The 121,896-nt window shown below is 35.2% G+C and overlaps 4 protein-coding genes and 1 long non-coding RNA gene across 9 annotated transcripts; 3 read left to right on the forward strand and 2 right to left on the reverse strand.

Annotated features, from left to right (window-relative positions):
* Positions 1 to 7,727: 7,727 nt before the first annotated feature.
* LOC126972045 (apoptotic protease-activating factor 1-like) lies at positions 7,728 to 50,232 on the forward strand. Of its 2 annotated transcripts, none has more exons than XM_050818617.1 (20): positions 7,728 to 7,880; positions 19,547 to 19,704; positions 20,735 to 20,962; positions 22,574 to 22,782; positions 23,783 to 24,077; positions 25,102 to 25,334; positions 26,064 to 26,619; positions 28,071 to 28,261; positions 30,312 to 30,429; positions 31,245 to 31,428; positions 32,910 to 33,248; positions 33,866 to 34,127; positions 34,568 to 34,723; positions 35,947 to 36,226; positions 38,365 to 38,701; positions 40,190 to 40,497; positions 41,850 to 41,987; positions 43,324 to 43,568; positions 45,110 to 45,262; positions 47,392 to 50,232. In XM_050818617.1, exons 2-20 carry the CDS (start codon positions 19,567 to 19,569, stop codon positions 47,549 to 47,551), a joined length of 4,530 nt encoding a protein of 1,509 aa, XP_050674574.1. In that variant the 5' UTR covers positions 7,728 to 7,880; positions 19,547 to 19,566; the 3' UTR covers positions 47,552 to 50,232. The 2 variants fall into 2 exon arrangements, with proteins under 2 accessions (XP_050674574.1, XP_050674575.1); XM_050818618.1 differs by lacking the exon at positions 7,728 to 7,880 and adding an exon at positions 13,836 to 13,970.
* A 4,836-nt stretch (positions 50,233 to 55,068) lies between these two features.
* On the reverse strand, positions 55,069 to 58,898 carry LOC126972133 (uncharacterized). The gene is made up of 3 exons (XR_007731051.1): positions 58,657 to 58,898; positions 56,914 to 57,099; positions 55,069 to 56,031 (listed from the first exon to the last, which is right to left on the reverse strand). It is a non-coding gene; the product is annotated as an uncharacterized LOC126972133 (long non-coding RNA).
* A 669-nt stretch (positions 58,899 to 59,567) lies between these two features.
* LOC126972081 (cell division cycle protein 20 homolog) lies at positions 59,568 to 67,802 on the forward strand. The gene is made up of 10 exons (XM_050818661.1): positions 59,568 to 60,117; positions 60,478 to 60,584; positions 61,039 to 61,206; positions 61,801 to 61,894; positions 62,091 to 62,320; positions 62,661 to 62,807; positions 63,375 to 63,502; positions 64,014 to 64,161; positions 64,957 to 65,156; positions 66,603 to 67,802. Exons 1-10 carry the CDS (start codon positions 59,820 to 59,822, stop codon positions 66,700 to 66,702), a joined length of 1,620 nt encoding a protein of 539 aa, XP_050674618.1. The 5' UTR covers positions 59,568 to 59,819; the 3' UTR covers positions 66,703 to 67,802.
* Positions 67,803 to 69,017: 1,215 nt separating this feature from the next.
* Positions 69,018 to 115,505, reverse strand: LOC126972050 (sodium-dependent transporter bedraggled). Of its 2 annotated transcripts, XM_050818623.1 has the most exons (14): positions 115,194 to 115,505; positions 112,870 to 113,956; positions 112,286 to 112,416; positions 111,544 to 111,825; positions 109,152 to 109,342; positions 105,077 to 105,214; positions 100,800 to 101,034; positions 96,892 to 97,109; positions 95,902 to 96,096; positions 92,595 to 92,819; positions 91,380 to 91,447; positions 89,964 to 90,090; positions 79,463 to 79,674; positions 69,018 to 73,819 (listed from the first exon to the last, which is right to left on the reverse strand). In XM_050818623.1, the coding sequence occupies exons 2-14, from the start codon at positions 113,907 to 113,909 to the stop codon at positions 73,429 to 73,431; spliced, it is 3,453 nt and encodes a 1,150-aa protein (XP_050674580.1). In that variant the 5' UTR covers positions 113,910 to 113,956; positions 115,194 to 115,505; the 3' UTR covers positions 69,018 to 73,428. The 2 variants fall into 2 exon arrangements, with proteins under 2 accessions (XP_050674580.1, XP_050674581.1); XM_050818624.1 differs by lacking the exon at positions 92,595 to 92,819 and having other exon boundaries at positions 115,194 to 115,503.
* Positions 115,506 to 118,178: 2,673 nt separating this feature from the next.
* Positions 118,179 to 120,960, forward strand: LOC126972087 (acetyl-CoA acetyltransferase, mitochondrial-like). 3 transcript variants are annotated; one of them, XM_050818670.1, is made up of 3 exons: positions 118,179 to 118,202; positions 118,958 to 119,143; positions 119,353 to 120,960. In XM_050818670.1, the coding sequence occupies exons 2-3, from the start codon at positions 118,967 to 118,969 to the stop codon at positions 120,373 to 120,375; spliced, it is 1,200 nt and encodes a 399-aa protein (XP_050674627.1). In that variant the 5' UTR covers positions 118,179 to 118,202; positions 118,958 to 118,966; the 3' UTR covers positions 120,376 to 120,960. The 3 variants fall into 3 exon arrangements, with proteins under 3 accessions (XP_050674627.1, XP_050674625.1, XP_050674626.1); XM_050818668.1 differs by lacking the exon at positions 118,179 to 118,202 and adding an exon at positions 118,360 to 118,557; XM_050818669.1 differs by lacking the exon at positions 118,179 to 118,202 and adding an exon at positions 118,665 to 118,797.
* Positions 120,961 to 121,896: the final 936 nt, after the last annotated feature.

Here is a 121,896-nt window from a genome sequence, read left to right on the forward strand (position 1 = left end):
ATAGTGCTGAAACCAGAACAGACCGGCGCCAGTTCTGGCGCCGGTCCTTACCCGTCTTTTCCAGCTCTCCTACTCATCAGGCGTAGTCCCGAAATTATGGAAGGCGGCTTTAGTGCACCCGATCCCTAAGAAAGGTGTACGCTCAGATCCGTCCAACTACCGCCCCATTGCCATTACCTCCATTTTCTCCAAAGTAATCGATCGAGTCGATCATCAACCGCCAGCTCTTGGGATACCTAGAGGGGCACCAGCTGATCAGCGACTGCCAGTACGGTTTCCGTCAGGGTCGCTCAGCTGGTGATCTTCTTGCATACCTCACCCATAAATGGGCGCAAGGGGTTAAGTCGAAGGGAGAGGCGTTGGCGGTGAGTTTGGACATAGCGAAGGCTTTCGATCGGGTGTGGCATAAAGCGCTTATAGCGAAACTGCCATCCTATGGACTTCCCGAGAAGTTGTGCAAATGGGTCACTAGCTTTTTGGCTGATCGGAGCATCAAGGTTGTTATAAACGGTGCATGCTCCGACTTTAAACCCATAAACGCTGGTGTCCCGCAAGGCTGCGTGCTATCCCCTACGCTGTTTCTTCTGCATATCAATGATATGCTGCAAATCAGCAATATTCATTGCTATGCAGACGATAGCACAGGGTATGCTTCCTACACCGGCCGTGCCAATATGTCCCGGGATACCGTCGACGAGAACCGGAAAAAACTTGTGTCTGAAATCGAGACTATGCTTTGCAAAGTCTCGGAATGGGGCCGACATAATTTAGTCCAATTCAACCCCAAGAAGACACAAGTTTGTGCGTTCACCACTAAAATGTCTCCCTTTGTCGTATCCCCTCGATTCGAGATCACTCCTCTAACTACCACAATCTGTATTGGCATACTTGGCGTCGATATATCGAGCGACGTTCAGTTCCGTGGTCACTTGGAAGAGAAGGCCAAACTGGCCTCTAAAAAGCTTGGTGTACTCAGTAAGGCGAGACAGTAAAAGCCACCGCCTTCAACTTTATAAGGCGCAAATTCGGCCTCACATGGAGTACTGTTCTCACCTCTGGGCGGGTTCTCCCCAGTACCAGCTTCTTCCATTTGACCGCATACAACGAAGAGCGGCTCGAATCATCGACGATCAAGTCATCTCCGATCGGCTTGATTCTCTAGCATTGCGTAGAGATGTGGGTTCGTGCCAAGTACCATCCGCATCACGTAGACGTCTGGCATTCCACAACCGCGCGTTTTGTTCGAAATTTCTTGCCTCGCACAGCCACTTGTGGAATCAACTACCGGCAGCGGTCTTCCCGAACAGATACGACTTAGGGACCTTCAAGAAAAAAGCATACTCCCACCTTAAAGGCCTGCAACGCATTTCTTGACTCACCTGTTGTTGCGGATGTCCATGGGCGGTTGCCTCACCTCTCCCCATCCCGTGAGCCTCTTGCCCGTTTGCCTCCCTCATATAAAAAAGCAAAAAAAAGTCTTGTATTATTGTGACATTTGCCATAGATGCCCTATACGCAGATGAATTCTCAGCTACTCTTAAGGATAGACCATATCTTTCTTTAAAAGATTGCCACCACCACTTACTGGCTATTTCTCTTTTAGACTGTTCATGATTGAGGTAGTTCAGTCTGTCAGAAGACTTAGCTAGTTTAAAGGCAATCTCTCTTATTTGGCGAACCGTCAGTCCAAACCCTAGTTCCTGCATTTTTAATATATAATTAAATAACTTAATCTCTACTGAGGAAGTCAAAGCAAATGGCCAGCCAATTTTGGCTACCGTTTTGTCTTCTCTGGATAGGTAGTCTTTTATTGTGCTCCATGGTACTCCAGTTGCCTTAGAAGCCGCATAAATGCTGACACCGTCCTCTGCGACCATTTTTACGGCATTTTGGATGTCTGAAAGCGCACACTGTCTTCGTTTTTTAGGTTCTCGTGCCATCTGAAACAAAAAATAAAAATAATTATTTTATGAATAGGTTATATCGTGACATTAATTTTTAAGGAATACCATGAAAAAAACAAAACTTATAAAACCTTAAAAACATATAAAATAACATGTTGTAATAAGTTAACTAATAGAATGCATACATATTTTAATAATAATTTTCAAATTTACCCCTTTCAAATTCTCACTGGTTTTACAAAAAATAACCTAAGAAATGCGGGGTAGAAAATAAGGGTTATGATCATTAATATCGCAAGTCCAGCATTATAAACCATCATTATGTTTTAAAAACTATCTTATCCTTAGCTTACATAACTTAAAAGAGTACTCACCTTCTTATTTTATCAAAAAAAAACAATATCTTCCCTCCAAACAACGTTACTTAACAAAAACAAACGAAGTTTGACAGATCACTGACGAAAAGTTTTGCTTTCGGAAATCGAGCACAACTTCTTGTTATATAGCTATCTTTATCACTCACTAGACAACCTCTATGCGGCGTCTCCCTAGCGTAGGGCTATAGGTAAAGCCGAGAAGGAGTTTTAAAAAACTATCACGATATTACCTATACCACGATAAAACCTCCATTTACCCTACATATTAGTAAAAACCTGTGCCCAATATGTATTTTAAATTATGGTGAACCATTAAACATGTGCATTAAAAAATCATAAATTATAGAAAATAATTAAAAATAAAAAATCATATAGAACAATTATTGGAATAGAAAGAATGCTGATCTCTATCCCGTTTAAGTTCTTTGCCAAAGAGTGATAGAAGTAAGTAGTTAGAATTAAATAGTGAGAAGGAACTTGAAATTTCATCGGGACCTCTCTTTGCAATAACCAATATTAATATCATATCAAAAGCCGTAAAATTATACACAGGATATTTTCTTCCTGTTAAATTTTTTTCTAAATCTTAAACTGCAACTCTTTTAATGCTTGGATCTGATATATACATTTCTTGATCTCTTATTTTTGTTATCATAGATTTATTTTGACTGTTATATATTATCCTGTAATATAATCTTACCTTCGTTATCAACTCTATACATATTTGGCACATGACATGTTTCTTTGGTCAATAAAGATAAAGATTAATTAGTTTAATATTGAATGCTCTGTGTGTATTGATAACTGGCTAATTGTATACCTTGGAAATGTTCAGCTTCAGACATCCAATCTGTATAGACCCTTACATATTTGAAATGTTTAAAAAGTAGTGTCTAGTAGATTTATCTCTTAAATAATATTATGACTCTATACAAGCAAATGGTCTGCAAAGTATTAACTTTAATTTTGCAAAGTCGAATCGTAATGTATTAATAATATCTCGCTTTCTATCAACTCTTAATGTGATAATTTATTATAACTTTAAATGAAATACCACTACTTTTCATGGCAATCTTTCTGTTATGGCAAATATGCCAGAACAGATTGAATATTTTCTGTCATACTTTATTCGGGAATTTCTGAAAACATTTTATTTTAAAGGAACAGGGATCTTTCATCATCACTTCAGCTGGAAGACGTCCACTGCTGGATAAGGCTGACTATGGGCCTTATGAGCTTTCTCATAAGGCCCATAGTTAGTGACCTGCGAATGTCATCAATGGCAACACCCTGGTTAAAACATTAGTCTTGAGAGACTGTGGTATTTGGGACGAGAAGCAGTACGCAAAAGGAGGTTGCAGAAAAAAATTGTTTACGGATGACAAAATTTTTACAACTAAGCAACACTTTAACAAACAAAATGACCGTATTTATGCTCAAAGCTCTAAGGAAGCTTCCCAATTAGTCGACAGAGTGCAACATGGGCACTATCAAACTTCAGTGATGGTTTGATGAGCTAAGAAGGAGTGACTGAGCCACACTTTTGTGTAAAGGGTCTGAAAACATTGGCACAAGTGTATCAAGATACTATTCTTGAGAAAGAAGTGAAGTCCCTAAACAACACCGTGTTCAATAACCAAGAATGGTCCTTCCACCAAGACTCGGCGCCGGGTCATAAAGCTCGGTCTACACAGTCTTGGTTCTTACTGATCAGATTCTGATCGATCGGGACTATACCCGATCTCATCCCGCTGGATTATGATTTATGGTCAGTTTTAGAGATTATTGCTTGCTCTAATCGCCATGATAATTTGGAGTCCCTAACCCTAGCCAATGGAGACCACGTCCAATTAGCTTTTTACATACATACATATACATACACACTCACGCCTTGTTCCCATCGGGGTAGGCAGAGACAATAGAATTCCATTTGCTTCTATCACTAGTACTTCGTCAAGTACTTTCCCAAGTACTTCGCCAAGTACTATTTAATTTTATTTTATTCGGTAAACTTACAGTTTACACCAATATTGTTTTCACTTAGATGTATTAACAAGAGCAATTATCGTAATATACAGAAAAGAAAAATACAGTATCTAAGAAGTAAAATACAACAACAATTCTATAATACTAGCTAAATCTATACAAGGAAATACTTAATAAAAATTGAATTAAAATGTTTCTTACTCTAAATTAATAAAGAACATACATTTAGGCCATAAACATAAAATAATATTAATAGTCAGAACATTGGGTCAGAGTTATAGTTAATTCAAGCTTACATTATAATTTACTAAACCAATATTTTTATGTATACAAATGATTTGAGTTTTCTTTAGTGTTAATATTTGTCTTTAAGCAATTCGACACGTGTTTCGCCTCTACACGAGGCATCCTCAGAACGTGTTGTCTCGCCAAAATCTGGCACGAGACTGAATCAAATGAGCCGGAAGCCGCTCTTTTATACCCTCGTCCCATGAAATGACGGGCTGTGATTGCTCGGCTGTTGTGAAGTATTACCCCCGGAAGAGATACCTAACAAAGGTGAAGGGACTAAATTTGTTTGTTCATTCAACAATGTTAACATGTTAATTTTGTGTTTTATTATTTCTAATTGCTCTAACACATTCAAGCAAAATCCCATTTCACATGTATGTAAAATATTAAAATTATTATTGTTTCCGAGTGAGTGACCGGTATAAATTTAATGTTTCGCGAAATGTTTTCGAAATTTCGACCTGTTTGACTATAATACGTATATACCCCGTTACAAGTGTCACAACTTATTTTATAAACGCCGGATTTTTCGGAATTATTTAATCGATCTTTGCCATTACATATTCGATTGACATTGTGATTCGTTCGGAAGGACACATTAATATCACTTTTCCTAAATATTTTAGCTATTTTATTTGATATTGGACCAATATAATATGTCAAACTTATATTACTTTTTGGTATTTGATTGTGGTGGGACGGGATAAAGTTCTAAAAATTAATTCGATATTTTTGTTTATTTTTAATTAATTTGTTCACTAACTATTTTGTGTAACCGTTGGAAACCGCGATTTGGTATATTGTATTAAGTTCTTTCGGGAAGTTGTCACGTGACAGTGGGACTGACATTAATCTGTGAACATAGCAGCGGAAGGTTTGCTGCTTTATGTTGTACGGGGTGGCAAGATGAGGCGGGAATAGCAATATCTGTATATAACGGCTTCCTATAGATTTGGAATTCTGATTTATTACTTACTCTTGTTTATGTTAAATCCAAAACCCTGTAGCATCCACTGACGTATTTTTAATTACTTACGTAATTTACTTTTTGACGCTTTTGCGCACTTGTGAACATTTTATGACTATTTACAATGTGAATATTTATTGCTTCTTGTAAGTTTACGTAATTTTTTTTTCATTTTCATTTATTTATACATCGTTGCCATATAAAAGGAAGGTCATTTATGCCTTTGAGATAGAACTGTGGTGATCTAGATTCGACAAACTGTGTGAAAGTATTAAGAAATTTGTACTGCCTCCTCAGAAGAAAACTTTTTATCACGTAGAAAATTGTACAAATTACGAAAAAAATGGCAGTCCGTTGGAGCAAGGTCTGACGAATACGGAGGGTGACCAATGGTTTCTAATTGGCAGTTCCTGTAAAGTTAAAACCGTTTCTCGTGATGTATCAGGTCTCGCGTTATCATGGAGCAATAATGGTGAAGATCGTTTCATCTACTGATAGGGGTTGTTTCACTGCTAGTTTAGCTCTTGTTGTTCGGAGTTCGGCACAGTAAACATCTGCCGTTATTGCTTGACCAGATCGAAGAAAGCTACAGTGAATAACTAAAATTAAATTAATATGTCCATGAAAAGGCAAGGTAGTAGGTAGTAGTTGTATCACTAACCAGTTGCTACAGCAACTCGCTCATTTACTTTTTCAAAACGTATTACTCAGGTGCCAGACAGTTTTTCTCTGAAAGAAACATTTTCATATTCACGTTTATAACCACTTTAAAATCACTCTTGGCATGTTTTTTGTATTTTTATTGAAATAAAATCACAAAATAGTTACAAAGAACAACACACTCCACAATGTTTGTCATGACATATTAATGTGACAAATGATTTTTTATTTATTTTTTTGGATTTTATGTGTGACAAATGACATTCTAACGGACGCATCCAAATTATCCAACAATAGCTGGGTCGGGTCTGCAGTTTGGATCCCTGAGTTCCGTATAATTTTAAAGATCAACAAGGCTTTAATCTTGTCTGACTCATTAAGCTGCTTGTTGGACCTAACAAAAAATCCTTTCAAATGTTCAAACAACTTCACAATTAATTTAAGAACAAAGGCATCCCTGTACAGATGTCACATAATGGGAATAGAAGTTGCATTAGCTTGCATACCTAGTCATCTAGGGATAACTGGCAATGAAATTGCAGACTCGTGCGCTAAAGACGCGATTCAGTCTGCAATATTAAAATTTAATTACTGTTTTCCTCGAGATCTACGCGCTATGTCTAAACACTTTCTGGTTGATTCATGGAATGCTTTATGGCAAATCACAAAACAAACTAAAGGTAAATTCTATGGTTCTATCCAACCCTTTATCCCCTCTAAGCCCTGGTTCTTTCCTCAAAAAAAACAAAATAAACTTTTCACTTCTGTCATCATACGACTTCGCTTGGGATTTGTCTGTTCCTCAGTATTTTTGGCCAAGATCCGGGTAAGGGACCATTCTATATGTGAATGTGGCCTTGAGGAAGGTACTCTTGAACATATTTTTTTCTATTGCCCTAAATTGTCAATTCCTTTATATGACCTTCTACCGAAGGATATCCCTCGCCCCATCAACATCCCTTTTCTTCTTACTTTATGCCATTCCCCTTTCATAAAGATTCTTTACAAATTTATCTCCCGCAATAATATTAAATTGTAATTTCTATCCTCCATACTTTCTTCGCTTCTATTAGGCACATATTCCCACTTACATTCACACATTTCTCCCTTAAACTTAGATTAGATACTAGCAAGGTAGTTAATATTGTTGTGTTATGGGTGTTTATTACTAACCGTACTAACTCTTGTTGCCTATACTTCAGTTCACAAAAAAACCACAGCTATATCAACCGATCATTTCCTTTTATATCAGCTCTTTATATACTTCAATCAGCTAAATTAAAATAAAAAATCTCTCCACCTTGACGTTGGCCGAATCGTCGACATTCAGTCGACGGAGCCAGTTATTTAAAAAAAAAAAAAGACATTCTACGTACAAGATGAGGATGGTGGCGATACTCCCGATTTTGGTATTCAGGTATGATGTTTTCTGTGATGACATTTGACAAGCTAACGCGAAAATTAATTTTGGAGATGGCAATATTGCACTTGTCAAAACTACAAAGTCAAAAGCACGTCAAGTCAAAACTATTGTAGGTGCGAAATAACATGTTTGTTTGCTTTGTTTGTTGTGATTTTGGATAAAGTTATATATTTTACTTCTTTATTAATGCAATTATAAATAAGTGTTTTAAAATCACATAATTTTAACATTGGTGATCAAATGGAATTGCATTTATAACAAATCATCACGGCGTAAGTATGAAGAATATTCACAGTTTAGATACTACTAATACTTGTTTAAGCTTTAATAACAGCATTAACTTAGAATTAAGCAATTATTAAAATTTATCATTCTGATTTATTTATTCTTTGTTATGAATGAAACAACAATTTTACTTTGGAAAAAGTTTTTGTTCAAGTCTTACTACTCTAGTAATATACAGAGATTTGTACTACAAACAAATACGATGTTGACCATGTGCAATCGAATTATTACTTATGGCAAAAGTGCATTTGCAAATTATTTTATGTTATAACTTAATAATTCGTTAGTCCAAAACTAAACATCATAAAAAAACCTTTTAATAAGGAACACAAAATATAATTGAAAAAAATTATCCCAACTGTAACACGAATATTTATTTGAAAGTTAATTATTTCTTCCTATCAATATTTAAGTGCCTACCCAATTAGTCATGCATTGTTAAACACATAGTAATACTATAACTGAACTAATCAGAACATACCTATTACCTACCATAATTTTTTCATACAATAAATACCTAATCAACATGAACAATAATGAAAAAGAATTTTTTTCCTTCTTTATTGTAATAAAAGTCTAATTTCCTTAAACCCAGCCGTACAGTCACAAAAGTAATTTGTTGATATAAGGAGGAAGTAAATAATCCTCTGTAAGGATACCTATTTGGTAAAAAAATCTAACTATTTGGTAATCACTTCCTTTATTATTGCTTCTGAACTTATATGTAAGATAACTCATAGACTCATTCACTCAAATACAACATTCACAACAAAACACAATACCAACAAATATGTATTACGTCGCACCAGACACCTTGTATTACCTAGTATTAGAACCAAGTATGGTAAAAATAATATAACATTTGCAGGAGCACAGCTATACAATAAGCTACCGAAAACTGTTAGAGAAGCGACTTCGCTCAACATCTTCAAAAAAAGGCTGCTATATCATTTACAAAGCAATGAATAAAAACATCTTATCATAATAACAATAAACTATATCTTGTAACTTGGACCACCGCCTTGAAAAACCGGAAAGCAGCAATGAGCAAATTTGCCTCTCACTCACTGATTTTATGTTCTCATGTAAGTGACAACAGTCTTAATGAGAAATTAAAGTTCTTTAAATCGAACTTGCCATTATACCCATTTTCCACACGAGCAATTTCTGGCAGAAATCTTTCATTATGCACCAAGAATTTTTTTGTTCAATTAGGAACAAACTTTGCTATTTACACACTTTTGCATTCTTTGGAACTATTGTATAAAGCTGCAATCCCACAGCCTTCCTGAGGGTTGTCTTGAATGGCCTCTTCGAACTTTCATGGCCTCTTAGGGTCTTGTCTCTCATATACCTTGTAGATTATACAGAAATAAAATCATAAGGTGCAAAGTCTGGACTGTATGGTGGATGTGTCATCAGTTCTTGGGACTTAAACCCGTGACATCTCACATTCTGTGAGAGCACTCTACCAACTGAGCCAACTAAATTGCTTATGTTTGCAAGAGTGACATCTTGACATCTCACATCAATGTCCTAATACGCAAATATTGGGGTTGAGCAGGTTATCAACTGTAATGTAGATCCTGTAGACAAAGCCGCAACCTGAGGGTTGAACAAAGCATACAAGACTTTATCAACGATATATCACTTGAACGGTTGGCTCAGTTGAAAGAGAGCTTGCGTACATGCTTACATGCAAAGAATGCGAGAGGTTGCGGGTTTGAGTCTCTCATTGTTCATAAAATTTTGTTTTCAAATTTTATTTGTGTAATTAATCCCAGAAGTGAGGGTTATCACTTTTAAACATAACTAATCGTTTATTTAAACTTTTTCAAAAACTCTTAGGCTAGCCCAGGTAATATATATATTTTCATACCAATAAGCAGTAATTATTGTCTATTGGTTTTCAATTATTGTTGGTGTAGTGTAACGTTTCAATTTTCTGAAAAACAATGCAACTATATTCTTACCAATGCTTCAACTTTTCTTAACTTTGTAGGCAAACTTTTTGATTCAGGTTCAAAGCGATATACCCATGTTGGACACACATGATAATATTATGTGCAGCCGATGACTGTCCTCCCATAAATTTTTATAATTTTGCAGCACCACTCTTAACACAGTTTTTTCTGGTCATTTGAAACCATGCAGTATCAAGCCCAAGTTTTGATGTTGGCAAGTTCGTGGCTCTGGCCACTTTCATATAGGCCACAGGGATGCTATGATGTAAAAAAAATGACTAACTGATATGTAGCCTAGTCTTGGAGTGTTTCATTTTCAAATATCATAATAGTTTTTTTAATAATTGTATTCCAAATGGCCAGTCCAGAAACGTTCAGCATGGCTGACATATCAATTGTGTTAATTTGCGTATTATGCGGATTTGTTTGTCTAAAGTCTAAACTATAATATATATAAGCCCCAAAAATTCCACCCAGTACTATTTCTAGGAATGGCCAATGTAAATGATATAGTTGGTGTACGTATCAGAGTTGCAGTCAGATAATTTGTTATCACTTCACCACAAGTTGCTTCCATGTAATTGTGACAAATGTGTTGCTCCAAATAGTAAGTCATTATTGTTTAAGTGATCTTGACCTGGATGTGAAATAATGAATCTTAATGGTATAATATACTGTTATACCTACCAATACCAGTGCTGTCTTGTATCGTTTGCTATCTAAAGATTGCCTTGGCATTACTTAAACCTTTTGTTACATATCAAGTTAAAACATGATATTAATTAAGCATCACATTTACACATACATAAAATTTATTTATTATTTAGATTTCTCTATGGGTATGTTAATATAATATTCTAATTTACCTGTATGTTAAGTTTAATGATAGACTTCTTGTTCGTACAACACATTAATCTTATGATGTTGTATCGCTGGGACTTAATATACACTGGCTTTTGTACATTTTATTAAGTTTGTTATGATAGTAAAGATATTTTAATATTGAAAAAAAAGTTTAAATGAGATACTGTGTAAGTATTTATTTAAGAGCCTTTCATGCCGAAATTTATTGATAGTCTGGCTGATGTCCAAAAACAGGGCGACTGTATACTCTATCTCTAACAACCTAACTTATTAATTTGAATTATAATTTAATTCGCCACAACCATCCTGGTAGAACATCAAAGGTCTGCGCTTCTATCAGTAGACAAATAAGGTGGTCTCGAACTCTGCGAAAGCATGTCCAAGAATGGGATAGAGGAATTCTCGAACTCTACGACGTTTGATAAAATATATTCCACTCAATCAAGAATCGCTAACATTCTTGTATTGTTGAACAAGATTCAAGGAACTATACATAATATAAGAGATTTCTACCTATGTATTGTCTCATCACTATCTCTCTGGAACCAAAAGACGTAGAGACTTGAAATTTGGTAGGGATATTAAATATGAAATGCCACCCGCAAGAGTTTTTTTTTATTATTAACAGAACAATGTCTATCAGGTCAGCTACTATATACCTATATAAGAGATTTCCACCTATGTATTGACTCATCACGATATCTCTGGAACCATAAAACATAGAGACGTGAATTTTATGGGACTCCTCACAAAATATGAACTATTCATTTATTCCCATTGACTTAGTGGCAAAGAAATGGGCAGGCACTGAATGTGTTTACTTTTATAAAAATTCCTTTTTTTAAAAGATTTTTCAAGCCAATGCTATCTATGAAGTTGCATGCCTTCTTTTCGGTGTTTAATTATATATTTTATATTTGCTTCGTAATTGCTTCATAATAGTTTGTAATAACTCAAAAATAGTATCTAAGTTAATAAGTTAGGAAAAGTTTGCAAAATATGTTCCATAGTAAATAAATATTTAATATATTCTTGTAAGTAGGGGATATAGATATAGTGTATATTATAAGTATTAGTGAATTACATAAGTTATTTACAACCTTGACAATCAAAGATCGGTCAATGACACTCTTGTATATTCATCATAGTTCACTTATATCAGTTCATAGCATGAGTCAATATATATTATATATATGTTGAAATAAAATTCGAATCTGTAATATCAAAATAACAGATTTTTATTAAATTTATATGGATGTTTACACAGTGTGCTGCATATTACAAACTTAAATTTTTTGTTTGAGTATAAGCTTTATGTAGGAAGAGAATTTTTGTAATTAGACTCAACCCTCGACCTCTGGCGTTAAGTGCCAACCAACTGAGCTAACCGTTCGAGTGACGTATCGTCATAAAATCTTGTATGCTTTGTTCAACTCTCATTGTATATTATATTTCTATTCTCATTCTATATTATAATATAATAATGAAAGTTTTCATTTCAAATAGTATTTCGTGGCATTACAGAATATCAAATATAACATCGCTCATCCGATTGCCATATAAACTGACATATCAATGTTACTGATCATGAAGTATTTTTATTAACTTGCAGCAAGTTAGTGATGCAACTATGAAATCAAATATAAAAATATTGATTACAGCCTGACCGGGTTCAGTAAGTTGTAACTATAAAATAACTGTTCGTATAAAAAATATTCGATATGTTCGCTGCTGTTTTACGAGAGCAACCTCTCTGCGAAAGGGGTACAAAAGTTCACACTGGATATCATTCTCACCATTTGGATGAGTGGTCTTCCTCCATAGTTTGGTTTTCAAAGAACTTTCTGCCACATACAACCAAACTATGGAGTTGGATTGAGCATCCTTGGGAGGTGTTTCCACGACGACACTGCATCTAACATCTTCCTTTAAAATCTGTGATGATTCTTGTGTTGCAGAATAATATGGGCGGCGGTAATAATTTAACATCTGATGACCCGTAGGCTCGTTAGTGTAAAAAATATACATAAATATTAAACATTGTTCTTCACTAAGGAAAGAGCTATTCTTGACTAGGGTGCAATTTGTAGGACACTATCCCCTGACTGACACTATATGCTTTACATTACACCCACGAGAAAAATAAAAACAAATGTACTATATACAAAATAATATTTAACCGAGCTATACCTACTCTTGCCATAAATACTGAAAAAAAGACAATAAATATTCTAATAATTCAAATAACATTCATTACATTTACAGTTTAATACATAAATATAAAACAAATTAAAATATAAAAAGCTTATTCGAAGTGGTCTCTATTGGCTGCAATACAGTCCAATCAAATCAATAGAACGCAATCTATCCGTGGGAATATTCTTCACTGCCAATCGTACAGATTTTTTTAGGCACTCCAAATTATCAGGGCGCTTAGAGCAAGCCGTATTCTCTAAAACTAACCACAAATCATAATCCAGCGGATTAAGATCGGGTCTAGACGACGGCCAGGCTTCAGTTCTGATGAAATCCGAAACGTTCGTTTCCAACCAAAACTGCGTAGACCAAGCTTTATGGCCTGGCGCCTAGTCTTGTTGGAAGGACCATTCTTAGTTATTGAAACATTTGTGTCACAAATAGAAGAGGTCTCATTATACCTATTAATAGCTACCTACCTACTTAATGTAATGCTATCACAGCGATTCCGATTTCTTTATTACCTCACTTCAATTTAATATCGCAAAATATTGTACAATTTACCTATTGGCGCCAAAATGAGAAAACTCAATGAACAATCATATAAAAATGGCAAATTCCAATTTCAAATATAATATTTTATTTTTAATTGTAACAGTATTTATGGCCAGGCTAAGTATTAGTGTTGTTGAAAAGATTTAGGTTTATATTCATAAATAAGTTCTGAACCTAATAATCATAACGGCTGCCTGGGTTTTTTTCAAACTTGTCTATTAAGATAATTTAAATGTAGAAGACTGTTATTATACTGTACTGTGTGAATCTTGTGATGTAGGTAGTACCTGCAAGGTCGTCCAATATTTGGAATAACCAACTCTGTTCATGTTCCAATCAATTCATAAGTCGTTACTCATGTGAAGTCATTTGGACGAGACTGTTTTGTGTGACTTATGTGCTGTGAACTTGACCTTAAATTGTCTAAGAACATGAAATATTTGCTTCGTTTGTTTTGAAATCTTAAATCTTTTTGTTTTTTTGCTGAATACTGTCAAAGTAAGTTCTTTCATATTATTCATTGCTAAGTCGATTCTAGAGCTCGTGTATTCGCTGTTTCATGTTCGTCTATTGTATCGTGTATAAATTGAATATCGCATCATATTCACTCATTCGTTGCTAAGCTTAAGCGATAATTTACAGGTTGTGTAGTAAATTTTATAATAAAATTGACACACATACACAAATTTTCTTGCCCCAAACTAGGCATAGCCTGTACTATAAGGTACAAAGACAACGATATATTTAATACAATATACTTACTTAAACATACATAAAATACCTATAAACATCCATGACTCGAAACCAAACATCCATATTCATCATATGAATGATCGCACCTACCAGGATTCGAACCCGGGACCTCTAGCTTAGTAGTCAGGGGCACTAACCATTCGGCTATGTGGGTCTATATTCTATAGGGTCTTTATTTATATATTTTATCCATGAGTCGTAGTTATACAATATTTCCTGTTTTACAATTCATCATAGAAACGGTGTTTTTTTATACTTTTAATATATAAGAAATAATATTTTTAGCACATCTTCTCAAAAAGAACTAGGGGTTCCTTGTAAACAGGTATTACGTAATATTTACATTCTCTTTGTACACGGACTAAAATATGTTTTCCTGGATTAAATGTGACTTAAATTTTGAATGTGGATATTGTTTGTTAAGGTTTCAAACACTATAAAGATCAATCACGAACAGTGAATGAACAAGTAACAGGCTGAATGTTATGTAAACCAAGGGCGAGCCAAACTAAAAAAAAAGTTTGTTATTCATTCAGATCTCCTACTTCGTTCGCAATTATTGTTTATTCAAATTCGGATTTTACTTGGTTTTAGTTTGTATTCATCAAGTAATGTGAATGAGTGTATTAAGTATATTCTCTATTACACAAATTAAATTAAAAAACAAAATGTATGAACCATGCGGGATTCGAACCGGCAACCTCTCGCGTTCCGTGCGAGCGCTCTTCAATTGAGCCAACCCTTCGAGTGACGTATCGTTGATAAATCTTGTATGTCTTGTTGAACTCTCAGGTTGTGGCTTCATTTACAGGATCTACTTTACAGTTGATAATCTGCTCAATATTTGCGTACTAGGAAATTGACTTGAGATGTCGCTCTTTCAATTTCCCCTTCTTTCAAAACCGTCACGTCTGGGATTAATTGCACAAATAAAATTTTAAAAGAAAAAATATGTTTTGATATATTCTCATGGTGACTGGGGTTTTTCTACGGATCTCCTCATTTCTGATTCGATCTCGCAGGGAAACTCCAAGCATAGCCCTCTCCATTACCCGCTGAGCGACTATGAGCTTCCTCATAAGTTAGCGACCACGTCTGCGTTCCGTATGTCACCACTGGCAACACACATTGGTTAAAAACCTTCGTCTCCATACACTGGTATTTTGGACGAGAAGATTTTACGGAGCTTCCCGAACACTGCCCATCCGATTTGGATTCGACGAGTGACCTCTTTCCCGAAATTGGACCTGCCCAACTGGATTATTTGTCCAAGGTAGACGTACTCGCCAACAATTTCGAGAGTACAGTTCTCAACTGTTACGGGAGTAGGTGCGACATGGGCATAAGACATGATCTTCGTTTTCTCCATGTTTATTTTGAGACCTACTCCTTGGAAAGCTGTATTGGGGCGATCGAGCACTTGGCTCCATGTGTCTTCCGTGGTCTCTACCATGATTATGATATCGTCTGCGGATCGAAGGTGAGTGATGTATTCGCCGTTGATATTGATGCCCAGCCCGTTCCAGTCCAGAAGCTTAAAGACATATTCCAATGCAGCGGTGAACAGCTTCGGCGATATAACATCGCCTTGTCCGGCTACCCAGTGCAGTCGCATAGCCCTCGAGAACTGACCCTGGAGAGAGACTGACATGGTGGCGTTTCCTTACAAACACTTAAACGCTTCGATATATCGATAATCAATGTGGCACGTCTGAAGAGACTTAAGCTTTGCCCAGGTCTCGATGGAATCAAAGGCTTTCTCATCGTCCACGAACGCCAATCATAGTGGCTGGTTATATTCCTCCGTCTTCTGTATAACCTGCCGCAGCGTATGTATGTGGTCTATGGTACTAAAGCCTTTTCGAAATCCGGCTTGTTCGGGAGGCTAGAAGTCGTCGAACCTGCGCACGAGACTATTCGCGATAACCCTAGAAAACAGCTTTTATACATGGCTCAGATGCGATATGAGCCTATAGTTCTTCAAAAGCATTTTATGGTCCTTTTTGAAGAATAGCGCCACTATATCTCTGTGCCATGCTTGCGACGTTATGCTCTCAAGGAGTACGGAATGGAACAGTACAGGATAGCGCATAATATTACAATTAATATAAATTCTCTTATTATTTCTGTTTGATAAAAAATTCAGAGCGGCACTACAATTGCGCTCGTCACCTTGCGACATAAGATGTTAAGTCTCATTTGCCCAGTAATTTGACTAGCTACGACGCTTCACGACAGAAAGAGACGGTTGTGGTACCTATAATCTAGCCGGCATCCTGTGCAACAACAGCCTCCCACTGGTAAATGAATTAATGAGTTCTCTCAATTAGCAATTATATTTTAACAAATATAAAAAAAACACGTAATTTAATAACCTCCTTTTTTCAAGGCAATAAATATGAACATTCCACGAGTAAGAGTACTGAACTGGTTGCAAGTATTTTTAGAATATTTTGTCAGTTTTCCTGTTTTCAATATTAGTTAGATATCTTATTGCACTGATGAGGCGCGTCTGATAGAATTTCATTTTCCATTTGGTAGTTTTTCTACACAACACAAGATTTATTTAACAAAAAACTCGTAGAGTAATTAGTTATGAGTCCGTAACATAATTATTATATGTGAAAATTCTTGAAAAATCCTCTAAAAAACTATCGACGTAATACTTACTAACAACATAAAAATACACGTAGTATTTTTTGTAATGAAAAAAATCAAGACAGGACTAGCACAGAGAAACAAAAGAAGCCCGAGGCGTGAAGTCACGTTTGCCTTGCGATGAATAAATACAAGTGTGAATTGTATTTTTGTCAATGATTTGTTATTTTTGTGGGATTTTTTTAAATATTATTTGTTATAGGTTATATTGGTTAACATAAACTAGGTAATAATTTTTTACTCCTATTATTTATTTTAAAATTCTAATACTTTCAATTGTTATTTTCTTATATAATATATATTAGTTTAGATATTTACGTTAAAGATCTCATGAAAATTTATAAAATGTAATTTGTCTTAAATATTATATTGACAATGTTCTGATGTGCATTGCTGTAAGTGTACCCAAATAAATAAATAAATATAGGTACGTTTATCCAGCATTCAATGTATTTTCCACAGGAGGAATCATAATCACCACCCGTTCTATTGTCATCGTACCTCTTGGCTAAACGGCTTCATAATAATAATATTAACATGAATAGTGTAAACTTAATACCCCGTTTACAAAATATTTTTTGGAGATTTGGCACACTTAAAGTTTATTTTTTGGTGAAAAATGCATAAACCTTAAATTTAAAATATACGCAAACAATTATAAAATTAAGTAATTTAATTGTGTTTTGTGTTCTTACTGGCAAACTCAAAGCAGCGGTCAGGGTTAAAGGTTGCCAATGCATTTTAAAATGTGTCTCTTTCATAAAAGTGTACCCTAAAACAATTAAAATTTAATTAATTAAGGTCAAATTTCGACCTCTGATGAATCACTTATCATAATAATGATAAACAAGCATAATGGACAATTTCGAAACTTCACCTATAGGTCGGTCAAGGTGATTTACCTCAGTATATGATTCAGAGATTGCTAGCAACCGCGTGAAAACTGAATAGTGGTGGGTAGTTTATAGAAAAAATTGTCTGTGATGTTTAATGTAAGGAGGCAAAGTATTGTTTTGTAGTGATAAATTTATGCATTTCTTATTTATAAGGTAAAATATTTTTATTTAAGTTTATTTATGCGTTTGCGGTAACATACTGATAGACCAAAATCAACATAACAATAATAACATAAACAATAATACTTGTTTTTTCTATAAGAAACACTGGACTCATTTTGTTTCGCTGCTAGATAAGAAATTTTATTATTACTGTCTAAAAATTCTTCAAGCCGCCGACAAAATAGAAATCGGTTGAGGCCAGGGCTAGCGAATATGGAGGGTTTCCATATTTAGGTACTGTAGAGGTGACGACTAAAGTCGTATGAGGTCTGTTTGTATGTATGTACTTCTTTAACGCAAAAACTACTGAATGGATTTTGATGAAACGTTACAATAATATAGCTTACTCACCAGAATAACACATAGGCTATAATTTATAAAAATATTGTGTGAATTATCCAAAATATAAAAGAAGTGTGAAGTAAGTAGAAAAGAAATCTGCAATCTGCAAGCTATTATTCTCTGGATCTTCTGAAACGATTTTAATTCTTCTTACGTATAGAAAGCCACATTTTTTATGCTTATGCTGCATTATATTAACCCGAAAAATGAAAAGACTTTTTCGTGGTCGTGGTTGTCGGCTTTAAAAAGAAAGTCTGACAAAAAAGGTCGAACACTAAAAATAATATATATGGCAAAACAACGTTTGCCGGGTCAGCTAGTGGAGAAATAAAGGTGAAAATCGCTTGACTAGTTGGGACTGTCCCTTCGCGAGTTGCGCCATCACTGTTCGAAATCCAATAGAAGGCTACTGATATTATTGCTTGAGTGAAGGAAGATATAGTAAATTACATAATTATGTGAACACCTAACTGTTATCATCAATTTCCTATAAGGAAGCTTCGCTTTAGGGTATTTTTTTCGGCATTCGACCTGGAGTCAGCCATTGCGATGATCGTGTAGAATCCACTTTTCATGACACGTCACAATTTGCCCCAAAATTCTGTTCATTTCTGTGCCGGGTTGATATGATAAAGCAAGCTTTAGTGTGGTTCTCTCCGTAGTGCAGTTTGGTTTGCAAACATTGGGTCAATATGGTGAGTATGAACTGATATTGCTGTTTCTGCTGGGTTAGTTCCACGCCGGAGCATGTATTAAAAAATACAAACAAAAATACTCAATTATAGAATTTCGAGCAGAACCTCATTATTACTGTAGATACCTTTTTCTATGACATCAAGGGACGAGACGAGTAGGATGTTCGGCTGATGGTGATTCATACGCTCTGCCCATTACAATGCAGGGCCACTCAGGATTCTTGAAAAAATCCAAAAATTCTGAGCGGCACTACAATTGCTCTCGCCACCTTCAGACATAAGATGTTAAGTCTCATTGCCCAGTAATTTCACTAGCTACGGCGCGGCGCCCTTCAGACCGAAACACAATAATACTTTGACATTACTGCTTCACGACAGCAAAGGGCGCAGTGAACAATGTTCGGATTCGCATAGATTGATAAATTTTAGTAAAGTACATGAAACTGATGTGTCAGTTCTACGCTCTAATCAATTCAACGCATCATTTAACTGATCTTCCTTTTAGTTCCATGAATCGCAAACATTCCACCAGATGATTGTGTATGCATTTCTCACATCAATGTTACAGATGACTGACAAACAGACGAAATGGATATCAAGAACCGGATGCTGCTGCAACACCATCAGCAGGAGATAATCAAGGACTTGGATGTCAAGTTCATCCTCGACGAACTGTTCTCCCGGAATGCCATAAACAATGAGGACTTTGATCATATCTACACCTTGGTTAGTGCATTTTTTGCATCAAATTACCTGACAATCTAGCTAATACAGCAAGGCTCCTGTGATTCCTCCGGTGTTGCCAGATAGCACGTTAGTTTGACCTCCTAAAATTCCACTAACCTCTGCCTGGCAACGTGTTGCGGGTTCGTTCCTGTAGGAATATAGTACATATTTTTTTCCATTTCTAGGCGTATGGGTCTTTATTTGTCGATGTTCCTAGTCAAAACCTTTTTTTGTATGAAAAATAATGCATAGAAAAAGTAACTAAGTTTATTTACAATCTCAAAATAACTTGAATAATTATTTTCATCATACAGCCCCTGCATGCATCTCTATATTGATACTTATCTTTTTTGTGGCTTCGTTAGAATACTTATATTTCAATCTACATGGCAAGTAACTATCGGCAGCTCAATATGACTGGCTTTTCGAGTCACAATTCCGGGCTGATACTTATCCTATCCTAAGAAGGGTGCGATATTTAGGATGGAACGTCCAATGTGCCACACCCTACAATTCTGTGTAGGTAAATAGTTGTGGTGGCATACGGAACGCAAACATGGTCGCTAAGTATGGGCCTTATAAGGAAGCTCATGGTGGCTCAGTGGGCAATGGGGCTATGCTTGGAGTTGCCCTACGAGATTGAATCAGAAATTAGCTGAGATCCGTAGGAGAACCAAAGTCACCAACAGCTCAGTGAATGCGAAACTGAAGTGGCAGATACAGGGCACATAGCTCGAGGGACAGGTGCCCGTTGGGGAGTAAGTTCCTCGAATGGCGTCCACGCATCTTCCGGTAAGACGTTGTGTTGGTAGGCACACCACAAGATGGATCGAAGATCTCGCCAAGATCGCCGGAATAGGTTGAATGAGGGCAGTATGGATCGATCTTTGGTGGAGGACTTTGCCCAGCTGTGGACATCTTCCGGCTAAAATGATGATAATGAGTTGTGGTGGCACTACTGCATCCCGTGAACAATGTGTAACATTTAGTTGTGCAAGTACATCTGCTAAGCTGTGTCTTATTCTTTCAGAGTGATCGAGTAGAACGAGCGCGTTACCTTTTGGAGACGTTAGTTCAGAATGGCAACAACAGCGCGTACGAGGCGTTCGTAGACAGCCTGGCCAAGGACTACAACTGGCTGTGGGTGAAGCTGGCGCTGGGGAACAACAAGGCCATGATTGAGGACAGCTTCGAAGACAGTATCAGCAGGGGGGATGTTCCGAGGCTGCCCGACCATTTTGTCAGAAGAGAGGCCGTGGTAATCATCTCATGCTATACGATAATAATAGACAAAAATAGGTCTATTCTTTGCATTGTGGATGGCTCCTTTGCACCGGATGCCGGCTAGATTATGGGTACCACAACGGCGCCTATTTCTCCCGTGAATCAGTAATGTATAAGCAATACTGTGTTTCTGTCTGAAGGGCGCCGTGCTAGTGAAATTACTTCGCAAATGTGAATTAACATCATAATATGTCCCAAGGTGACGAGTGCAATTGTAGTGCCACTCAGAATTTTTGGTTTTTGCAAGAGGAGCGGCACTATATTGAAACGGGCTGGGCGTATCAATTACCATCAGCTGAACGTCCTACTCGTCTCGTCCCGTCCCGTTTTTTTATGGAATAGGAGGACAAACGAGCGTACGGGTCACCTGTTGTTAAGTAATCACCGCCGCCCACAATCTCTTGCAACACCGGAGGAATCACAGGAGCGTTGCCGGCCTTTAAGGAAGGTGTACGCGCTTTTTTTGAAGGTACCCATGTCGTATCGTCCCTGAAACACCGCACAAGGAAGCTCATTCCACAGCTTTGTAGTACGTGGAAGAAAGCTCCTTGAAAACCGCACTGTGGAGGACCGCCACACATCCAGATGGTGAGGATGATATCCTAACTTGTGGCGTGTCGTGCGAAGGTGGAATTCGGCGGCAGGAATCAGGTTAAACAGCTCTTCGGAACACTCCCCGTGATAAATGCGGTAGAAGACACACAATGAAGCGACGTCTCTACGCAACGCCAAGTGATCCAGCCGTTCACAGAGCACTGGGTCCCCGACAATTCGAGCTGCTCTGCGTTGCACGCGGTCAAATGGATCGAGCTGATACTGGGGTGCGCCAGACCAGAGATGACAGCAATACTCCATGTGTGGGCGGAGCTGCGCTTTGTAGAGCGCTAGTATGTGGGCCGGCTTGAAGTATTGCCGTGCTCTATTAATGACGCCCAGTTTCTTTGAAGCCAATTTGGCTTTTCCTTCCAGATGACCACGAAATTGGCAATCGCTCGAGATTTCGAGACCCAGTATTCCGATACTAGGCGCGGCTTTAAGAGAAGTGTTCTCGAAGAGCGGTGATACGACAAATGGGGTTTTTTTAGTGGTAAACGCGCAAACTTGAGTCTTCTGGGGGTTAAATTGGACTAGGTTCAATTAACCCCATTCCGCGACCTTCTCAAGAGAGGACTCGATAGAAGACACAAGTTTCTCCCGGCACTGGTCGACGATTTCCCGAGAGAGACCTGCTTGGCCAGTGTATACGGCATCACCAGTGCTATCGTCTGCATAGCAATGAATGTTGGAGGTGTTCAACATATCATTGATATGCAGAAGGAACAGCGTGGGAGACAGCACACAGCCTTGGGGCACTCCAGCATTCACGGGCTTCGGGTTCGAGCAATATCCGTCGACAACGACCTGTATGCTGCGCCCAGTGAGGAAGCTGGAGGTCCACTTGCACAAGCTCTCGGGAAGCCCAAATGATGGAAGTTTGGAGAGGAGCGCCTTGTGCCATACACGATCAAAGGCCTTCGCTATATCCAGGCCGCTGCCCATCTATGGGAGAAAACATGGAAAAAAAAAATATTTTTTATTTTTTCAGGAAAATAACGTAGCAAACAAACTCAAACACCTAACCCGTCACAAAATCCTCGCACTACATGGCATGTCCGGATCAGGCAAGACATGTGTTGCCATCAGCGTGTTGAGGCACAACCCCGAACTGATCACAAACAACTTCAATGGCGTCATCTTCTGGAGGAATCTAGGGAACTGCAAGACTGAAGACGATATAATCGCGCAGCAGAATAAGTAGGTCTTTTAAATTATATTCTCCAAAGTAAAGTTACTTTGCATTGCACTGATATTCATTAAGGTTGTACACACTATGCGTTTTTAACTTTATATATATCCAGTCCCCGCCACCCTCTGTCATCTCGTGGGACGGTTGCGCCCGAAGTTGTCGGAGCTGTAAACAGAAGCGAGCTCTTCACTCACGGCCGTTCCCAATATTCAGTCTATCTCTTACTTGAGATAAAAATCGTAACTATCGTTGACTTTTTTGTTTCAATAAACTTATCGACAGTAACTCACATTATCAGTACACGCTGTCTGTCAATGGGACGACGTATAGCTTACCAGCGATAGAAGTTTGTATGGAAATTGCAATTCACGCGTCCCAATATAAGGCGATAAGAATGACTTATCGGGTATATTGGGACAGCTTCAGATTATTGACAGCTAATTACTGACAGTAGAAGGTCTAAACTTAATTTATCACTATCTGTAGATAGTATATTGAGAACGGCCGTAAGTCATATCGGCTCGGGAAAACAGCAGCCGGTAATTGATTCCACAAAGTGGCTGTGCGAGGTAATAAATTTCTTGCAAAACGCGCGGTACTGAACGCCAGATGTTAATATGATGTGGATGGAGCTTTCCATTTTGACGTTATGTCCTGTGGTGGAAATCGACTGCTGGTATCAACCAAAACAACTCCTCTGTCCACTACCCGTGATACACGTGGTAGAAGATGCAAAGAAAACCCACGTCCTTACGCAACGCCAAAAAACCCTGAAAGATTTAATGAAAAAAAGTTTTAACTGTTTTTATTTTACTTTTGCATATTATTTTCTTTTCATCCAATGACACATACGCAGTGTTGGAACATTTCTAAGGATATTGAGTTTCTTTTGCTATGTGGTAATTGTGTAACTGTGATTCACACAAAAAATGTTAAATATTGCATCATCATACCATCGTTTTGACGGGCAACGAGTTTGACATTTGTACTAACGAGACTACCTTTTAGGTTATATCGCAGAGCGTCTTCAATGTGCACACACAACTCTTTCATGAACTCATCAGTTTCCATGTCAAGTATGGGATCCAACGCTGACTCTCTCTCCAGCTACGACTGGAGCTGGCAGGAGCTCAGGGACAGGCTCAAATCTGTATTCTCTGAGCAGACGCTGAAGGAATCTCTTCTGGTGCTGGATGAGGTAAATGAAAAGAAGTGCCTGGAAGCGTTCGATATTGGTTGCAAGATATTGGTGACTACAAGGGATACAGATGTTGTTGCTAATTTTCATCCGCAGATCATTAAGGTAATTACCATATTTTTTTTATATCACTTTTACACAAATTATCTTGCCCCAAACTAGGCATAGCCTGTACTCTGGGCACAAGACAACGATATATTTAATACAATATACTTACTTAAACATACATAAATACACATAAACCATCAATGACTTGGAAACAAACATTCATATTCATCATATAAATGATTGCACCTACCAGAATTCGAACCCGGAACCTCTAGCTTAGTAGTAGTATACATATATAGGTATACTAGCTGAACCAGCAAACGTTGTATTGCCATATAAGGTAATTAAAAAGATTTTGGGTTATAAGAAGTAGATGCAACCGATTCTCAGACCTACCAAATTTATCGTACTACAATTATTGAAATCGATTGCCATCTTGCAACCTTATAGCGGATTTGTGGATGGAACAGAATACTATAAAAATCGCGATACATAAATAGTTGTAGATCGTAGAAGGGCGAAAATTTGAAGTTGTATCTATGTTTACATGCTTAATCATAATAAAATAAAATTAAAAAAAAAATGTCATAAAATTAAAAAAAAATGGGATGGACTACCCTAATTGTTAATTAGGGGGATGAAAAATAGATGTTGTTCGATTCTCGGACCTACCCAATATGCACACAATATTTCATGAGAAACGGTCAAGCCGTTTCGGAGGAGTTAAACTACGAACACCGCGACACGAGAATTTTATATATACGCATATATATCTAGTTACATATTAATCTAGTACAGATTTGTTCGAAGTATTTCCCTGTAAGCTTGAATTATATGCTTTTGTAGTGAGAGATTTATATCAGCTTTGAGCATTGATTTTGTACAGAATATTTCTAAAATATACAAATTAAATTTGTAACCAAAATTTATGAACTAGGCGGGGCGCTCATACCAACTGAGTGACCGTTCGAGTTATAGATAATTAATCCCAGAAATTAAGGATATTGCTTTAAAAATAACAAATTGTTTATATTTCCAATATGTCTATGATGTACCACTTAAATAATTTCTACACTTTTAGATCGAAAACCACTTCACAGAGGCCGAGTCTCTATCCCTATTTGCCTCCTGCATCGACATCTCCGAGTCCAAGTTACCCCGCCAAGCCAAGAAACTGCACGAGATCTGCAAGGGCAGTCCCTTCCATATTGCACTGATTGGTGCCGAACTGTGCGAGAATAAGGAGCGGCTGGTACATGATACAAGACACTGGAACTATTATCTCGGAAAACTGGAGCGAAAGGATTTCTTTTTGTAAGTTTAGTTTTTACTTTATAGCTTTCAAATATTGTTTCAAATTAAGCATAATTTATAGTTAGTTAAACATCAACTTACTTTACTTTTCTTCAAATTACTTTTTTTTGTGGAGAGCGTACGGGTCACCTGATGTTAGGTGATCACCGTCGCCCACATTCTCTTGTAACGCCAGAGGAATCATAGGAGCGTCGCCGGCCTTTTAGAAAAGTGTACGCTTTTTTTTAACGTACCCATGTCATATCGTCCTGGAAACACCGCACAAGGAAACTCATTTCAATGCTTGGTTGTCCATGGAAGAAAGTTTCTTGAAAACCAATTTGTGGAGCCCCACATCCAGATTGTGGGGATGATATCATAATCTGTGGCGTGTTGTGCGAAGGTGGAATTCGGCGGCAGGAATCATGTCAATTACTGTAGTAGTTTGTTTAATAAGTTCATATTACTGTGTACTAACTGCTTTGCTTCGTCCAAGCAAGTGTGCAAGAAATAATTTGCGTTGGGTTGAAAGGGCGCCCTAGATTGTGAAATTACTTTGCCAATGGAACTTAACCTCTGTCTCAAGGTGACGAGGGTAATTCCAATACCTCTCAGAATATTCGTTTTTTCAAAAATCATCAAAGGGTAATCGTCTTGCTCGTGTTGTCACTTCTCATAAAAAAAATATTTGCCCCTGAGTGAACCTCTATTTAGTTTAATCCATATAATATGTATTTTATATAATTTCAGTTTAACACGCCAAAACGGGAATCCAATGAAAACAATAGAAATGTGCATTAACTCACTGAAATCCGACATACTACCGCTGTTCAGAATGCTGACTATATTGCCTGATGGAGCGAAAGTGTCTGCTAAAGTCCTGAGCAAACTATGGAACAAGGATGTAGGCCGGGTGGAATCGATCATGAAACATTTACGAAGCAAGTCACTCATCATTGAGTTCTATGACCAAGAGCAAAGAAACTATATTTACGAGATACACGACCTTATTATGAACTACTTAAGGAGCAGTTCTAATGAAGAGGACATCAAAAAAATACATGGAGACTTCCTGAAGAGTTACAACTATGATATGAATACTGCTCCAGTTGAAATCGAGGATGATGGTTATATAGCGTTCTATATTGGTTATCATTTGTTGAATACACAGAATTTGAACAATAGATGGGGTTTGTTCAATAAATTGTTTTTGAATCTCAAGTTTTTGGGCAATAAAGTTCGTCTGACTGGACCTGCGGATGTTATTTTGGATTTGCAAAAATATGAGAACTACATTGTCGAAGAGGTAAGTCATTTTTATGAGAGTATATTGCAAAGTCTACAGAATATACTTCGACTTATAGCTAGCTAAATAAATTGATATTATATATGTTCAAAATGCATGCGTCTTTCCAAAGATATTGATTTTAAAATATATATTGATAAGAAAAGACCAAAATGAAATAGGTTAATGCGGTAATAACCGTGATAATTGCGGTGGAAGACACACAGTGAAGTGATGACTCCACGCAATACCAAGTGATCTAGCCTTCACAGAGAACTGGATCCTCGACAATTCGAGGAGGAACAAGCAATATTGTTTTATATATCACAAGTTTGATAAACATTCTAAGTTATTTACTTTAAATTGCGGACAGCATGTTGACCGCTTCATAAAAGAGTTCGGTCAGGTATCGGTACTTGGTACTCAATTACCTACGTTTAGTAATTATAATTTGTCTCAGTTTGGTCTAGTAAACTTACATAGAAATTTTCTCAACTAAAATGAATAAAATCTGAATTAATTGTAATTAAAATTTCCGCTCAGTACTTTATCGATATTACGACGTGTATCTGTCTGTGTGTGTCTACAGGAAAACGAGGAATCTTATTTAAAACACACTATAGTATAATTTTTGTAGTTATCATGCGTTCGTCATGACCACTGAAATGGAATTGCTCGCGGTGATGTCGGATGCCACGTCGTCTCCTTCCCTCAAATATGTGCGAAGGGAACGATGGCTGGTCCATGCGTCAACTCGTGAACGGGAGCTGCTTGTGGTGCCAGGTCATCATGAGAAATAAAATATAGTGTAATAAATCATTGTATTAGTTGGTTGCGATTACTAATTCTTATGAACACTTATCATGACCATCATGTTCACGAATAAGTTCAAGCTCTAAAGGTTGATGCATACAATATACGATAATTAATACTTTGTTTATTCCTTATTACTTTTTCTGAAATTTAAATATTTATTTATATTTATTTTAACACGATTAATTTATTGGATGCAGCCATTACAAACTAATTTGTTATCTTTAGTGCTAATTCCGCCAATATTTATTTTTAAAATAATTCGACACGTGTTTCGCCCCCTCAGACCTGAGTCTCGTGCCAGATTATGGTGCGACAACACATCCTGAGGATGCCTCGTGTAGAGGCGAAACACGCGTGAATTATTTTAAAAACAAATATTGGCGGAATCAACACTAAAGAAAATTTAAATCATTTGTATAATTATGGATTTCCGCAAAGTAAAGCATAATTCAATAAATTTTCTTAAATCGGCAGCTAATTTGTTATGTATATTACAGCAATTGTAAAATACTCTATTTGATTGAAAAGAGTGGCCGTTGATTATCTTGTATGTTCTTCTCACGTGATCTACTTTTTCCGAACATATAGTATAGATTCAAGAATTACCTTAAGCCTATTTAGATAAAGTTTATATGACTTATTTAATACATTTGCAGGAGCTAGACAAGGATTTGGTGTACAGTATAAAGGGGTTTCTGAGCACGCATGGAACGGACCTCTATCGCTACCCCTGTACCGACTTGGTACAGAGTGTGTTGCAACACGAAAGTCGCGGCATCTTGTATACGCACGCTGCATCCATAGCGGCCCAGCGGACAACACTCAACGAGCTCTACTTTGACTTTCTGTAAGCTTTACAAACTATATATATAAAAATGAATTGCTGTTCGTAAGTCTCGCTAAAACTCGAGAACGGCTGGACCGATTTGGCTAATTTTGGTCTTTAATAATTTGTGGAAGTCCAGAAAAGGTTTAAAAGGTGAATAAATAGGAAAATGCTGCAAAATTAAATAAAAAAACAACTAATTTGTTTTTCCTTTGATGTGTCCATACATAATTTCCATGAGAGAATTTATTGACGCACGGTTTGACAGTTCTGCTGTGAAACAATTTCATTACGACAGCAGGGTGCATATTTTACGAAGTAATTTTTGATGTTATGATATATTATTGACAAATTCATATAAAAATATTATTTTATTTATCATATACAGAACAACGTCTGTCGGGTCAGCTAGTATCTAAATAAAGAAATAAACATTTTGACTGTTGCTTCTCAATATATTCTTGATAATTTTCTATATGTTTATAAGCACAATAAGGAATTTTCTAGGAACTGTGACATCATATCGTTATGTTAACACGAGGAGCAAACATAAACTTGTTATGCTACTACTCGGTTAAGTCGAGTTAGTAAGTCTTTTATTGGGCGATGTATATGCTTCTACAATATGATCCCAGAAAATATACATAACAAATGTGTTACGTATTTTAAACGTACGCAATTTTGGATGAACAGTTCGGTCCTGTTTCGATTGTTCGAAGTGATGCGTATTTTTTCGTTTCCATATTTACTTATTTTTTTGTTATTATTAATCCGTTAATGTGAGTATTGCTGATTTTTGATTTTAGTGTCAGTAATTGTTGATTTTAATTATGGATTCACAGCCTGGCTCTAGACAACCTTTGAAATATATCTATATATAATATATCGTTATTTTTTCAATATTCAAAGATATCGATGAAAAAGTTTTCAACCCCTGAAACTTTGCTTATATTCTTTATCTCGTCTTGTTGGCCTTACTATACGTCTGCAGTTAATTCAATTCACCGGAAGTATTGATGTTAAAGAACTCTTTTTTATATTGAAGAGTTTTGATGATATATATGTTCCTCAGTTCTTCTTTTTTTTATGAAAATAAGGGACAAGACGAGCAGGACGTTCAGCTGATGGTAATTGATACGCCCTGCCCATTACAATGCATTGCCGCTCAGGATTCTTGAAACCCCCAAAAATTCTGAGCGGCACTACAACTGCGCTCGTCACCTTGAGACAAGATGTTAAGTCTCATTTGCCCAGTAATTTCACTAGCTACGGCGCCCTTCAGACCGAAACACAGTAATGCTTACACATTACTGCTTCACGGCAGAAATAGGCGCCGTTGTGGTGCCCATAATCTAGCCGGCATCCTGTGCAAAGGAGGCTCCCACTGGTATGTTCGAAAGTGTAACGATTCTGAAATTAAATAAGTTTGAGATTTGTATGAGAAATTGTTCCATAAACGATAACCCATCATCACCAAAGAGAAACGAGTCGATAAGTGAATGCAGTTTTTTTGTTACTTCCACTATTTCTTCATAAGTCTAGAATATTTTCGTTTCAAACAGTGACCATTGGAGTTATTTTCTTTTGGAACCTTTTTTGTATTAATACACTTTGGAACCCAGGTATCGAATTGTAGTCTTAAAACTGACTGATATTTGAGTTTCGAGCTCTCGACTTTCTGATTCAAAAGCTGTCCAAAACGATGACATGCTATTTTTAACTATTGAAAATTTATAAACGACTCGCAACCCCGACATCGAAATAGTTAATGTTAATTACCTGAAATTCAAAATCAGAACGCAACGATTGAATGAATTTTTAATAATTCACAAACTTTACCCTCTTTAATACATTTCTTATTTTCTACATTTAGCACACCTAAATTGTTTAATATTAGTTTTAAAGTTGTGCCTAAATTATTATTCACAATTTCACTTTTCTCCTTTGTTCAGACTGAAATGACAAATATTTGCAAACAAATTTAAAAATATATTATCTATTTTGAGATGCTCATTTTTGTCACGTTATTTTAATGAAAAATATTTACATCTCAAAGAGATATTTTTTGCAGGCACGAACAAAATGTAGAGGAAATAAAACACTCAACGATCGATGCGAAGGATGTCATAACCACCGTATGTTTCCTGGGGAATTACGTGGTTGTCGGGACTGTTACCGGAGCTCTCAAGGTACGCTATATATTATTTTTGCAACATTTATAGTACTCCGTAGATCGAGATTATTTAGACTTCGAGTATTAGACAGATTCACAAACTAGAGAGAGTCCTTCGCTTTGCACATTATATTATTTCATATGTATGTCATTCTTATGGCTTCATATGTAATCTTCTTAAAGTGCTGAGCATATCGAATTATCAGTTTAAAAAATACGAATGAAATAGTGCTAAAGGACCATGACAGACTCTGCACCACCAATTTGCATCATTTACACAAAATGAAAATATTCAAAATTTATGTAATGAATATAATATGACCATTTAAAATTAATAGATACTTGCGGATAAAAAAAGTATCTCATCCCATCTCGCTTACTTCCTATTGCCCCGGCGGCCATTTGCATTACTTTCTACGCTTAAATGATCAATAAAACTACTGAAATTACTTGGTAGTAAGAAAAAAACAATAAATCCTCTTGAATATGTATTATGTTGTTAATTTTAGTAAATAACACATAATTATTTTAAAAATAATTTTTAAGTATGTATATTGTATGGCAAATTACACCTTGCTGGTGTCTATCTTCTTTGTTCCGCTGTGCTTTGAATCTTGTGTGGCCTTGCATTTCGTTAGAAGTCCGGACTTTTTAGTTGATCTCGTTTAGATTTCGTTTCTCGTAAAGATTGAAGACTTAATTGATATATTTAGTTTTAGTATTATATTCCATCTAATTAATAATAAAATCCGGACTAGAGTCCGTGGTGGGGCAAAGCTCTATAGATTTTCTGGCATTGTCCTATGATTTTGAACTGGTTCTCTTTTCTAGTTTTTCCACATAACAACAAATAAATTAAAAAAGGAGTTGAAGTGTAGCGACTCATCTGTTAAATGGGTGGGTGCGAGTCCAGTGAACCCCAGTCGAGTCGCCTCGCTGTCCTACGACGGCGTGATAAAGTTGTGTTACATCGACGACCTAGAACAAGAGGAGAATGAAGAAATTATTGAAGAAGGTAAGTAAGGGAGAGTTGGTATTATTTCTTATGACCAACGTGACCGACCAAGCAAAATGGTCCGAGAGTTAATGACGGAAGATTGAGTTTAAAATAAGGTCTGCCTAAGTGTAATTTGCGGAATTCTATTTCGGATGTACTGAAAAGGATCCAGATTGACACAATTTTTTTGTTTTCTTTAGTGTTAATTCTGCCAATATTTGTCTTTAAACAATTCGACACGTGTTTCGCCTCTGCACGTGCATCCTCAGGAAATGTTGACTCGAGAAAATCTGGCACCTAGAATATTGGCGGAATTAACACTTAAGAAAGCTCATTGCACAAATTGGTTGTAAGTGGTAGGAAAAGGCTTAAAAACCGCACTCTTGATGAACTTCGTACCACTGATGTGAATGAAAACCAAGTTTATGTACGTATAGTGCGATGGTAGAATTCGACGGGAGGAATCCAACACCTTTTCGTTACAATACCCTTGTTAATATTCTGGATAAAACACAATGAGGCGACATATTACTTACAACATTCTTATTACAATTAAGAGGTTATTATGAATTAGAGGGTATGGTATGTTTCCGAAATTTTACCACTTATTTGGGTACATTTAAAGTGCAGTGTTGCCCAATATTTCCAACCAGCCAAGCTCCTTCCAGTAGTTCAGAACACTCCTGGGTGCTCGCAGACTGCTCGGAGCGACCACCTATTCACCACGGTTTTGGCCCGTTGGTTGGCCACCCATTAGGAAGCTCATTGTTGCTCAGCGGGCAATGGAGAGGGCTATGCTCGGAGTTTCCCTGCGAGATCGAATCAGAAATGAGGAGATACGTAGGAGAAGCAAAGTCACTGACATAGCCAAAATGATTGCGAAACTGAAGTGGCAGAGGGCAGGGCACATAGCTCGACGGACAGATGGCTGTTGGGGCAGTATGCGTAGTGTTGGTAGACCCCCCACAAGATGGATCGACGATCTGGTCAAGATCGTCGGAATAGGTTGGATGAGGGCAGCACAGGACCGATCGTCGTGGCGATCTTTGGGGGAGGCCTTTGTCCAGCAGTGGATGTCTTCCGGCTGAAGTGATGATGATGAATAATGATTGGCCACCCGTACACATTCCAGGATTACATGAGTGACCGTTTTGTCCTCGACTAAACTGACTCTGCACTTAGTATTATCTGTTACGCCCACCATGATGTGGATATTGTATCTGTTTAGGCTGATAATTCGACGTGTCTAATGAGAGGGTTAATGATTTATTTATATATTATATACAGGGACTTTATTACATAATATTTGGTCCCTACACTAGGCGTAGCCTGTCCTGTAGGCAACCAATTTACATTCTATAGATATCAATATGAACCGAAAGGTCAAAAAGTGCACTCTGTATGGGTGTGGGTGTGAGTGTGTGTAACCATCTCTGTATTTTAAATTTGATGGACCGAGCAATTTTAATAGATTTAATATAATAACTTTAACATTACAGAACCGGAAGAATCTATTACAAACTTTGCGATAAACGTTACCATCCAACCGAAGCTAGGTCCTTTTATAAATTGCCGTTGGGCCAACAAGGACGAGATAATCATCACTCACACATCGAAGATGATAATTCTGTACACACCCAGCGGTAAAGTGCTGCAGGTCATAGACAACTTGTACAGAGAACGGGACATTATGTGCTGCGTGCCATGCAATAAAGACATGCATGTGATAGTTGCTACGGCTAACTCGACTCACAGTTTGGATATCATCGATTTGAAAACTAAGGAGAGACATAGCGTTGAGGAGACTGATACTGTTTTAGATATAGTGACTATACCAAGTATGTATTGCAATAAGTATATCTATATCTAATATATGTGTGCGTATCGGGTAGGTCTGGGAATCGGCCAAAATTTCATACCCCTAAATGATAAGGGTGAACCACCCCTAAATATAATGATTTATTAGGACTTTCGTTGTTACTCAACAACAAAGCTATGATAAGCTGCGATTAGCATTTAACGAGTTTAAGCGTGGACGTAGCAATCTCAATGATGATCCACGTGAGGGACGTCCTTTAACAGCGACTACTGAAGATAACATCGGTAGATAACCAAACTTTTCTCGACATTTTCAGAGCTGTCACAGTCTGTCTAGAAGTATTAATGATATAAGGTACAGATATAGCAGTCGAAGTTTATTATTGTGCAATTTGTGGCATGTTCCATATTTCGGATTTTTGTTTTTATACGACTATAAATAATGAAAATGGTCTTTGTTTGAGGCTCACGCCTAAACCACTGATCGTATCGACATGAAACTATCACCATTCGATGCGAAATTTTCCGTAGATGGTTCATAACTATTTTTCTATTATATAATTTATGTTCTTTTAAAATTCGTCTATTTTCTATTCTATATGTATAGTGTATACAACGTATAACAATTAATTTACAGATACCAGCAAAATAATAACTCTTAAAGAGAAGGAGATAACTGAATTCGATTGCAAACTGAGCGGCTACCTGCGACAGATATGCACGAACTGCAAACATCGCATGATACTGAGCAGTGCCAATATCAAGGACTCTGTCTGTTTCCTCTCTGTAGCTGTCAACAAGAAAGGCACACTGCTGTTTGTGTCTACGGACGACAGCAGAATAATATGTGTGGATATTAAAACAACATCATACCTGTTTGATTTGGAGAATAAGAGAGGGTAAGTCTAACTTCCAATAACAATGACAGTGAAATATTTTTGTATTCCGACGATGTTACTTACTTACTGTCATAAAAAAAATCGCTAGTAACATAACAAAGAATAATGATATTTTTTCTTTATGAAAATACGGGACGAGACGATCAGGACGTTCAGCTGATGGTAATTGATACGCCCTGCCTATTACAATGCAGTGCCGCTCAGGATTCTTGAAAAGCCCAATAATTCTGAGCGGCACTACAATTGCGCTCGTCACCTTGAAACATAAGATGCTATGTCTCATTTATTTGCTGAGTAATTTCACAAGCTACGGCGCCCTATAGTAATGTTTACGCATTACTACTTCACGGCAGAAATAGGCACCGTTGTGGTACACATAATCTAGCCGACATCCTGTGCAAAGGAGCCTCCCACTGGTAATAATCGGTTGTATTTCACAGAAACGTGGTGACAATGGCGGTGAGTGAGATACTCACGTGGGATGACTTCGAACCGGGGCCCGACGTACTGCTGTCAGGCACGGGAAACATAGAGAACTCGGTCAAGGTGTGGTTCCTGGACGCTTCCTATGTCTCACAGAATACACTTAAAAACGGGTAAGTGAATATTATTTACGAAAAGTATAATACAGATTCATTCAACTGGCATATACATTTTAAATTTGATTCCTAGTTAGTTTAAAGAAATCAAACCCCGCCACGTACCAATTCATATTTAATTTTTTTTTATTTAAAATGGGATATGATATCATTTATTTAAAGAGTACTAAAATATCGAGAATATCGTACAATAAAACGCTTATTAATAACACATTATAAGTTTATGTCTGTTCCTGGTGTTAACATTATGGTTATGACAGTTTCTAGCAAATTCACTTATGTGCCTATGAACATACATAACATTATCAAGTATATAATATTGAGAAGCAACAGTTAAGATGTTTATTGGGGGAGTTTCTTGAGCCGCTTCTTCTCTCTCAGAGCGCGATTTGTTTCCGAAGCGGTAGTAGTATCTAGTATATTAGAAATGACATCAAAAAGAATTCTAAAGGGATCAATTTTGAGAAAATAAATGCCTTTTATGCCTTTATTTCGTTTCATTTCATTTATTTGTAGTAATGGGTATAGATAAGATGTTACAAATCACAAGAAAAGTTCTCGTTGCCGGCATTCTGTGGCGTACAAATAATAATTAATGACAAGTTGTTAAAGAAATATAAATAAACACAGTGTCAGTAAATTGATTTATAAATAATTGAAATTGGTAAAAACATTAGTTAGTAAGTAATTAAATTAAGTAAAATGATATTGTCAAGTGAGTGAAGCATCTGATAAAATTTGTTCTCAATAATGCTTTAGGACTTAGTATTTTCAAGTTTTGAATTCAAAGAAAAAATTTAGAAAACATCTATTTTGAATAATGATCTTCGTTCCGGGCACATTCCATCAAATTGATTAAAATTTTTAATGAAAAGATCGGTAACACCACATTGTATAGACTGGAGACACAAGAATCGATGGTGTTTTCCATCTTTTCATGGAATGTGTACGGAGCGATTCAGAGCGGCCGAGACCCATTAAGAATAATTATAATGTGGGTATGTGTAACAGCTTACTAGCCACTCCACTACCAAGGGCCGCACGGTCGCTCGTTAAGATGTGTTAATAATGTGTTTGTATTTTATTTGGTTATATGTGGCACTTTGTCTTTTTATATATTGTGTGATGTAATTAAAGATATTTTTAAGCTACGGGGGTAAAATAGTCATCTTTGTATACACCAAAAAAAAAAGAATAAAAAAAAACCTTTTTACTTCTAGAAAAGCTCGTTTGACAACGAAATTCGACGCAAGTTTCATCCACACCGCAACCCCCAATACGCCGATATCGAACAACACTTCACATAGCACCAACAATACACCGAAACGTCATCAGTCATTCGTTAACTCTAAAGACGTCGTGAAGAAAGTTGTCAAGTCTACGATGAGCTTGGACAGACATTCGCTGAAGCCGCTCAACTTAAAGGGCATCTGTAATGGACTCATGGATAATGTGGCGCAACCTTTACTAGCAGTTGTGGATGACAAGAATAATATACAGGTACGCATGTAGTTATACAGTATCGACACCGGATAATATGCACTCTCACATTCCTGCCACCGAATTCCACCGTCCACGACACCCTGCAGTGCTTCCTCGGGGCATAAGAAGAATTGGGAAGTCCCAGGCCCAAGGGCGTCGTAAGAGGCCAATAAGGGCATTTACCATAGTAAGGCTTATTTGCACAGGATGCTGGCTAGATTATGGGTACAACAACGGCGCCTTTTTCTGCCATAAAGCAGTAATGTGTAAGCAATATTGTATTTGGGTTTGAAGGGCGCCGTAGCTAGTGTAATAACTGGGCAAATAAGACTTAACATCTTATGTCTCAAGGCGACGAACGCAATTGTAGTGCCGCTCAGAATTTTTGGGTTTTTATTAATCCTGAGCGGCACTGCATTGTAATGGGCACGGCGTATTCAATTACCATCAGCTTGAAGCAAATAAATCACACCACAAACTTAGATATCATCCCCATCCCATAGCGTCCTGCAGTACAGTTTTCCAAGAAATTTCCGCCACATACAACCAAACTGTGGAATATACTTCCTTTCGCTGAGTTTCAGCACGATGCGACATTCAGCACGTGCGCGTATCTTCAAAAAAAAGTGATTCTGTCGGTGATCACTTAACATTAGGTGGCACGTACGCTTGTTTGTCATACTCTATACCATAAAAAATCCCTGAGATTGGAACTGGGCATGCACCTTGTCAAACATATTAATAACTGTAGGACGTCAGGAGGCAATCGTTAATGTCTAATATTTAATTTATTTAAAAAAAATCTTAAGTGTTATAATTTATTTGCGAAATTTGTATAATATGTGGTTTATTTGCGAGCAGAATTGTATTATATCTTTTTTTCAGAATTTTGTTTTAAAATTAAATTTGTAACCAAAATTTATGAACGATGTGGGACTCGAACCTGAGACTTCTCAGATTCCGTCCCAGCGCCCTTTCCAACTAAGCCAATCGTTTGAGTAATTTTAATTTGTCTTTTTTTTAGTTTATATATTCATAGCATTATCCGCATTAGTGTTTTAGAGGTCCCCAGTGAGTTTCTTGTGTTCTCGTCCCACGTCATTGATTGGTTCTAACATGATAAATTCAACTTGGTTTTAGCGTATGTTAGACTTTGTACAGTGTGAGAGTTTGTTAGATGTTTTGATGATATTTTATATTATTGTAGACTGTTTATGTTACTTACACTTCGCTATAGTATTCAAACTACGTATTTATGAGAAATAGTAATCCCAACACGTAGTTAGCTTAACAAATTAATTCAATGTACTATTGATCCGTGGCTAATGCCTACTACTCGACTAAGTCGAGTTGGTAAGTCTTTTGTGGGGCGATGTATATGCTTTAACCAGGGGCGTGCATTGGTTTTCCAGCATTGTAGGCACTGGAAGCCTAACTAATCGTAGTTGCGATTAATATTTAAAAAATTTGTTCCTGTTATAAGGATAAATATATGTTCACTTACCTACCTTTTTCTGCCAGATTTGTAAAATTATTCAAGTCACCGTAACCAGTATCATTCCACACAATCTTCGTTGTAGAAAATAATCAGCAAGGAAAGCAGAACAATAAATTGGAATGGCGGTATCGAGCTATCCAAGTGTATTTTTCGTAATACTTGGTATTGAAATATGTCATAGTTTTACCTTTTTGTTGAGTTAAACTAATATTTGGCATTGGTCTATTAAGAGAAACAATTTTTATTTTATCTACGAACGAAAATGGTGCAATAGTATACGTACCTAATTTCTGTAAACAAATCGTATTTGCGCCACAATCGCAACACTGGAATTTCTCCATTATGTTTTAATTCCTTACTAGTTACCTATTTTAAACACAAAACACACAGCAACTTCTTTTTTTGTCCCCCAATACAAACACTAAATATAATTAACAATAAACAAATCAACAAAAACTTACTGAACAATATATTTTTATTTCCGGAAATATCATATTTTATATCCCACAATCATGAATCAATGTCGCGATGTCAACACTCTTAAGGCGATAAGTTTGAAACTCGGACTCATAAGACACGGAATCATAATATAATATAATCATAATGTATAATTTCTTTCGTTTATTCTTATTATCCTCTTGTAAACATTTTACTTCAGGTGATGCGTGGAAAAAAACTACTAACAGAAATCTCAACAGATGTGGACGAACAAATAACAGCTATAAAGATATCGCCGTGCAACCAACATATCGTATTCGGTCTGTACTCGGGCGTTGTGAGGAAGTACTCCATGTGCACCAAGGAAACCCTGGACATAATGGATGTGTACAGTCCAGTGCAGTACTTGAACTTTGTGAACACCAACCTGTTGATAGTGGCAGGAAAGAATAGGTGTCTGATGGCTTATAAGATGGGCGACGAGGGTTGGAAGAGTGAGATGTTACAGCGGGGCAATTGTAATCTGGGTTCGCAGGAGATACTCAATGACTTGCAAGGTAAGTTTCATTTATTATTACATGCGCAAGCTCTAAGCCTGAGATCTGTGGAGTATACTAAGACTTTGCCTAGACTTTACTTAAGTAAAACTAAGCTGCGTATGATAAAACGTGAACTTGACTTTTACATTAAGCTGTCTTAGCTTAACCTTAATTACTGGGAAAGTGAGACTTTACAAATTATGTCTCAAGGTGACGAGCGCAATTGTAGTGCCGCTCAGAATTTTTGGGTTTGTCAAGAATCCTGAGCGGCACTGCATTGGGACGACACGAGCAGGAATTCAGCTAATAGTATCTATATATATATCGCCCTTCAGACCGACACACAATAATGCTTACACATTATTGCGGTATAAAAAGGCGCCGTTAACTAGCCGCCATCATGTGCAAGGGAGCCTCCCACAGCTGTAAAATTACTATAAAAACGATATCAAAGGTTAGGCTAAGCTACACTCACCACTTAGTTGCTGTGTAAATTCTGAGCAAAGCCTTAATACGCTCTATGGACTACAGCCGTAGATTCATGATCGTCAAGTTATTAAATTAATCCAAAATATTCTTTTAGATGTCTTTGTACTACCGGTGTTTCTTTCCATAAACTAATTAATTAGGGAACTAATTATCTAAAACAGGACTTATTAACAATAATTAATTGAACGTAGGTCCTGAAAAACGTTTCAAGCCACAAACATCACATTTTAAGGAATTCGTGTTTAAAGTTTAATAAGTATTAGTGTATTCCATACAGGTGAGCTATATGAAGCTAATAAGTCATGATGTCATTTAAAAAGTGACAGTAGGCCTGCCATTTTTTGTCAGTCTGTTAATATGAATAACGTGACCAGTTTTGTGTTCTTTACTCCATTTCGATATGATTGTGGTTTGGAATGCTTTTCTGGAATTACGGCCAATCAAAACAATAATTAAACTAGTCCGAATTATTATACTCATAAAAGCCAAAGCAAGCATTTAGTAGTTCCATTATAATTGTCCTTTAAGTGGTATTTCGTTACGTATCGCTGTATTTCGCTTCCGAATTATTAATAATCACTCATCGTACACATTATATAGACGGACGTCTTAAGAATGTTCTCGAACCCTCTAGTGTATTATGCTACTACATTTCGTATTCGTTGTATAAAACATAGATGAAATAAATTTATTTAAGTTGTACTTCGATAGGCGCGTTATGATTATATAATTATGCTAAGTTAACTTCAATACAAGTCAATTTTTCATGTGCGAACGTCTAATATAATCGAAATACAACAAAACAATCATTTGCGAAAAAATTGCTCATGTAGGTACTGTTTAGTTGGTTCCATATATTAAGATCATGTATATAATTTCACGTACACCGGCTACTGCTTAACCGATACCGCTGTACCAATACGTATTTTAGAGATTGATCTGGTGCTGCCAAAGAAAATGGGCGGTGGTTACTAGTTACATTCCATAAAAATAACATTTATATGATTTTTTTTCCAGGTGTCAAAAAGAAACATCAAAGTGATCAACTGTCAAATTCGAGCAGTGAACTGAGTGTTACATCACGTTTGTTCTCCAACGGGGACACTCGGGAACGTCTGTGCAGGCCAAGCAACCTGGTTGCCTGCTACTGGGTCCAGGAGATAGGCCTAGTTGCTATAGAGACTAATGCTACTATCAAGCTGTGGGATTGCGAGTTGAAACTGTCCAGTGTGTTGAATGGTCGGCAGACAGACGTGTATATAAAGTGTTCTGCGTTCCAGAAGAATATTCTAGTCATTTGTGATGACCACAACATGGCCTTTCAGGTGAGATATCACTCTTGGCTTTCTTTATGGGAATATGTGACATAACCGAGTATCATCCTGATGTGACCAGTGTGTGTTGCCAGTGATGACTTACGCAGATGCGGTTGCTTAGTATGGGGCTATGATCGGAGTTTCCCTGCGAGATCGTCTCAGAAATGAGGAGATCCGTAGGAGAACCAAAGTTACCGATATAGTCCAAATGATTGCGAAACTGAAGTAGCAGTGGGCAGGGCACATAGTTCGACGGACAGATGGCCGTTGTGACAGTAAAGTTCTCGAATGGCGACCATGTACCGGAAGACGCAGTGTTGGTAGGCCGCCCATAAGATGGACCGATGATCTGGTCAAGATCGCTGGAATACGTTGGATGAGGACAGCGCAGGATCGATCGTCGTGGAAATCTTTGGGGGAGGTCTTTGTCCAGCAGTGGACGTCTTTGAGGTGACAATGAGAGCGCTTATAAGAAATTAGACTTTTTCCAGGTCCATTTTGAATGTTCAACGTTATTTTTCAGACTTACTGGTAGCAATACTGTGCGGATGAATACAACCATAGACTTTTTATTGATATTTTTGAATATGCTAAGCGAATACACGACTTGACAGTCCGATAATGCATGGCCAAATTTGATTTGACAATGTGTGCGTTGGCTAGTGTAGTAGTAGTATTTAAACTACTAGGGGCTAATGACAAGCGTGATGGACAGTTTACGACTATTTAAAGTGAAATTATAAAACTGTTGTATATAAACACTGATCATTACCGTTAAAAGTCCAAATTATGGGTACCACATCGGCGCCTATGTCTGCCGTGAAGTAGTAATGTGTAAACATTTCTGTGTTTCGGCCTGAAGGGCGCCGTTGCTAGTGAAATTACTGGCCAAATGAGACTTAACATCTTATGTCTCAAAGTGACGAGCGCAATTGTAATGCCGTTCAGAATTTATGGGTTTTTCATGAATCCTGAGTGGCACTGCATTGTAATGGGCAGGGCGTATCAATTACCATCAGCCGAACTTCGTGCCTAGAATGCTCTTCAAAACCGTTAATCACATAACACCATTAATCATTACTTGGTAATAATAACGTTCCTCAACCTGATATTGGCTCATTCATTGTGAGCTTTCCACAAAAGCTACAAAATAAAGAATAGAATAGACTTGTAAACAAAATTGTTTACAGTATTAATATATTTGTTTACCTTTTCTACCTTACGGCAACTCTGTTAGAGATGTTAATTTCTTGCGCACGATTTATTTATCTATGCTCTTGTATATATACAATACAAGTAAGTGTATGGGTAAAACATACAGTGAAACTGTCACTAACACGCATAAATAAATATATTTTCAGACGTTAGAATTGAAGAAACGCGGCGGAGTATCGCTTAGCACGATACAAGAGAGCAAATTGAACAACAGGATCATATCGTGCGCGCTGACCAGCGACGGAAACATACTGGCTATGGGTCTGGACTCGGGAGATGTGGCTGTGAGTTATTGACGAGCTCTTTTCTCGAGTGGTATACGGGTGTGTCTATTGCTGGGAAAATGGGATATGACCATGACTGGGTCACAGTATTGTATACGGAAAAGTAATTTATTGAATTAGGCGTTACTTTGCGGAAATCCATAATTATACAAATGATTTAAGTTTTCTTTAGTATTAATTCTGCCAATATTTGTTTTTAAAAAAACAAATATTGGCGGTCTCGTGCCAGATTTTGGCGAGACAATACGTCCTGAGGATGCTTCGTGTAGAGGCGAAACACGTGTCGAATTGTTTTAAAAACAAATATTGGCGGAATTAATACTAAAGAAAACTTAAATCATTTGTATACGCAAAAGCAGTAAAGAATCTACGCACAAATCTCCGAAACGACGCACGCACACAGACGCAGGTCTCACCAAGGCCAATAAGCGGACATTCACAGTGCTGTTAGTCGCGCGAGCCCTGCGCATGTTGAGAGATGCATGACACCTGCTTTTGTGTGCGTGCGTTATATCTAGCGTTTGTACGTAGTTTACATACTGCTTTCGCTGATATATATACTGTGACTAGATGGTATATAGTGTTTGAGTAAATTCAGTAGACTTTAACCAAGAAGTATATAATAATTTTCATTGGATCAATAAAGTAGCATTCTCAAATCTAAGAGTCTTTAGGTGCAAACATCACGTCGAGGCTACAGTATGTGAATCTCGAAATTAATATGAAATATGATGTAATTAGTTGAGTTGAACACTTACTGATTGGATAAGACGTAGGTTATTGATTGACATAAAGAATGTTTAATCCTCGTTAACGTTTAGTTAGGTATTAAAAAAGATAAGATGCTTACCACTACTACTATTTTTCCGCAGATCAACAGAATTAATAACGGAGCTAAGAGTAAGCCAATAACTTAATTGAAAATGTTTTTACGGATCATACAGAATTGCTAACAGAATATTCACAAATTTTATATTTTAGCTGATTTTTTTTATGGAAAAGGAGATCAAACGAGCGTACGGGTCATCTGGTGCTAAGTGATCACCGACGCCCACATGCTCTTGCAATACCAGAGGTATCACAGGAGCGTTGCCGGCCTTTAAGGAAGTTGTACACGCTTTTATTTGAAGGCACCCATGTCGTATCGTCCCGGTCATAACACCGCACAAGGAAGCTCATTCCACAGCTTTGATGCACGTGGAAGAAAGTTCCTTGAAAACCCGCATTGTGGAGGAACGCCACATATCCAGATGGTGGGTATGAGATGTGGAATTCGGCGGCAGGAATCAGTTGAAACAGCTTAATTCAATGTTATTGCATTTTTCATATCACTCAGGTCTGGAATGTACCGAACAAACGCCAGCTTCGTCTGCTAAAACACCACAAGAGCAAGGTCCAGTGGTGTGGGTTCTCCCCCAGCCCTGAGAAGTTGTTCAGATCCAGCGCGTCTCCCTCTCACGCAAGTCCTACCCTCGATGATGATGAACAGGCCCCATTGGTACTGGTCACTATGGCTGCGGAAATAGTGTGGTGGAACATCACATATATCATACGAATGAGACCGAACAGGAGTTATTGGAGGTAATTATTTATGGGAGATGGTGACGGAAAGACATAATTTTATGTGCCCTCACACCTAAGATCGCTTTGTGTTGTGTTACGATGTGAGCAAATTATGTTAAGACCTTAAGCGGGGTTCTCACTGTCTGGGAGTACCGAAGCCATTTTGAAAAGCATCGTAGGCGCACAGTTGACTTGCATAACTTACCACGGTGACCTCAATTTGATAACCACATAACAAAGTTTAACTTTTATAAGGGAGAGAGATAACCAGTGGGAGGCTCCTTTGCACAGGAAGCCGAAATATTACTGTGTTTCGGTCTGAAGGGCGCCGTGCAATTAGCAGTGCTAGTGAAATTACTGGGCAAATGAGACTTAACATTTTATGTCTCAATTGTAGTGCCGTTCAGACTTTTTGGGTTTTTCAAGAATCCTGAGCGACACTGCTTTTCAGTGGGGGGGGGGGGGGCGTATCAATTACCATAAGCTAAGCGCCCTGCTCGTCTCGTCCCTAATTTTCATTAAAAAAGGGGAGCTCTTGTGATTTCTCTCTCGTGTGAACGAGAGAGTATGGTGATACGGTTATGAAGCTTAACCGTATTATACTTGTTTGTCGTCCTCAATAGAAAATCCGAGCAGACTCGTACAACGGCATCATCCCATCATAGTGGAGTTTCTATTCGTACAAATTCGCTCGCATGTTATTATTAAAACAAACAATAATCATTTGAGTAAAAGGAGGTAATATCTAATAAATAGTAGAGATTCAATCCCATACTTTAATTTGTAGGTACACATTCTAATTGATAATTTACTAAGTTTGCATTATGTATGTGTGTTGCATGCGGACACACTGCACTTCTTATGTGTGCGGGTATGGTACGGAGGCCCGTTTAATTTTATGATTAATAAAGACAGTTAACATTGCGCGCCGGGTTTGAGCGGTCGTCATAATAGTTTGTTTCATTTCACAACTCATAAAGGCCTTAACCTCCAATTAAATGAAATAAAATTATTGATATAAATTTATTCGGGGTGGAATTGTAATTGCTGGTCTAAATTTTCATCTGTTTTCAGTAAAATGGTAAACATTTACGATTTTTTACTTCAATAATCTATATATATATAATGAAAATGGTCTTTGTTTGAAGATCAATCACGCCTAAACCACTGATCGTATCGACATGAAACTACTACCATTCGCTGTGAAATTTATCCTAGGTGGTTTATGGCTACCTATTTTTCAAATTCCAACGTTCCTTCCTTTTAAAATTCGCCCAGCGAATGCAACATATTCGTGTTGTAGTGCATTTTGATTCTGTAACGATGTAAATGCTTCGCGGTCGCTCCACTCAGATTTGTAAATCATAATTGTCAAGTCATTTGTTAATTTTGATCTCTAGATTTTCGCGGTTGGGTAATAGTATTCATTTTACAAAGTGACTAATGTTATAATGTAGTTTTAATTACACGCATTTACGTCCTTTTTTAGACCATTATAAGTAAGTGAATATGTGTTAATCAAATCAAAAAATATCTTCATATAATTTGCTGAGTTGCAGAACTGGATGGAACGTGGTGACTCCGATAGCCAGCCCACTGGAGCCCCGCAGCGAAATCTCCGGCGACCTAAACGTGGACAGCACCAACTTTTTCTTCAGCTCCAGCTTGCTGACGCCGCACTACCAGTGGAAGAGTAACTGGAGGAAAAAGACGTGAGGGCATTTCTCTATTTGATTCAGCTGATATCGTCGTTTGGACGAAACCTGGTCATATTAACGTGTGCGTGACGTCGGTTTGCAAACGGTACTTTTGATTGGTGGTTTTATAACTATATGCCTGGAGCTGACGTCACTAAGATGTCGGCCCGTCCCTATCTTATCGCGTGATGAGAAAAATCTATCTATAAATCAGGCCACTTATGCCACCGTAGTTCTCTCAATGTTTATTTATTTTATCCGTTAGAAATCATAAACTTAGTATTTTAAAATATTTTTTTTATCTATATTTATAATACAATCTACTTCCTAGTTTGAGACATTCATCGACAATGATTATCCAAATCATTGTTTCTATTGTCATGCGCGGAATGTTTTTTTGTCACATCCACTTCATTTAAATTATAAATTTACTGTATTATTTGCTTTTTTCTAGGTATTTAGGCCTCTTTGTAGTATTTCCGAAGCCACAATCCGATCCAAACGTTATGTGTTAATTCCGCTAAGATATGTATCTAACTAATTTGTGTCTCGCCTCTACATGAGGCATCTGCAGGAGATGTTGACAAATTAAAACGTCGTAACACTCAAGAATTTTCGTTACATTTGAATAATTATGGATTTCCGCAAAATAACGCCTAATTTAATTAATATTTCGCTATGGGAAACTAAGATATCATCAACAAAGGTACCGGTTGTAGCTGACGTTGATGTCTGTGATGAAACAACACAACGGCGCCTACTTCTGCCGTGAAGCAGTAATGTGATGTGTAAACATTACTGTGTTTCGGTCTGAAGGGCGCCGTAGCTAGTTAAATTACTATGCAAATGAGACTTAACATCTTACGTCTCAAGGTGACGAGCGCATTTGTAGTGCCGCTCAGTTTTTGGGTTTTTTAAGAATCCTGAGCGGCACTGCATTGTTATGGGCAGGGCATATCAATTACCATCAGCTGAACGTCCTGCTCGTCTCGTTCCTTATTTTCATAAAAAAAGCACTTTTTTATTTATTTATGGAATAGGAGGACAAACGAGAGTACGGGTCACACTCTCTTGCAACACCAGAGGAATCACAAGAGCGTTGCCGGCCTTTAAGGAAAGTGTACGCGCTTTTCTTGAAGGTACCCATGTCGTAGCGTCCCGGAAACACCGCACAAGGAAGCTCATTCCGCAGCTTCGTAGTACGAGGAAGAAAGCTTCTTGAAAACCGCATGTGGAGGACCGCCACACATCCAGATGGTGGGGATGATGTCGTAACTTGTGGCGTGTCGTGCGAAGGTGAAATTCGGCGGCAGGAATCAGGTTGAACAGCTCTTCGGAACACTCGTGATAAATGCGGTAGAAGACACACAGTGAAGCGACGTCCCTACGCAACGCCAAGTGATCCAGCCGTTCACAGAGCGCTAGGTCCTGACGTAGAGTACACGTAGAGTAGGTATTGGTACCAATACGCTTTTTAATTTCAAAATATATAAATGTGTGCCAAATATAACGATGTAGTTTGTGTAGTATAGTGTGGTGTGATCGGGGTTTTTGTGGTGTATCTTATGTCGTTTTGTAATCTGTTACGAGCATGGACAGCAGTGTTGCCAGTGATGACTTACGGTACACAGAAGTGGTCGCTAACTATGGGCCTTATGAGATAGCTCATGGTCGCTCAGAGGGCAATGGAGAGGGCTATGCTCGGAGTTTCCCTTCGAGATCGAATTAGAAATAAGGAGATCCGTAGGAGAACCAAAGTAACCGACATAGTCCAAACGATTGCGAAACTGAAGTGGCAGTGGGCAAGTCACATAGTTCGACGGACAGATGGCCGTTGGGGCAGTAAAGTCTCGAATGGCGACCACGTACCGGAAGACGCAGTGTTGGCAGGCACCCCACAAGATGGACCGACGATCTGGTCAAGATCGCCGGAATACGTTGGATGAGGGCAGCGCAGGACCGATCGTCGTGGAAGTTTTTGGGGGAGGCCTTTGTACAGCAGTGTACGTTTTCCGGCTGATGATGATGATGGACAGCAGTGATCACTTACCATCAGATGATGACCGGTTTGTCATCCTATTCCATAAAAAATCCTACACTGTGATAATGTTTCATTTTAAGATAAATTATCATTTTAATTCCAGTTGCAAAGAAGGCTCAAAACGTAAGGAGATACTTGCCTGTATAAAACTGTCTGGTATGTACGCTAAGAAGATCTGTCACGACGATCAGTTTTCGTGCTTTGTAACCGTCGACCATCCAGGGCACGCCCATATCATGTCGCTCATGAAAACTAACTGTTGAATTCTAAATCTAGTTTTAAATTCGGCCGAGTTCAAACATAGTCATCGTAGAGAAGACCAACGGAACTTTTAAGACTGTGCAGTATTCAAAATAGATACCACAAAAACCAGAACAGAACCTTGGACTGCTTCCGTGATTATATATTAATTTTTTCTTTAATTAGAGCCATTGACAGGAAGCGTAGTTTCAAAGGAATAGTGGCGATGATACCGCTTGACAAAGTAAGGCCCGTGCATTTTCATTGCTCCAATTCGGGCAATTTTGTCTCTGAACAAATCCAACAACAACAAACTAATATAGCGGTCATCTTGGTTAACCAAAACCACTTTACTCTGTCAAAGTTCGAGCGTCTCTTTGGAAAATGTAAAAATCCTTTAATGATATGTATTATTATTTGAAGATGGTGGCTATTTGTCTAGTCCTAATGATGCCTAGTAACACCGCGTCCAGAATTAAACTATTGTGTTCGCCACTCATACTTATAGCTCATGGTCAAGCCCTGCCGCCTTTACGAACCGCAGTATCTTCCAGAACCAATGATATAACTATACTGTTGGACTGCACGAAGTAATTTTTCTTCAAAAATACTATTCTGTTTACAGATAATATAATTTTATGATGATTGGTGCGGTGATATGTGTGAGTGGCACGTGTTATCATGAAAAACGCTCATCTAGATCCACTGTAATTAAGGCTGAGAGTGTACTTATACTTTGATCAGACTTTACTTACTTAGAACTTAGCTGAGTGTCTTAGCTCAAGCTCAGTATAACTTCAGCTGTCAAAAGACTATAAAAACGAAAGATGATTGATTTACGTAAGTAAAGTCTGAGAAAAGGCATGAAAGGCATTTATTTTCTCAAAATTGATTCCTTTATAATTCTTTTTGATGTAATTTCTAATAACGACTAGATACTACTACCGCTTCGGAAACAAATTGCTTAGTACGCTCTATAGATCTCAACCTGAGTTTATTCGGGTTATCAAGAATGACCCTTTTTTTCAGGGTTCTTGATAATTCTAATTTTCTAAAAATTCTTCTATTAAACTCTTCCAGCTTATTATTGATATTGAATGATGGCAAAAATATTGAATTATAACAAATCATTGTTTCGTTTTTTGCTATGTGTCAACTTATAGAGTTTGACAACATATTATTCACTTTTAGCACACAGTTCAGTCTGCGAATATATGGGAAAGTCTAATTGGTATCTGATTTTGTGTACCGCACAGTATTAAGATTATTTTAGTTTTTACTCTACTGTCTTGTGATAACTATGATTATCTCTGAGCTCGAAGTATAGACCAAGATTAATAGATGAATTTTACATTTTATTTTATCTAGGTACAAGTTGATCTCGACTATTCGATCAAATGGTAGCATAAACCGCCTACTAAATAGCAACTACAGTAGAATAAGTTTAAAATATTAACACTTCCGTGAGACATTGTTAACTTATATATTCATACGGCTTTACTCACGATTTATCGGTGTGGGTAGAGACTAGTTTCGTTTCCCACACCGATAAATCGTGTGTAAAGCCGTGTTAATAAATAAATAAATAAAATAAGTTTAATAAAGTTATTAAGTCCTTTTTATACGTAATCTCATCAGTTGATTCGAACATTAGTCGGTAGTATTTTATTTCATCTATACACCTCTGTTTTCAGAGGATAGTTTAAAAAATGTCTAGTATACTTTTATATTTTAGAACAATTATAATTTTTAAAAGTGATAATTAGTAACAACGAGGTAAGGTGCTCAAGGATGCGGCATTTATTTTCTCTCATAGATAATTTTATTCTATTAATATATTTTATTGTGATAAATGTCATAAATAGTTATATTGCTCACTATTGAAAAATGATTAATAAAAATGTTATAATAAGACAACTCGCACTGCTGTATTCGATTACTAGCTTTGTAGTTTCACTTAAAATTGTGACCAATATAAATATCTTAGGTAAAAATGAACTGACAGGAAACGCACAAAATAATTACATAAAAAAAAAAAAATGTAAATAATGTCGTAAAAATTTAATAAATAAGTTATAATTGAAACCCACCACAATTTAATACTTTAATAATTATGTATTAGCTTTGTAAATAAAAATATATACTTACCCGTAAGGAAATGGTTGAAATTGTAAGACTTGTCATACTCTATATGAAATACCACTGCCTGCAACCGTCCCATTAAAAAATATAATAGGCCAAATCAAACTGTGCTATTTTGGTGGATACTATTTTCTGTATCATAATATATAATATAAAAATAGCCATTGTTGAGAGTTTAGAATTGTTGGTAAAATAATGGTGCTACGAGTGATCGAAGTTGTTTAGTTTAAATGTATTTTCATAGGCTAAGCAGGGCAACATAACATATAATGCTCAATTATTGCATTTTTTCTGTTCCTACTCTTTGTGAACCAATTACTTTTGACATTTTATTTGTAAGTATATCTAAAACGTTATTATCACATAACTCATTGTAACTTTCATAAAATATAATAATATTCGGTAAAATAATAAGTATTATAATTAATTTTCTTTTGTTAGCAAATAGATAGTGTCATTTTATCAATATGCAATAATTAATAGTGTTATATTTTTGGATACTTCATTATTATGTGAACTATTTCTATACATTATTTTATAAATAAAACATTTTATTAATATACATTGAGTTTTCTATTAACATTGAACACTGACACACATGGCGGTCTTTTTGTAAAGTGCAGACTATGCAATATATTCATGTTGAGCATGTTCAATTTTGTAAGGCCTTGTTCACATAGAGAACGAAAGCTAGCTAAAGGTCTCACTCTCCTCGTCACGCATACTCTCTATCGTTCCAAAGCTTTCGCCGTCGTTCGTTATGTATGTGGACCCCGCCTTAAAGGATCTGACCGCCGCGGCCGAGGTCTTGTAGAAATCTAAAAATAACGTTAAATGAGAGGAAGAGTTGAAAAAAGTGAATAGGTATTACCGAAAAACAAACTGCCCACTTCCATCCCACAAAAAGGCAAAACAAATATCAAATCTGATTGTAACTAAATAGACTTTTTTAGATTTATAACAAAAAGTAAGTATTGTTATTTTAAGTAATTGGTCCAGTTATACGTGTTTAATGATTCAACTTCCCTTGAAAAGACGATCCGTATGATTTCACCACCTTATAACACGTGCATGCATTTTAAATCCTTGTATAATCTGTTTTTAAAATCCCTTCCGACTAGGACTATGCGCCTAACCGAACTGATCCGCGTGCCGGTATCCGGTTAGTTTTAAAGCGTCAGAAATGCTTACATGTTTTATATACGTTCACTAGGTATAACTGAAAATTTGGGTTATACTACAAAACAGGGTCTCCAGATTGCACACAACAAGAATATACACTAAAGCCATATCCATTCAAATAGACTATATCTATTTTTTGATCCAGGTAATGTGAAAACTCTTTCTACGGCTACATTTTAATGAAGCTCTTTAGTACGGGAACTATTGCACTGAATAAAATAACAGAACAAGTTAATTCTTGTCATAAACAGGTAGGTAACAACAAAATGTATTTATTCCACTATGGATTGCAAAACTTGCACCGAAGTATTAAAAACGGAAACGTCAATAAAATGCTAAAAAAAACTAATAAATAATTCAATGGAAATGTCCCTCGTGCAATCGTGGTAAGAAAAATAGTCCTGGGATTAGGCTGCATCTCAATAATAAGCAAACGCTGTTATGGACCATTTTGATTCGAAGTTTAATAAATTATCTATCGATTCTCTCAAGACCGACGTTCATGATCAGTTGATGAGACTCTGGACTACGGTAAATGCTTGTGAGACTTATAGCTTATCTTATCTATCATCGCTTCATTTAAGGCACAGATATCGGATTTAAATAAAAACAATCGTAAATAAAAGCGATGAGCTTGACAAAATTGTCGAGCTCCTGCATTAATTTATGAATTCCTATTCGAAAGTACATGCTTTCGAACAAGAATGAGATGTCTGGACAGTAACGCTCGTAATGAGCAGTGGGTTGGTCGACCAAACATTCAAAATGAATGGTTTTTCTGAGAAGAGCGAGTACTTGTTCCGCTTGGCTAGGTCTTAAGCAAACAAAAGACCACCACCTATATATATTTTGTAACTCGAGTCAGCGCGGGATTAAGCAAACGCGGCACCCGTAGTAACTTCTTCAAAAGAGCTCGCTATCTATATCGGAAATAGTCGGTTACCTAGTGTCTGTCATGGATTGTCTTTGTTTTGGAAAAGTTGTAACGTTTCACGTATTTATGACATCAAGTAAATTCACTCCACCCAAGTTTCATTCAAAAAATTACGCTCAGGCAGTGATGGTTAAATATGCGGGCCCGGTTAATCCGGCACTGACTCGAGTGGCGGTCCACTACGATCTTTATCATAAAACACCTAAGCATAATATATTATATAGCCTTATGCATTTCAGATTTAAACAACACCTTTTTTACTATGTCGAAATAAATATGTCACTGTCCCCATTTTTTAACATGGCCATAACATTGCTAATTAACGCGATATCTCAAGTTGTCTGTAGTGCCTAAACTATTTGAAAAATAGAAAGTATATGGCTCTTTATTGCCAGCAAGTAGACCGCTCATAATACCTACCTAATGAGCATGGATAACCTTTTCGGTCTACACTGATCGGTATACACTGTGTATTTTTTTGACCTCCATCCCAAGCAGTAGCTGTAAAGGGATACCTACTTTAGCAGTAGGCGCCTACTTATGTACCTGTTACATCAGATTTTCCTCAGGGCTGTTATCATAATCCACTTATTTTTTATGTATTTATTATGACGTGATGTATTGTTTCATTTAATACGTAAGTATCCATCCCTACTCTGTGATTTCAACTTTCAAAATTTATTGTATGATGGTGACACGTAAGTGGCGTAGTAATAGTAAGGCGTCGTATTGGTAGTGATATGGAGGAAACCTAAGGTCGATATTACGATATTCTGCTGCCATTTCATGAATCACATACTATTTTAGTTTCTTTTTTATTTTTAATATTTTAAACATTCTATTTTTTACATGGAATCGTCTACATTTTCTCGAAACCAATTAATAATTTCATGTTTTTATTGGCTTGCGTTGACATTTTGCCAATTTGGTGAGAGTGGTATGGCGCGTTATGAATAAAAAATATTGATAGTTCTTCCAATGATAGAAGCATGTCCTTGCACCACTCTTCATATACCTCCGAATTAATTTCTTGATAATCGCCAGATTCCTTTGATTTAAATGCCAGCACTTGCGTCTGCGCGTCTTGTACAAAATCTTTTGCTGTAACTGCGTGGCAAATGATGAAGCGTTCGCCTTTTCCAATTGTATTATTATCCGGGATACGGTGTGGTTAGCATTGAGCCATGTTGCATCCGTAAAGACAATATTTGTCCAATCTTGAAGTTTTTTTTAACTCTCTTAAAAAGTCACATCGTACCAAAGCAATGTGAGTATTTTTATCTAATTTTTTCTCAGGATTTTTTATACGAAAAGCCAATTATTCTTTTCAAAACTTTGGCCAAATAAAATTGTAGACCACGAAACAGACCACTTCTTTTCAAAGAAGTAAGTTTTCTAAAGGTTAGAATTTCTTTTTTCATATAGTAGTCATAAGCATGATGACGAATGGCATCAGTATCAAAATCGTCAACTGCTGTCACATCACGAGGCCGGCTCCAGTCCTCCTACTGTAGGCTTTGTTAGTAGTTTTAGTCACAGTTGTAAAACTGAAACCCAACGTAGCCGCATGAGCGGACCGCCATTTTGATTTTCTTTTTCAAAGTAATCATGAATTTTTAGCACCAATTGTCTCGATTGTTCTTTCGGCATTTTCAATCATGATCATTTTCGACAAGATCACTGCTCAGTACTCAGCCCAATCAAAGCACTCATAAAAGTTGCACATAGGAATAACGCATGGGCGGTTGGTTGATGTTGCCAGTATATATAATTTTTACGATTATTATTTTTTACAAAAAAAAACAAAGCGCTAATATACCTAGATTATTACGTCCTTTAGGGCATCGCTTTAACTTGTCAGTTGTCAAGCTATCGAAAAACTATTAATAAAATTGGACTAGGTTTTAGCAAATACTATAGAAATAATAATAGACACTGAATGTAAAACGCAATCTGTTTTACTCGGAACTATTATGTAGCCTTTCATTTATCTTGCCTAAGACAATTTGCATATACTTTTTTTGTACATTGTGAAACGGCCCACACATATTAAACAACAATTAAAAAAAAAGTATCCACAAATTGGTAAATATTGTGAATAGCAAGTTGGTAACTTAACTCTATTCTCTATGAATTAACAATTACATTTCCGTCCGTTACCAGGCCATAAAATCTTTCTAAAAAAATACATTTCCGTCATCCATGTCCATGTCTATGGAAGCGAAAAAAGCGCGGGAACTCTTGATTGCTTAGGGCGGTCTTTTTAACTATAAAATTAAATATTTCTATTATATTGTATATAATCCTCAAATTTTTGAAAAGTATATAAGTATTTGTATATGTTTATTATTTAATTTGTTTAGTATAAGTAATAGTCTATATATTTAGTGATTTAGGTTTGTGCTAAGAGATGTCGAAAAGGCGGAAAAAAACCAAGCCGGAACGAGATAAAGGTGAGTCTATTTTAGATTCTACCTCTGAAAGTAGCGAATACTCAGATTTGCGTACAGTTTTGGAAGACCACGAAGACTTTTATTTGCCATATAGGGTGGCCGACTATTGTCACCGATATCCGGAAGACGCAGATGCCGGTCATGAATTTATAGTCTTCATAGAGACATTCACTGAACAGCCACTTTGTAGTCGTGACATGCTTACTCTTAGTAGCTACTTATCGCGCTTCATTAAAGGCTTTAAATATCTTAAGAAACTCAACAAATATAAGATAGGAGTAGTGTTTGAACGACCCAATTTGGCTAATACATTCCTATACAACACGACATTTTTAAGGGAACAAAATATTAAGGCGTCCATCCCAGCTGGTGCCACTGAATTGTCTAGAGTGATTTCCTCCGTACCCATTGATATGTCCAACAAAAAAAATTTCGAATCTTTGTCAAGTACAAAAAAAATTATTCGGCGTATAATGAAAAAAAACAAATCCGATAGTGGTTTTATATTATAACCTACACAGGCAGTCATTATTACTTTTGCGTCATCTACTTCACTCCCAGATTACGTTCACTTAAAGATGTGGCGTCTACCAGTGCGACCTTATGTGCCGCCAGTTAAGCAGTGTTTCCGATGCCTTAGGTTTGACCACTTGGCTAAATTCTGTAAGAATGCTCAGCGTTGCTCAATCTGCACTGAAAATCATTCATATAAAGAATGTACTATACCTATTGACAAAGCAGTATGTGTGCACTGTAAAGGTAACCATCTTGCAGTATCAGGTCAATGCCCCATAAAACAAAAAAAGATATTGGATAGTAAAAATAAAAGTAAAACACCATTATCAGATTTATTTAAACATCCAACAAACTTTCCATCACTCAATAAGACAGAGAACACACAAGACATAATTAATTTAATTTTATCAAATCCAGCAGCAACGAACCTAATCACAGAATCAATAATAAAAGTCATTACACTAAATAAAACACAGAATCAAAGCATTAGCTCATACGCAATTAGTTCAGCTATTAAAGACACCATACAAATTAAAAATAAAACGTCACATTCAACTGTCACAAACTTAACATAGTACAGTGGAATGCTCAAAGTCTGTTGAGTAACAGACTTGAGCTTCAAAACCTACTTTATGAGCAGGACATACACATAGCACTTATATCATAAACTTGGCTTAAACCAAATATACAGTTTTCTATCAGAGGTTATACAATACTAAGAAATGATTGTGGTAATGATCACAATGGTGTAGCAATTTTTGTTAGAAATGGCATTTATTTTCAAAAGTTAGAAACATTTTCTGATAACTCCTTGCAAAATGTAGCAATCAAAATTAAATACAAACAAAAAGACATCTCAATTGTTAGCTTTTATAGTCCTGGCAACAGTGTACCTAACTTTGACAAATCTAAATTTAATAGACTGTTGCATAGTATTCCAAAACCACTAATAATTGCTGGTGATTTTAATGCTCACCATACCATTTGGGGTTGTAATAGAACCAATTCTAGAGGTAGAGACATCATAGATGTAATGGACGATAATGACTTAATGCTCTTAAATAATGATCAACCAACTACAGTGGGTACTAATTCTTGGAGACCAAATGGACTAGATCTAACAATAGTATCATCTTCATTATTCCTGTGCTGTGAATCGCAAGTTCATCAGGACTCTTTGGGCAGCTATCACTTGCCTACAATCACAAAATTTTCCATGGTAGTGTCGGAAACTGAATCTTCTTCAATTCCATCCAACATTCCTCCACACAGTAATCTGAAAATAGTAAATTGGGACCAATATGAGAACTTAGGAAATGACTTGTTAAAACAATTTGATATAAATAATTGTAATCTACAGAAGTCTTACAATAACTCTTAGAGCGGTAGAAAATTCAGTACCTAAAACCAACTGCAACTGTAACAATATTAGTAATCTACCTAAAAGAAAGCGACAACTTCCCTGGTGGAATGGGCAATGTACTAAAGTGGTAGAAGATTGCAAACAGGCTAATCTGTTATTCAAATCAAATTGCAATATCCAAAACTACATTCATTTTAAGCAAGCTCAAGCAAAGAAAAAATGTATATTAAGACATGAACGTCGTAAATCCTGGACAGATTTTTGCTCCACCATAAATAGGTTAACACCAATGAAACAGATTTGGACAAAAATGAAGAAATTTAAGAACTTATATTCTAATAATAATTGTTTCTCTAGCAATAATTGGATATCCAACTTTTTACACAAATATACTCCAGATACAGTACCAAATTTGACAATTATTCACAATAATCATCCTTTAAATAGCACCAACTCTTTTATGATTGCCCCTTTTACTATTGAAGAATTAAAAGCTGGTCTATCATCAAGAAAGGACTCTGCATGCGGTTTGGATTGGCTCTCCTATAAAATGTTTAAACTCCTAAAGTCTTCTAACTTAAATAAGTTTCTAAAAATATTAAATCTCCTATGGAAGAACTCCACTATACCAGAAGAATGGAAAACAGACTGTCTAATTCCAATTTTAAAGCATGGGAAAGATTCTAGTTCAGCTGATTCATATCGTCCTATCACACTAAGCTCGTGTTGGTAAAATTTTTGAACAATTAATAAAACAGAGATTAATATTTTATATTGAAAGTAACAACCTCTAACCTAATAATCAATTTGGATTTCAATGTGGTCGTTCTGCTTGTGAGAGTATACGGCATTTATGTCTTGACATCCATAGTGCCCAGATTGACAATAAGATATTGGCTGGTGTTTTTTTGGATGTTGTAGGAGCATTTAATAATGTTGATTTAGAACAATTATCATCCATTCTTCTATCCTTAAATGTCCCTGAAAAAATAGTTAGTTGGATATTCAATTTCTTGCATGGTCGTAAACTTTATGTTAGAGTCAATAACCAATTAATAGGTCCTCAATATCCATATAGAGGCGTATCGCAGGGCGGAATTTTGAGCCCATTGCTCTTTATAATCTACATAAATCAAATAAATATTGTTTTAGGTAATAGAGTATCTAACCTCCAATTTGCTGATGATCTAGTAGTGTATAGTTCAGGACTTAATTTATCAAATGTTGTGTTAGATCTTAATGTAGCACTCAAAAAATTGGAGCTTTATTTTCAATATCTTAGTCTTGAGGTCAGTATTGACAAAAGCAAAGTAGTAATATTTTCAAAGCATTCTATAAGAATAAGAGATGCAAAAATATATTATGGTACTCACGAAATTTCAATAGATAATTCAATAAAGTTTTTAGGAGTTACGTTTTTAAGTAATTTTAGATGGCACAAATATGTTGAAATATTAGAAAATCGAGCATTAAAGGCCTGCAATATTCTGAAATCATTAGCTGGTACATATTGGGGTGCAGACCCACGCATCTTGCTAACACTATATAAGTCATTAGTCCGTACCCATTTTGAGTATGCCTTCTTTTGTTATGGTGGAGTAATTACATTAGTGAATACATTAGAAAAAATACAAAATAAATGCCTAAGGATCATAACAGGCGCTTTTAGGTCTACTCCTATTATATCATTACAAGTAGAATGTAATATTCCCCCACTAGCTCTTAGATTCAAATATCTACAAACAAAATTCTTTATCAAATTAACTTCTATTAATAATCATCCACTCCTATTAAAGATACAGGACTATATTAACCGAACTGACAATAATTCCTACTATCAAGTAGAAGGCATCTCTGATTTGTTACATTTTTCTTGTGATCATAATCTATTTTCTAGTATTCTTTGGCCATGTTATTTAAATTCTTATAATTCAAAATATACACCTATTAAAATAATTATTAATGAATAATTAAAATATAAGGAAGATGTATATAGTATGCTGTCAGAGTGGCAAAATTATAACCAACTTTATACTGATGGATCTAAAAGTAATACTGCTGTCTCTATGGCAGTTTATGACATACAACTGCGGAGTGGGTATGCTGCTCTAGAATATATTGGAGAACAGTCATATAATAATTGGATTGTTATAACAGATAGCATGAGTGTTTTAAAAGCTTTACAATATCCTAAATGTAATGTTACAACTAATTTCATCATTTACAATATTAGAGACAAATATCAATGCTTATCCCTAACAAAAGATATTGTTTTATTCTGGACTCCTTCACACATAGGCGTGGAAGGAAATGAACAAGCTGATTATCTTGCTAAATCTATTGTGAATAGTAATCAGATACATACTGCTTTGAACATTCCCATACCACATACAGATGCACTGTCTCATTTTAAAGGTACATTCTTGCAAGACTTTCAGAATTATTGGCAACAAGTTGTACAAACAAAGGGCAAATGGTTAGCCGACATTAAAAACGAAATCTCTCCTCCCTGGTTTGTAAAAAAGAAAAAATACTTACACAGAAAATTTTACACCACAATTTGTCGGTTACGTCTGGGACATTCTCGTAGTGGTGCTCATTTATTTAGGATCGGTGTTTTAGATTCTCCAACTTGTCAATTCTGTAATTTATCCATCCAAACTCTTGATCACATTTTCTTTGACTGTCCTCAATATAATCTTCAAAGATTTACATTGATAGACTGCCTCTTGGATATTTATAAGAATGCTGAAAACATACCGCGCTCACTTCAGCAGTTATTGAAAACTTATGACTGCTTCGTGCCGCTTTACAAATTTATTGTTTCAACGGTAGGCGAAATTTGAAAATACGGCTTGGCTTTTGACACAATCCCTTACAGACTTAAAACATATTCGTCCATAAATTATTATTGGACTTGTGTTTATAATGTAAATTTTAATGTATAAATGTAAATATTTGTAGTTATACCTTAAATTAGTTACATATTATCTTATAATTATTATATTCAACTAATATTCATCATTATTATTATAATTCATGTATAATATATTTCTTATAACGTATATGACATTTATATTTTAGTATTATATCATTAAAGTTTATTATTATTAAACCCGCCCGGGGTTTAATCTTCATTGGAACAAGAATATTATCAATAAAAGACTTGGCTTTGGCCTTTCATGCGAACCTATATGTATATGAAGAAAATGAAACATGAAGAACACGAAATACTACTTTTATGTGAAATTGTACTATATATGTTTGAAGATGAAGATGATATAAAGACTTAGCTTGACTTTGAACAAGCTGTGTAAAGTGAAGACTGAAGAATAGAAAAATAAAAATAAGACTTGGCTGTATGGGCTTTCGACCCCTTTGCCTGTCCAGATGGACGAACAGAACCAAAAAAAAATGTCCATGTCTATTGAGTTTTAAGATTTTAAATTGTAACCGTCAATCGTAGCGTAACGTAAACGGAGGATTATTATATTGTGGCTAATTTAAGAAAATTTTATAAAATCATTTATGTTCCACAAGTGATTAACGTCAGCAAAATACATAACTTTCAGCAGTGCCTATTAAAATTGGTTAACAGATGATGAGTTATACCTAAATTTTTAATTGCCTTGATATTCATAGCTTACCTGATACAAAAAATATCTGCTTTAAAAGTTCATCAAATCTGTGTACACTAAAAAATGGCACAATTTAATTACCTCAATGAGCTGAATAGTTTGGCTACTATTGACGGGCCCCTAACGCGTGGGCCATTACAACGATGGGCAAAGAAAACAAACAATGAAAATATGAATCCCGGTTTAAGTTCTTCCGTCCAAAACGCGTCAAATATTAATGTAAGTTCTTGTAATCAGTCCATGCAAAAGTTGTCTATTTCTGTAAACCAGAGCTGTAACAACAGTGTATTGTCAAGCAACAAGACACCAACAAGAACTGATCGAAAAAGTAAGAAAACACCATCGAAGAATAAGTCACCAGGTAAATATTAGTAGAGAAATAAATATTATTATTACTATAGACTTAACTAAACTTTCACCCCTTATGAACGGGCTGCTGTTCAAATTTAAAAATAACCCATTAATACCTAGGAAAAAAATAGTCTTACATTGTACATTTTGTAAGATCTGCGTAACTTAATAACATTGCTTAGCCCACTTACTGTTATAATAAACTCAAATTACTAATTTATCAGGATATCATGTTGATATACCAACCAGTTGACTAGGACATCATGGCCTTTTTTCCCTTCAGCTGATTTATTGATGCACCTTAATACTGAATCTCTTGTTAATTTCAAATACTTTATGTATAAATGTTTCATTATTATTTTATTTGTAGGCAGGTCCACCACACCAACTCCGAGTAAAGCTTCTAAGACACCGAACAAAGGGGACAGGTTCATACCATCACGAAGCAATTCAAATTATGATTTATGTCACTATATGGTGAGTAAATTCCAGAGTACATTAGTATTTACCATATAAGCCTAAATTAAAATTGATTCCATCAAATTTATTTTTGTTTTGTAAGTATACTCTACCAGCATTTAAGTATTTATCGATCATAGTGCTATATGATATAACCAAGAAACTATATTCTACTACTCTTATAAAAGAAATTAATTATTCAATTATGTACAAAGTTACAGTCTTTAATTTATTTTTTAATTTTAAATTTATTTACAATAAACTATTGTGTATAAATATCTACTAGAATTATTAGTAAGAAGCATTTTTTAAGTGACTGTAAGCTAATTTATTCTCTTAACAGTTCTCTTTTGCAGCCCTAAAACTTATTACCATATAAAATAACTGTAAATGTTTTATCTCTAAAAGCAGTTAAATTTAATGGACTTGAGGAGTGCACAAGTAGCTTAATCAAATTATTATATTTGTTTAGATGAGCCGAGATGATGATAAAAATGAAGAATTTGCACAAACAGCAGTTGGTGAAGCTCTTGGGCGAGCTTTAACTGACACAGAGCCAGGACGACTATTGCAATACACTTGTAAGGCTCCCGCAGCTCCAGAGGGCTACCAAAATAGACTCAGAGTGGTTTATTCTCAGGTAAGGGTTACCATCAATAATTGTATTAGTCTTTTTTTTTATGATAATAAGGGACTAGACGAGCAGGACGTTCAGCTGATGGTAATTGATACGCCCTGCCCATTATAATGCAGTACCGCTCACAATTCTTGAAAACTCAAAAATTCTGAGTGGCACTACAATTGCGCTCATCGCCTTGAGACATAAGATGTTAAGTCTCATTTGCCCAGTAATTTCACTAGCTACGGCGCCCTTCAGACCGAAACACAGTAATGCTTACACATTACTGCTTTAGGGCAGAAATAGGCGCTCTTGTGGTACCCATAATCTAGCCGGCATCCTGTGCAAAGGAGCCTTCCACTAGTAAGTCTTCTGTCCTTCAATCTTTCACTGTATCTCACTTAATCAAAAAATTCCACTTTTCCTGATTGTGTTGTTCTTATGCTATGTTAATATACATCTTTTACCCGAAGCATAATATATTTGAATCAAAAAGAGTTAAACTATAACATAGTAATATCTGTATCCATTTTCATATTTCATCCAGCCTAGGAAGTCACAATCTCTAATCGGCTAAATATTTGTTCTCAAATAAAATAAAACATAATTTTGCAGGCTAAGGTTCCATCCACTATAAAAAATACTACAAGATATATACCACAGAGTCCTGACAGAATTTTGGATGCTCCTGATATTTTAGATGACTATTGTAAGTATTAACTAAATAATTGTTACAACCAAAACAAATTTGTGTTGGAACTATTATGATAGGTTATAGCTACCTCTTTCTTTTTATTATTATTATATATTCTATATATTATCTATGTAATGTAAATATGTTTTGGTTCAATTGCTCTTAAATTATCAGAAAAACATTCATAAAATGTATTATGATTTATTTTCAGACCTTAACCTAGTTGACTGGAGTTCATCGAACATCCTAGCAGTAGCCCTTAGAAATTCAGTTTACTTGTGGAATGCTGGCACGGGCCAAATAGAACTGCTCTTGACATTAGAGGGTTCCGAGTTGGTCACCTCTGTAGCTTGGCTGCAAGGTGATGGTGCTCATCTAGCTGTTGGTACCACAGATGCTTCTGTACAGCTTTGGGACTGTGAAACTATGAAGAGACTGCGGGTTAGTTATGTTTACTACATTTATAAGTAACAATGGATAGATTCATCTAAGGGTACTTAGCAAACAGTAAAGTACCCATAGCCTCAGATCTTTATCATCACAACCATTCAACAAGGGCAACTTTTGTTCAGGTCCAATTATTACCATCTCCAAGCCTTTGCTGGTTAGATCATTTGTGGGCATTGTTACCTCTTTGAGCCACTGTGATGGTTGATACATAACAGACTTATGACATGGGGATATAGAGACAGTTGTATAATATAAGCTTTGGAAAGATAATATTGCTTTGTTGCTAACTAATCAAACACTATGTAATAAACATTCTATATTTGGTTTGTAGAAAATGGGTGGACACACTGCTCGAGTTGGTGCATTGGCATGGAATCTCTACGTAGTGTCCAGCGGCAGCCGGGACGGTAACATAATACACCATGACGTGAGGCAGCGAGAACACGCCGTCACTACAATTAACGCACACACGCAAGAGGTATTGGTCCAGTTATTATTACATACAAAATGGACAATTTTTTTATGACAATAAGGACCGAGACGAGCAGGACATTCAGCTGATGGTAATTCATACGCCCTGCCCATTACAATGCAGTACCTCTTGAAAAATTCTGAGTGGTACTACAATTGCGCTCGTCACCTTAAGACATAAATTGTTAATTCTCATTAGCCCAGTAATTTCGGCGCCTTTCAGAATGAAATACATTAATTGTAACACTTTTCTGCTTCACAACAGAAATAGGCGCCATTGTGGCCGTAACCCATAATCTAGGCCGGCATCCTGTGCAAAGGAGCTACCGACTGGTAAAGCAATGCTATACAAGAGCCACTAGAAATGTATTTTAAAGTGCTTTTAAATTTCTTTACAATAAGAAAAGAAATAATTACAATACTTCTGTATTTTGTGTCAAGTCATGTGAGAATATATATATATTCTTATTTTATTATATTTGCACACATCTTTTTAGCTATTTAGCAATGTGTGAGCAGAACAACATTTGACATATCAAATATTATTAAGTTTTTTATGGATACATTGTTTTAGGTCTGTGGGTTGAAATGGTCGCCCGATGGCAAGTATCTTGCATCAGGAGGTAATGATAACCTGCTGAATATCTGGCCGATTGCTCAGGGACAACGGTATTCGCAAACTCAGTACTTATATTCTTTCAAGTGAGTAAAATAGTGCTAATTTCATGTATTAAGTTACTTTAATAAACAGCATCTTGTTTTGCAACATAAATGACAGGGAAGGGCCATGAAATGTGTACAATACAAGGTTAAATAAATCAATAATTATTATGCATTTGGTGACAGAGTCCACAATCCTATGATCTCAAGCCCAACAAGTAGCATTTGTCTTTATCAATAATTTTTTCTGCAAGGTATACGGCAATGGTAAGGGATAAATTATGGGTGAAGTATCAAATCATAATGGGAAAACTTAGAAGAAACCTCAATAAAAGTGGATGATGAGTTATAAAACAAAATGACAGCAGATCACATTCGAGTAAAACAATAAATCTTACAGTCAAATTCTAATACTTAGTTCAATCAACTTTTTAAAAACTGCTCCTGAGTTTACTCTAATCAAATGCAAATGTTACATATGGTACAAGTAACATCCGATTAAAGTAACCTCGTTTAACACATCTCTATATATAAATAATTTTTTTAATTTCAGTCAGCATTTAGCTGCAGTGAAAGGATTGGCCTGGTGTCCTTGGAGTTCAGGTATTCTGGCTTCCGGGGGAGGAACAGCTGACAGGACCATACGGATATGGAACGTAAATACTGGAGTCAACCTGAACACTGTTGACACTAAGTCACAGGTGTGTGTAACTAGCTGCTAATAAGTACCTGGATATTTATATGAAAAGATAGTCATATATTAAATATTTTGCAAGTAGATAATATTTGTATTGAATAATAATTTTTATTTCAATGTAAATAGAAAAATGTTAAATTGAATGAGCAAATATGCTAAACTTTGAAATGAGCTTCCGCATGCGATGCGCCTTCCTAAAAGTTCAGCAGCACTCCTGTGATTCCTTTGGTGTTGCACGGGAATGTGGACTGTTGATACGTGAACTGTGATAATTTAACATCTGGTAACCCGTAATCTTATTTGTCCTTCTCTTCTTCAACCATAACATTTTTTTTATAACAATAAGGGAGCAGTTGAGCATGATTTTCAGCTGATGGTAATTGAAAAGCCCTGCCCATTACAATGCAGTGCCGCTCAGGTAAGTCTCATATGCCCAGTAATTTCCCTAGCGATGGTCCCCTTCAAATCGAAACGCAATAATGCTTGCACAAAATAGTGCTGCTACACAGCAGAAATAGACGCCGTTGTGGTACCCATAATCTAGCTGGCATCCTGTGCAAAAGGAGCCTCCCACTGGTAAAATTTCGTATCTGAAATAATGCACTCACACTATATTAAGTCCAAAATTTAATATAATTATTTCTCAATTATATCCCAATTGATGTTACTTAGTCTTTACAATATACCAAGTTCTTAGGTTAGGTTCCTCTCTAATGAAATAATATGAAATTCCCATCTAAGAACATACAAATGTTTATACAAAATACAATTCCTATATTTGTTTTGCTTTAATTTATAGGTGTGTTCAATATTATGGAGCACCCATTACAAAGAACTGATATCTGGCCACGGTTATGTCAACAACCAGTTGATCATATGGAAGTACCCGGTGATGAGCCGTGTGGCTGAGCTTAATGGACACATGGCAAGAGTGCTACACATGGCACTGTCCCCCGATGGTAGCTCGGTGCTGTCTGCTGGTGCTGACGAGACCCTCCGGTGAGTGATGGATGATGTGTGATGATGAGTCGTAATGACAGAGAGAAATATTATATTTTCATTGTTTCGTAAAAAAGAATGTTGGTTCCCTCTCATCTGGGAGGCGCCAGTTCGTTCCCCATCTATCATGCTATGTATCATTGTGTTTTCGATCGATCAGATTCATACGAAGGGCAAAGTGTGACACTGAAAGTTTTTAGAACTGAAAACTTGTAAAGAATATAATAGAAAAATAAGTTTAAATTTTTAAAATGAAAGTCTACCACTATTATTGAGTATGTATTTTATTATTGCAAAAAAAAGTAATGCTAGGAGAGTTTCTTGCGGCGCTTCTTCTCTCTCAGAGCGCCATTTATTTCTGAAGCGGTAGTAGTATCTAGTATATTAGAAATTACATCAAAAAGAATTCGAAAGGAATCAATTTTGACAAAATATGTATATATCATTCATTTGTCAATTTTTTTACGATTTGGCGGAAATTTGTAAATTGACTGTCACGTCAGCATGACTGTACTTTAACAATGAATACCCATCGCGTGTACAGTGGCTACATAACTGGGTTAAAGAGCGTAATCGTAGTCGCACTAACCTAACCAATGATCAGCATTAGAGATGGCCTTCTACTCGGGTGACTCAAAAGCAGTGTTCGGTATATTCTTACGGGTGACGAACGCGGAATTTACTGTTACGATGGCGAAACAATATGTCTCTCAGGGGGTGTTTCCTTACAAACAGTTGCCAACTAGAGTGACTAGAGATCGAAGCTTAGCAAAAACTTCGAGGAAAACGTTTCATAGACGCTGAAGCAGCAAACGCAGGCTGCGTTTGAAAAGGTTGTCGACCCCTGAGGACGATTGGGCTAAGTGTTTTTCTCAGTGGTTACATCGGATATAGTGATGGATTGACTTGAACAGATATTTGAAAAAATATAATAAAACTAGTAACTTGATAGGTATTTTTATTTTGTATAGAAACAGTTTTTTCTTTCATTAACGCGAGTGTTTCACATTTAAATAAAATACTTTTTATAGGATTAAAATGCGTGTAATTTTAAGAACGAACCTCGTACCATGGTACCGAACACACACAATGTGTGTGATAATCAGCAGAAGTTACTCTCTGGTATCGAAGATGAAATACACCAAACACTGGACCCATATTAGACCAGGTTTTCTCTTAGAGTCTAGACCGAAACTAAAGGAGATAATTGCAAAGGGCAGAAGTCAGGGACATTGTATAAATGTTTTATGTTTAAAAAGTTGGAACCTTTAGTTATTAAAGTTTATTCTTTTTAATTCATGTGTATGTTCATTCTATGCTCGAAAAGGTCCGCAACTCTTTTATGATTCCTCTGGTGCTTTGCATCACCTATGCTTTGAAAAAAAATTAAAATGAAAAAGAATTGAGGCTCTTGGGAGACTAACAATTTATTATTCTATATTGCAGGTTATGGAAATGCTTCATGTTGGATCCCATAAAGAAAAAGGACGTAACAGAGGCAAAAGCAGCTAAATCACTACTGAATATGAATTCACTATTTAGATAGTAAATTGATAAATAATTATATTGTGATCTAATTAATTATGTGACTGATTAATTTTATTTGTTTATTTGTATACGGTATTGTGATGTTCAAATACTCCTTCATTCTGAAATGTGACAGTATGATTGTATACAGTTTGTGATTATTTGTTTTTTTACTGTCTAATTGTGTTTAGTTGTAGTTGCATGAATTATTAACCCTGAACCTCTAATGATAAAAGATTACTTTCACTGAAATATCTTTTAGTATAAATTATAATCTGCTTGTAGGACCCAGTACCAGACTTGTAGTTCCATACATTATTAATAAATATACAATTTTACGATACTGACACCTGTAAAACAACTTCCCGTAATAACTTTTCTTACGAATCTATCATATTACAAATACTGTATAAATTTTAATATCGCTATTCTGCAAGTTTTTATTCACTCCCAACAATGTTGAGACTGCTATTAAAATTCTTCAAAGTACCAGTCCGTCCCAATTGTACATGTTATAACTACTATTGCTTAAATACTAAAACAAAACGAAAATCTGAAGGGTTCAAGGTTAGCATTACATATTTTTAGGACTTAAATATGCTGACGCTACACCATGGCGTTGGAGTCAATATAACCATGATGACCTCATTTGTCATTATTTATGTTTTACAAATAACAATTGAATATTAGAACAATTATGTAATAAATGTGTTTTGAAATTGTATTTTCTTTTACCCAGTATTACACATCTAAATAAAATACTTTGTAAACGCGTTTGATTGTGTCTGAATTGCGGAAATTTACGTTACACGGACGATTCGCGAATACGAGATATACAACTGTTGCCTGCATGGTAACGCGCGACGCGAACTTAACGGTAAAAAAGTATTTAATTTAAATGTGTTTTGAAATGTTTTTATTTTCTAAAAGACAAAGGCCAGTTGAAGTCTTCAAAATGTATTGAAGGTTCTGTTTGTTGCGTGAATATTTGTGACTTCCTGTCGTCATCACTAGAAACATTTCAAGACAGCTCCGTCTTTTTTGTACTTTTTGACACCTTTGGTAGATCTTTGAAAATTTATGAATTTTTATGGTTGAATAAATATAACAACGCATAAATATGTTTTATTTAATTTTACATTTTTGAGCTTGGACAGACACGCGGGAATCGCAAGATTGCAAACGGACAGGCGTTTAATAAAGTTTGAACTGTGACGTCAGCAGTCGTCTGTTTAATACGGTACCTACTCTGTATTTATGATGGTTCGTCCAGTGTGGTTTTCAAGGAACTCTCTTCCACGTTCTACAAAGATGTGGAATTAAATTCCTTATGCGGTGTTTCCGGGGCGTTACATGAGTACCTTCAAAAAAGAGAGCGTATAGGTACTTTCCTTGAAAGTCCAGCATCGCTCCTACGATTCCTTTGGTATTGCGAAGATAATGTTAGCGGCGGTGATCACTTAACACCAGATGACACGTACGCTCGTTTGTCCTCCTTTTCCATAAAAAAAACGATCAAGTGTAACTGGCCGCGATTTCACTAACTGGGCGACGATTATAGCGTCAGTTTATATACGATTATAGTTTGAGATGGAAGCAGTCAGCAGAAAATTGGTGTCGAGTTTCAAGGAACCGAGTTTCGCACCATTCGGTATTAGTACAGAGTCGCATTCTTAAGTTCATCGGACACGTCTCCCTTTTGTCAGAACATTCTTTGTAATTCGATCAAAATGAGAAAACCTCATACACACATCACATTCTTTTATGAATCCCGCTAGTAAATCCCATCTCGTCTGTTACACACTACCTTTCTTACCTACTTTGATTTACAACGAATTGTCGATGATGGTGAAACGGCTAACACTGCGGTAATATTTGCAACCCATTTCTTCCAGCAAAGGCAGTATCTTATTCTGCAGTTCAACATTCTGATAATATAAAGTGTGCTGGTTCTTCATGTCTTCTTTCATTAATAAAACCACACAATTTACATAATTACTTCAATCATAAATCTCACTTGCATCTACTTTCATAAATAACCCTTCCATTTTGGTCTTTAAGTTCTGCGGCTGTTGATTTTCCACAAACACCATTATACCCTTGTATCTAGATCACTAATAAGCCTTACAATCACAAAATCTATCATACTTATCAAATTATCTCCCATCTAGGTATTGTGTAGATTCTACACAATACTATTACCAATAGACTACCATTCTATACTGTAGAATGTTCTTTAGTCAGAACACGGTGTTTGTCCCCTCACGGATTGATAATATCACATTCACTCTGATAAAACTGTAATTTAACATAATAATACATTGAAAAGTAAAATTAAATTGAATATCATAAAATTTATTTCATAAGTGGAAATACATCATTAAGTAGATTAAAAATTAATATAAAAACACAAAAGTGCAAAAAATTATGTGCTTAATGTAGATTAACAATGTGATGCGTTGTTAATAACATGGAAGCTGCGTGTGACTAGATCTATTATAACAAATTTAGAATTTATAATAAATGCAAGAAGGAACACATCACTCGTTGCACGTTTAATATTTTCAACAAAACCAAACCTGTGAAAAGCAAAGTAAAAGTGTCACATTGTTCAGCTAATATTTCGATATTTAGGCACCTTCTATATTATTTAATATTCTATGTAGTAATAATTCCTTTAAACTGATTCTAAGAGCATATCCATTACACAATAATATTATTATGTGTATATCTTTGTACCAACACTCATCCGCGTTATTTCTGGACCTCGCTGGAACGTGAAGCCCCCTTTCACCCCGTCGCGCTCGTCCTGTTGTATCAGTACGGTTTGCAGTTTCACTACCGTTAGGTACGTGTGATATTTTCGAGCTGTCACTGCTTTGTTATTAGTTTCATTGATTAAGTTTCGACGTTTGTTGTTAATAGTTATGTAGTTTATGCAATTGTGTCCCAATAATAGTTCTGTCTGAATAATAATATAATTACTTTCGTTTTACGCTTATTTCTCGTGATAACATTCATATATTCTTCACAGCTATAATATTATGTTTTTCTTTGTATTTTGGCAGCTATTCGTATTAAATTTGCAAATTTTTATTGTTTAAGTTTAGAATAATTATTTTATGATTAATGTAAGATTAATAGTGTATCTAATGACTTGAATAAATTTAATTTAATAATGAAATTAAATTTTAAAAAAAGAAAAAAAAAGTACTTTTAAGTACTTAACCTAGATGCTTTTATTAATTTACATCAATCAATAATACAGAAACAATAAATCGTAGTTTATTTATTAATAATAAAATTAGGATATTATTATTTAATGATGCTTGTTTTGCACACCGTAACAAAGCGACGAAGTGACGTCATCGGCGTCAGGTCCAGAGATAATGAAACCGGTTAGTGGTTAGCTAAAATTTATACAGTGTGTAGAACTATTGTCGCTATAACAACAAATAATAGAATACAAGATGGCGACTTCCAATATGGCCGCCATGTAAATTGACAATAAAGCTTCTTTCACGATAGTATTTCAAAAGTTCATTGTGTTTTATTGTCTTGTATGGTGGTAAGGAGACCATCTTGTGATAGTTCAACTTGCATGTGAGCGGTTATTTTTATGAAATACACACTATACAAAATCTATCAATGTAGTCAAATTACACATATTAAGAACACGATTTTTAGATGCAAGCCAAGGGGCTTTGCTTAGTAATAAATTATCCACTTCCATTCGGAATAGCTCGATACTCAAATTTCAGGTAAAATATATAAAAGGAATCCATTCGGCAGCACTCGAGCGTAAACAACTAATCTACTTGTACTAATAACAATAAAAACTTAACGTCCCCAATCCTAATAAGTACAACATATCTCTTAACAAAAGTCTAATATACCTAAGTACATGTTCTTATTCAATTTGTTAATATAAAAATGTTAGTAAAAAGGGATTAAAATTATAATAATACTACCTTTGTAGACAATCACGTGTTTTTTTTCTACAATTGTTGAAATTTTTGGTCACTTCATAATTTTGAATATGTTTAATGTCGTTTATTTGGACTCATTCACATGTATAGTTTATAAAAACTATGATATTAATATCATCTAATTTCACATACTAAAACGAGCTAAAACTATGAAAATATGATCACCAAAAGTAACTACAATGATGTAGACTTTTACAAGCAATTAAATTGTATGAAATCACCAATATTTCAACAATTATTATACCCAATCTAATTTATTATCTTAGATAATTTATATTTCTAGATAGTCTTTTGCTGTTAGACAACCGATAAAAACAGTCCAGCGATATTACTTTAGTATGCGAGACAAGCTGGAGATTTGTTAGACACGTTGTGTTAGTGTGCGTGAATTGCTCAAAATAGAGGTTAGTTCTCCACTCAATTTTTTTCAACGTTTTCACAGCTGTCTTAGTCTATCTAGACGTATAAATTATCTAAGTTTATGATCATAGTTAATAATCAACCAAAATCATTTCAACCAGACAATCTCTATTCTATAAATTACATTCAAACACTAGCTTCTAGCCCTAGGGTCTTAATATTATAAGCTCAGATTTATTATCAATGGTTTTCTGAACAACACAAGTATGGCTGGATAAAACTTAACTAAAAATGCAACTACCCACACCTCACGTCTAGTGGAGACCGGGAGATTCTATATGTGCATATTCTAAACTTAAAACAGATCTATTTTAAAAAACATAAAATCATTAAACAAAATTAAATAATTATTGAGATGTTATGTAATGTTTCTTCATATAATATCAATAATATATATTATTTTATTGTAAGAGAACTTACAAACAAAATACAATTAAAATATAATTGAATTACTAATACCCTCTATATAATATATATTATAATTATTGTTGTGATGAAACTCACAGTAGGTACATTATTATAACGTGATTAATAAAAATTAATTACAAATTTTACGTTAAAATACAACATACAGCTACAGTCTTGACGATTTTAATAATTAAATCAACGATTTGGCGAAATTTTTCACTTTATTGTACAAATTGTTCTTAATAGATATTCATTAAATTATTATATTTAATTACAAGTTGTGATAGTTTGTTGATGACGATAATTAATGAATATGTGATGTATTATAGCTAGGCGATATGATGTAAAAACATTTTCAATATAATGAATCTAGATCTAGTTACCTGTGATTATTATATAATTAAAACAATATTATTTTCATATTCGTTACATGGGATCTCAAATATCGTTTGCCGGGACGTGTCATGACTGCGCTATAGTACAGGATCCGAATAGAAAGTGACCGTCACTTATCCGATTAATGTATAAAAAGTATTTTATATCAAATTAATTATGACAAAAACATAATATCGCGAGTGGGATGTGTTAAGTCGACAGTTCTGTCAAAAATTATAATTAACAAAAAATAAAAAAATATTTTTTAACGTTACATTCATTCGTTTAAAAGAGAGATACTATAGAATATACCGTTAGCTGAGAATTTTTTGGCTTTTCAAAAATCCTGAGCGGCACTACATTGTAATGGGCAGGGCATATCAATTAACATCGTTCAGCTGTTGTTGTTGTCCTGCTCGTCTCGTCCCGTATTTTCATAAAAAAAAAAGTATTAAAACTGGTAAGTCAATCCTCGTGTGTAATTATTGAACATTATATCGAAATAAAGTTTATTTTAATTTTAATTAGTCTCATAGAGTTGTGTCTTCGATAGATCTCTTAAGAGTTCAGGTAGAATAAAAAAAATATGAAGCCTTAAAAATTAAATAATAACTTGATATAAAATACATTGATACGGTTACGTTTGGGTGAAGGTCATTCCTATTCGGATCTTAGACTATGAAGCGGGATCATTTACACTTCACAATGGCCTTAGTCTGCGCCTGTCAGACTTTGGCCTCCTTAGACTTAAGCTAAGGAATGTTTATTATGTAAAATACAAAAAAAAATGCATGGGGTTACCTTGATTGTAGTAGACTAATATGCCGCCGACAAATATTCATAGTTAAAAGCACCAGGATATTTGAAATATTCGATCCGCATTTCACGACTATTTTTTTCAGAAAATTGTTTAAAAATTGTAATGATTCCAAAATGTGATATAATCTCCGTAAGTTGCTTTCGTTCTGGAAACTTATCTTATTATAGACTGTGTGACTTCAACGTCTCTCTGTAGATTATTGGAAGTTTGTCCGGTTATGACGTAACTAAAAATGGCGGCCGCGTACATAAACAATTTGCGGGGCTTCACTCTCACAATATTTCTTATATTTTAAGAAACCTTATAGTATTAACAACTACACGAATTCGTTAAGTTAATGGTTAATCCCGTTAGCCTCTGATCAACAAACACTTTCAACACTGTAAATATATTGAGACATTTTGTTAATCTAAAAAAAAAACCTACATTTATATTTTATTCTTCATTCACTATGGCGGCATTTTTTTAAATATTGAATATTTATTTTGGAAATAAAATGTACAATAATAATATTTCACTTCCAAAATTTAAAGGATAACCAATGACGCAAACGTCAGAAAATATTAGGAACCAACTCAACCTGTTACTTTTGTTACAGTGATGCGCGCATCTTAAAATTTCACTCTTAGCATTTTTTTAGAAGTATAATTTCAAAAAACAAAACCAATCTTTTTATTGTGAGTTCTTATTTTGTTCCGCCACAGTTTACGATCAACTTCAATGTTAAACATGTTTATATAACAGAGGCGAAGCTTCTCGCGCGGTCCGCGTCCCCTACTACGGACGACATGGCGACCGTGTTCGACATAGGCTCGACATCCCGGACCAACTGCTCGTGACTGCTCGTCAACGCGCCGTTCATACCGTACTTGAAGCTCCGCATACTCGACCGAAGTATACTCTTAGCCGAATCGCTTTTCCTCACAAAGGAGCGCCGCAGGAAATCCCTCGTGGTGAGCGAGTGAGATGAAGACGGTACGTGCGACCGACCGTCCGTCTCGTCGGTGACCGAGACTCGTGAGGTCGTGTCGAGTTGCGGGTGAGTTTGCCTTTCGACACTCTCGCTCAGCGTGATCGGTAGTTGCGCCGACTCTTCGGTGTACTCGCTGCGATGTGATGTTATTCTGTAAGTTTAATAACAGGTCAGTTTCATCTATCAAAATTAAATTATGCAAATATGTTATTTATAGTGTTTTTGCCATTACAAATACGAATTCAATACTAATTTATTATAAAAACTTGAGAATTTCAAAATGAGACTCATTGTTTTATTAACTGTATGTCACGTGACCGAATACGGCGACCACCATTTTGTGACGCCACTATAGCTGAAAAAAATTGATTTTAGCAACAAACCCACGATACGGACTAAGAAAAGCTATTTTATTTTTAGAAATATCAATAAGGATTGCATTTGCAGAAGCTATTATGACGTCACGATCACGGCGGCTCCCTTATAGGTGCGATTAAATTATCATTTAAATTTAAAACAATTTTTCTTAGTGGAAGTATTTTTAAGAGATAAAAATACCAGTTCATATCAGAATCTTTATGCTCATTTTAGAATATATTAAAAAAAATTAAGAATAGCCAATTGTAAACATTATAACTATTATTATTTATTTTAAACAATGTGTTATGTTTTTAACGTGATAACCCTCACTTCTAGGATTAATACACAAATAAAATTTTGAAACAAAATAAAATATAACATATTGTTTAGATTTACAAGAGCGACATCTCAAGTCAATTTCCTAATATGCAAATATTGAGGCTGAGCAGGTTATCAACTGTAAAGTAGATCCTGTAGATGAAGCCACAACCTGAGAGTTGAACAAAGCAAACAGAATTTTATAACGAGGCGGTACTCGAACAGTAAGCTCAGTTGTTTAGAGCACCGGCACGGAACGCCGGAGGTCGTGGGTTCGAATCCCGCATCGTTCATAAAATTTTGTTGTATTTCAAATTTTATTTGGGTATTATTTATTTTGTTAACTAAAGCTATTATTGACTAGGAAATATATTATTAGACAGCTTCATCACTTGAGCACTAACATGGAATCTAATATATTATAGAATCTCATATATATTACAGGTCTTAACAATTTGTTATTTTAAAGTGATATTACTCACTTCTGGGATTAATTAAATTGGTAACCAAAATTTATGAACGATGCGGGACTCGAACCCGCGACCTCTCGGGTTCGACCGACTGCTCTTCCACTGAGCGTACCGTTCGAGTGACGTAGGGTTCATAAATCATATTATGTCTTATTCAACTCGTAGGTTGTGGCTCCATCTACAGGACTTTACAGTTGATAACTTGCTCAATTGCATATTAGGAGATTTGAGATGTCGCTCCTTGAAAATCTAAACAATTTGTTATTTTTAAAGTGATATGCCGCCGGCAAATTATTACAGGTCTTGCTAAGTAGGCATAATATCTAATTATTAATAACATCTTATTAATATTTTTTACTAAAACGTGTTGTTGTTTTTATCATATCAATGTTGTAAACACCTACTGCCTTATTCATAATAAAACGCTTTTTGAAGGTATAAAGCTATTAGTTAAAACGTATTTTAAGCCTATCGAACGTTCGATAAAATTCCTTATTCATATTCGTTAGATAAATCTCCCATAACTAATACGTCTCTATAGCACGCAATGTTGCCATTTCTTACAAAAAAAACATGATTTTAACTAATTATATAATTTTACGCGGGAAGCTATTTATCACATTATTTAACGAACAGCTGATCGATGTCGGCCATGATTTTTTGCGTTCGAGTGCTTAAAGTAGGTTTATAGAAGGGTCCTAGCTATTATAAGTCACGTCAGCTTTATCGAATAGATACTGAGCGTTTTAGCTCTAATATGCGATTAGAAAAGATAAATCTCCGCTAAGTCATAGTAAATTTTTTAACTATTTATAATTAGTTATTATTTAGTGTAACATCAGCAGTGAAATCTGACCGGCGCCTCCTGTACCTGCAACTCACAGCCCTAAGGTTTGTACCACTGATGCCTTAGTAGTTTGTTTTAACCAAAATACCTTCATTTATTTACAGTGTGTGTGGATTGATGCATCTACTGTGTTCAATAACTCTTGTTTTTACGTAATAAATTACATTTACGTTTGTGTCTTAATCGTGTAAAGCATTTAGTATTTGACGTTTGAGTATTGTTGCACCACTTTACATAATTTATTGTAATTGATTTGCGAAGCGACGAAGCTGAAAATGTTCATTTAATAGAGTGGCAATGAGTTTCTTGCCACTTCTTCTCATTAAAGCTCAGCCATTAAAGATCATGCGTGTCATTTCCTTGATCAATATGAATAAAGTGATTTTGATTTGATTTAACAACAGTCTGTCTAGCTCCATGTTTCGGAATGCTTCAAGATGTTTAATTTGTACTGGAGTTCCACACGTTGTTTGTGTGTCCAGAATAAGGAATATAACGGCGGCGCCTTTTTCTGCCGTGAATGAGTAATTAAGCATTATTGAGTTTCGGTCTGAAAAGTCTAGTGAAATTACTGGGCAAATGAGACTTAACATCTTATGTCTCAAAGTGACGCGCGCAATATTTGTAGTGCCACTTTTGGGTTTTTCAAGAATCCTGAGCGGCACTAAAATGAGCAGAGCGTATCAATTACTATTAGCTGAACGCACTGCTCGTCTCGTCCATTATTGTCATAAAAACACTGACTGCCTATTGGAAGCGCCACTCGCGAGCGTCCAGAGAACTAATTTTGACGTATAATACAAACGGCTGCGAAGGAACGTACAATACTCTGAAGTATTTTTGCATTTTGAATTTATTTCGTTTGTTTTCCCAAATAGAATCCAAAAATACACATTTTTTTTGTAAATAGTTTCGCACCATCTATCGATGTTTGCTGAGGCTGTCATTACTAGTTTTAGTACCGCAGACACGCTACACAGCCAACAGCGCCAAAATGGCGAATATCAAACAGGCACAAAAGTAATTTAACAGCCGCCAGTCCAGTGGTATATACTGCCCTGGTAATCGAAAGGGCAGTAAGTCAAAGGTGGCCATTTTTTTATTATTACTGATTTGGAATGTACATCAAACGAGCTTTCTTCCTATCTAGGTTTCATACATCTACGTATATTAGAAATGCATTTTCTTTTTTGATGAATAGCAGTAAGAACGGTAAAATAATTTAGTTAACTAGGTAAAAGAGCAGTATTTCATTGATATACTGCCCTTTTCATTAGTATTCACATATTTCTTAACAAAAGAGCAGTAAATTTCTGACATACTGCTCTTTACGTTAGTATTACCCAAAGTACCAAATGAATTTTACTAGTTTAATCTACAGTATGGAGCTGTACTGCGCTTTAAGATAGTAATTTTATAATGAATGACTCATAATACACATTAATATAAACACAGTATCATCACTTACTGCTTTTATAACATAACAAAAGATGAAATAATTTAATAGTTTTGTAAATCAGTAGAGCAGTAAGTGGTTGTTACTGCTCTACTAGCTACGTATTAATGATCAAAATATTCGGTCATTTCGCTTCAAGTAGCGCGGTTGAGTGATGGTCGTCTGATTTTATTTTATTTACGCCTTTTCGTGACGCGATAAGGTGAGTAATTATTGTTTATTTTAAATATTGTAAGTAATCCTTTTATTTAATATGCTTTGTTATGTGAATAAACAACTTACTTTAATGGAAAATAAAGCTAATTACTAATCCGTTTTGAATAATAATACTTTATATTTGTACCGTTTATACCCGAAAAAATGTAACGATAAATTCACTCATGATGCGGTTGGAAGATACACGATAATTATTTGAACCTTGGTTGGGAAGCACAAGGAGTAATGATAAAGAACCTTACATCCGAAGTCAAGGAAGGTTCAATCAAGAAAAAATGTCAATGAAAGCAACACTTATAAGCGCAATAAAACGTACAATTTTTTTTTTCTGACATCTGATATTGAGAAAATCGAAGTGTGTATAACATTTTTTCTGACCACATTAGGATACAATAAAAAAAATGACAAAAGGTAATTCAAAATATTAGATAAAAATATATAATAAAGATATATCTGATCAATAAGATAAGAGGGGCAAACATAACATTAGACAAAAAATAAACACAGTAAGTAAATTTAGAAACCACGTTCTTCAGTATAAACCAGTCATATCACACTATCGAAGAGAACATGCTCCGAGAAGAAGGTATTTGTCGAGCGATGTGACTCTTAAGATTATCTACGAGGATTACAAAGCCAAGTATCCAGACCATAAAATTTAATACGAATTTGTTACAAAACAAATGAATATTTCATTTGTAACTCTTTCTAACTAAGAATGCGAAATTTGTACAGGGTATAAAATGCATAAAGAAGAAACTAAGCACAGTGAGGAAGATATATGTTCAGATTGTGTAAACTGCAATGCCTATCTGAAACATAACGAAAGATACATTAACAGTAGAGAGGAATATCAAAATGATGTGAAAAACCAGGAAAGTAATGAAGAACTAGAATTACTTATTTTTCAGCGGATCTTTATAAGGTAGTGCTGCTTCAACGTATAGATATATTCAAAATTGTCTTGTTTACCACTCGTATTATATGCTTCAACGAGAGCTTTGTGCCTTTAAGCAAATTCACAGATAAACAGAAACCGGTCGCTGTTTTGTGGAATGAAGTGGTATCGGGACGAAAATAAGAAGATATTGCCTCTGCCATGTGTCAGCCGATATCATCATTTGGTTAAAAAATCTCTACAAAAGCAAAGGAAGGTTTATGATTTTAATGATTATGTCAATTGTGTCGCAACTTGTACGAAAAATGTAACTGTTAAAAAAATGAATGTCACCGACTTCTTCCAGTTTCAAGATAAATCATCTCAGCATAGGCTCCGTAATACTCAGCCCAGGGTATACTTGAAAGACATAATTGCTGTACAAGTTATCAGAGGGAGTTTAGATATTCATTACAAGATTAACCAACCATAAAGATGAAACATTCCGGTCATTAAGCTTTTTATAGGTGAAAGTTCTTAAATTAAAAGAAATACCTTGTTTACCTAGAAATACCTCTTTCAATAATTCTGTGGTCAGGACACAGAATTATTGAAAGAGGAATTGCTGACGAAAGGAAAAAGCAGATAATTCAAAACTTGTGTCCGTTAATGCCTGTTAATCGTAGATTTTTTTCGGAAAATTTGTTTGTAAATAATGTTGAAAACTTGGCAATCGAGGAAGAAGAAGTCGGAGAAAATGAAACACAGTAACTTATAAAGTGATGAATAATATTTTTAATAACGATTTTTTTTATTTTCCCTACTATTTACAGACATACTGCTTAAGAAATTCTGAAAAGACCTTACTTATAATACTCTAAAAAGCAGTAACGTTCTTTACTCCATAGTGAAATGGTCAAAATATAATTAAAAATCTAAGGTAAAGGGCAGTATGATATAATGCTTCTTTACTGCCGTTTTAAGTAGTAATTTAAATTTATTATTTTGGATTCTTTAAGCAATATAGCAGTATGAAATAATACTAAGCAAGAGTGCAGTATCTATGGCAGTTACTGCCCTCTTACCTAAATATTGATTAAAATAAGTTAAGAATATGGTAATGAAGACACGATTTGTGATGTTTTAGAATAACCCTATTAAAAATGTTAAAACAATGTTTTTCTCGATTACCAAGGCAGTATAGTAGAGGTCAGTGCATACAAATAATAATAGTATTGTTGGGTGTGTACCTCCTGAGAGTCCTGAAGCTCCTCCGCAGCGTGTTGAGCAGGCGGGCCCCGGTGGCCGTGGAGTAGGACGGCGGCGGAGTGTACTTGGGCGGCGGGTCGGGCGCAGCCACGGCCGGCCGGGGCCCGGCCTGGTCACCCCCGCCGGCTCGTCGCGCTGGCACCTCCATCACGCCCGCCTCGCCCATCCGCGGCCGGTACAAGTTCTGGACCCGCTGAACAACCAAACACACATTATTTCTTTATTTATGTTATTGGAGAAAGTTAATTTTACCTGTGGTTCTTTTGCACAGGACGCCGGCTAAATTATGGGTACCACGGCGGCGTCTATTTCTACCGTGAAGCAGTAATGTGTAAGCATTACTGTGTTTCGGTCTGAAGGGCGCCGTAGCTAGTGAAATTACTGAGCAAATGGGACTGAACATCTTATGTCTCAAGGTGACGAGCGCAATTGTGGTGCCGCTCAGAATTTTTGGGTTTTTAAAAAATTCTAAGCGGCACTGCATTGTAATGACGGGTAGGATAGGGTAGGCCGTATCAGTTCCCATCAGCTGAACTTCCTGCTCGAGTCGTCCCTTATTTTCATAAAAAAAAGAATCTACAGCTGAACACTTTACAATAGATACACGATAAAGTAAAAGAAAGCCATTTACAGATAAAAAATAAGAAAAATTTGAGTAGTTACGTACACGAATCAAATGCTTAACACTATTGTACTATTTTTCTAATAACATACTATCAGCTCGACCACCAGATTGACCAAAGAACTCATTTTCTAACAGACGCTTAATGGAATCAGAGTTGCTACAGACTAAGTCAAGATCGAATTGTTTTAATGTTTTGTTAAAGTTATTGCTAACACATACGATGAATGAATTATGACCATAGTTAGTGCTGACTGGGGATATAAAGATAGGAGCATATTTACGAGCTTAACATTGAACGTGTGTAAAAAGTTATTATCTTAAATATTTCCAAGTTTTCTGGAGCCTATAGGTGTCTAGGAAATTAAAACTCACGATTTCCTCGCTTTTGGATTGTTCATATAAAATGTATAATTCTGTCAAATTTATGGACAAGCGATGAAAATTTGTGCACTTGTAGTGTGTGCCGGTGTAATTACAGGTAAAGGGGCACTCAGGGGCGTGGTTGGTCATTTTTTTTTCTAGGAGGGTTGGCTAATTTTGCGCTTTAGTCCGTCAGTACGACATAAGTTAGATGAAACGCTGCTTGCTTCGTAAAATATGCAATCTGTAGACTGTCTATAAATAGTTACAATTCACGAAGACGCGCCCCACCAATTTTCGGTTAAGTCCAGAGTCGTCACGAAAGATGCTCTACTTTATATATTTTTTTTAAATGTTGAGATAATCTCAGCGTGTTATACTTAAAAGCCAGGTATGTAAATTATTGTTTAGAAGTTTATAGTTACTAAAACACATGAAATCAGTAAAGGAAAGTAATTTAATTTTGAAAATAGCAACTTTTTCACGTATTTCGTGTATGTCTTTAATTACCCCCATTATAAAAATGGTAATAGTATTGTATATTAACTAATAATCACATAAAATATCTACACCTAAAAACAAATAACATAACCCTTTCCTTGTTTGTAATCCTTTAAAAAATATAAAATTGAAGTAGAGCATCTTTCACTTTGACCATGACACTCTCCTGATTAGTCTATTCATTGTAGTGTGTACCGATAACACTCAAACATTGACGGAAGCTTTTATTTCTTTCATCTTTGTCTATATTCTAAATTTGAATTTAAAAATTGCAATGATAATATTTTTATATAACTATTTAACTAACATCAAATGAAAACGTCAGAAAAGTGGAGTACGATAGGGCAACTGATACCAATGTTCATCATTCGTATGGTTATCCACAAAAATTAAATTTTGAACCAAAATTTATGAACGATGCGGGACTCGAACCCGAGACCTCTCGGGTCCAACCGAGCGCTCTACCCAACGCGGTTGTAAATTTTGGTATGTCTTGTCCAACTCCAACATCTACAGAAACCCCAAGCTCTTTCAAATATAAACAATTTGTAATTTTAATTAAAGTGACGTGACCGCTCGGACGGTGCCCGAGAGATCGCTGATTCAATTCCCGCATCGTTCATTAATTTTGGTTATAAATTTAATTTGTATAATTATTAATCTCATAAGTGAGGGTTATCACTTATGAGATCACTAAATTCTTTAGACGTATAGTAATTGGTATCATATGATATGACAAGTATAAGTAACGACAATGAACTACGAAAAGATTGTGCAAAATAAAAAAAATAAGTTTTTTTCAAAAGTATCTTACCAACTCATCAAAGCAATCATGGGGATGATCCTTGCAGCGAAAAAGTAGAAATAACTTGTTAAGTTCTTTTCTCCTAGTATGTTAAGTTACTACAGACTGAGATACACTTATAAAAGTCAATTTCGTTTTTATTTATATAATATACGATACATTCATCATTATTTATTCGTTAGATTTAACTTCTAAATGATTATTCATTAATTCAAAGTGCACAATTATATTATAATTAAAGTCTACCACCCACACCAAGTGAAATATGTCGAAGAGAATATTTTTTAAGGTTTATGTACCTAAGGTTGTATGTGTCGGATTGTTGTATCCCACTCTGTTTGTCATGGGCATAGTGGGATACAGTAAACTGCAATTGAGCGTAATTCCAGAAAAACGTTCCAAACCACAATCATGTCGAAATTGAGTTCAAAACACAAAACTGGTCACGTGATTCATATTAACGGACTGACAAAAAATGGCAGGCCTACTGTCACTCTTTAAATGGCACCATGACTTCTAGTAGCCCATCCCACATGTATAGATTACATTAACATTTATTAAACTTTAAAACCGAATTCCTCAAAATGTGATGTTTGTGGCTTGGAATGGTTTTCAGGAACTACGTCCAATTAAGAAGAGAAGTATACCTGGCGGCATACATATTTAAGGTGCTAAGAGGGAAGGTGTGTACGCTTTTGTGTGCCGAACAACAGCGGGTCACGCAGACTTAGGCCACCACTCCTGGCAACGCGCTTGCACTTGCCTGCTTTTTGTTTTTCTTTTGAGAGGAGGAAAACACCTTAAATACACCCATGCTTTAAATTCTCTATTAAAGATCCTGAAACAGTTAGCTTATTGCCAACATTAAAACACCCAATGTTCTAATAACCATTACATCATCCAAACGAGTATTGTAATGTTGTACTGAATTTCATAACAACACTCCTATGTTTCGTTTTTCCGACCCCCTCATGCGCAAAGATTTTCAACAGACAGCCACATTCTTATTGCTCGATGCCTGGTATCTGTATGAATTTAAAAAAAAACATTTTCGTTTACGCGCGTTCCACACTACCAGAAGTCGCGCGCCGTAAAAAAAACTAGGTTATTTGAATCCCCGCCATTTTTTTTGTTTTGTTTACAAAATACGAGCGATTAATTTTAAACGCTGCAAAAGAACATTATATACGAGTGAATTTTAATTATTTCAGCATACAAAATGTAAATTACTCCTAAAATAAATAATTGTTTCATTAATACTTAGTTTATTTGTATATAATCAGTAATGAATGATATTAGGTTACTACTAGGACGGGTGTTTTAATGTTAGCAGTAAGCTAACTGTTCCAGAATCTTTTAGAGGATTCATATTCTGGGTGTAGATAAAGTCTTGTATGCAACTGTTGATAATTAGGTATAAAAACACTCATGTGATACTATTATCAAACTCGGCTTCACCTCGTGTGATAAATCCACATTCGTGTTTTAATACCCCTTATTACACAACAGTTGCATAAATAACTATTACGTATTGAAGACCCCGAAGCGGGGCCCATGTGTCGGGCTCGGGTGTAAACACCCCCTACCGACTAAAAACCTCCTTGTGATAGCCCTAAAGGCTTAAGGCTACGTCTCAACTCTAGCGTCCATAGTAAAATGACATGATACCACATCTACTACTTTTTTCGGTTCTGTGGTCATACCTATCTAGTATTGCATTTTGCCTATTACGTCTCAACTCTCAACTCTAGTTCCATTCACGCAGCAAGTAGCGATCGGTTGTTGAATGAACGGACAAGTTCAATCAACCAGTTGACGATGCGTCGACGGTTCACGTATTTCAAATGAACTATTTCAATTAATAGACTATGACAGACGTCAACAGAGTTCGTTTGTCGACCGTTTAAAAGATAATGTAAACTATTAACTAATTATCACCACTAGATATATTCACCATTTTCATTATAACTTCACACTACCAGCCTTTTACAGAGTATCTCATCATGTACAAAAAATCAGTTGATCTTTTAAGTTCGCCAAAATAATTATTATTTTGTATTTTTGCTTTAATTAAGCTAGTAGAATTCCTATTAATTTTACATCATTATGAGAATTGAATTTTAATATTTCTAATTTATTCAGTAGAAATTAATGTCATTATTACGAATTAACACATTATATTCTAAGCCACGGCGGTCGCGACGAGCGCATACAGTCGATTCGGTCGTTCCGTCTCACAACGTAAACTTGTAATAGACTGTACAGTCTATGAGTCTAGCGTCTACAATATCGTCGAGGTGAACAGTCCACGATTTGAACTAGTCCATCGACTAGTCGTCAAAGGAAAAAGAACGGTCTAGTTTCGTTCACACTAAATACGTCGACCACGGACGAGTAAAATAAGAAGGACTCCGTGTCACCTTACATAACAGTGAGGCACCAAAACAAGCTGGTAAACGTGTAAATACATAGCCCCACGCATACACTTACACTAATACAAGCCGATCGACCGCCATTATGAGATTTGCCATCGTCTGTGACAGATCAGTTTGCGTCGATATAAAATATTTTAAAAATGACGTCGTGCGTTGTGAAAAAGTGTAAAAACAATACTATAAAAGTATTTCTGAATATATGATTAGTAGCCGCACACACTAGCATAAAGGTGCTTCACATGCTAATATCACGGCGCGGAGTCCTTCTTATTTTACTAGTCCGTGACGTCGACAACCCATCGGCTTGACGTTTGTCACGTCAAATCAAATCAAAATAACTATATTCATGCAGGTCACGGAAATTACACTTATGAATGTCAAAAAAAATTTTTTCTTATTGAATATAAGTACCGCTACTTCGAGAAGCAAGAAACTCATTGCCACTCTTTTATATCAAGATTTACATTTCCATCGATTTACAAATCATTTCAATTACAATATAATATGTAAAATGATGCAACAAACATACTTAAACGTCAAATAATCAATGACTTACACGAGTGAGTCAAAAAAGTTAATGTAAATTAAGTGTAATTTAGTGTCTTAAAAACGAGCCCTGTGGAACCCCCATTTTAACTATTGATCCAGAGGACCGCTTTCCATTGACATCCACCTTTTGTAGACTACAATTTAAATAGGATGTCATTTAGTTCAATGCTTTATTTTTAATACGTAATGGTGAAGTTTTCTGACTAATGTTTCGTGACGAACGCCTTAGATAAGTCACAAAAGACGCCAAGTGCATCACGAGACTCTTCCCAGGCTTCAAATATATAATATATATCAAGTCAACACCAGCATCGCTAGTTGAACGACCCTGGGTGAAACCAAACTGTTTGGACTGCAATAAATTATTATGGAAAAAATGACGAAGCAATTGATTTAAAATTAACTTTTCAAAAATTTTACTCATTGTAGGGTAGTACAGATATTGGTCCATAATTAGAAGGGTCACTGGTACAACCTGATTTAAACAGTGGAACTACTTTACTATGTTTCATTAGGTCAGGAAATTCACCATATTCTATACAATTGTTGAATACTAGCTGACCCGGCAAACGTTGTTTTGCCATTTAAAGTATAATTCACGCGATAGTTTTATAAGTAATAAAATATAGCCTGTACATCATTTTGTTCTATTGTCAATAGTTTTTCCAGCGCACGCAAAAATAGGTTTTCGAAATGTGTGTTACAAAATAGCAATTTTATTACGTATCCCTAATTTTGAAAAAAAAAACATAGCATATAGCCTTCCTCGATAAATGGACTACCCAACACTGAAAGAATCATTCAAATCGGACCAGTAGTACCAGAGATTAGCGCGTTCAAACAAACAAACACTGCAGCTTTATAATATTAGTATAGATAATAGCTAAATGTGGTGCAATAATATCAATCAAAGACTTGACAAGTTTAACTGATATGACCCAAAGATCATTTGTCGCCTTATTTTTAATAGATTTAAAAGCTTTTATAACATCAGAGCCAGAAACATGATCAAATTTAAAGATTTTATCACATTCAAAAATGTTATCTTTCAATAGTGAAAGAGCGGAGTCTGGTGATGAGTTCAACGAATTTGTAGTGTTAACAGGTGTAAAAAACGTTTCAAAAATTGTTGCAACTTCGCAATCCGACCTGTTAGCAAAGTTTAAATTTAACTCAGATATTTTATGGGTCACCCTTCCGGCTTCTTTATTTATAATTTTCCAAGTCGTTTTTATCACGTTAGAACTATTGATTATTTTATCTCGTATATACCTTGACTTGGCAATAGTACAATCTTTTTTTTAATTTTTAGAGAACTGATGAACATATCTTTTGAAGTCATCACTACAGTTATATTGTCGCTCCGCATATAAATCGTACAATTTTTGCCTGTTTTTGTGTAATTCAACTGTTGCCCACTCGCTAAAAACTATTGCATCAGTTTTGAGGACCGATTTAAAAGTGAAAATAGAATTTATTAAATTATAGAACTTATTAAAAAATAAATTATACATTTCATTTGGTTTTAATATATTATGTAAAAAATGGGAGGTCTCTAACAAGGGTGGTCCTCACTCTTTCTATGCGGTCTGATGTAACTGGCACAAAAGTTAATTTGTATAGTTTATATATATAGTTTGGTTTTATAGATTCAAACTGAATTAACTGACCACAGTGGTCCGAATCCAATTTACTAATTATGTTTTTACTAGTAGCCCTCACATTTGAAAAAATATTATCAATACATGTGGCACTAGTAGAAGTTATTCTTGTGGGTTCCATGAACATATTGGATAAGTTGTATGATTTAAATAGATTTAATAATTTAATACTTAAAGTACTATTTTCTAAAATATTTATATTAAAGTCTCCACAAACAAGCAGTTTTTTATTTGATTTTGTGGTTTTTAATAAAACTATATTATATTTTTTTGGATCATTAACCAAAGTATCGTAATAACATTTACTCTGCTCAATAAAAGCAGATTGTTCTACCAATATATTGGCAGAAGTACTAAATACCCTTGTGGTACCGGAGTCAATTTGAATATTGTAAGCGTACGCGTCGAATTCTTAATTTTAATATTTGACAAAAGTGATATATCAATAACATACCACTATTCAAAAATAAGTCATATTGTCTTTTTATTTTATCAACACAGAATTCTAACAAGTAATCCGAACATAAATATATATATGTTTAAGACGATAAATATAATCAGGGCGATGTGAACGACTGCTAGCGCCATCTATGTTATACGTTCGAAATGTTTCGCTTCAACTTCAACAAGCCACGAGGATCGAGGTTGGTTCGCTGGAAATATCCGTAGGATCGAGGCTGTTTGACACGTACTTTGAACAATACATTAATAAAAATTAAACTGTACGTTCACGGTATCTAATATTATATAATATTTTATTATATACATTACTAGCTGACCCAGCAAACGTTGTATTGCTATATAAAGTAATAAAAAAAAATTTTGGGGTGTAAAAAGTAGATGCAACCGATTATCAGACCTAACAAATTTATCGTACTTCAATTATTATTGTAAGTATTGATCCATTGCGATCTTGCAACCCTATAGCGGATTTGTGGACGGACAGATTTATATAAAAATCGCGATACAAAAATAGGGGTTGATCGTAGAGGGTTGAAAATTTAGCGTTGTATGTATTTTTTAATGCTGTTAAAAATTACGTCCAAAAAAATAAAAAAATTTGGGGTGTGACCACCCTTAACATTTAGGGGGATGAAATATATATAGTAGCCGATTCTCAGACCTACTGAATATGTATATAAAATTCGGTAAAAATCAGTAAAGCCGTTTCGGAGAAGTAAGGTAACTAACATTGTGACACGAGAATTTTATATATAAGATTAGCAAACACGTTTGTTGTTCATATTTAATATAACAGAACAGAATAATATAATATCGCAGAACATTGATTTATCCATTCGGCTTGCTCAATATAAAAATAAAATACTTAATTTACACACGTGACTTAGAAACCTTGTTTTCATATTTCATTTTTATTTTTCTATTATATATTACAATATTTATAGATTATAGTTTTGAAATTGTTAAAATTACCTTCTTATAAACGAAGTAAAAATTATGAATGCTGTGGTAGCTTATAAGTGAATTAACTCTATTATTATATTTTAAGTTTAAGCATGTAAAGAGTGTTATTTGCTAGTTGCCCATATAAATAAATAAACACAAACGACACCGTATTATCTAAATATAATAGGGGGTAATTCAAACTTACTAGGGGTGAGACGTATGTATCGTCACGCATCGCAAGAAAAAATCTATATCGATAATTTAATAGTTACTACCACTTAAATAATCTAAGGTACCTACTGAATAATATATTTTCTATGATATTTATTTCTACTATATTCTGAAATTATTTGAATAATAAGGGCAAATTTTAATAATGTAGGTACCTATTAATTAATACGACTTTGCTCACGTTTTATTGGTGTGGGTACCGACTAGTTTCAGACCATTCAGAGGTCTTTCAACAGGTGACAGAGCATGCCCTGAGCTCCGACACGTCACATTGAATTTATTTATTTCATTTATTCAGGATACAAACGGTCACAATTCAAAAACTTTACACTATTTTTTTAATGAAGACCTATAGTTCCATAAAGTATAATAATGACGTACGAAAGTAATAATATCGTAGTAAGTACGAAAGTATAATAATTATTGGTAAGTTCTGTTTTACCACAATAAACACAACTTTTAAAATTCGAAGTTACGTAAAGATGGCGCTTACAAGTACCTAACACCAAACAACGAAAAATATACGCAGTATCCAGTACCGTAGCTAGTATATTATTGTCACAGGTAGTATTAAAGTAACAAGTAACAACTAGTATTTAGTAACAGGTACTTGTCACTGTTACTTTTGAGTCACAGTTATACCTAGTATTGCATCATGCCTAGAGCGTCTCAAGTAGAGATGAGGCGTATACACTGTAATAGGTTTTAAAACTAGGTTTCCTCAAGTCTCAACTCTAACAGTTAATATTATTAGAATTAATTTAAAAGTTACTGTACAAGTATACAGATATCAGTAATCACAAATTCTTTAATCCAGTTCCCACTTCCAAGGATTTTTAAAATATTATATAAGTGATATATAAATAACATACCACTATTCAAAAATACGTCGTTTAAGACACTTGATTTATTTGACAACTGCTAAGATTTATGTGATGTAAACGATTGCTAGCGCCATCTATGTAATACATTCGTAATGTTTCACTTGGTTTGATGGTAGAATGTTATAAATAGTGGTGGGTACTAGAAGTTATAACAATTAATATTAACTCTTACCCAGAAAATAACATTAACAATGATATTAATAATTAGGTACCAAAAATCACCATTACCTATGAAGTGTATTGATATGTATTATATTCAACACTTCGTACCCAGGACCTCTAGCCAAGTCTAGTGAACTGGCTAACACCAAAAGTAACTAATTCATAAATACGAAAAGAAAACCTATGTAGATTGTTAGTTATTGTAATTAATAGTAATTAGTAGGGCCTTGTTGCTTACATAAATAAAATGTTGTGCTGTTGTTAAATTAACTAAAAAAGTAAATATTATGACTGTTCATTGTCAGTACATTTATAAAAATGTAATATACGTTCACAAAAATCGTCACCTTTTTGATCTTAATAGTGATTTTCATTATTATAACACTAGAAATAAGGGGTTGCTTGTAACTAATTTTAGTAGGCTTCATAAGATACATAATAACTTTAAGGGTAAATGTATACACTTTAATAATAAAGTCCTAGTCACTATTCAGGCATTATCGATAACTAAATTTTAATGTTTTATTAAAAAAAGACTCTGTCGCAGATTCTACTACTCCACAGCTGAATGCCTAAGTGATCGGACAGCTTGGGACTAGTTTATTATTATTTTATAGCAATAGCAATGACAGTACAATATTGTATATTTCATTTAAAAGAGCCCAAAAGAGAATTCTGGAAGAGTTACTTGCTTCGCTTCTTCTCTCGAGAAGAGAGCGCCATTGAGAAAAGTTACATAAAAAATATTTCTAAAGGAATCAATTTTGAGAAAATTAATGCCTTTATGCCTTTTTATAGGTAATACCTATAGGTGCAAGAGGTGTGTTGTTGATCCATCACGTATTTCTATAATAATGTTTACCTCCAAGATGTCGTTGGGTCCCTTGCTCATGTAGCGCCAGGTCTGGACGAAAGCTGCCGCCGGCACCAACACCAACAGACCCTGCTGCACCAGCACCGCCACCTGCCGGCTCCACACCGACCAGTACCTGCTCACATCGGCGCAGCATTACAATATTAATGAAATGAAAATGGATTTATTTTGGAAGAAAAAGAAAAATACAGTAGCAGCTACCAGAGTAGTCTTAACAGTCACAGACACAAACTTGCTATTCATCTTCAGGGTCCTGGGAGGCTCAAATTTACTGGGGTGAAGCGTAGGCATTCAGGGACTAGCAGCAAGATTCGTGGACAAGGATCGAGAGACTTCTAACTGGAAAAGCCTCTCTAAATACAACACCAAAATACAATCATATCCAGTCAGCATATTGGATCATTGTTGAAAGAAATCTGTCTTTGCCAAGACGCAGCATACATAAAGAAAAAAAAAATATTTTGGAAGAAAAACTTTACCACGCATTCAAACAAATAATAAGCTTTATATTAAATACAAAAGAAAAAGAAAAAAAAGCAATACTATATAAAGTATGTAGTTTCTTCCAAAACTAGTCTATACTCAGTAGAGGGGCGTGAATATCATTTAGGCCGTGCATATATGCATATGTGCCTCGATAAGAACCTATTTTTTTATATGATAATAAGGGACGAGACGAGCAGGACTTTCAGCTGATCGTAATTGATACGCCCATTACAAGGCTGTGCCGCTCTGGATTCTTGAAAAACCCAAAAATTCTGAGCGGTACTACAATAATTGCGCTCGTCACCTTGAGACATGTTAAGTCAAATTTGCCCAGTAATTTCACTAGCTACGGCGCCCTTCAGACCGCAAAGGAATGCTTACACATTACTGCTTCACGGCAGAAATGGGCGCTGTTGTGGTACCCATAATTTAGCCGGCATCCTGTGCAAAGAAGCCTCCCACTGGTAACCTAATAAATATAGTTTTTTGTTTTTTATTAAAGTTGGTCTATAATATGGATCTGATATTCGATAACCAAAGTTCTATTGAACACCCACTCATTAAGTTTTGTGCCTGAATTGCTACAAACCGATACACCCCCCTCACTCAGTTATAGTTGTGTCCATACTTCTGGTACAAATATTTACTGTGACTGTACCGTGGTTAAATAGGCGCTAAAATTCAGCGTTCATTATTCAAACGTGTTGACACTTGTCCCTAATCTGTGTGTTATTTTCACTAACCACATGACCTTTTTTATTTTTATATAATATATAAATATCCTTCCTAGGTTATAGATGGTTGCACCTACCGCGATTCGAACCCGGGCTAAGTAGACAGGGTCACTAACCGTGTTTACAGCTGTCACAGTCTATCTAGACGTATAAATGATCTCAGATTTTAATATTATTATATTACCCAGTGGGTTTCCTCCAGCTGTACAGTTGCCGTTGCTGTCCGACACGGAAGTCCATTACGCATATTGCCTGAAATTATACAAAATTACCTTTTACATTGACATAACATAGGTAATATCATGGAACAGAAAAAACTAGTGGAAGTGGCATGTGGGCGTTACCCTGTCGGCATTATTGTGTACAAATGTACCTACTCGAGGCTCAAGTGAGACCAGTCATTCGATGTCAAGTGAAGCATAAGCATCTTTTTTTAAAAAATACAAATATAAGGCATGTTTGTGTAATGTGCCATTTTTGACTGTAGAAATCATAGCCGCAATTAAAATATGTCCTACGAAGGCATTTCATAATTTTCCAATTTAAATACAATTAATATTTTGTATGTGTTGTAGAAAATATAATACTAAAAATGAACCATAATATTACGAAGTATGGTTCATTTACCTTTACGTTTAATCGATGTAACTTATGTTGGAATATTTAATGTAAACAATAAAAAAAACTTGTTACTCAACAAGTGTATGTACACATCGATATAATTTTATCGAAACAAATTTTATGTTCATAAATTGTATTCAAGTATTGCTCTTTTCATGCGATAAGTAAGCAAAATGTAATAATATGGTTGTGTACAAGAGAGTTAATTCTACTAGTTTTTTCTGTTCTGTGGACAACGTAATAAAAACAATAAATACGAAGAATAACACAAACTAAAATTAAAAAGTCAAAAAATAAAAATCTTTGGGGGTCATATTATATTTTTTTAGTTGGTGGGGGAATAACAAATTTTACCACTTCGGAAGTGTCTCTCGCACAAATACCACACGTATGGTTATGATGAAATAAAATTTTTGAGTTTTAGTTTATTATTATATATTAAGTATGAGGGACCCCTAACCTTTATTGTTTTTTTCGATGTGTGTGAAAATGTTAATGCGCTTCACAAAATACATCTACTTACCAAGTTTCAACAGTATAGCTCTTATAGTTGTTGAAAAACGTTGCTGTGACATACACAGCCAGACAGACAGACATGACGAATCTACAAGGGTAATCTTAAAAACACAGCAACTAGGGAACTAATCAACCAGCCCCATAACACCGCCCCAAGCAATGACATTTACTGACTATTTACCTATATAGTTGGGCCACGATTGAAAAGACATCACATACACCCCCTTCCTACTATTGGCCAGTATTAGTCAGTAACACTCACACAGAGCGAGACAGGCAGCACGACGGTCCACGTGAAGCTGAGCAGTGCGGCGACGATCGCGCCCAGCTTGTGGCGCGAGGAGTACAGCGCGGACACGAGCCGCTCGGGCGAGTACGGCCGCCCGCGGACCACGAACACTGCCACCACCAGCCACACCTGCACCGCGCACTGCCACCACCCGCCCACCACCACGTAGTCCGCGAACTGAACTATCCGGACACCGGCCTGCGACAATATGCTTATGTAGCAAAACGAGGCGAGCAGGTCGTTCTGCTGATAGTACCGTCACAAGTGGGAGGCTCTTTTGCACAGGAAGCCGGCTAGATTATCGGTAACACTACGCAGGGACGCGCATTCCATATATGCCAATAGGCATAGCCTACCTACCATATTTAGATTCTAAATAATATACCTACACTAGATTCCAAGTTTATTCAGATAAATTTAGTTCTTTTATTCTACTAGCTGACCAGACAGACGATGTTCTGTACATAATAAATAAAATATCGTTTTTGATGAATTTGTCAATAATTTACATTGTAACATAATAATATGCCCTTGTTGTTATAATGAAATTGTTTCACAGCAGAACTGTCAAACCGCGCGTCAAAAATACTCTCACAGAAAATATGTCCAAACAAAACAAATATTGGTAATGAAAATAATTATGGGTCCCAAATCGAAATAAAAACTATCCTATCTCTTAAGTTGGACTAAACTGCACTCCATGAAGTAATCCCCATTGAAATCCGTCCATTAGTTTAGGAGTCCATTGAGGACAAACATTGTGACACGAGATTTATATATATTAAGATAATCAAACTTCTATTAAACACCCAACAGTTCAGATCCGATAATGCTTACTCAAGCCTAGTAGAATACGTTCAATTTCTATAACAAAATTTATTTGTCAAGGTTATACGACCACAGCAAAAAATATACAATGACTATGTAAATCGTTCTTAAATATGCCCATCGCAATTTGACTTCTTTGGCACATCTCGAATAGGCAAGCTTATAACAGTTAGAACTGACAACTATAGCTGTCACAGATTAAACCAACGAAAGATATTATACCTACATTATAATTTATGAGTAATTATTATGACGTATCTCGTTCGCTTAGTGTCCGAGTTTCAACCTTATTCGTTCCCATAAGGGTTTTGACATCGCACATGACGTGATTATGAGATAAAATATGACATTTCCGGAAATAAAAATATATTGTTTAGTAATCAATAATAACAGCGTCATTTTTTAGTTGTTGTGTTATCGTGTACTTTAGGTATATCAGGGGCTTGAATTATTAAGCTAATTACATTAGTTATTTGTTTTGTGTTGATTTGTTTATTGTTAATTATATTTAGGGTTTGTATTGGGAAAAAAGGAGGTTCTGTGTGTTTGGTGTTTAAAATTGGTAACAGGAAAGGAATTAAAATATAATGGAGAAACTACAGTGTCGCGATTGTGACGAAAATACGATTTTCCCAATTTTGATATCGTTTTGCACAATTTTCGTTCGTAGATAAAATAAAAATAGATTTTTTTTTTATGGAATAGGAGGACAAACGAGCGTACGGGTCACCTGTTGTTAAGTGATGATACCCGCCCACAATCTCTTGCAACACCAGAGGAATCACAGGAGCGTTGCCGGCCTTTAAGGAAGGTGTACGCGCTTTTTTTGAAGGTACCCATGTCGTATCGTCCCGGAAACACCGCACAAAGAAGTTCATTCCACAGCTTTGTAGTACTCTTAATGTACCAATACCAAATATTAGTTTAACTCAACAAAAAGGTAAAACTATGAGATATTTCAATACCAAGTATTACGAAAAATACACTTGGCTAGCTGGATGCCGCCATTCCAATTTATTGTTCTACTTGACCTGCTGTTTATTTTCTACAACGAAGACTGTGTGGAATGATATTGGTTACGGTGACTTGACTAATTTGACAAATCTTGCTAAAAAACACGATCAATCTGACAAAACGGGAGAAAATTGTTGGTAAGTGAACTTATATTTATCCTTATAACAGGAACTAAATTTTTAAATATTAATCGTAAGTACGACTATTTAGGCTTACATTGCCTACCTAACTGGAAAACCAATGCACGCCCCTGCCACAACGGCGCCTATTTATATCGTGAAGCAGTGATGTGTAAACATTACTGTGTTTCGGTCTGAACGGCGCCATAGCTAGTGAAATTACTGGGCAAATGAGACTTAACATCTTGTCTCAAGGTGACTAGCGCAATTGTAGTACCGCTCAGAATTTTAGAGTTTTTCAAGAAAACTGAGCGGCACCCATTACAATGGGTAGGATGTATGAGCTAATAAGATAATGAGCGTTTTAGCTCAAATATGCGATTACGTATACGATTTTATTAATAAGCGTCTATCAAGCGATGTTTTAAACCTCCGATAGTCCAATAATGCGCGACCAACTTTGAATTGCCAATGTGTGCCCGTTACCTGTACCTGTTGGTTTATTATTCAAAATACTTAGGAGCTAATGCCCAGCGTTGCTGACTGTTTACGACTTATCAATCATAATCAGTTATAGTAACAATAGAGTCTATTCAAATTTAAATATTTTTATTCAAAAAAGGATGTGACATCAATTATTGAAAGTCACACTACCACCCATTCCAAAATGAATGCCTCAGGCCTGAGAAGAATGAGCGCAAAAACTCAGCGGGCTTTTTTTCATCAAAAATATGTTTTACAATTAAAGTAACATTTACAAAGTAACATTGTATAATTAAACTTATTATTTAATAGCCTGAAGGCGGTCGCTCCATTCCCAATCTGTGGTATCATTAAGAAAGTCATTTATGTTCTAGTACTTTCACTAGTATATAGTACTTTTACTAGCCTTTACCACACAAACGCTTTTTAACAATTCTTTTGAATAACGTTATACTTTTGTTTTGAACATTTTCTGGGATCCTGTTGTAAAAGCATATACATCGCCCCACAAAAGACTTTCTAACTCGACTTAGCCGAGTAGTAGGCATTATAAGCTTATGTTTGTTCCTAGTGTTAAAATTATGGTTATGACAGTTTCTCGCAAATTCACTTATGTGCCTATGAACATACATTACATTATCAAGAATATATTGAGAAGCAACAGTCAAGATGTTAATTTCTTTGAATTTTGCTCTCAGTAATTCCTATCTTGCTGCATCTTTGTTAGAGTTGTTCATCTTTTTCACACTTTGTTTGTGTATTCGCTAGCATATTCCAAATATATGGTGTTATGAGTATTAAAAACGATGACAGTTAGAAAAGACATTACAACTTACATCGGTGGACAGTAGCAACCCCATGGCGAGTCCAAACACACAGCTAAAGAAAGTGATGGTGGTTTCCCAAACCCTCAGAGCTTCGGCGTTAATGGCCACAATGCCGGTGATCACGGAGTACCAGATGGCCAGCTGTTGCGCCAGCCCGAACATTATCAGTATGAAGTAGAAGATCACGGCCCAAGCTGGTGAAAGCTAAAAAAAGCAACACATTAAGGCCTCTTGTACATGACAACGGATCCACATCGGCACGGCACCGCATATTTGAGTATAAGCATAGACATTTGAATACAAAAATGTTGCTACAAAGCCTATTTTATATTTCTCGCCACAATTCCAGTTCATTATGAAGTTGCCACGCGCAGATACATTGCACTTTCGCACCTATTATTGTTATGCCTCTTTCACATTCACGCGAGAAAGCGAGAAAAACACGAGATACGTGGATGTGGAACCGATTCACATAATCTTCGCAGGTTCTTCGATTTTTGTAGTTTCGCATGTCTCTCAGTGTCGGAAGCGAGCGACTCATCGATTATAACAGTTTTGCGTGGTATTTTCTTGAGAATCGACCGAACTAGAATTGACATTCCTAGAATATTTTCAATCAGAAACGATTTTGTGGAATTTAAGTTTAAAAAATTATATAAATAAACCAAAAATCGTGGTCGCGGCGAGACAGCGGAGGCGGCGAGAAACACTTGACATTAATAGTACATCAATCTGTCCACTTGGCGCCTACTTCATTCACTTTGATTCACGACACACGACACACACTACTGACGACGTCCATGCTTTCGGATCTATCTTGAATTTAAAAAAAAATAAGCTTCTCGCAGCAGTTACTTCCGCGTCCATCGTCAACGAGCGTGAGAACTGTATTGAGAACCTTGCGAGTGTGTACTCAAAAAGGCTCTCGCCGAGAATCTTGTAGAGATTAAAGGGGGAGGATCTTGGTATTTGTAACACCCTTGTAGATATAATACTTACAACATTAGAAGGCAATACTGCCAATGTTGCGGGAACAACATGAGTCGCCAGTTCCAAAGGTTGCCAGCCGCTCAATATTGTGCCAATGTTGCCAGACTTCCACACAGTGACTCCCACAAGGCTGCCGTAGTGGCCCATATACCGCACCGGCGTCGATACAGTGTTGCCTGGTAAAGGCTCGGATATTGGCCAAAGAATTTGTGAAGATTTAATTGTCTCTGCAATCATTATTTTAAGCATATTAAAATCAAACAACATTTATTCAATCAGGTCTGAAAATGACGCGAAGGTCAAAAGTACATACGTATGCATATTAACGTTTTCCACGGCTTCGGAATAGGTCTTGACCTTTAAGAAGAAGTGGCAAGAAACTTATTTCCACTCGTTCAATATTTACAACTCCACCATTATACAGACTATTTCACTTACACTCTTTGTGAAAGTGGTGCTACCAAAATAAATCAAACGTCATGACTTTATGAATAAGTAAAAAAATGTTATTCAGGAAAGTAGATGCATCCAATATCAATCCACAAAGACAATACATAAATGAAGGTATTATGGGGGCATTATAAAATATATATTATTACTAGGAGACCCGACAGACGTTGTCCTGTACACACGTCTTAAATTTGAAAAATCGGTCCAGCCGTTAGGAGGAGTTCACTAACATACACATGAGCAGGAGAATTATATTATATGGACGGAATTGAGTATCTAAACCAATCACAAATTCACTGGAACACACAAAAAATTATCAAAATAGGTCCAGCCGTTTAGGAGGTAGTTCAATTGTGAATCTAAACCATTCTCGAGTCCATCTGAAGACACACAGAAAGTTTCATTAAAATCGGTCCAGCCGTTTAGGAGGAGTTCAGTTACAACAGACGCACAAAAGAAATGTAAATTGTAAGATATAACATATTATATATTACTAGTGGACCCAACAGACGTTGTCCTGTACACACGTCTTAAATTTGAAAAATCGGTCCAGCCGTTAGGAGGAGTTCACTAACATACACATGAGCAGGAGAATTATATTATATGGACGGAATTGAGTATCTAAACCAATCACAAATTCACTGGAACACACAAAAAAATTATCAAAATCGGTCCAGCCGTTTAGGAGGTAGCTCAATTGTGAATCTAAACCATTCTCGAATCCACCTGAAGACACACAGAAAGTTTCATTAAAATCGGTCCAGCCGTTTAGGAGGAGTTCAGTTACAACAGACGCACAAAAGAAATATATATTGTAAGATATAATATATTATATATTATAACACGTAGACCAGCCACACCTCCCTCGTAACACGATAAATTGCATATGTGTTAAGACACAAAATTTTATGAACGATGCGGGTCTGGAACCCACCTCTCGCGTTCCGTGCGAGTGCTCTTCCAACTAAGCTAAACGTTCGAGTGACGTATCGTCATAAAAACTTGTATGCTTTGTTCAATTCTCAGGTTGTGGCTTCATCTACAGGATCTACTTTACAGTTGATAACCTGCTCAGCCCCAATATTTGCACATTGGGAAATTGACTTGAGATGTCGCTTTGGCAAAGTTCCTGTGATTCCTCTGGTGTTGCAGGAGATATATCTTGCATAAAAGCATAGTAGACCTAAGCCATTGTCGTGCGCTGTACTTATATGCAACGCTAATTCTAGTAATTAGACTATTAGGTGTTTTTTTTTATAAAAATAATGGACGAGACGAGCAGGACGTTCAGCTAATGGTAATTGATACGACCTGCCCTTTACAATGCAGTGCCGCTCAGGATTCTGGAAAAACCCAACAATTCTGAGCGGCTCTACAATTGCGTTCGTCTCCTTGAGACATAAGATGTTAGGTCTCATTTGCCCAGTAATTTCACTAGCTACGGCGCCCTTTAGACCGAAACACAGTAATGCTTACACATTACAGCTTCACGGTAGAAATAGGCGCCGTTGTGGTAACCATAATCTTTCAGGCATCCTGTGCAACAGAGCCTGGTAAAATTCATTATATGAATAGACCAAGTGCTCAATGAGCAACCTTTTAAGTTTATATTTAAACTAGCTGACCCGGCAAACGTTGTTTTGCCATATAAAGTATAATTCACGCGATAGTTTTATAAGTAATAAAATATTGCCTATATTATAGCCTGTACATCATTTTGTTCTATTGTCAATAGTTTTTGCAGCGCACGCAAAAATAGGTTTTCGATTTTACACCTTGTGTTACAAAATAGCAATTTTATTACGGATCCCTAATTTTGAAAAAAAAAAAACATAACAAACAGCCTATAGCCTTCCTCGATAAATGGACTACCCAACACTGAAAGAATCATTCAAATCGGACCAGTAGTACCAGAGATTAGCGCGTTCAAACAAACAAACACTGCAGCTTTATATATTAGTAGTATAGAAGTGTTAAAATTTGACACGCTTGTGATATAGTCCGGGAGTTTATTATAAGCCCGAGGGCTCATAGCGTGTATTGTGCGGGAAGCATTTTCCAGGCTATGTGGGACTGCATTTAGGCGATTCGCACGCCGCAGCTGGCATTGGCTGGTGTCGCCTCTTTTCTAATACCGGTGTAAAGGCTGATTTACACGTATCAAGTTGACTAAAAATTTACTAAATTTTAACTTAATTTTAAGTGACTTAACCCGTGTAAACAGTGAATTTAGTAAGAAGTTGGAAGTTAAAATTTAGTTGCAAGTAAACAAGATAGAATAGAATTTTGTCTATTTTTCGGTTAAGTTGGTGGGCGTGGCTAATCACTTGACACGTTTGGACAGGCAAAATTTAGTTAAAAATTTAAGTGAAAAGCATAAGCTGGCGAAGTGATTGCAACGTAGTTCCTACTTAAATTATAAATAAAAATCTTTCGAAAATGTCGAAGTGGACACGACAATAAAGTTCATTGAAGAATACATAAAGGACGATTGTTTATGGAATATTAAAAGCTTAAATTACAGAAATAAGCAAGCAAAACAACATTGTCTTGCCGCTATAGCGTCAGCCACGGCGATTGCAAATTTTGGTGTTAAAGAAATTGAAACAAAAATAAAGAGTATTACATATCTTGACCGAATAAATGAGTTTAACTACATAGTTATTTAGTATTTTTACGTGTAAACGGTTACTTAAAATGAAGTCGCTTGAAATTTAGTTAAAATTTAGTTAAGACTTGGCAACTTAATACGTGTAAATCAGCCATAAGTGAGCTTGGAGAGTGTTGTTGCGACATGTTATGTTATTGTCGTATACGTTGCTTTATTTACCATAGGTAGTGATCAGTCCTAACTGAGGAGATCCATAATTTAAACACTAGAAATAACTACAAGCTTTTGCATGCAATGTTATTAAATTTTACAATAAATTACCAAAAAGTGTATCAGCATTATCAATAAATAAATTTAAATCTTTTATTAAGCGCAGACTTACGTCGATGGCTTATCACAGTATTGAAGATTACGTAAACGATATTACATTGCGGAATTTAATAGTATTATAGTTGTTTTTTTTATTGGATTTTATGGTTCAGCCTTGCATTGTTTTACTGGATAGCATTATTTTTAAAAATATATATATATTTAAACTTGTTGTCAAATAGAAGTAACTTTCTTTAGTAACTGTGTTTCCCGGCTTCTGTGTCACAAGCACCTTTGCTTAGTGCAGAGCCAACACTCAGTACATATTACGTACAAGGTACTCAAATATTCACAATTATGTTGAAGTGTATCGTGTTAACTTTAATTTCTTTGTATGTATCTGAGTGCTCGCTTTTGATTTTATGTCAATAAAATATTTTTGACTTATGACTTTAACTTTTATCTTTGGGGAAGGCTTTTGTCCAGCAGAGGACGTCTTCCAGCTGATGATGATGGTAATATATTTCTATTATCTATTCATGCTAACCGTAACTGCCAGGTATATACACGTAGCCGTAGTTCTTCAGTATCTGCATGCAGGTGTTCGCCAGAAACGACCCCAGCAGTAGCACAGCGAACGTAAACGCGACGATACAGGCGCTTTCCTTCTGCAGCATCGCGGTCCTCCTGTGCTTGGGGTCCTTGTGTGACGTCAGCTGCATCACACAGGCTCCCAGTAAGCCCCACGTTAGAAATGTCTCTTGCACGGCCGCCGCCCAGCTCTGAAATCAAATTCAAAATCACTTTATTTATGTCACGGAAATGACACTTATGAATGTCAAAAAAAAAATCTCTCTTATTGAATCTACCGCTACTTCGTAAAGTAAAAACACTCTTTTAAATGAAGATTTACATTTTCATTGTTTTACAAATCATTTCAGTTACAATAATTATAATATGTAAAGTGATGCAACAAACATACTTCGTCAAATAGTCAAAGCCTCGATGATAAAATATGGAGTTCATACCGACTAATAGTTACCACATACAAATAATAGTATTTTATTTATATTAAAGGTTAGGTTTGCATAAGAGGCATATTAAATAAATTTTTTATTAAGTTATCTTCTACTTTAGAGTTTTTAAAGGTTGTGGAAACTACAGTAGGATTTTTCTAGTAAACTATAACATTTGGTTGCTTTTCATTGTCATATATTTAATAATATGTTATGTTTTTAAAGTGATAACCCTCTCTTATTGGGTTAAAAAAAATGAAAACAAAATTTTATGAACGATGCAGGACTCGAACCCACGACCTCTCGCGTTCCGTGCGAAGCAACAACCTGAGAGTTGAACAAAGCATACCAGATTTTATGAAGATACGTCACTCGAACGGTTAGCTCAGTTGGGAGAGCACTCGCACGGAACGCCACAGGTCGTGAGTCCCGCATCGTTCATTAAATTTTGCTTTCAAATTTTATTTGTATATATTTCAATATATATTGAATAGTCATTTTTTTAAGTAGCTATAGGGGGGCCTACGAAAGGTGCCGGGCGCCTTAAACAATATAGATTCCAAGAATTGGGAACGAAAAGAAAAGGTCGACTACTAAATAATGCTGGTCGCAGCTCTATTTCACGTTCTTGTAAGTCAGTCAGAGATCGTGATTCGTGAAGAACGTTTGCTAGCTAACTTAGCTACTTATCAACCCTAATGAAAACTTCTAAAATAGCCGCACAAAAACTACATTACCAGTGGGTGGCTCCTTTGCATAGGTCGCTGGCTAGATTATGGGTACCACAACGGCGGTTATTTCTGCCGTGAAGAAGTAATGTGTAAGCATTACTGTGTTTCGGTCTGAAGGGCGCCCTAGCTAGTGAAATTACGGGGCAAATGAGGCTTAACATCTTATGTCTCAAGGTGACGAGCGCAGTTGTAGTGCCTCTCAGAATTTTTGGGGTTTTTCAAGAATCTTGAGCGGCACTGTATTGTACGCGCAGGGCGTATTAATTACCATCAGCTGAACGTTCTGTTCGTCTCGTCCCTTATTTTCATAAAAAAAATAGCAACGTCCACGTAAATTCCGCATCAAACTAAAGAAGAATCACGTAATCGGATCATAAATACATACATAAAATAATATACCAATCGAATTGATCCTCCTTTTTGAAGTCGGTTAAGATTTTATAACAATTTATCTTCCTACAAACAATCTACTTCAGATAACACCATTATCTGAGTCCCATGTCGATTAGCGATATTAAAATTCAAATATTTTAATTCAAAATAGGATGTGACATCACTTATTGAAAGTCGAAAAAACTACCACCCATTCCAAAACTAATGCCTCAGACCTGAGAAGAATGGGCGCAATAAACTCAGCGGGCTTTTTTTATCAAAAAAATATGTTTACAAAGTAAAATTGTACAATTATTAAATATAGACCAGTAAAAATTTATATTTCTAAAGGTTTTTCGTATTAATGTGTCTTTTAATTATTAATGTGTCTCGTATTAATATAAATATCCGGACGACCGAGCCTTGCTCGGATTTTTAAGAATGTACAAAACTTGAACAAAAAAAAAACTAATAGGACATCTGGATTCGAACCGGGGTCTTCTGCTTTCCGGATCACCCAATGTCCCATCTGAGCTATAATAGTCTTGTATATAGTGGCGAAATTTACCTTTGTATTCTAATGTTATTGTAGCTGTTTCTCATTCAAACATGGATAAAACCATTTTTTTTTAAATTGAAACCCAGCTAGATCGATTTATCACCCCCGAAATCCCCTGCATACTTAATTTTATGAAAATCGTTGGAGCCGTTTCTGAGATTCAGATTATATACAAGAATTGCTCGTTTAAAGATATAAGATAACATTAGCCATAGCGAAATAAAGCAGGAATTGGCTTAACGTCGAATGGATAATCAACTTTTTATATACAATTACTTTTCACACGTGCATAGTTACGTCCTTGTATTGTAAATGGTGATTTTATCTGTAATATAGTTTGACCGTGAAAACTCGTGAGGAACGAAAATGGCTCAGTGCCTTATAATCTGTGCAAGTGTGAAGGCGAACGACTAGGAAATATAATATTGAAAATATATTTTATTTTACATTTAAAAGGCTATTTGTGTCAACTGCCACTACAATAGGTAATGTATTAATCAAATTTATTATTTAAATAGATATATTGTCTAGAAGCATTTTTATAGCTATTCATAATTAGTAACAAAATATATGAAAGAAGCTAATATTTCTTATAACTTTGAAATATTATTAGCTACCTAATTAAAAATATTCTAATTTATTATCACTATTTCATAAAATTATAAAATAAATCTTACTATTTACCTAATCTAAATATAGCATTTTCTTTGATTAACGCGAGTGTTACACATTTAAATAAAAAGATTAAAACGCGTGTAATTGTAACTGTTTTTACATTAGTTTTTTGCGTAAAAGTCAAAGTGTCATTAAATAAATATATGGCAGTATTATTAGGCTCCGGTACAGACCATGGTCAGTGCCATTGAATGCGTAAACGTCAATTAAAAAAAAATAACCTTATTAATGGTAATTACTACATTAAGTATTTTCTTTAATTAACGCGAGTGTTACACATATAATTAAAACACTTAGTAAAGGATTAAAACGCGTGTAATTGTAACTTTGTTTTTACATTAGATTTTTGCGTAAAAGTTACATTTTAGTCCCCCTGAAAACGAGATCTGGAAAGGTCTTGAAACGTCGGGTTAACAAAAATAAAAATGTATCTTTTACGAAAAAATCTAATGTAAGAACAGTTACAATTACACGCGTTTTAATCCTTTAAAAGTGTTTTATCTAATCTAAATAGTTTGCTAACCAAAAACTGAAGTAGATTTATAATAGGTTCGGCCGGTAGTAAGTATTCATATTAGCACAAGCTTCCTATTTATTTCACTGGATGCACTTGGTTGTAGATGATCACCTACGTCTTTTATTTCATTAACCCCTTGGTAACGGCAAACATAGATTTAAAAAAACTTTATAAATTAAAACAACCGCGCATTGAGAATGGGACAGGCCGCCATCTTAGTGACGTCAGCTGTAGGCGGTCTCGTCAAAATCAAATTGACAATTCGTTACTGATGTTACGCAAATTAAGTTGTGATGTTACGTAAGTTAATAATTCACCGCCGATACTTTATATTTTAAAGTCGGGAATCTTTTAATATTATACCTACTTATTATATATTGATATTAAACACTCCCATAATAAATATATGGGAGTGTTTAACGATTGGTTATAGTTCAGTAGACAGGCATACGAGTTAAAAGAGACACAAGGGTATGAGGTAGCTGAATACAAATCGCGCATCGTAAAATTCACGCTGATAATTTTTTCCTAATTCGCGTCAAAAGAAGTATAATTCAATTAAAAATAAATACACAAATAAAATTTGAAAAACAACAAACTTTTATGAAAGATGCGGGACTCGAACCTACGACCACCGGCGTTCCGTGCCGGTGCTCTAACCAACTGAGCTAACCGTTCGAGTGTCGTATCGCTATAAAATCCTGTATGGTTTGTTCAACTCTCAGGTTGTGGCTTCATCTACAGGATCTACTTTACAGTTGATAACCTGCTCAACCCCAATATTTGCATATCAGGAAATTGACTTGAGATGTCGCTAATATGCAAATATTGGGGTCCCGCATCGTTCATAAAATTTTGTTGTTTTTCAAATTTTATTTGTTATTAATCCTAGAAGTGAGGGTTCTCACTTTAAAAACATAACAAATTGTTTAAAAAATAAATACGCATACTCACGTTACTGTTGACAAAAAACTCGCTCCATTCGGTCTCGGCGAATATGTTAGTGACTTTATCATACGGTATCATTGTCAGGAGCTTCGTGCATAGCACCAGGGTACCGCAGATCGGAAGGAATATTAACATGTACACCGCCTGGAATGAATACAGACTTTACATCAACAACCATATATATATACTTAGACTAACCGTTCCCGAAAAAAATATTAATGGTAAGATAAACTTCGGTGCAATTCATAGAGAAATTGGTGTTAATCTGTCTCCATTTCACATTAAATGAATGAGATCGCTCATACGTCTTAAAAGCGGGAAAAATGTTCATAAAAGAAAAACAGCAATAAAAAATTAAGGAACGTTGGACTTCGAAAAGTAGCCATAAACCATATAGGATAAATTTCGCATCGAATGGTGGTAGTTTCATGTCGATAAGATCAGTGGTTTAGGCGTGATTGAGCCCCAAACACAGACCATTTTCACTATATATATATTATGGAAGACGACATGGAAGCCCAATAATACGTTACAATTTTGATTTCGCGCGTTAGGTAGTGGTTTAATATTAGATTATTTATACGTCTAGAAAAAGTTTCTTGCTGCTGGACAACTGATGAAAACAGGTGATGCTTATTATTAAGTATCTCGATACCTCAGTTCCAAAGTGTAACAAGTCTCATATTCAGTAAGTTTGAGATAAGTATGAAATAATTTTCCATTAACGATAACCCAACAAAGAGAAACGAGTCCATTAGTGAATGCAGTTTATTTATTACTTCCAATATTTCTTCTAAGTCTTGAATATTTTCGTTTCATACTGTAAAAACTAGAATAGTTTTCTTTTGGAACCCATTTTTGAATTGATACTCTTTGTAACTGAGGTATAGATATGTAGAAAAAATTGTATGCCACATAGTAGGCATTGCTGGTATTTATGGACTACCCGCACAATACGGTCTCGAGTTTCCTATCAAATAAAATATTCAATTTATAAGTGTTTTCAATATTGAATGGGTCTATACCGTTCTTAAGAAATAAAAGTAAATGTAGACATAACATTTAAAATAGTAGAATAATTCGTGTCAGTGAATCATAAAATGTTCAATTTATTATATGAGTGCGAACTGCGAAGTATTTTCATAGGTCTTTTTTATGTATTAGATAAGGCAGTCCTTTCAAATGTATTCAATAAAGGCGCTTCTCAATTATTTTTTATGTGTTATTATTAATTACTCATTTATACTGTAGGGTTGCCACCCGTACTCTAAAGAATACTATTGCACTCTATGTATGTAGGTGTACTCTATAATCTTTAACACTAATAGAGTATGCTAAAATACTCTTTTTTACACAATCTTTACTATACTAGTGCCCGTCATGTATTGTATATGTAGTCATGTATTCAAATTCATTATCATAACCAAAAATGTCGATTATTTACTGTTAGTATGTTTGTATCCCAAGCCATATTCGGATGTTTCTGTTATGTCAATGTCATGTACAAAAAAGAATACCTTTAAAAAATTTTTTTTTTTTTGGTAGTCCGTTCTCTTTATCTACCTCTTTTGAAATAAGGTATACTTTATTTCTTCCAATAAAAGCAAAAGCACTAGCCTACTGCCAACCAATCCAATGATATATTTTATAACAAGAAAGATATATATAGAGCCCTTTAATTAAGGGAATTATTGATCAAACATGGTGTCGTTGTGTATCAGATTAAAACTGGTGTCAAAAAGTCACTAAGTGGTTGGCAACCCTAGCCTACTGCGAACTAATCCAATGATATTTTAAAAAAAGAAGAATATATAATATAGTCCTTTAATAAAGGGAATTGATCAAACATGGTGTCGTTGTGTATCAGATTAAAACAGGAGTCAAATAGTCACTAAGTGGTCTGGTGTCACTAAGTGTTTTTTAACAAATCTCTCTAAAATACGAAGCCATAACTTCGCCGGACAAAAATGTTATAATGAATAAAGGACATACATGAGTGATTTTGCTATTTCCTTTAAATTAAAATTAAATATTATTCCCTACATTTATAATTACAATAAAAAGGGTATAAACAAATATGTTTTATTAAATCTAAATAATTAATTCCGCATTAGAATATTCTGTAAATAGTGTGTATTTTGATAAAATACGTAGATAAAAATAAATTACATTAAAATATCTTCGGCAAAGAAGCAGATTATTCGATTCGAATTTCGAGAAGGCTCATGAGTATACTCAGTGACTGTGACCAAATTATTTTCGGACGCCACTTCTGAAACTAAATGTATTGACTTCTAGTAGTTAGTATGCCTAATAATAATATAGCATTATTTTTTTATACATTTGCCCATTCAGTTCAGAATTTACTTAGTAGGTATTACCAAGGTAAGTTGCAGGTACCTATCCTATTTTTCATGGAAGTAATAACAATGTAATAATATGTATTCTGTGATAAAAACACAATATACAAAAAAATATGAAGTATTGGTAGGCCACACGAATCACTCTACCATCAGCTAATATTATTCAATTTTGTCAAAAATAGATAAAAACATATCCCAAATTCGTGAAATTTTTTTAACCAAATTTTGATTGACAGGTTTAATTATTTTAAGGATGTATTACAAATATTATATTGTAATATCCGGACAACCGAGCCTTGCTCGGATTTTTAAGAAGGTACAAACTTGAATTTAAAAAAAAACTAATAGGACATCTGGATTCGAACCGGGGTCTTCTGCTTTCCGGATCACCCAATGTCCCATCTGAGCTATAATAGTCTTGTATATAGTGGCGAAATTTACCTTTGTATTCTAATGTTATTGTAGCTGTTTCTCATTGAAACCTAGCTAGATCGATTTATCACCCCCGAAATCCCCTGCATACTTAATTTTATGAAAATCGTTGGAGCCGTTTCCGAGATTCAGATTATATATATACAAGAATTGCTCGTTTAAAGATATAAGATTGTTTATATACTCTTAATAATTAGGCTAGTTTCATGAAAGCGCATCGCGATACAATGTAAAACGAAAGGCTATTATCCTTCGGTGATGAATTCGATGACTTTCATTCATTAATGAAAGATTTGACAGTTGAGTGCACAGATTTATAAGCGAATGTAGAAGTGTTGCCGAATGTCGAGCCACGGCAACATCCCAGTATCGGGAAAGATTTTCGAGAGTCAAGCGCTCGAATTCACATATTTAAACGATATAAATGCCCCCGCCGACATTATAATTACTTTATAGCGATATCTCTATACAATATTAAGCTATGGGATTTTTTAAAAGAGCGTCAAAAAGAACTCTGAAGAGTTCCTTAAGAAGTTTCTTCTCTCTAAGAGTGTCATTTGTTTCCGATGAAGGTAGTTTTCAAATTGACGTTTGTAAATAATTCTGAAAATAAATGACTTTAATACAACTCAATATTCTCTTTTAATACATGAGTTGTAATAAATAAGAAATCGTGAAAACACTAGTGGGAGGCTCGTTCGCACAGGATGCCGGCTCGATTATGGGTACCACAACTGCGCCAATTTCTGCCGTGAAGCAGTAATGTGTAAACATTACTGTGTTTCGGTCTGAAGGGCGCCGTAGCTAGTGAAATTACTGGGCAAATGAGACTTAACATCTTATGTCTTAAGGTGACGACGCAGTTGTAGTGCCGCTCAGAATTTTTGGGGATTTTCAAGAATCCTGAGCGGCACTGCATTGTAATGGGCAGGACGTATCAAGTACCATCAGCTGAACGTCCTGCTCGTCTCGTCCCTTATTTTCATTGAAAAAATTATATAACACTGCATAAAATAATTTCGTTCATGGCAGAGTTGATCAACATCAAACAATCTCTACTATTATTATTTCTAAAGATCATATTAGATAATTTAGAAAACTTCAAAGATACACATACATTATGTTTTACAACATAAAAGAATAACTGAATATCAGAGCTTTTCATAACAAAAACATCCGCTATTGTATTTCATATCAATCGGATATATACACGAATATGGATCAGATATTATGCTAAAATGAACGCAGTTCTTACAAATGCAAATTCGTATATATTTCTAACTCACCTTTCCATACGACCTTAGACCCTTGCTCAGGGACACAAACACAATCATCCACACAACAGCCAAGTTGAATGCCACTTGGAACTTGATTGTACCGAAGTTGTTTGTACTCAGGTTTCTCTGCAGCACTTCCCCGTGGAAGTACTGGGGCACTGTCTCTTGGATTCTGTTTGTAGTGTTTCTTATTGCTGAATCTGTGGAATAGAGCTCTTCTTTTTTTTATGGAAGAGAGGACAAACGCCCACATTCTTTTGCAACACCAGAGGATTCACAAGAGCGTTGCCGGCCCTTTAAAAAAGTATACGCGCTTTTTTTTAAGGCACCCATGTCGTATCGTCCTGTAAACACCGCACAAGGAAGCTCATTCCACAGCTTGTTCATACGTGGAAGATAGTTCCTTCTTCGATTCTATCGTGCGGTAAAGTTAATCTTTTAGGGATGGGGTGTATCGATTAAAAACGGCCGGTGCGATAGCTTTACCCATTAGCAAAACGTGGATATGCGCAGTTTTAAAGAAAATTATGCTTTTATAATGATACAGATACAAGTAGGTCGAAATTAGTCTGCATTAAATCTCTTTTGCTAATTAATTGAAAGATATAAGAGTGCTAATGAATTTAATTAATATATATTATACATATATTTTGTATTAGAGTTTTTCATGAAGTCCGCAGTTTTTAGTAAAAAATTCGATATCTATTTTAATGTTAATTACCGGTCTTTAATGTCCCTGTTTTGGTCAAAGTGTCGATAAATAAATATAGGGCAGTATTATTAGGCCCCGGTACGGACCATGGTCAGTGATGTCAATAAAACACTTAGTAAAGGATTAAAACGCGTGTAATTGCAACTTTGTTTTTACATTAGATTTTTGCGTAAAAGTTACATAGTCCCCCTAAAAACGATATCTGGAAAGGTCTTGAAACGTCAAGTTAATTAAAATAATAATAAAAAATTCTCTTTCACGCAAATATCTAATGTAAAACAAAGTAATATTTGCACGCGTTTTAATTCTTTAAAAAGTGTTTTATTTCAATTACTTTATTTGATGATTTTATTAAGCCAATGTTTGTATATTATATACTTTTTTGAGATCTGAGAGAATTGTTACAATTAGAAGTAGAATATAATCTATGATTTGAAGCTGTATGATTAGTCTTAGATCCGTCGTGTATCTTTTATAATGACTTAATAAATAAAATCAATTACAAAACAAAAATCATAAATATTTAAAACAATAATTCCGATGACGAACAATAATATACGAGCATTACTTCAAGGTGCAGACACGTCACGACGAAACTATTTTAAATTTTAATTACTACAATTTTTAAAAAATTTAATTAATTATTTAACTAACATAACTTGTTCTATTACGAACAATGAGCTTCTAAAAGTAAAGTGATTACGATTATAGACTTTAATAAGGCTATGTTTTATTTAAATTTCATACGATGAGAAGTGAACGCTTAAAAACCTTTTCTACGCCCATTAGCAATTCAATGAAAATAATTATCGATTGAATAATATATAATTACACGAGAATAGTGCAATAAATGAATTAAACAATCAGTTGAACAGATAAAAAAAACATTAGCTGCTATTGTCTTAGCACGTCTAATTTCTAAGTGAATAATCTATTATGTCTTAAATATTCATGGTTAGAGTAACTTAGATGTTTTTACATGGCATGAATTTGATTGAAAGGAAATTACTATAAAAGCAATTATATTGTTGAAGTAGCGAACACTGGCACGCGTGGCCTATTTTTGTTTAGTTACAAGGTTAGCTTAAGAAAGAGACAGAGATATCGGCAATTCTATTTCCCCATTTAATAAGCACTTTGAGATTGTTGTTCGGGTTATATAATAATATATAAGTGATCACCGCCGCCTACACTCTCCTGATCACCCGAGGATTCACGACTTCGGTAGTTCACTTCAAACCACCACCTGCAACTATAGGCTATAATGTTCTATAACTACAGTCGCAAATTCGGCCTCACGGAGTACTGTTCTCACATCTGGATGGGCGCTCCCCATTACCAACATCTTACATATCCACTGAGTACTTCGCTCCGAGATGTTCAGGTTGAAACCAGCAGACAAATTAACACCACACACATCACTATGCGAAATTTCACCCGCATCATATTGACGACAACCGCGTTTGGGAGAAATTATTGCTGTGCACAGCCACATTGTACAATCAATTACCAGCTAGAGTTCCACATTAAAAGACGGCAACACAATATCTCTTGACCCCTGGTGTTGGGGATCTCAATGTGCGGTAGCATGTCATGCAATGACCATATCCAGTCATTATGTCTCTTACACATCAGCCCCCATTTTTATAAAAAAAAATACAATTTCAGCAATAGAAACTAAAAAATTACCTTCAAAACCGAATTCATGAGGTAGGGCCCATCTGTACTTATCGTCTGCAGTTATAAATGAATCTCTAAAGTAAACAAGTATCCATGACAGCCCAATTATGCTGTAGATTCCAATAAAAGCTTGTGATAGTAACAATGATATGCCAACTCCTTGGAATATGGGTGAGATTCTCCACATGTCTATTGGCCCTGATTCCAACACTTGTCCCAAACATAGGTGTAAGGTGAAAAGTGGTATTCCAGCAATCAATGAAAGAATGCTGAATTGGATGATGAAGCTTGCTGAAAGATAGGTACCTATTATTTATAACATACTAGATCGTAGGTACAGGTCCTTACATCTTACAGTAGTCATATGAAATAGGAGTACAAACTATCACATGGGTGGTAAGTGCATCTTTTTACATAGGTGTAATGACTACTGAAGGTACTCCATGTTGTATCATTCTGGTAAATAAGACAACACAAAAGAAAGTAAGTAACACATCAAAATGTCTTTAAGTAAACCTTTATAGTTTTTTGTGCCATATTGTATTATTATGTGGTAGTCAAAGAAGTATATATCAATATTCATTCTCTCTATGCCTGTCTAGATTAATTTAGACGTAATTTTAACTTTGTCATAACATAAAATTTTCAGGGTGCCACAAATATAAATGTATATGTATGACAGAGAAGGTATCTAGTTGGCAGCATAGTATGTTACGAATCATTATTTAAATAACTACTTGAATAAACATACCTCCAAAGTGAACGCTAAACATGGCAAACCTTGAAATATTAAATATTCCCACTGTACAACTGAAACATGCCAGCATTGCACTCATTCGGTGTGGCCAAACTCCACATGTAGTTTCTTCAATATCATCATTTCTATAATAAGTACACAATATTAGCTGCAAAATTCTAGTTATTTTTTGAGACCACATAGTCTTAAAGCATTAACTTACTAATTTAAACCACAACTTTTCTAAATGGTTGCACTTTTTAATTAATTTACAAGAATTTATTTATTAAAATGCTACATACTATGATAATTACTTTAGCAGGCAACTGACAATAAGATATAAACTCTTCGATTTTGCAAATTATGGAAATAGTATTATAGTATATTATTATAAATATATATATATATATATATATATATATATATATATATTATAGTATATTATTATAAATATATATATATATATATATTATAGTATATTATTATAAATATATATATATATATATATATATATATATATATATATATAATACACATTCCAAAACTAATGATAATGTACTAGTTTTTTGTTTAAATAAACAGTGAAAATTTGTGCATACCTATCATCTGTACCTATGAAAGGACTCTGATTTACTATTTGCGCACCAGCCAAAGATTCTGAAGAAGAACTTGATACACTAGTACTTCTTGCTGTACTACGGGCAGTATTTCGACTGGTCCAATCACCTCCAGTGATCTCACTATCCCCAGGTGATGGCAATGACAGTGTCCTATTCATTAATAATGTCCTTCGGCCAACTATTAAGGGCCCAGAAGCACTTTCTTGACTAAGATTTGCTGCAGTAACTTGTAACTGTATTGGGGCACTTGTAGGTCGAAGATTGACATGATGTTCCAAGAATAATATAACTGGCAGTGTTAAGGCCTCAGTTTGTGGTTCCTGTGCTGCCATTGCTGGAAGTATTATGGGATCCAATCTTCTCATGGAGCTTCGTAAGTTGTCATTTGTAGTGCTAGCTCTTTCTAATATTGGTACTGTTTGTTGTCTTTCACTGTTAGAAGATAGCTCAGCAAAACTCTTAGACCTACCTAGACTTGCTACCTGAGCTTTCACAGAGCTCCTGTGTACATTATTAGATTCTAATAATTGTGATGAGGGCAATAATTGTGATGCACATACAACTTGAGTATTATCATCATCAGAACTTGTAGATTGTGATTGGGCTAGTGACTCTCTCTCACCAAAACATTCTCTAATCTTACATATTAGATCATCTTCATCACTATCACATGATTTCTCTGTATCATCAAGACAAGCAAGCAGAGATTTGTCTAAAACTTCATCTAAGTCATTCAAAATGTCCATAAACTGGCAGAGTGCAGTAGCTTGAAATTCCTCATCATTGTCAGTAGACATATTATATGTAGTAAAGTTTGAATCTGATTTATAGCACTCTGGTATATTTTTCTGTAAATCTTCTTTCAAATCATCATCGTCAGATTGTCTATCTGTATCACTAGTTTGTGCACTCATATCATAGCTCTCAAAAGCACTACTTGAAGCATCACTATCAACGCCACTGCTTGGCACAATTTCCTTGGGCTCATACCAACCCTCATCCATATTGACTATATCCATTCTAATTGCTTCGTCTAAGTTATATCTTGCATGGTTTGTTGTGAACCCTGAAACAAATGCATAAATTTAAACATTCATAACATAGCATCAGGAATAAAGTTCCTTTTTTTTTAAATATAAACTATAAATTTACACACAATATTTAAGTCCTAAAAATCTATATAAACGAAACATTTCATATGTATTATTTGGACTATGATAGTTCAGATCTATAACAACACACCTTGCAAAGAAGTAAACAAGTCTTCCACTAATTGAACTAATTAACATGAAACACCATATTATAAAACAGAATCTAACACATTACTGTGAAACAATAGTAGAGAATTGTGTCTGTCTATACATACAACAAATAATTACAGAATTATTTCTACATGCACTATGACTTATTCAACATAAAGACTAAAAGAAAAGTAATATTTGTATCCCTAAATTATCAGAAATTCTTATGATTTCATTATGAAGAGATTAAGATAATAGAAAACTATGCATGTACATTTTACTTATTCCAAATTTCATACTTATTAGATTAAAAGCCATTACAGCTTATAATATTATAGGCAGAATACTTTTTTTTGTGTTAAAACTATGACATTGTAAATTCTTCAGACACAAGAGGAATAATTCAAAAAATAAATAATAATTCTGCTCAAGGTTTTGACATCAAAATAATTTGATTCAATTTAATGGATGAAAAGAGCTATACCAATTTGCCAAAAAATCACCAACATCTCCTTTTGGAATGTTTAGGGGAATGCTGTAGCACTATGATTACTAAATACCTTAAGCCGAAAATTTATTTGTAGGTATGTAATACCATTAACTGATGTAGTAATATTTAATATGAAAAAACTTATATTCAAGTAATTCAAGTGATAATAACCAAAGGGTTAGTTTAAAAAACTATGGTTAAGTTTAAATATATATAAATCTTTTGAGGTCACACAGCAAAAGAGGTTGATTAGTCACAACTATAACCTTCGAATTTCATGGTATCCAATATCCATATGGTTATTATTAATGCAATACATACAAACTGCATTGGAAAAAGTTTTTAAGCAATTTGTTATTATTGACATTCACTGTATATTAAACAGTATATAATATATCCTACTACTACTATTCAAATTAATATCAATGGATATAAATTATTAATATCAGGAATAAATAGTTTATTTTTCATGATTTTCTACAATGCCAATTTAACAAATAGACACGTCAATATCCTACGAAATAAACTTATCATTACTAGCTAAAGTAGCTTGTAGAGAAATGTATACATACCAGCTCCACAATTAGCAAATCTATATTATTATTAAATTCACTTGCATTGAGATATTCAAACTTTTATTTCAAACATTGTTCTCACACACAATCAATAGTCAGCGTACACTAAATAATTTTCATGATATAAAAAATACTTGTGATTATCTACACGAAGCAATCCATCAATAATTAATTAAAAAATTAAAAGATATTCTATTAAAATTCAATCTTCTAAAAACTCATCATCATCAGTCTTCAAGTACAAGTACGCTGTACGACACCAAAACTTTAGAGTACCTACTTAATTTAAATAAAAATTCACCCACTTATTTTGCTTTACGACTGGGATGCCGAACTTTTGACATTTATAAAAGTCAAATGAACTTTCAATGTTGTTCAATGAAGTTTTAAATTTGGTCTTGCATTCTAGAAATTAACCAAGTATAAAATTTAAACTGGTTGGTTTTTTTTGATTGGTTGGGTGATTATTAAATAATAATTGTTAAATAATTATCACCCAACCAATGCAAGCCATAAATTATTAAATTCAATTCACTGAGATTATTATATAACAATAACAATTTATTATTAGTGCAAGGCGCATGAACTTCAAAAGTAACTTCAATAATAATATAATTTAAAATTGGGCTGGTTGGCTGGCTTTAAAAAACAAAGTTGCGTGTGACTATAGCGTCTTGAAAGACGATCTATTATAATAGATAAATTATCAAAATACTTTGAGTTAGCTCACGAGGTTTGCGACGTGTGGCATGATGCAATAATACCACCAGGTCGTTTCCATTTACGACTTACTAGACTATTATGGTCTAATACCGATGAAATATATTGCTTAAACCAGCCTCTTTACTTATAACTCAGGAGAAAATCAGGAGGTACCTATTTTGGTTTTATAAATTTTTAAGCTATTGCGTAGCTTCTATCGCGGACTTTGAGCGTGGAGACCGAATCCAGAAATTCCGTAACGAAAATAACCTAACACCCCACTTACTACATATATTTCGCCTACTACTATATATATTTCGCCATGACAACCATGTGGAACAGCGGATATCACGCACGCTTTTTGTTTAGAAGGTCCCAGGTTCGAGCCTGGGGTACGGCTTGATTTTTTTTAATTTCTTTATTTTTTTTATCACGTTTTTTTTAATTTTTATTATTATTTACATTTCTCCGAAAAATTGGACGAGGTAGAGCATTTTATTCATCGCACTTTACTGTAGTACACTGAAGAAGGGTCGAAAATACTTGGTACAAATGGTAATAAATTTCCACTTATTTTGGCTGGCGATTTCAACATCAACTTCGCTGATAAAAAATCAGAGCGGCTGACAACTTTTCTTTCGAAAATATTGAATTTGAAAATGAATAATGATCCACAAGAATCCACAACAAAATATGGCACCACCATTGACGCGGTATTTTCCAGATATTTAGAAGACATCAAGAAACTTATGTTTCTTATTTCAGTTACCATAAAACTATAGTTTCAATGATAAATATTCCTGAATAACCTACATGTATTGTAAGATAATAAAAATATTTTGAACAATTTTAACTTCTCATTTATTTAATATAAGAAAAAAAATTGTTTTGTTATCGATCACCACGCTCAAAAAGTGTAACTTGAATTAATATCAAAGAGAAAAAACAAAGAAAATAAAAAACTGCATAAATTAAATAAATAAATAATTATAATTGCATAAATTGATAAAAAATGCTAGGCAATAGCTTTACCGCGGCACTCCCCGAGTGCCACACGTCTTTTTTATATAATTTTTTGATCTAATTATAGAATATTTCATGTAATGCAATCAAAACTAAACAATAAGATCTTAAACCTCTAAATGACGCCCGTAAATAAAAGTAATTGAAGAAGGATTATTGCTATAGACAAGATTCCGATTCCGATGTTTGCCGACAGCTAAAGCTGCAGTTGAATGGCAAAACAAATTATTTTCGAATTGCAGACGACAGCACTGGTGATGCCGTATACATGGGTCATACAGGTCTCTTTCGGGAAATCGTCGACCAGTGCCGGGATAAACTTGTGTCTTCTATCGAGTCCTCTCTTGAGAAGGTCGCGGAATGGGGTAAAATAAACCTTGTCAAATTTAACCCCCAGAAGACTAAAGTTTGCGCGTTTACCACAAAAATACCCCATTTGTCTAAGAGCACCACAGAGAAGGAAAGCGAATCTATCGAGACTATGAGTCTGTGACCGATATAGATTGAAAAAATTGCCAACTTCAATCTTCAGCCGGGTCCACATACAACGAATACGGATAATAAAAGCGTGTGACGCAAATGTAAAAGAGATAAAGATATTTCGTTTACCGTTTTTCCAAAGAGGATATAAATACTAGATAGTGAGAGGCGGGACTGCCGAAGTAAAAAATGAAATTTAGTTTATGAAACGTGCAGTGATTTGACATAACTTTGAAATAGTAGGTAGGTACCTAGTAATTACAGTATCACGATTGGCGATGAAGTATAATCCGGCTAAGTTTGAAAGCGAACAGTTGCTTAAAACGTAGTGCATTTCGGCTATCTCCTTTTTTACAAGCTTAAATCCGTCATCTGTCTATCTAGCAATGACTGGATGTTTCATACAGTCGAGTGAATCGCTTTTTTCAAGAGTTTCGCTAGGCTGCGTTTTTCTTTGTATGCACAGAGTACATTATATAATATAGGTATTTGTATGTTTATTGTGCCTCCAACGAAGGCTTCGTAAATGGTTGTTAGCAAATAATCCAAACTGTAGAGAAAAATACGAAGAGACTTCGTGGAAGTTACTTTCGCAATTTGACAATAAAAGAATAATATTTACTCTTACGATTTTAATCATGATAAATTGGAAAGATTTTTTATGAATTAAGTATTAATTTATTCTACACACTATTATTAGCACAAATAATAATTATTGTGCACCTCTCACTCGTGAGGCTGTTATCAATTAGCTATCATTGTTTTTAATTTACATCCGTGCTTATAATTTACATTTTAAAGGTACATAGGTTAAATTCCATAGTTAAATTCACTTCAGTGAATTGAACTCTATCCTTATTATAATAGAGTCGAAATTGCAAACACATGTTCTATTACCAGCTATCTTATCAAAACTTGGATACATATATTAATAAATATTACATATATAACATTCCTTAATTTATAATTACTTTTTGCTTCGTATTGCCGTTTAACAGTAATCGTTGGTAGTTTAGTAAAGTTTTTCGATTATAGTTTCTTCTTTCTTGGTTTCTAATTTATGAAATCTACACACGAAAGTTAAACCGTATTAGAATATTAAAGTTAAATTATAAAAGGATTTAAAATGTTGCAAATCAAAATGCGTTCATATAAGGTGTGTTTTTACTTTTTAACTGCTAACTTTTTGAGCCAACTTTTTTAGTGTCGTAACTGTGTTTAATAATCATGTTGTAATCAATCTTCTATTCACAATTTTTTATATGATTTAGTACACCGTAAACGAACGGTAACTAGCATCTAGGTACCAAAACCACGCACCAATGTTTCGGGAACGGGAAATCGGAAAAAAATAATATATTATTTAGTCGTGTATTAGCTAGCACGTCGATAGGAGGTTGTGTGTTATGCGAATTTTGTATTAGTGTTAAAATTTCAATTTAAAATAATTTGGACTGAGTACATAATATATACTCAGTACTGACTTTTCGTACTGTAAGAATAATAATTTTATTGAATGTGCGAGTTTTCATTTATGAACTCTATTTTCTTCTCAGAAATTGTTGATGATGGCGTATTCTACGAAAGTTTCTTTAAATGAAGTTGTGATTGCATCAGCTGTGAGGACTCCTATGGGATCATTCAGGGGAACTTTAGCTGGTGTTTCGGCTACAGAATTAGGTGCGGTTGCGGTCAAGGCAGCTATCGAAAGAGCCGGAATTCCAAAAGAAGAAGTTAAAGAGGTTAATTTGTTTTACCTACTTTCTAATTTACAGTTACATATATTGGAGTTGAGTATAAAACAAATAGTAGCCTCTTTTTATCATTGTTTATCAAATATTCTAGATAAGATAGAATAGATGGAAATGGATCCCAAAAATATAGTAAATTTTATCTAAAACATTTTAATAATTTAGTACTGCATAATAAATACTTAAATCCATTATTTTAGGTTTACCTAGGCAATGTCTGTTCTGCATATCTAGGACAAGCTCCTGCAAGGCAAGCAGTTATATTTGCTGGTCTACCAAAGAGCACAATATGTACCACTGTAAACAAAGTTTGTGCTTCTGGCATGAAATCTGTTATGCTTGCAGCTCAAGGCTTACAAACTGGTGCACAAGATGTTATACTTGCTGGGGGAATGGAGTCAATGTCTAATGTACCTTTCTATTTAAAGAGAGGAGAAACTTCCTATGGAGGAATGCAGTTAGTTGATGGCATTGTCTTTGATGGTCTTACTGATGTATATAATAAGTTCCACATGGGAAATTGTGCTGAAAACACTGCAAAGAAATTAGACATTACAAGGGAACAACAAGATGAATATGCAATGAACAGTTATAAGAGAAGTGCTGCAGCATATGAAGCTAAAGCTTTTACCGATGAGCTTGTGCCAGTGTCTGTGCCGCAGAAAAGAGGTGCACCTCCAGTTCAATTTTCTGAAGACGAAGAATATAAGAGGGTGAACTTTGATAAATTTAATAAACTAGCCACAGTATTCCAAAAGGAAAATGGGACAGTAACTGCTGGAAATGCGTCAACATTGAATGATGGGGCGGCTGCTTTAGTGTTAATGACAGCGGAAGCTGCACAAAGGTTGAATGTGAAGCCTCTTGCTAGAGTTGTTGGTTTTGCTGATGGTGAATGTGATCCTATTGATTTTCCAATTGCCCCTGCAGTAGCAATACCTAAGTTATTAGAAAAAACTGGTGTGAATAAAGATGATGTTGCTCTTTGGGAAATTAATGAAGCTTTCAGTGTAGTTGCTGTTGCAAACCAGAAATTATTAGGACTTGACCCCACTAAAATTAATGTACACGGAGGAGCAGTGAGTCTGGGTCACCCAATTGGAATGTCTGGTGCAAGAATTGTTGTTCATTTATGTCATGCCTTGAAGAAAGGAGAAAAAGGTGTCGCCTCCATATGTAATGGTGGGGGAGGAGCATCTTCTATCATGATTGAAAAATTGTAAGTGATTTTTGTGATAAGTGTGAATCCAAGTTAAGGTTATGGAGTAAAGATAAGAAAAACATGAATGATATTAGTATAAATGAATTTATTTTTGTATCAGTTATTGTTAATAATTAGAGGTAGGTATGATCGGTTAAGGTATTATTATAAGCCTATAATCAACAACAATTTGTTATACATAATATGATAATATTATGTGCTATGGGAATTACTAAATTTATAAAAAAAAAACTATTTATAGTGAATCCTGATAAGTGCCTTCATATTTAAAAAAAATCAGAATTGTAAATTTCAGCTTTAATACAGACATTTATTATTTTATTTCATAATAATATACATATTTTTTGCTAACTTTCTACATCATTAGCTATAAAAAGCTCATATTTCAAAAAGAAAAAGATTATTTCTCTACTAAATACTTTGAAAAATGCATATAATGCTAGTTTGGGCAAGTGCACAATCAAATGTTATAAATTATTAACTAATATAGTTTATAAGTGTATTTATTTGTTACTGCAACTCTTGTTTTATATGTTTGTGTTATTATTATTGCATGGTGCTTTATATTAAATCAATTTATTTATTACTGTGCTGTTTTTATTACACCTATATTATTATTTTCAGGCCAGAAGCTGTTGAAGGACTGCCAGTATTAACTTTTTACACTAAAAATCCTTGCCCTTTATGTGATATAGTATTGGAGGAGTTAAAGCCTTTCATGAATAGAATTAGCATACAAAAAGTAGATATTACGGATAAAAGTAATTTGCGTTGGCTCAGGTTATACAGATATGACATACCTGTATTATTTTTAAATGGCAGGTTTCTATGTATGCATAAGCTTAATATTGATATATTAGAAATGAGATTACAGCAGATTGAAAATGAACGAGAATGATGTATACCTACCTCATCATGATAAATGTAATTTAGATAATTATTTGCAGTTAAGTAAAGCTGCAGTGTTTGTTTGTTTGTTTGTTTGTTTCAACGCGCTAATCTCTGGTACTACTGGTCCGATTTGAATGATTCTTTCAGTGTTGGGTAGTCCATTTATCGAGGAAGGCTATATGCTGTGTTCTTTTTTTTTCAAAATTAGGGATCCGTAATAAAATTGCTATTTTGTAACACAAGGTGTAAAATCGAAAACCTATTTTTGCGTGCGCTGCAAAAACTTGACAATAGAACAAAATGATGTACAGGCTATAATATAGGCAATATTTTATTACTTATAAAACTATCGCGTGAATTATACTTTATATGGCAAAACAACGTTTGCCGGGTCAGCTAGTATGAAATAAGGCCTATTGAAACATGTGGTATTTGCTGCCACTGTGTTTAGAGGTATACCGCGCGGGCTTCTCTTAGGTATTATATATAGCTTGTAATTGGCATTTAGAATTATGTTTACTTGACCGATTTGTAAATGTTGCTGTAAGCTCCCCAAATAAAATAAAAAATAAGTATTTAGCATTTCGTAGGTAATACAGTTACCTAGTAGTAGATAATGTTATAAGTAATT

The sequence above is a fragment of the Leptidea sinapis genome, chromosome 25, assembly GCF_905404315.1.
Source record: "Leptidea sinapis chromosome 25, ilLepSina1.1, whole genome shotgun sequence".
In the NCBI taxonomy this organism is placed as follows: Eukaryota; Metazoa; Arthropoda; class Insecta; order Lepidoptera; family Pieridae; genus Leptidea; species Leptidea sinapis.

Coding starts and splice junctions, on each gene's coding strand:
- LOC126972045 (XM_050818617.1), top strand. CDS start 19,567: ATGGATATCAAGAACCGGATGCTGCTGCAACACCATCAGCAGGAGATA. Junction 22,783..23,782: donor ATAATCGCGCAGCAGAATAA/GTAGGTCTTTTA, acceptor ACTACCTTTTAG/GTTATATCGCAGAGCGTCTT. Junction 31,429..32,909: donor TGAAGAAATTATTGAAGAAG/GTAAGTAAGGGA, acceptor TTAACATTACAG/AACCGGAAGAATCTATTACA.
- LOC126972081 (XM_050818661.1), top strand. CDS start 59,820: ATGGCACAATTTAATTACCTCAATGAGCTGAATAGTTTGGCTACTATT. Junction 60,585..61,038: donor ATGATTTATGTCACTATATG/GTGAGTAAATTC, acceptor ATATTTGTTTAG/ATGAGCCGAGATGATGATAA. Junction 64,162..64,956: donor CTGTTGACACTAAGTCACAG/GTGTGTGTAACT, acceptor TTTAATTTATAG/GTGTGTTCAATATTATGGAG.
- LOC126972087 (XM_050818668.1), top strand. CDS start 118,528: ATGTTGCAAATCAAAATGCGTTCATATAAG. Junction 118,558..118,957: donor TCAAAATGCGTTCATATAAG/GTGTGTTTTTAC, acceptor TTTTCTTCTCAG/AAATTGTTGATGATGGCGTA. Junction 119,144..119,352: donor CAAAAGAAGAAGTTAAAGAG/GTTAATTTGTTT, acceptor CCATTATTTTAG/GTTTACCTAGGCAATGTCTG.
- LOC126972050 (XM_050818623.1), bottom strand. CDS start 113,909: ATGGATATAGTCAATATGGATGAGGGTTGGTATGAGCCCAAGGAAATT. Junction 109,343..111,543: donor TCATGAATTCGGTTTTGAAG/GTAATTTTTTAG, acceptor TCTATTCCACAG/ATTCAGCAATAAGAAACACT. Junction 90,091..91,379: donor AGCTGGAGGAAACCCACTGG/GTAATATAATAA, acceptor CGATGTGAGCAG/GTACTGGTCGGTGTGGAGCC.